At 53.4% G+C, this 137,560-nt stretch overlaps 8 protein-coding genes across 23 annotated transcripts; 3 read left to right on the plus strand and 5 right to left on the minus strand.

Annotated features, from left to right (window-relative positions):
- Window positions 1-2,679: 2,679 nt before the first annotated feature.
- Window positions 2,680-20,804, minus strand: C2CD2L (C2CD2 like). Of its 4 annotated transcripts, XM_086627029.1 has the most exons (15): window positions 20,559-20,804; window positions 13,146-13,241; window positions 12,532-12,651; window positions 10,575-10,685; window positions 9,560-9,673; window positions 8,879-8,996; window positions 8,590-8,713; window positions 7,978-8,042; window positions 7,247-7,374; window positions 6,777-6,948; window positions 5,989-6,090; window positions 5,287-5,420; window positions 4,526-4,808; window positions 3,232-3,441; window positions 2,680-2,988 (listed from the first exon to the last, which is right to left on the minus strand). In XM_086627029.1, the coding sequence occupies exons 1-15, from the start codon at window positions 20,802-20,804 to the stop codon at window positions 2,921-2,923; spliced, it is 2,091 nt and encodes a 696-aa protein (XP_086483155.1). In that variant the 3' UTR covers window positions 2,680-2,920. The 4 variants fall into 4 exon arrangements, with proteins under 4 accessions (XP_086483155.1, XP_086483154.1, XP_086483156.1 ...); XM_086627028.1 differs by lacking the exon at window positions 20,559-20,804 and adding an exon at window positions 16,673-17,911 and having other exon boundaries at window positions 8,590-8,996; XM_086627030.1 differs by having other exon boundaries at window positions 2,952-3,441.
- Window positions 20,805-22,777: 1,973 nt separating this feature from the next.
- DPAGT1 (dolichyl-phosphate N-acetylglucosaminephosphotransferase 1) lies at window positions 22,778-28,031 on the plus strand. The gene is made up of 9 exons (XM_009985464.2): window positions 22,778-22,932; window positions 23,016-23,136; window positions 23,222-23,435; window positions 23,936-24,082; window positions 24,218-24,302; window positions 24,765-24,953; window positions 25,601-25,688; window positions 26,053-26,208; window positions 27,384-28,031. Exons 1-9 carry the CDS (start codon window positions 22,778-22,780, stop codon window positions 27,447-27,449), a joined length of 1,221 nt encoding a protein of 406 aa, XP_009983766.2. The 3' UTR covers window positions 27,450-28,031.
- A 2,415-nt stretch (window positions 28,032-30,446) lies between these two features.
- H2AX (H2A.X variant histone) lies at window positions 30,447-30,881 on the plus strand. The gene has a single exon (XM_086627078.1). The coding sequence runs from the start codon at window positions 30,447-30,449 to the stop codon at window positions 30,879-30,881; it is 435 nt and encodes a 144-aa protein (XP_086483204.1).
- Window positions 30,882-31,898: 1,017 nt separating this feature from the next.
- Window positions 31,899-41,597, minus strand: HMBS (hydroxymethylbilane synthase). 3 transcript variants are annotated; one of them, XM_086627075.1, is made up of 14 exons: window positions 41,543-41,597; window positions 41,388-41,441; window positions 39,519-39,591; window positions 38,803-38,852; window positions 38,649-38,704; window positions 37,461-37,538; window positions 37,028-37,105; window positions 35,755-35,830; window positions 34,933-35,046; window positions 34,395-34,433; window positions 33,415-33,534; window positions 33,121-33,174; window positions 32,450-32,536; window positions 31,899-32,224 (listed from the first exon to the last, which is right to left on the minus strand). In XM_086627075.1, exons 1-14 carry the CDS (start codon window positions 41,564-41,566, stop codon window positions 32,051-32,053), a joined length of 1,077 nt encoding a protein of 358 aa, XP_086483201.1. In that variant the 5' UTR covers window positions 41,567-41,597; the 3' UTR covers window positions 31,899-32,050. The 3 variants fall into 3 exon arrangements, with proteins under 3 accessions (XP_086483201.1, XP_086483202.1, XP_086483203.1); XM_086627076.1 differs by lacking the exons at window positions 41,388-41,441; window positions 41,543-41,597 and adding an exon at window positions 40,691-41,041; XM_086627077.1 differs by lacking the exons at window positions 37,028-37,105; window positions 37,461-37,538.
- A 226-nt stretch (window positions 41,598-41,823) lies between these two features.
- On the minus strand, window positions 41,824-51,324 carry VPS11 (VPS11 core subunit of CORVET and HOPS complexes). Of its 3 annotated transcripts, none has more exons than XM_086626949.1 (16): window positions 51,165-51,324; window positions 50,676-50,824; window positions 50,332-50,467; window positions 49,123-49,286; window positions 48,774-49,021; window positions 48,169-48,370; window positions 47,736-47,872; window positions 46,632-46,836; window positions 46,097-46,240; window positions 45,414-45,602; window positions 44,934-45,095; window positions 44,311-44,450; window positions 43,803-44,005; window positions 43,062-43,233; window positions 42,725-42,947; window positions 41,824-42,037 (listed from the first exon to the last, which is right to left on the minus strand). In XM_086626949.1, exons 1-16 carry the CDS (start codon window positions 51,316-51,318, stop codon window positions 41,873-41,875), a joined length of 2,793 nt encoding a protein of 930 aa, XP_086483075.1. In that variant the 5' UTR covers window positions 51,319-51,324; the 3' UTR covers window positions 41,824-41,872. The 3 variants fall into 3 exon arrangements, with proteins under 3 accessions (XP_086483075.1, XP_086483072.1, XP_086483074.1); XM_086626946.1 differs by having other exon boundaries at window positions 46,650-46,836; window positions 47,736-47,887; XM_086626948.1 differs by having other exon boundaries at window positions 47,736-47,887.
- A 1,734-nt stretch (window positions 51,325-53,058) lies between these two features.
- DDX6 (DEAD-box helicase 6) lies at window positions 53,059-71,613 on the minus strand. 8 transcript variants are annotated; one of them, XR_015222886.1, is made up of 14 exons: window positions 71,491-71,613; window positions 68,831-69,295; window positions 67,274-67,337; window positions 66,705-66,809; window positions 65,294-65,423; window positions 64,667-64,813; window positions 64,321-64,419; window positions 63,428-63,546; window positions 62,804-62,932; window positions 62,365-62,481; window positions 60,691-60,754; window positions 59,667-59,768; window positions 55,175-58,896; window positions 53,059-53,929 (listed from the first exon to the last, which is right to left on the minus strand). XR_015222886.1 is itself a non-coding variant. In XM_086627072.1 (14 exons), exons 2-13 carry the CDS (start codon window positions 69,028-69,030, stop codon window positions 58,721-58,723), a joined length of 1,452 nt encoding a protein of 483 aa, XP_086483198.1. In that variant the 5' UTR covers window positions 69,031-69,295; window positions 71,491-71,613; the 3' UTR covers window positions 53,993-57,355; window positions 58,717-58,720. The 8 variants fall into 8 exon arrangements, 3 of the variants coding, with proteins under 3 accessions (XP_086483198.1, XP_086483200.1, XP_086483197.1); XR_015222884.1 differs by having other exon boundaries at window positions 54,289-58,896; XR_015222883.1 differs by lacking the exon at window positions 53,059-53,929 and having other exon boundaries at window positions 53,993-55,591; window positions 55,971-58,896.
- Window positions 71,614-75,787: 4,174 nt separating this feature from the next.
- Window positions 75,788-82,501, plus strand: CXCR5 (C-X-C motif chemokine receptor 5). The gene is made up of 2 exons (XM_009979418.2): window positions 75,788-75,841; window positions 81,425-82,501. Exons 1-2 carry the CDS (start codon window positions 75,803-75,805, stop codon window positions 82,499-82,501), a joined length of 1,116 nt encoding a protein of 371 aa, XP_009977720.1. The 5' UTR covers window positions 75,788-75,802.
- An 8,056-nt stretch (window positions 82,502-90,557) lies between these two features.
- Window positions 90,558-101,139, minus strand: BCL9L (BCL9 like). 2 transcript variants are annotated; one of them, XM_086626944.1, is made up of 7 exons: window positions 100,839-101,139; window positions 99,002-99,124; window positions 97,332-97,542; window positions 96,515-96,599; window positions 93,731-96,122; window positions 92,993-93,253; window positions 90,558-91,717 (listed from the first exon to the last, which is right to left on the minus strand). In XM_086626944.1, the coding sequence occupies exons 1-7, from the start codon at window positions 101,137-101,139 to the stop codon at window positions 90,558-90,560; spliced, it is 4,533 nt and encodes a 1,510-aa protein (XP_086483070.1). The 2 variants fall into 2 exon arrangements, with proteins under 2 accessions (XP_086483070.1, XP_086483069.1); XM_086626943.1 differs by having other exon boundaries at window positions 92,993-93,275; window positions 93,717-96,122.
- Window positions 101,140-137,560: the final 36,421 nt, after the last annotated feature.

Consider the following 137,560-nt stretch of genomic DNA (forward strand, 5'->3'; position numbering starts at 1 on the left):
GAAAGTACATCTCCATTAGGAAACACAAGCAGGTGCAGGAATTACCGTTGCGGAACACTCTCGGTCAGCATTTGACAATATCCCTTCCCTTCGCAAGCTATCCAACTGGATAGAAACTTTCAGAGCAATTTACCGCCCGCGATAAAAGGCACCAGCACAATTCAAGGGAAGATGCACGCCGTTTGTTCCATGGACCGCAGTGTGGGTGATTCCCAGATGAGTCTTCTGCCAGGTCAAAGCTCAAAATCAAAACCAGTACCTGCACTGCGATTCACCAGCAGGCATAGTCTAGAGCCAACGCACCAGGAATGTTTAAATCCAGAAAAGACCATGGACGTATGGCAGGAATTGCCCATTTAACCCAGCTAGAAAAGGATCCTCGGTCCCCAAGGCCAGTGAGGAGTTTAGGTTTTACTCCTAGCTCTCCTATCGCCTCCTTCCTCCAAGCCAGACCAAAAATATTTCGGTCGAAATCTAGGTACGTGTTTGTCAGACACGAAACTTCACCCTTCTCTTCCGCCTCTGGTCCATAGCAACGAGGACAAGGGTTGGTAGCCCTCAAGGTCCTCCTCGCGGACATGAGCCCCAGCTTCACGCTTCAGAAGCGCGGGTAGGAGCCTCTGGCATTTGCCTACAGCTGCTCTGCACCGAGACAGCTCGAGCTGCTCTTGCGGTATGAAGAAAAGGACACATGACTATTAAATGAGACTTGCGGAAGGTCCTGCGACTAAAGAGCTGCTGACTCTTCTCAAAGGTCTCTTCATTCAAACCAGCACTTCTAACGCAAGGTTTTGCAGCCGTGCTGCTAGAGAAGCAGTGCTGTCTGGGCTCAGCCAGCAATTTTCATTCAAAGCAACCTCGACACGGTGTTAAAAAAGAATTAACAAAACCCGAAAACGGAGCGTCGAGTACCGTTAGCAACAGACGCAGAATCGGAGCAGGGGTGGTGCAAGAGACTGCCGAACCAGAACCAAACGACGAGACTCTGGGAATAAGGGTGCGCCCACGAAGGAGAGCACCGCGTTAGACGCCGCACCGACCCAGCGGAGGAAGGCTACGTCAAACCGGCGGCCAGGTCGCTAGAGGTGATCTGCAGATCATCGACTTCCACCGCCGCTGTGGCAGGAACGGGTCACTCGCATTGAGAAAAACGATTTCGCTTGAGAAACAGTGAGCGCGCCGACATCCATAGCACATGGAGCTGCAAACAAAGTCACGGTACCATATGGACAAGGAAAGAAACAAAGGATCAAAGAGAAGAAAGAGCTTGGGGATGACAGAAAGACTCCCGGACCAAAACAAACAGATGGAGAAGAGGTTCCCAGTCAGCCAGCTGGACCGGTCCAATTTCTCACATGTGCCCAACCTCAAGGGGAACTGGCAGAAAAAACAGGAAAGAGAATCCCTCCTGCTGGCATGCACTGGCACTTTCAATCCGAGCCCTGGGCGACTCTGGCCTTCCCTACCTCCAGATGCTTTCAAGACACACCCCAAAATTCCCGCCTGTAAATCCTTTCGCAGCAGCATACCAAATGCGGTCCGGTCTCTGGAAACGGCACGCGACGGCCGTATCAGTAAGCTGGGATTTGTCCTTCTGAAGAACGCGATGTACTGTTTTATGCACACCATGGAGAGAACAACTGCTTTTTCAGTTGTTCACATCCTGCATAAGGCAGGCCGACGGCCCAGACCTCAGGAGGTACTGGAACTGGAGAGCACAGCTAGCAAATCCAGTCAGGCCTAGGCAATCACTTTTCAGGGAGGCTCTTCCTCCCCTTTGCCCCATCTCCTCAGCTCTACAACCCGCAGAAGAACAGGAGCTTCCGTTCAAACCAGGCGTGCTGACAGGACAGGACATGAACGTTTTCCAAAGAGCGCTGTGATGCTATCCGAACCGGGCCTCTAGGGATATTTGAAACATGTGCACGTCAAGAGGAAACCATTTGTCTAGAAGGGCAGTCTCCTCTCATGCGAGGAGTCGATTTTGCCCGACGCACCTCTCCCCCTGCAAATACCCACTGCGGAAACACCCGCTGTTTGAACGTGGTGGATCGGGTCTGCTAGAAGAAAGGAAATACCAGACGCAATCAAGAAAGGCTCCTACCGCTATGGGAAATCCTTCCATCAGCAAAACCATGCAAACTCTTGCCCCCTTCCGCCACGCAGAAGCTCCGCGTCAGACGGCCCTTTCACTAGCGTCATCACGTTCCTCACCGTCCATCCCTAGCACGGTCACGGTCCTCGGCGCTAGAACTGCAAGAGCGTGAGACACCAGGCACTCCGCAGGTCCGGAAGATGGCCTGGCACCCCGCTGGCATCGCCTCCAATCACCCCCGATGGAAAGGGTGGCCAGCGCATGCGTGCAGCACAGCCCCTTCCCCATTCAAGAACACAGATGTGGAAAGAGGGCTACGTCAAAGGATGGCAGCACCAACAGCACCTAGCAGACATTCTTCCAAGGGCCAGGGCTTCTACAAAAATTTGCTCACTGGTTAAAACTTCCTTCTTCTTAGAGACTCCTTCCTTCATCAGCATAGCACAGAAAACAGGCATCCCTCAGCACTGTCCAAACCAGAGATTCATCCAATGCCAGAGCTGGGCAGAGAACCGCAGCTTGTTCTCCTAGCAGCTCGTGGCCCAGGAATGCGTCACCCCACGCCGTGCCTCCGGAATGCGTCACCCCACGCCGTGCCTCCATCAGGTTACAGCCTTCTGCACCGAGCAGAAGCAACCGGAGCGTTTAGATGGCCAACAACCGCATCGTTCTCTGTGTTCTCCATCACTAGGAGAGCTGAGCAAGGCTACGTCTCACGCTTCTTGGCAACGTAGCTAATCCAGTAGTTTCTCGATTGTTAACTCCGAGGGCTGCCGCTCAAGAGGCTCCCCACCTTTCCAAGATGCTCCTGGCGATGCCAGACGGCTACGCAGGTAGAGTCGCTTCCGTAGCTCCTGGGATCCCTGCGGGGATTAGCACGCCACCTGGATTTTCTAGGAGACCACAGTGAGGTACAACAGTCAGAGAAGGCTAAGCCAAGGCGGACAAGCAGCCTAAGCCCCAGGTTTGCCACCTCCGCTCCCCAAATGGCGTAAAGCACCGAGGTGTCTTCCCTCAGCCGAGGTCGGAAGGAACTGGACTGCAGGTCACAGATACCACGGAGCAGGAAGACAAGAGACTAGAAAAGGATCTCTGCGCGATCTTTCCGGTGGGCTTCTCCCTCCTTCAGTTCTCACCTGCTGTGGTGCTGTTGTTAGCTTTGGGTTTGGATTTAGACTTGAAGGAGAAGCGCTTGATGAGGCGGCGGGAGAAGCTCCCAGCTTTCTTCCTGGCAGCAGAGTCAGCAGTGACATTGGATAAGTCATCATGCGACTGGCTCAGGCCCGCTTCCTTCTGCTTGCTCCTTCTCCGGAAGATGAGCTTGGTACCGCTCCGAAGAAAGCTAACTGCAGAGACAGAAAGGAAGGAGATGGAAACCACGATAGTATTCTGCCCGGGCAAGTCTTGGGGGCAATAACGCACCCAGCCACTCTCAGACAAGCGACAGAGACCTCCCGCACCCCAAGCAGCAGAAGCACAGGGCAGGTTGGTGAATTCCAGTTTCCGACCGCGAGGCAAAGTCTGTGTTCGAGACGGATCGCGATACGAACGAGCTGCTTTGCTAAGCACGCCGTCACGTGCTCCCTCTACATAAACTGCCTTTTACGCGACAACATCCTCCCTTCGGCAGAAACGTGCAGAATCATACGGAAAGCTAAGAACTCCCACAAATGGATAACAAGAGAGAATGTCTGAATGTGGAAACACCAGGAGGAACATGCAACAGGGAAAAGGCCTATCAGACTAGCACATCGTGAGAGCACCCGGATCAGCTAGTCATTGGGCCCCAGGAACAACTGCCCACAGTTTCACGAGACGCCCAAATCCATCAACAAACGACGGTGAGGGCTCCGGATGACTCGTGCCGTCAGGACGGAGACTCCGATCACCATCGGCCCCAAACGGGTGCAAAAAGGCACATCTAAAAACCTGCACACTGACAAAGTGACGACGTTACTTCCTACAGAGAGGGCTTACTTTCCATTTTCTTCCTCGTCTTTCCCGCCTGCCAGGTTTCTCTAGGATCTGGGCTGCACACCTTTCTACCCACCAACATGTGAGCAAGGGGCCTCCATTTCCGCATCAGAGGCAGCCAAATTCACAGGAGGAATCGTTATTTACGGACGTGCACCTGATTCATGGACCCAGAGGCCAGGGCGTGAAAAGGGGCACCCACAAGCTGCACAGGGTTCCCATCTAAGAGAGCACAGAGACCAAAAAGGCCACAGGAATGGAACACCTGCAAACAGAGGAGCACGGAACCACTCCAGCGAGAAGCGAAGGAGAGAAACAAGCTCTTCCAGGCTCCAAAAGAAAACGCTCTTTGCTACTGAAAGCCGGCCGTGGCCGCTGCACTCCGACACGGAACTCGAACTTTGTCTTCCACTATGACAGGCTAACGTTAGCTACCATCTGACAGTTCATCCTTACCTTTGTGATCTTTCAAGCTCCTGGTCTCGAGGGCTCCCGTGGAGCCTGTTTCAGACTCTACATCTTCCACTGACGGTCTCTCAGACACGTCTGATCGTGTCGTCTCATCCAGCTCCTGACTAGCCCTTCGTCCCGACAGCGACGCCTCCAGCAGCTGTGATGATTCGTTAGAATCGTGCATCCGGTCAGCCGCACTCTCTGCTGCTGAATCCCCGTACGCCGTGGCCTCCAGGGATGCAGCATAACCCAAAGACAGTGCCGTTTCATCTTGAGAGATAGGTACCTGAAGGGAGGTTAGGAGGTCAGACAGACAGGAAGACAGGGTCTAAAGGATCACGTTCATCACCCTTCCGCCATTCACACCTACATACAGACGCTGCGGTTTCGATCATCGGTGCTACACAGTTTCGCCGAGACCTACCAGAACATGGCCGATTCCAAAGCGCTCCACAGCACCTCCCTCTCTCCCATGGGCAAGTCCAAGGAGAACTCTTTAGGTTCTCCACGAGGTTCCCAACTGGCTACGGCAGCAGCCTCCCTTTCTGCGGCCACCCTTCACGAACTCTCATGGGCAGCCGCCTCACAGACCAGAGAAGGGAAACAGTGACAAGCTGTGAGGAAGCTGCGAAAGGGTTCTGCCAAGCCAGTCGCCTGTGCTGGAGCCTTCCCACCTCGGTCCTTACAGGACAGGGTGGTTTCAGGCACGCATGCCTAGAAACAACCTCCCGGATTGGAAATGGAGCCCTCTAGCTACCAGAGACCTTGGAAATTCCCGAGATGATCAGCGTGCTACGTTTCGTTGGGGTCTTCTTGGCAGGCTTGTTATTCGTCTCGGTTAGCTGCCTGATCGCCGTCTCAGCCACCGGATCCAAGCCGTTGGGCGTACGGCTATCCCCTGAGCACAAGAAAGATATCGGCGCTTGCAGTAGCGACCTTCAGCACGGGCAAGAGGTTGCTCTCCGACCACAACACTCTTAATAGGCAACTACGTGTGCACGAAGGTAGAGAACAGAATTTATTACTGACTTTCCAGATAGCACTTGGCTCTTTTAGGCACCTGAAATGTTTGATTTCCCGCAGGCACATGATTAAAATACCCCTCCCACTCAACAAAGGCTTCCGAAGACTCCCAGAGTTTGGGCAGGCTTGGCCACAAGCTGTCAGAACAGCCACAGCACTCCGTCCCAGAGACAATCAGAGCCGTGAGTACAGGACGAGCAAAGCTCTTTGGGTCTGGATAGCCTAGAACGTTCTGGTCAAGCGAGGAAACACCCAGAGTCACGGACCAGACAGCCAAAGTGGAATGTTTTTTACCTGCCCCCACCCACCACTCGGGCACGCGCGCGTTCTCTTCTGCAGCAGACGCAGATTAGTTCAGTAACCCACGTTCAGACAGCTGGTCTCCAAGAGAGGCTAAGGAACGCAATCTCTCTGGTAAGAGCCTCAGATTGCCAAGCACTTACGGCTACTGCTGGGCAAGGGGCCATGAGGGCAGCCACTCTCCAAAAGCACCGTTGTCTTCTTTTCAGTCACTTCCACCTTGGAAGGTGACCTCGACGGTGAATCTTCACGGTGAAAGAGAAACAGAGACACCAGTAAGAGGAGACGAAGCTTAGGCGACTTCGCTACCGTATTGCGAACCCCCAAAAAGCCTCGAGCGTGCGCGCAGAGGGCCTGCGGAGCTCGGCTCCGTGAGGCATCATGGCAGTGAAGTAGCAAGAAGTCCGTTGTGAAAAGACACGTGAAGCAGCCCTGTCACGAGACCCGGCTCGTGCGGTTTCCCAGCCCCACCTCACGGAATATCCAGCACCACATTCATCAGGACATCAGACCGCAAGCTGCAACGACCACTAGTAAGCAAGGCCAAAATGCTTTCGGCTCCCCGTTCAGTATCTACAGCGTAAGTCCTTTAGCAGTGTAGAAAATAGAGGAAGAGCAGCAAAACACTTAGCCCAACATCACGCTGCCGCGTTATGCGGCAGCATACGCTTTAGAGTCAGGACCTCCCATCATGGAAGGGTGTCAGAGAGGCTCGCCCCTCTGTGATCTCCCCACCAAACGCAGGGCTGCATCCATTCCCTCCCCCGAGGTTACACACGAGTCTCCAGCCAGCCACAAGACACTAAGGGAACATAACGATGGCTAAACAGTCTGGTCACTGCCCGCGCGAGCGGCCTCGGGAATATCGTGGCCGAGTCTGTGGCCCCGTAGCGGCCACCCGTACGAGATGCCTATCGCAGGGCAGCCTCACCCAGTTTGCAGTCCGCCTTGGGCCGGGACTGAATCGTGGTGACGGTAGTCACAATGGTGCCGTCGGGCATGATGGTCCGGTCCATCTCCACCTTCTTGGTGGGGGTGATGCTGGTTCGCAGAGATGAGGCATGCTGAGCGTCCAAAGATGCGGGAGACTCCTGGAATAGCAGCTGCAAAGAGTAAAAAGCACAGCTTAGAGAGGCTCTCCTCATCCCAGACAGACAGGCAGGCACACAGGTGACAAAAGCCACCGCTCTGGGCACCAAGGAGCCATCCTCGCTACGACATCGGCTGAGCAGAGGGAGGCTCAAGGACTGAGGGCCGGGCGACATCCCTCCTCAGCCTAAGGCTCTGCCAGTCCCCTGCGACGAGCCCAGGCCTAATCACACTCGTCTCCAGTCAGAGGCTCACATCGTGAACGCTTCCGGAGCGCACATTCATGCCGAGCCTACAGAGTTGTGAGCTCACCTCCAGCACAACGGTAGCTTCAGCCGCCAGCGACCGCCCAGCTCCCGGGGCCAATGAGCAGACCTGTCTCCCGGACGGTCGTTTGCCCAACGAATCGAGCAAAAGCGTGGCATGTGCCAGCAGCACATCTGTGAGAAGGAACAGGAAAACAAAACACACCACGTGACCTCAGCACCTCAGACGTCTCCCAGACAACCTCTGCTTTTGGGAAGCAGACCGCGGGCCAACGAAGCGGATCCCTGTGACTCCGGTAGCTCCCGGGTTCAACAGGGGGAGGGGGCAAGCAGCACTCCTCCATTCCTCTTTACCAATCCAGCGTTTGACGCTCTTAAAGAGGTGGCCATTGTGTGGCCTCCATCAAAAACAGGTGCTGCGGTTAGTCCCTGACCCAGTACAAACGAACAGAGTTAAGAGCCTTCTGCAACATTCTTCCAATACGTGGGGGCAATCCCCCGCATCCCTCTCTCCGCTTTGGAGTGGAGACGGGCAGGCCACAGGAACCTCCCAGGTACCAAAAAGGTGAGAGTAAGAGCATTTCAATAGGAAGAACGGACTCCAGAGTTACTTCACCCAGTCAGAGGCTCACATAAAGTGGGATATCAAAAAATCCTTTGCAGAGCTCATCACGCATCGTACCAACGCAGAACTACCACAGGCTCAGAGCACAGGAAGTCCCTTAGGCGTTTTTGTCTCCCCGTCTTACGATCCATCTTACGGCTACCCGTACTCACTTCCCCCTCTGTCACCGTTCCCCAGCACCTGTAGCTTCAGCTCTTTACTTCTAGGTCCCAACTCCCTGTTGAAACACAAAGAGATGGGTCGGTATTAGGCAATCTTCGCAGAATGGCCACAGAGCAAACAACCCCATTCCCGTTCTTCCCTCCCTCAAATCTCACATGCTGCGTCACCTTTTCGAAAGCTCTGGTACGCGTGGGCTACTTTGGAAGACAGGACGATGGGCAGCAAACTAAACAGGAGAGTTCAGAGTGGGAACTCCGGTTTGCATTCCCCGCAGGGCTGCTTAGGCTGCCAGGGGAAGTCGAGAGGGCAACCCATCTGGAAGGCTGGGATTTACACTCCAGGCCTTCTGCACCCGCCGCTCCCACACGCCGCCCACCAACGATGCTTCTGCCCATCCGGGTAAAACGCAGGGCATCCAGGGGAAACGGAAATACGTATGCGAGCCAGGGCCAGTCGCTCGAAGCAGCAGCCCGGCACACAGGCAGCACAAACACGCGGTGCAGATTTCACTTTTGCAGCATCCGCATCAGCTACTGCGGCGCGTTAACAACACCCAAAGACCGTGCTGGTCTGCCTCCACCGGAAGGAGGGTGGACACTTACAGAAGGAGCTCCTCATTCCACTCCATCTCTGCTGCAGCACCAGTGCTGCCAGCTGTCACCGGCCTCGTTCGCTTCTGCTGCAGGGGGCTGTCTAGCTCTGCCACGCAGCGTATCTCCCCAACTCCTGTGACAGAGGGACAGAGCAGACACGTGCATTTGTCAACACAAGGCAGCAGCTCAGCGGCCGCGTGCCTCTCTTTTCCATTCAAACCCGCCCAAAACATCCCCTCACCCCGAACACGCCACCCATGCCCTTGCCCCTGCAGATGGGCAGTGTTTTCACACTTACCTCCCTTTCCCTGGCAGCCCAAGTTGAGCACTCGAAGATTCCGGAGCAACAGCTTAGAACAAGGAGGGGCTGCTGCTACTCCGGATGAGGACTCTTGAGTCAACTTATTGCTGGATACCTGAGGAATGACGAGAGCAAGACCGTCACCTTTATCGTTCAGTCGCCAGTAGACAGCAGGGAGACATGGGACGTTGGTCCTTGCGCTTTTTAAGTAGCTCCTCGCACCAACATAGGGGAATAGCCACGGAGCCCCTGAGAAATGCTGAGGGTTCCCCAAGCTATCGACCTCCGGTGGGCCCCTGTGTTATTTCAGATGGGAAATTTAAACTGTGGACTGTTCTGTGCCCGGAAAGGCCACCCTGGGCAGAGCGTCGGCGTTCAGAGCAACGGACAGATCGCCAAAACAGAGACACATCTTGGGCAGTCCAGCTCCACCTCAACGCAACCAGCATTCGGCATTCAGGAAACAAGGTGAAAACAAAGCTGCCCTTCGGAGCAGTTTCTCATTATCCCTACACCCCGTGCAACGGTACCCCAACTCCTACAACAGCGCAGGCCAGAACGTGGCTGTTGCCCAGAAGGGAGTCTCAACCCTCGGATTCCCATCTGAGCCACGGCCCTCATAAGCGCCCCCGGGCAAAGCGTTCGAGGCACGAGAACGACACGAGGAGAGCGCCTTACCGCACCGGCTCCGGCGGCGCAGGCCTTCAGATTAACCATCATGGCTGGCCGCGTGCTGACAATGGTATCCTCGATCAGATCCTTTATGGTGGACAGATCCACTCTTCCTTCATTCTTCTCTCCGCAAATCAAGAGGAAATGCAAGAAAGTCACAACGAGGCAGACACCTTTTCTACTTGTACATCTCCAACTGCCTCTCGAGCCTCTGAGACGCTACGCAGTCTTTCTGCTGGCAATAATCTCCCAGGTCCTCCTTCCCCTATCCTGTACTCGCTCTCTCTGGCACTTAAAGCTTCTGTGTAACAGCCACAGGCAAATGTAAGTTATCTAAATAAAACTAACTAAGCCTCTACATCCGTAGTTTACCCATTGCAAATTCTGACAATATAGCTTTTACAGTTTGCCACACCCTCTCCACCTCACCAGACAGTACTATCGCACTTTTGGGAGAACGGCCAAAATCCAAACAACTACTCGCAATAAAGCAACGAGGGTGCCAATAAAAGAAACAGATCAACCAACCTATTCGGATCACAGAAGTGCAAGCGTTCAGCTCGCTAAACTTTTAACACCCGCTGTTTACGCACGCTAACCTCTCCAAAAAAATCCAAATAAACAAAACAAGCAATTAAATAAAAAACAAAAAAAACCACCCACACGAAGAAAAAGCCCCAACCAACCCAGCTCATTTTGCAGCTGTGCCTCTGACAACGGCAGGAGGACCTACGTAGTCAGAAAGCCTTTTTTGCTACACAGACTCCCATTCAGCTGTTACACCACACTTGGAAAACAGACATCGGTAACAGCTTTGGCCCTCTTGAGGATGTGCTGTTTCAGCCGAGCTGAGCTAGTATCGATTCCAGGGCGAAAAAATCCCCTCCCTCGCCCTAAAGGGCCACAACAGCAAGTCGACCACTTCTCCCCTCTGCAGCAGCCTTCCTCTTGGCTCGGTGCTGTTTCCGCCTCTCCCATCCTTCCTCCGCTCAAGTCCAGCCTCCCGCCGTTTGCTGCTCACCTCGCGAAGCTGAAGTCTCGGAAGAACCGAAAGGTTCAGGTCCGGTCTGTCCTTGAACGCCCATGACACCAGGAGACCTTCGTTCTGTATCTCCTCCAAGTGGATCTCCACCTGGCCCAGAACAAACACCCACAGTCAGGAACAGTTTCGGATTCTGTTAGGTGCTTTTTGCCTCACTTCAAATTCGGCAACCGAAAAGCCCTCGAACCAGTGCGACAATAAGAGACAGAACATAAGAACATGAGCGGTCCTGGGCCTTCTTCCCGGGAAGAAGCAGCTGCAAAAGCCTCATTGCTCCATAGTGAGGTCTGGCTTCCTTGCTGCCTTTGGACACCCAGGCGCCATCAGAGGGAAAAACAACAGGTTATTTCTTCAGCCGAACAAAAAGCCTGCACTACGATCTGAAAGAGCAGGTCAGGCACCGACACAAGATATTTACCGAGCTACGTTAATTAACCATAGCCAAACCTAAGCACAGCTGTTTGTAAGTTAACAACGCGCCTCTAGGAGATCATCCCAAGATGGAGAACTCATCCAGGTCACCGATAGTCTGCAAAGACACACCGGACTGTACGCCGTGCCGTAGTTCAGTCAAGAAGCCACACGCCTGAAAGGCATCCTTATGGCAACAGACAGAAACAAAACCACACAGCAACAACTCCTGACCTCCTGTCTCTAGTAAAAACAGAATGAAATTTAAAATAATTCTAAAGTGATTGACAGACTGAAGGTCATGAATCCAAAGATACAGATCTGGGACGTGGTAGCCAGGTAGGTAAACAACAAGGGGTGCCTAAAAGAGGCAAGGCACGTTTGGGAATACTGGACTCGAAGCATTCTGACCAACAGGCATACAGTAACCTTACCAGCGTTTCACAATGCTGCAGCAAGACCTCGATTAGAACACCACACACAATTCTCTACAAAAACCATCGACCCAAACCTGCAATGGGCGAACACAAGGAGACCTAGAAAGTGCCAGTGAGCAGAGAAGCGATTTGATGAGATATGACAAAGGCCACTCGGCTCCCAGAGACTACGCAGAGCTGCAAAGTGACCGCAGTCGCCGCCCACGACTACGCTGGCAGCGGGCATGCTAAATGCCGAGGGGAGAGAGAGGAGCTAATTAAATGACTGCAGAACAGGGGCACAAAACCAAATCGGGATGATCAGATCAATGTAGGTCAAAAACTTTAATAAAGGGGTTCTAGAACAACCTTCCAACTGCAACACCTGCAATAGCATAAGATTGGTTCCTGCTACCAATGTTACTTCTAATTTTGCCATGTCTCCCTATAGTGCAAGTGAGTGCCCCGTCTCCAAGCAAGATACTGTCTCCAGTATCGAGCCCTTCTTCACGATGTGCACAAAACCACATTTTGGAGACGCAAACCCAGCCAGAAAGCAACTATGGAGTTACCACCCGTCACGATGTGACAGAGCTTCTGTTCCGGAAGAAGCATCTCCAATAGTCAATAGAGAAAAAAAATCTGCATCACACTCTCATGAACATATTAAGGGGAGCACCAACGAGCAAACCACTCCTCACCATGGATTTCTTTCTCACGCTAACAACCAGGACAACACCGTAATCATACACACACACAGGACGCATCTTTCCCTATTTGTCGCGCCACGAGTGGAACTGAACTCCGTGGACCTTTCGCTTCTTAAACATCCACTGAAAAAACACAGTATGGAGCACTGCCGTGCCTCAAATCTCTCTGAATTTCATCAGGGCTACGTTACAAGCCAAGACCTGCAGGACGAGGCTCAGAAAACAGGACTTGGCACATCTATCGGGAACATCTCCCACCCTGCCAAATGTTAGCGACGGCACGCTGCTTCTTCCAGCATGACGAAGCCTTTATTTGCACTGAATCGGGTCCCACTCCCTCGATCGGCATAGGGCTGGGTGAAAGAACAAGTTCAATGGCTAACTTTTCACAACCGTTACCTGAGCCTGCAGCACAGCCAAAGCGATGTGATAGGTGTCCACAGAAACAGCAACTGGGGACTGCTGAGTAACAGAGACGGGGAATTTCACAGCCTCAGCTGACAGATGGCAGTATAGCACCTAGAGAGAGAAGGAAGGGGATGAGTTTACACGCTTGGCGAGAGGCAGCCGTGCGATGGCAAAACCTCTACAAGCGACAGGCAAATTCGACCCACGGTGGCAGGGAATAAACACAGGGCTTACTCCCAGACTCAGTTCCATGCTGCAAACCTGCCATTTCAGACTGCGTACATGAGGCGGTAAAGACGTAGCGGTGACTTGAGCCCTCTTCTCCTCTTCGCCATAGGACCCCGATATTCAGGCTCAGCATCCATACACCCCAACTCCGCCAACACATCTTCCCTCCCAGGCTCTCCCAGAGCTCACCGACACACAGCCCCAGAACCGCAAGCTCACAAGCCTGTCGACGAGCCACCGAACTCAACAACAGACCTCGCCTGAAACTTCCCTGGTTCCACCATCCCCATCGCATGGGCCTCAGCAATCTCTATAGAACACGCCGTCGGACAATGGAGAAACCCCACGCCGTACAATTCGGAACGGCCAAGTCTTACCATGCTGTGGTCCGATTGTCCCTTGCACGTCACGCGACTTATGTTTGTGGCTGGTAGCAACAGAGGGCCCTCTTCAAACGTGATCTGCACTGAACTCTACGAAAAGAGAACTCCGTTAGTCACCAGTGGTCAAAGTATCCCAGATACTTTCAAAGGGAACAAATGATTCTCATGTGGGGCCCGGACACGCTCCAGTCCCTTTCCACGAAGCCGGTCAGCAAGCAGAACCGCTGCACGCTGCAATTCTACCCACCTTGGCTTGTCCATATAGAGAAAGGAAACAAGGTCTCCAGTCAAGGCTTAGACTCACACTACACTAATTTCGGACAGACAAGCCCAAATGAGAATGGAACATTGCTCTAAATGGCAATCAACAATAAGTCAAGTGCGTTAATCCTTCATTACAGAAGCTTTGCTGTTTCTTCTCTCTCTCCCCACCCACCTCCGTGCTAGTCCTGTCCCAAGTTAAAAAAAAAATAAAATTAAACAATAACAAAACCCATCCTCGGCATACGGTACATCAGCTCCTGTGCTCGACTCGTGCCCTTTTCCCACCCTCTCCCCATTTATTAGATGACAGTCTCCACTGCAGACGCATCCCTCTTCTTCGTTTGAGGATTCCCCTTCATAACAGGACCGGTTCTCTACAAAGAACCCTTCTAAAGAAATATTGAACCAAGATAAGGAGTTGAGAACATCCCTGCACGAAACTTACCCCTCAAAGATGCCCTCTGCTCACAAGGGGAAAAAAAAGAGAGCGAGCAAGCGATCAGAGCACAAGGACGCGTGCGTTTGCTGAGCTGCTCGTGTTTTAGGGCCGGTGTGACCGAGAGGGAGGACAAAGGCATGGGAAACCGTGCTCTTTCTCAAATGAGAGAGACTGTGAGCCGCCACCTCTGTGCAACAGACAGAGCCAGGTGACGGGCGGAAGGGAGGTAGAAGGGACTCCCGGATGCTTATCTGAGCAGTATACGTGCTACGACCCAAAGAGCCGCTTGCCCACGAAAAAGTAGTCCGGATGCACACCCTCCTCTCAACGCAGACACGAGGTGGCTCTCCCAGTGACTGGACCTCAAAACTAAAAGACTCAATGGAGAAACTATGTTGGATTATTCCCTGCTGCTTTGCACTAGAAACACCTGCTACATCTTCTTCTCACAAGCCTCTTTGCACCAGAGCCACGCGTTCGCCCACCCAGGTCAGTCCAGAATATCAGATAGGCCCTTTCTCTCTGCGACCAGGACCTCTGCTCAATGACTCAAGTACGTAATCATCAGCAGCAAGTTTTAAGGCAAGTAACTGGAAAGCCAAACAAGAAATACGAAATACCAGCTGCTAACATTTAAAGATCTAGGGGAAAAAGTGTTACCTTGTGACTGAAGCCACTCTCTCGAGTACCAGGGACAAGAACGAGACACGGCCGGGAAGCAGATCGACCCTCACCTGCCCACTGCCGGCTCCCTCAGATCACACTCCTAGCAGAATGTGCCCAAATTCAGATGCCGGTGTGCTCCGACCATGAATGTGCTTCTACGAAGCTCCTACTACATGCGGTACCGTTCTCACGTTCACCTCGATTTGGAAACACGAGGAAACATGGGCAAATGTAGACCTGAACGAGATTAGGACGTATTTTTTTAAAATTCACCAAGCTGAAAGAAGCCGTGCAGAAACAACAAAACCACAAAAAGAAACAGACTATCCACAGGGAAGCGACCGAGCAACGTTCCTCCAGGACTTAGGACTCTGGAACTCTAGCCTCCCTCTATTACTCTTTTACAGCAAACCATGAGAATTCTATCCCAGTTTCAGTGTCTTCCTTTCCCTTTCTCAGGACTACGCACTGGGAAAAATGAGACGGCACACCCAGACAATGGCACAGACAGCTCTCAAGCAGGCAATCAAGACAGGAATCGATGGTTCTTCCCCAGCCATACCAACAAGCCTGCAGAAGCGGGCTTATAAATCCAAGTGCCGAGACTCTGCGCTGTTCTGCATCCGCGCCAAGAGCCTGACGTACTGGAGACTGTGGGCTCTTCCACAATAATTCCACTATTAAACCCAGCTTTGCAGAGCTGCGTTTCCTTACGGCTTTTTGTCATTCGATACAGCTAAAATAAAAAAACATGATAGTGAAAGGAGCTAAAAACACCCAGAAGAAAGTGAGATCGCTCACTTCTAAGCATAAATGTATCCCCGACTCCCCTTGGGACTTAAAAGGAGAGCAGGAGTGGAGTCAAACCAGGAGCGGAGACGTAACCACCGTTGATTCCGACAAGTGCTATCAGGCCTTACATCCCTTCCCTCAACCGGACGCAAGAATAATTTCGTAGGAGACAGGGACTAGGGGGAAAGGGGACCGCAAGAGAATGCTTCTCATGACAAGGCTACTGCGTTTTCAACGACAGAATTGCCATTGGTTCTAAACTGTGGTTTACCTGAAAACTACGACACACTGCAAACAAGAAGACACGGCTGCTTCTTCAAGAAATCAGCAGACTGTGCTTTGCGCAACTTCATTACAAAAAAACAAAAAAAACCCAAGCACCAAACATACACACACCCAGCCCATAAAAAGTCTCTGGTTCTGCGGTCTTTGGAAAGCGCGCGTGGACTACACAGAGAAGACTGCAGTCAACCCGAGGCTGACTTCTTCACCTAATCGCACTGAACTTTCAAAAGACTGGAGAGGTATTGTCTTCAAAAATTTTTGCGTTTACAGTTGGCGCTTTCATATTATTAAGTCCCTACTCTCTTCTCAGTTGGCAGCTCCCTAGATCACTTGAAAACTTAATTCCTCAAGGCACACAATGATAAGTTACTCAGCCTTGCAACACGTTAGCAAAGTCGCACGGACCAAAACTAAAATGGACTTACTTATTCTCCTGACACTACCTGTGGAAACGCGAATGATCTCGTATGAGTCAGCAAAGACTTCCTCAGCAGAACGCATCTTGCAACAACTCAGTACTGAAGCGCTAGCTGAAAGACGAAATGCTAATTTTCAATTGTTTTATTGCCTGACAAAGAAATACCTCAAAAACAAGGTTTAAAGGACATGCGTTTTAAAGGACAGTTGCAACTCTAGGCCAAACATTGCAACGCATTAACTTTCTATATGGATCGCAAAGTATCCCACCTCCGTCCCCGACTGAAGTCCGTGCCATTTCTTCTGCCAGTCCGAAAGAATTTCTGTGTCTCAATTCCAAGGCTCAAGGAGAAAACACTAGCAAAAAGATCATTGTTATGTCTCTCCCATTTAGAGTCTATCGGTCACTTTTACGAGGACTAAGGGGCTGAGCTGAGCGCTGGAATTCTGCGTCTCAAAAGCAGAGCGTTGGCAGGAACGGGATGCATGAGGGGCAGAAGAAGAAAAAGGTCCGAGATGAAGCATTTTCCCCAGCTACGCAGATGCAAGCATCTCCAGGTAACTTCCGATCTTATCCAGAATCCCACATCAGACACGGCCCCCCAGGATAACCACCGGGCCCTGCTTCAAAGAACGGCTTTTAGAGCCAGCAACTCACTGTGGCAAGGCCGCTTTCTGAGTAGACGTGTTCCAGATGAGGAGCGACTGCAGCAGAAACTGAAGCATGGCCCTCCAGAGGCCTCCGTGCCACTTCAGCCATCAGCTCATCTTCACCTCACAGGAGTTCTGAATTCTGGAACTTAGAAATTCAGGTCATTTTGTGAGAACCTGAGGAATTCTGCGTGTGAGCAGAGTATCAGATATGGGCAACTGCAGCGTTCTGACAAGAGGGGCACGGAAGAAGAGGGTGCGTTTCTACAGGGGGAGGCACTTCGCAAACGTTCTTGCCTCTGTTCAGCCCCTTGCAGAGTCCTCTCTCCAAAGAGAGAAGGCCACTGCCTGCGTGCGCTCCGTCTCAGAGAACAGCCCTCAACTTTCCCGTCAGGTCTCAAAAAGAGAAGAAGCGGTTGCCGTGGCTTGCCCTACGCGAGCTGCCATACCTAGCTAACTGCAGGGGGGCTGCTCAGCATCGCTCACGGCAGCACGTCCCCTCAACACGATACGTGTCGTATTGGAATGAACATGCTTTCAGCCACAAAAGAAAGAGCTGGCTACGAGGTTTCAACACCGGCAGGATTCGCAGGGCTTCGGCTTCTGTACAATAAATCAGCCAAGCATATCCCGACACTCAAGAGTTTTTCACAGGAAAAAAAAGGACCGCTTTTTCAGGATCTCAGGTTCAACGCTGCAACTGGCTATTCACATTGCTAGGGGAACGTGGCGAAGAGGAGGGAGGGAGAAAGGAATGGAAGCGGGCAGAAGGAAGCACTTTAGCAGCTGACATGTTAAACATCAGAGCGAGTTTCTCACGTTTTACCCAGTGTAACTGTCGAGGGCATAATCTTACAGTACACAGTCTAGTCTCATTTAGTTCCAGACAAAAGATTCCGTTCCAACAGCCCACAGCAGGGAGTCCCCCAGCCACCTTAGACAGCACCACCCTCTCATTCTTCTTGTACCTCATCCTGTAAGATCGAGAACGCAGCCCGGTTAGTACTCCTTAGGCTACTACTTGTAATCAGTCCTACCTTCTCTTAGAGGAGTCAGGCCCGCACTCTGGACTCCTCCTGCCCTTGGTATGCGTAAGGGACTGTTTTCTAACTCTTCTTAGAGTACGATGAAGGTTTCTGAACTCGTTCCGAGTAACTGGTACAAGAAATGAGACATGAACACAACGACAGGGCCAGTCGATTCCCCCCCATCCCCTCTATGAAAACTTCTCACCCTATTTTTGAACAGTCACACACAAGTAAGCACAAGCAACTGACGACATTAAAGGAAATTAAAGCACAAAGAATCACCAGAGAAGGAACGGCCAAATTCACAAAAGCTGTCCTTTGAGACCATCAGAGCCTGGACCGGGATACAAACGTCCATTCCCATTTTCTAATGCTAGCCAGCTAGATCTAAGGCAGGAAAGAGAGACCGGGTGCCTCTACGTTTCTGTTAAAAAGGACAATTTCACCTATTGCAAGTAGCGACAAAGGAGAAACTATGACGACCTTTCCAAGTCAATCTAACGTTCAGTGAGTCCATCTAACGAGGCAAAGGAGGTGAAAAGTCACACCACGCGTGGAGCAGAGAGAACAGCAAAAGACTGGACACAATGGACAAAGGAAAAAAAAGTTTCTTTCTTCAAAAGGAAAACAATAAAAACTAGCTGGAAAACTTCGGTGAGACAGGCCCAATGAACCCAATCTGTACAAACAGTGGCAATAAGCCACGAGCGGGGTCTCTGATGCACCTCAAAATAGGAATACGTGACGTACCTAAGACAAGCGTTAAGAAAAGTAACGTTCAGAACAAGTCAATTCCCCGATCTGTCTGTAACAGGTAGGAGATACAACTTAGCAGGTAAAAACATCAGCCGGTTAACAGGGGCACGCAATCCTACGCAGACGGCCCATCCGCGTTCGTACCCACGCAATACTCGCAGAGGCCTATTTTATATGTTTCTCACGAGAACTAAACTTGCCTCGAGACACGCCGCTCTTCCGAGGAGTAACGCTCAACCACCTCATCTCATCCAAGTGACAGACAACAAAGTCTCTCAGAAAACTCACCGTTCTCACACGGCCAACATACAGGGTACCGGGACCAGGTAGTACCGGCTATGGCTTTCTTTACAAAGCCTGTAACAGTTTGCGCTCTAAATCCACGTTACCCAGTCTCGGATGACATCGTACATCCTTTCAAAAGGAGCGTCAGACAATAATTTTCAATATTCTCTGCCCTACGATGCTTGACACCAGCAAAATAAAAACATTCCCAGCCCGAGGCTGGAAAAGGAACGCAAAAGCGGCTCTTTATGCGCAACTATCCCAATCCGGTCATTTTGTGCTTCCTAATGCCAGGAGGCAACCCCCATCTGAAAACAATCACAGCCCTCGGCTCTGCACTTTGAAGGAGATCATCGGATTAAATCCTTTCTAAAACGCTTCTGCTCCGCTACAATTAAGGACTACAGAACTTCAAGAACACCGCGCTCGACCGACGCAATTAAGATTTGTTCCATCTCGTGCAGTTACTTTCAAGTATAACTGCTTAACAAGCCTTATTAACCTTCTCAAGACACTATCTACTTTAAGAAGGAAAACAAAAGACTAAAACTGAACTGTCCCGTGCTTGTGGACAAAGTGAAGCCTTCCTTCGGTCAAATTGGAGAGGACGCTCGTTCAGGTTCTGCAGCCTTTACCTGAACAGCTATCGCACGGGTGCAACTTACGTGCCTCGTAACCGAAAAGGACTTCCCCGGAAAAAGAGAGTACCGTGCAGGCGACACAAAACAAAAACAAGCATTTCTTCCTGAGTCACCTTCCTCAAAGATCCAATTTCTTCATCTCGTCCCAGCAAGTTATTATCAGGGGATTACACTGAGGGAAATGAAAATACAGAGAAATGAAGAGCTACAGAAGGTATACGAGAAAATCCACTGCGCAAACATTCCCAAAGGAGCCAAAGTCCTGACGTTACCTATAGGGTTAGGCTTTACGAAGCTTATTACATCGATATAACTAACAATGGTTAGGGGCAGGGGAAGGAATAATTTCTCATTCCTCCCAACCTTCACCGATCTTCTGGTTTTTTCACATTATTGTGCTGCACCAACAAATCTGCTTTTCTGTCCTGCCTCTACTCTAGAATTTAACTCGCTTTGCCAAATTTTGTTGGGAAACTTGAACACGAGTTCGCATGGCGTTCTTCAAGCCTTTAATAGCTTTTTCTTCAAACGCGTTAGCTTCATGCTAACCTTTTTTTAGCTCTTGATTTTCTTGTGCAACTTAACAGAAAGGCTCCCCCTTCCCGTCCACACAACAGAAAAAAGGGAGACTACGACAGACTTTGCACCACAGCTTTTGTGGGCAAAAGCGCCTGCCCTGCACGCAACGCGAGCTACTGTGCGATTGTTTCCATATGGAATCGGCCAGGCATATTCTCCTTCGTGAATTTCAAAACGACAGATCAATACAATGTCAACGCTAGGAGATTAAAGGGAATAAACACCAGAAAATTCGGAAGAGGTTGCTGTGGAAACCTCAAAGCGGCTACGTCAGCCGGTTTCATCAGACCTGACTCAGGCCCTGGCCCCAAACCGCGTTAAACCAAGCGCGCTGCCCCACACCGACCTTTCCGCGCTCTTACGTCGCGGGATACTCACGTTCAGCCGCTCACCCGGCCGGCACGAAGCCGCTCGAAAAGCGACGCTGCCTCCTCGTGCGCCCGCCCGCTCCCTCCGGCCAGCACCTCGCAGCCCCCGACAGCGCCCGGCGGGGAAGGCTGCCCGAAGCCCGAGAACAAAGGGCGGCCGCCGCCGCCCCCCCTCTCCGCCCCCGACGACGGCCCCCCCCGGCCCCCGGCCCGCTCCCTCCCGGGCCCAGCCGTACCCCGTGCCGGCGCGCCTGGCTGTTGAGCGCTCGCACCCAGGCCCGCTGCCATTGCTCTCGCAGGGACCGGAGGGCGAGCAGCGCGGCGAGCAGCGCCCGGGCCCCGGCCTCCTCTGCGGCCGCCCCGCGCCGCCGCGGCGCACGCAGAGCCGCGGAGCGCCAGTACTGGAGCAGCCAGGCCGCCACGGTGAGCAGCGAGGCGGCGAAGAGCAGCACCAGCGCGGCCCAGCCCGGGTCCGGCCCCATGGCGCCGCGCGCAGCGACTCACGGCCGGCCGGCAGGCATGGCGGGCGGGCCGCCGCCCGGCTCCGGCGCTGCGGCGCCGGCCCGGCCGCTGCCACCTCCCACCGGGGGAGGGGAGAGGAGAGGAGAGAAGAGGAGGGGAGGCCGCGCCGCCGCCTTTCTCCCGGCTCCGCGGCGCACGTGGGCCCGGCCCACCCCCGCCGCGCGCCGCCGCAGCCGGGCCCCAGCGGCGCCCCGGGCCCGCGTGCGCGTAACCGCCGCCCGGGCCCGCGCGCGGCGCCGAGCGCCCCCCCAACACACACTCCCCGCGGCCTGGCGGGGCGGCCCGAAGCGGGCACAGGTCTACCCCGCGGCCCGACCCCCGGCGCGCAGCTTACCGCCGGGTTCTCCAGACCTTCCCCCCCCGCGGCATGCATGCGGGCAGGCTGTGCCCCCCCCCCAGTCTGCGGGTCCTGGACGCCCGTCTGTCTGTCCAGGCGACCTCATGGTTGCCACCGCAAGCGTCCTCTTCTGGCGGTCTGAACTAGAGCAGCCGCGGTCTGGAGGCCGAGCTCCCTGCCAGCCTTCCGAGCTCCGATGAAAAACGCTTTTCTCTTAACATCACGCTGTTTTTCACCCGCAGTAAACTGCCCTGTTCACAACAGGCTCGCGGGACGCACCACCCTTCCCTTCGCCTGCTGCCAACTTGAGCCACCCTTGCTGTGGAGGGCAGGTAACACACGAGTTTCGACCACCTCTTCTCACAACACTCAGGACCCGAGGTAGCAGCATCCCGCTGATGGCGATTCCTCACCGGCAGAGCTGCAGCATCTCTGGCCAACCGTCCCCCCGGCTCTGCGCTGCGGTTTCCTCCCTAGCGGTCACAGGCGCGGGCCTCGAAGTGTACGTAGGGCTCGGTTAGAGTTTATAAAGCGAGTCGTGCGTAAGTTCAACAGGACAGCAGAGCAGAGGCAGCCTCTGAACACAGCAGCAGCTTTCTAGGCAACACAGAAAGAGCCATCAGAAACCACCTCGGGTCACCACACTCCACTTAAAATAGGTGCAGGGCAGGGGAAAGCTCTTCTTGCTGCTACCGCACCTTCTGCTGCTTTCCTCCTCTGCTCACCGACTCGCACCCGAATGCAACGTTTGTGGACAGAAATTGTGCCTATGCCGCCTCCCCCTTGGCCCCAGCAGAAATAATCCCCGCAGGATCCAACAGCCGTTACAGATTTCCCGACAACTGAAGATCTCGAGTAAGTCGTTTTATTGTTGTGGGTTTTTTTCCCAACACCAGAAGAAACGCGTGGGGCGACGAGACCGACGGCCGCTCCGTTTTTCGCTCTCGAGCACCCCCGCCAGCGGTAGCCGCGGGAGCGTCCCCCGGTAACCCGGCTCCCCGCCCCGGCCGCTAGCAAGCCCGGCGGCTGGCGGTGACTGCGCTGCCCAAGGGCCGCCGACAGCCGCCCGCAAAGCGCCGCTTCCCAGACCTGAGCACAGGCGGTTCCAGCTGCCGGGAGGACGGCAGGACGGCGGAGCGCTGTCGCGCGCCGCTGCGCGGGGGCTGGCCCGCTCCACGCGGGCAGCGGAAGTGACGTACTTGGGGGCGGAATAGAGCCGGCGCGCCCTTCGAGGTGCGCCGGGGCGGCCATTGTGGTTGCGGGCACGGCGGGGCGGAGTCCGTCGCACGGCCGTCCCGAGGCCAGGGAGAGCCCTGCTTCCCGCGAGGAGAGCTTCGCTCCACGGGGCACGAGCGGACCCACAGCGCCGGGCACAGGCGCTTACGCACGCCCTCGGCGCAGGCGAAAGCCTACCGGCCCCGCGCCGCCGGGCAGCTCGTGCCAGGGCCAAAGATGGCGCCCCCCGCGCCGATAGGCTGGAGGGGGCCCGCGCATCCGGTGCATCCTCTCCGACGTCCGGCTGGAAACACGCGGCGGGAGGCGCTCCGCGCCCGGCCCCGCTCCGTGCCCTCGGCAGGGGCAGCGCCCGCTGCGGCCATGGCGGCTTGGCCCGCCGTGCCCCTCCTCATCAATGTCGGCGGGTCGCTGCTGGGCTTCGTGGCCACGCTCACGCTGATTCCGGCCTTCAAGGACCATTTCCTCGCCGCGCGGCTCTTCGGCGAAGACCTCAACAAGGCCTGTCGGCGGCCCGTGTGAGTAGCGCCGCGCCGCAGGGCCGGAGCGCCACCGGCCCCGGGACCGGCTGAGCTGACTCCCCGCCTTACCTCCCTTTCAGCCCCGAAGCACAGGGCGTGATCAGCGGGGCCGTGTTCCTGATCATCCTCTTCTGCTTCATCCCCGTGCCCTTCCTGAGGTGCTTCGTGGAGGAGCAGTGCGCGGCCTTTCCCCACGACGAGGTGAGGCTTGCTGGGCACTGGGAGCGGGGTGGGCATGGGCAGGGAGCGGCCACCAGTAATCGGGGTCCTGTTCTCCGTCCTGCAGTTCGTGGAGCTCATCGGTTCGCTCCTCGCCATCTGCTGCATGATTTTCCTGGGCTTTGCGGACGACGTTCTGAACCTGCGCTGGCGCCACAAGCTCCTTCTTCCTACCATGGCTTCCCTCCCACTGCTGATGGTTTACTTCACCAACTTTGGGAACACGACCATTGTGGTGCCTAAGCCCTTCCGGGTGCTGCTGGGCATGCACTTGGACCTGGGTAAGTTACGAATCACCAGAAGCCATCTGTGCTGCAAAGGGAATGCACAAACAATTCGCTTAAGAAACCAGTGAGAGCGCACAACTCCACGCGCTAAACGTTAGAGGCTGTAAAGAATGTCCAGAAACCCAGCACGCATTCAACCACACAAAGATAGGCACCGATCGTTTTTCCAGGATTCTGGTGATACAGTCGAGCATCGGGTGCGCACGACACTCGGCTGCCGACACCAGAATGACTGAAGGACGGAAACAGAGCTGTACGGTCTGCCGCCGTGTTGCAACGGCTCGCCACAGTCTCTGTGTTGTATGTATGTGTACGTGAGATGGGCGATTCACAGGAGCGAGAGTGATTTTTTAGTAAGCTACTGCCATCAAAACTCACTGAGATCACTAGGTAGCAGATCGTTGTACAAAGCAAGAAGCGAGAGCTTTGGGGAATTGGACCGGGGCCTGCTTCGCTCATGAATACTAAAGCGCTCGGCTCGCTCTGATCCGCAGGTATCCTCTACTACGTGTACATGGGCATGCTAGCGGTATTCTGCACTAACGCCATCAACATTCTCGCTGGAATTAATGGAATTGAAGCAGGGCAGTCGCTGGTGATAGCTGCTTCCATTATCATATTCAACATTGTCGAGTTAAACGGTAAGGAACATAACAGGTGTGTTTGTGGGTGCATAAAGCAAAAGAAGATAGAATCCGAGATTTCAATATCTGGTATTACTGGAAATCAACCAGTCCTGTCTTATAACAAATGCTTTTTTTTTTTTCTTCCTATAGGGGATTATCAAGACGATCACATTTTTTCTCTCTACTTCATGATTCCCTTTTTTTTTACCACGCTGGGACTGTTTTACCACAACTGGTAAGAGGACGGACATTCAGAGTTTCTTCAGAAACGTCCTTTTCCTTTACTTTTTCCCTTTCCAAACAAACAAAACCACTTACCGACCCGCAGGCGGGACCCCAGAGCGTAGACAGGCTGCTTGCTAGAACCAAGAGCGCAAGGCATCGACGCGCCAGTAGCTTTTCTTTTTATTAGAACAGTTCCGGTCACACCAGCTCACTGAAATGCACAGAATAAGCTCCCTCTTATGTTGCACTGGCTGTTTTTTCGTACCGTAGTTTCTACAAGTCAGGTTATGGGTCTCAATCCCACGGGTCTTAGTGTAAATACCTGGAACTGTTGGTTTTGCTGTGCAGGTCTGCTGCGGTTCTCTCTTGGCCCCTAACGTGCCACGTGGGAATACGTTTAGTGGTTATAAAGTGATTTTTGCGACAACAGCAGTCGTGACAGATCTTTGCTTCTCTGCCCTGTGGATTGCAGGTACCCGTCTCGAGTGTTTGTTGGGGACACCTTCTGCTACTTTGCCGGTATGACCTTCGCCGTGGTGGGGATCTTGGGGCACTTCAGCAAAACAATGCTGCTTTTTTTCATCCCGCAAGTGCTCAACTTCCTCTACTCGCTGCCTCAACTCTTCCACGTTATTCCTTGTCCCCGTCACCGGCTGCCGAGGTAACGTACCCAAGTGACCTGTAACGGTACCAAAGATTTTGACTTTTATCTCCAACACCAGCTGAGAAAGGTGGTGGTAGGTGCTCTTTTTAAAAGCCATTGAAGTGGTTTTTATAATTAAACATAGTGCCTTCTCTTTTTATAGCGTGCTCTGCCAGCTACAGTCGAGTCATACAGTAGAGGTTTCCCAACAAAGTTAACTTTTCTGACTGCCCCACCTCCTCACATACAGAAGAGTGATTTTAAACAGTGTTAGAATACAGTTATTCCCAGCTACGAGACTGAGACAAATTGATACAGGCCGCTTCTAACACACTTGCAGTAGGATCTGCAAGTAGCAAGCATTCTGTGGCACTCTGCCATATCAACAATAGTCTCTGCAGACATTAAATTCTTCTATTTTATTTTTAAAACTATACTGCTTTATGCATGTATTAGGAGTGCGGTGGGGCGGAATCTCCTCCCGACTCTGCCTAATCTGAGGGACTAGGTATCGGCAGCTGTTGTCAAGCGTATCGGATTATTCCTGCCTTTTCCACCACTGGGTTTCTTTTCTCAGCTACTTAGCTAGAGATCTGAGCCTGCTTGTGTAGGGATCCCTCTGTCTCCTTGCTCTGTTCAGACTAAAATTTGAATGTTTCTTTTAGGCTCAATCCTAGTACAGGGAAGTTGGAGATGAGCTACTCCAAGTTCAAAACTAAGAGCCTCTCTGCCCTGGGAACAAGCATTCTGAAGGTAACATCCAGAACACATTCAAAATCCAGATGCGTTTTGAGGCGGTGATCAAACAGGACAGGAACGGGATAGGAGAGAGTGCAGAACTTTCAGGTTTGCTAGTTATTTCTCAGCTCAAATCCCAGAGAAAATTTTCTGCTTAGTCTGTCACCGTCCCTCACGGTCACTCGATTGTGTTAATAATCAGTCTTTCAGAATAACCGCACATAGCGATGTCCTGGGACCGTTGTAAGCCTGTCCTGTCCTTTTAGTCAAAGCACAAGCCAGACTTCAGGGATGGTACAGCAAAAGGGATCTTGAGCAAAACCAGCCGGTGAGCACCAAACGTACCTGGCGAAATAACGTCCGCTATTTCTTTCCCCAGACAGTCAAGATCTTGCACATAGTAGACGTGAGGAGTGGAACAGATGAAGACGGCGAATACACGGAGTGCAATAACATGACGCTTATTAACTTTGTTATAAAGCTGATCGGACCCACCCACGAGCGAAACCTCACTCTCCTCTTGCTACTCATTCAGGTCAGACAAACGGTTCCTCCAGTAGAAAGACGTACTCTGCGATAGAAACAGATCCAAATCAGTCCCAAGAGTTTCAAGGGGAAAGGGGGAAGTAAAGCATCATGCTTTTCACACAAGGTGCAGTTGAGCTGTGGAACTTGAGGAGAATCAGAGGTGTACACAGCTCAGGGAGGAAACGGATTCCTTCCTCCTCCCTCACCCCATCCATTGAGAGCTAATAAATACAAAGTGCCTAGGTTAGCTGGAGAAGATTCCCAAGGCACGAATAGTTGCACGCTAGAAAAACATTAGGAAAGCAGAGTGCTGCACCACTCTGACCCGATACAGCCTTTTTTCCACGTTTCTGTTTTTCACTCGTACCTAATAACACAGTCCCAGAGTTTTTTCTGGCTGATGGACTCGCTCAAGTGTGGCATGCGGGTCAGCAGTATCTTGAATGCGAGCGAGGTGCGGGAGCGTTTCGGAGCACAAGGATAATGTGCCTCACAGATACCTCTATTCAGCACGTGAACTCTCGTGCATAATTTAGTAGAAAGGCCACCTTTGGAAAGGCCTGCGTTGCTTTGCTGCCCACAATAAAATTCTTTTTTCGTGCTCAGATCAGAGTTTCTTACTAGGAAAGAGAAGAGGCGCTTAGCCAAATTCCCATTTGGGAAGAAGGACTTCCAACAAATGTGGAGACCAAACAGGGCTTAGGCAGACTATATCAGAGGTGAGAGAGGACAGGAAGTACACACCGCTCGATCTCGAGCCCAGTCACAGCAGAGAAGTTGCAGCAGTGCCTTCTCGTAAAGATGCTCAAGCACAGCTTTGACACGCGGTATTTTCCGTTACAAACCATAGGGTTAATGTTATAGTACAGGCTCCTTAAGAAGGAAAGAGTTGTTCCCAACCGTTCAACTCGTCCGCTTGTTCTCGCAATGTGACTGTGCTCGGGCACACGCAGAAATCCCCTGCGGATAGCTAACGATTGTCAGAGAAAGAACCAAGGACTTTGGCTAGACTTCTGCCTTTCATCTTTCTACAGGTAAAAAATTTAGCTTAAATGTTGATATTTAGTGAAACAAGGCGTACTGGAAAGCGTAGCAAATCCATCTGGAAAGGAGGAATCTGGCAGCCTGTGAACTCTTATTTAACTCTATCCTGTTTCTGTTGCCTGTCTGATTTTTACCTAGGTCCTGGGCAGCACGATTGCATTTTCAGTCCGGTACCAACTAGTGCGCTTGTTTTACGACGTCTGACTGGGCTGTCGGGAGCAGGTGAAGAAGTTGTACCTGCCAGTCAATTTTCTCCAACTGCTGACCAAATGATTGAACTGATCTCACTCTGGCCCTCCGAAAACCTCTCAGGACACCTGTAAAACAGGTTCTAACCTGTAAAACAGCATCTAACAGTTGCTTCCATAAGCAACTACTCTGCATGGGCCAGTCTTGAACCGTAATCATCTTTTTTTGTGTGTGCACAGAAGGCTTTTGTCCAATTCTGCGGACAGAAAAGATTCACTGCTACTTGGACATTGTTGTTACTGGGAGTACCTTTCACAGGGGATGTAAATGACCCAAATGTTTACTCCGAGCACTTGGGGAAAGTGGGAAAGATGAAATCTCTATAACATCTAACAAGCATATTACTGTTCCCCGAGAGAAAAAACAAGAACTTCCATTTCAATGAGACTGTACAGTAGAACAAGTAAACCAGAATCTGCTCCTGGCTTCTCCGATCCCGTCTTTGGTCCCTGGACACAGAGTACCATGTTATAAACCATACTCAAAACTCAGAGCACTCTGAGAATAAAATAAACTCCTGGTACCCTTTCCCCTTCAGTGCTTTGCCTCGAGAATATTGATGCACAGCGAAACTAGGTTGCACAACACATCGCTCTAGCCTCCTACCCTGCTAGGGGGCCAATCATTTCTGCAGGCAACTCCCTCCTGTTTCACAGTTACCGGGAGCGTTCCCACCAAAGGGCTTTTATTTTTGAACATCTTTATCGTCTGCCTTCCTGCATGGAATAGGACACGTCTGGAACAAGCTAGCAGAGTAAGGATCACTGTGTCTTTGCGTGACAGAGGATATCAGTAAAAGCCTTAGAGTAACATGGAACTAAGACCCTGCAGGCTGTAATTACCTTTTCCTCAAATACAAATCATTATTTATACAGCAGTATCTGGCACAATAGTTCACCACAGAATTGCCACCTACCTGACAGGAAAACATGTAACAGCCAGTGGAGTACCAGGTTAAAGAGGCTGCGTGAGATTAACGGGAGCGAAAAGCGAAATAAAGCAACAGCAAAGACAGGGACACCGAGATGTGGGACGGTAGAAGTTGCTGAGTTCCATACCTTAATAGATGCAAGGCTGCTGCACCTCCACGCACCCAAGTCCAGCTGGTCGCGAGGCTGGGTATGTGTTTCTGGTAGGCAAAAGTTCACGTGTGCAGCGATACCGATCGGCACAGAAAACACACACCACTCAAACACGAGTGGATGAATCCTCTTCCTCCTCTCCAGCCGATCAGTTCGGAAGTCTGCTAGTAGACTATATTCATATAAACATATATGTGTATACACACACAAAGACGAATTCCTTTAGTAACTGACCTTAAACACTTGTCTGTCCAGTAACTAGCCACTGGATTTTCTGGCGTCAGGATATACGAACAGCCGAGGTCCGCAGTACTACTCTATTTGCTCTTACTTAAATCTTCTCACCTAGAGAGGGGGGAAGAGAGAGAGAGAGAGAAATTAATCTTTCTGCTAGCTGATCTAGACACATGGCCTTCTAGTAGTCAAGTGTCAGATGCCCACCCCGTTTTCTCCAGTCAGCTGGCTCAGATCTCCCTGCAGTAAGCAACCTGCCAACCTTGATCTCTCCTGCGTCTGGTCCTGGGTACCTGGCTCGGGCGCCAGCTATCATGCATACGGGCGTTCCACCCTAGCCCCAGTCCCCACCTCTGCACGTGCTCCAGGCTTCCTGTTTGCCAATACCGTATATACACTGGCCCCTTTGACCTGTGGCCTGACACCGGTTGCTGGCGCTTAGACCTCCAGACATACATACGCACATCCCCTCACACTGGAAAAAAACTAGAAATAGAGTTTAGCGAGACAGAACAGACTGCAGAGGCAAAGGCTACCAATCAGCTACACGTTCACACGCAACCAGCTTCACGTTCACACACAACCAGCTTCTTCACCCTGCTTCTCCTTCCATATTCCTATTGTTTTTTCTCCCAGTCCGTTTTGACTCCTTCCTCACCTCTGGTGCTCCCCTTAACAAGCCATAATATGTCTCACACGTTCCCACAATCCCCTGAAAAGGATCTCAAGGTAGGTTTTATACATCCCTCCGTGCTCTTTTCCCGTATGCCATTGTAAAACCAATATCCCTAGAGGTGGGGATACCCCTCACTCTGCAGGCATCCTGGGAGGCCCCCTGCCTCACTTCTAAGAGGAGCCAGTCCAAGACCAGGGCCCGGGCCCAGGGGCTGACCCCGCTCCTTGAAAAGCTCTGCGAGCCGCCCAGCTGGGGCACCGTGACACCGCTTCGGTCACCAGAGCGCCCAGTCTATGCTGCTCCTCTGCCCCTTTGGGTCGCCGTGACCGGCCCTTACTCACGTAAGGGCGGGACGACACAGTCAAAGCTCTTTACACAGAGCCGATCGTGACGCGTTACCACCTCCCGTCAGGAGCACCGGCGCTCGTGCCGTAGGTGCTGCGGCTGCCCGCGGGTGGGCGGGATGCACAAGGGGCGCTCCGCCAGACGATCGCCAGTCCCGAGCGCAGCTAACGGGACCGCCGCAGCGGCGCGCCCGGCCCCTCCGCCGCCCCCCCCCCCCCCCCGCCCCGGAGCAGCGGGCCCGGCCTCGCACAGGCCCCGCCGCGGGGGCGGCCCGAGCGGCGGCGCCCGCCCCCTCAGGAGCTCTGCCCGCCCCCCCCCCCCCCCCCCGCGCTGGCCGCGCGCACCAACTGCCTGAGCGCGTTATGAATTTGGCGCCTTACCTTCCTATTGGCCGGCCTGCGCCGCCAATAGAGTCCGGACAAGCGCGGTGGTAAGGCACAGGCGACCAGTCAGCAAAAAGCTTCTTCCGGCAGACGTACCCATCGCGAGGCTGCCCAATCAGCTGAGCCCTACTTTGCGGAAGGCTATAAAAAGGCCGGGTGCGGGGACTCCCGCCTCACTTCGCCGCAGAGCTCCGCAGGAGACGCTGTGCAGCCTACAGCGTAGCGAGGCGCCATGTCTGGCCGGGGCAAGAGCGGCGGTAAGGCCCGAGCTAAGGCCAAGTCTCGCTCGTCCCGGGCTGGGCTGCAGTTCCCCGTCGGGCGCGTTCACCGGCTGCTGCGGCGCGGGCACTACGCGGAGCGGGTGGGGGCCGGCGCGCCCGTCTACCTGGCCGCCGTGCTGGAGTACCTGACGGCCGAGATCCTGGAGCTGGCGGGCAACGCGGCGCGCGACAACAAGAAGACGCGCATCATCCCCCGTCACCTGCAGCTGGCGGTGCGCAACGACGAGGAGCTCAACAAGCTGCTGGGCGGCGTCACCATCGCGCAGGGCGGCGTCTTGCCCAACATCCAGGCCGTGCTGCTGCCCAAGAAGACGGGCGGCAGCGGCGGCGCGGGCCCGACGAAGGCCGGCAAGAAGGGCAGCGGGCAGCAGTCGCAGGAGTACTAGGCCGGCCGGCCGGCCGACCCCCCGGGCACCACACAAAGGCCCTTTTCAGGGCCACCCCCATTGCTCACCGGGAGAGCTGCGATCCGCGGGGGGGAGGGGGCGCGTCTCTGTCCCGCCGCCGTGCCTGGCCCCGCCCGCCGGGGCTGCGGGCGGGCTGCCTGCCTGGCCGCTGGGCGGAGCGCAGGAGCGCGGGCACCCGGAGCCGCCCGCTCAAGTGCAGTCGGAAAAACTGCGAACAAAAGAGCTGCTCCGTAAAGACTCGCACTTACACTGGGGTGCTTATAATTTAACTGTATTTATCGCCTGTTACATTCAGTGGACATTGCATGGAGAATAAACAATGCTTCATTTCCAAAACAGGACCCCAGTAAGGTGCTGTTTCAGTGTTTTGACAAGGCACTGTAACACGTGAGCCTCGCTGAGAGGATAGCGACCCAGCAGCGAGTGCAAGGAGCCACAGAAAAAGGAAAGGGCTAACAGTTACAGAGAAAGGCACACTAGCCCGAATTTGGGCTTCCTCTTCAACTCCCTGTTGACTAGTGTAGACGAATGACTGCCTCAGATTAAGCTTGTAGACAAGCGTACAAGAAACTAGATCAGCTGTCCACTTGCTAAATTATTACTGGCCTATTGACAAATTTGCATCTGGTAACTGCAAACTTAATTCACCCTAACTGAGACCTACGATGAGCATAGCATCTGTGCTACTTTACTATGAGAAACCTGGTACTGGGAACCTAATAGCAGTCTTCCTCTTCAGCGTTCTGGTAAGTGCACCGGCCCAAGTAATATATTAATGACTACTGAAAGTACTTTAGTACTGTCAGCACAGTACAGCACTTTAGTACTGTCACAGTTGACTCTCATAATGAGTGCCTTGCTCCTAAACGCAATAGGAGAATGCTGACTTTTTTTTTAACTTCATAGCTTCAAAAATTGTTGAAAGAACTTCATGGAGACGCTTTGCGATTCAGAGAAACGCACAGAGGGAAGAACACCCTGAACAGCATAAACTACTCAAGTTAGTTAACTTAGTATTTCAGGATTTTGTGCCCAAACATCAGATAAGACCGGTGTGCATGTTTAAATAAATTCCTCCAAAGGAGGACACTAGTGCAGCGCCAGAGACTCACTAAGGTCATAGCGATCGTGCTGACCGCACCACAGGTTTAGCGGGCATCGTTGAGCTGCCTCGCCACGCTAAGGATATGCTTAGCTCCCTTGCTCAGAAGTAAACTAGCTAGCTCAGCACCGAGGTTCTCCGCAGCTTCTTGGGCCTGACCAGAGATGTTCTTGGCTGTGATGCCAACGTGCTGCACGTCATCGTTCGGTCCATCTTCGTTCTGCAAATATAACCACTTCAAGGTAAGGCAGTAAGAAGGAATAGGCAATGCATAGTTTAAACCTCACGTGAAACGGGGTAAAACCTGTGGTCTGAGGAGCCTCGAGAACAGTGCACTGTTACAGTTTCCGAGGAACGAGACCAAAAGTCACAGACAGATTTCAAAAGGTCTGGTTTTGTCGTTCAGCTTCAGGTTTGGATTTTGAAGCTGCCACGGTTCACCTACCTGTTGGGGATAATTAACATTGGTCTGCATAGTCTCCTTCAAGCTATCAGATCCATCCAAACTGTAGACCGCTCCTGTCAAATACAACTTGGAAAGACACACAGAAGGGATTAATACCGCACTAACAAATAAACAGAAAGCAAACTACCTCCTTTTTTTAAAAAAAGTACACAACATACAAAGCTAAGTCTGGAAGGGAGGGCTTTTGTACCGCAGCAAAAACAGCGGCGGCACGATACAACTGTAAGAAAAGTAATCCCTGTTAGGGAACATGCAACTTCCCGAGGAAAAAGATGGCCTTTTTTTTCTAGCTTCCCACCTCCTTAATCACATTCCATTGTGCAAAAATGGATTTTCTGAGGTCTGAAGTGAGAATTTTAGATCTAGGGGCAACACTGACTTTAGAGAAGGAGGGGAAGCAGAATCTCTTACTGCTTATAATACTCGTACTTATAACAAAGGCATTTTCTAGAAGACAGCTTCAGTAGCCAGACTCATTCTCATACTCCTGCTTTGGACCAAACACAGAAGGCTCGAGTCAGGAGCCTATCTGCCCTCGTTGGCTACAAAGGTATCTGCCGGAGTTACCTTCAGGGAAGGATCAGGGAACACACAGGCACTGGAATAGGTTTTCAGAAATAATCCCAGATAAATACAAAGATGGCCCTCACCTGGCCATCTTTCAGCACGGTGTTGACGGCAACAGGGACGCTACATCCACCCTCCTAAAAAAAGAAAGCAGCCGACACTGAGCCTCCCGCCTGACACATTCAAAGCAGAGGCCTCTGAAACGTTCAGGCTGTGCCCAACCCCACCTATCGCTCTTCAGGCCCTTCTCGATTCAGAAGTAACCTCTACTTTGCAGTTTTAGGAAAGCATAACACATTTCCCATACTCTGGCGTCAGGTCAACTAGCGGAGCAGTAATTACTGCTGCAGGCAGAAGAGCAAGGATGCCACACCTACCAAACGTTTCATAAAGGCTCTCTCAGCGATGCAGCGTAACACGGTGTCCGCATCGTGCAGGACAGATACCATATTCAGTATCTCTTGGTCTTTGGCACGAACTTCCACTGCTAAGGCACCCTATAAGAAGAAGCAGCAGAAGAAACACACAACGCAATAATCAGCATAATCCTCAACTTTGTGCATCTCTGCATGCACTCAGTGTCGGTCGTGAAACAGAACTCAGAGGCTTGGATGCATTTCACTAAGGGAGCCGTGTTAAATGTTTATAGAAATGTATTGCAAAGCAATCCACCAGTTGCACAGACATCCTATAGCAGCTGCTGTAAAGGGAAGATCAGAATTTACTTCAGCCAAGCGTTCAAGATCAAGCCGTCACCTCAAACCGTTCTAGAACCTCAGTTATGACTGCACATATAGAAATACCCACTCCAATGTCCATTCGTGACAAGAAGATTGGATAAATCCAAGCTTCCCAACCTTTTCACAAGATAAAGATCAAGAGCCCAATGAGTAGCAGCAGCAAAACAATTCTTTCCTAAAAGAAAAATTCTTTCCGCTCCACTTCACGGCGGTTAGGACACCGTTCATAAAGGAGAAGGAGGGAGCGTCACAGGGCAAAGAGACTGCGGTGGCTCTGCACCATCATCCCAGTATGGCACAACACTGACCCTGCCAGAGCGTGCCCCGTATCTGCCGTGCTGCCCCCATGTAGTTGTGCCGCACGTTGCCTTGGTACCGTTTACTGTTTTTCCATTACTGATGGAAATCAGTCCTCACCACACCAGGTAACAGGGCTGACTACCGTTCTTGCTGCAAGCTGTGCTTTACAAAGCGTAACGGCCAACAAAAGAAATCGACGTAGTTCTTTGGCAACAAACACGCAAGAAGTGCTCGGCACAATCAACTACTCTTACACATTGTACCGCTGCCAGCTTTCGATACTCAGTACAGCTTCAGATACAAAAGTTGTAACGTACCTGTCCAACAGCATACAGGCAATCTTCGGGGCTTAGGAGCTGGAAGAAAGTAAAATTAGAGTTAACTCAAGTTGCACTGTTCAGAATATGGGAAGCAAGAACCAAATTCTATGCTTACCTCTAACATCAACTGATTTTGTGCTCGACCAAAGAAATATCACCTCCCCCTTCCCGTGCCTCAGTGTTTCCACCCCTATAGTGAGATAACGCAATTTCCTTCACCTGGACTATAAACAGCTAATCAGAAAAATCTCAGTCATGCACATTGCGACATTGCTAGATACAAGCATTGTGAAATGCCAGGAGACAATCAGATTATAAACTGTTACTGTCACGACAGAAAGCTGAACACAAAGAAGAAAAGAAAAACAACGAATCAAAAAAAAAAATCTCCCTGAAGCGCATCAAATCACAAGCTAACACGGCAACGGATTCAGCAGACCGCATGCTCTTCTTTGACAAGACATACGCAAGGTTTGAAAGGCGAGCGGTCGATGGTTCAGCAGAGAATGGTATTTCCTGCCTTGCTGCTCCTCACCTGGCCGATGCGATTCTCCCAGCCCATTCTCTTCAGCCCAGCAGCAGCCAGGATGATGGCACTGAAGTCCTCCTTCTCGTCTAGCTTCTTTAAGCGGGTATTTAAATTCCCTCTCTGTAGAAGTGATTAAGCAAGCATAGAAACAGCAGGCAAACAGTCCTATAACTGCTTAACGTTCGCTCGAATGTGTTTACGCAACGTACAGAATCCAACAGCCTTCAAAGGAGAACCAGAGTTTCTTTAAACAGAATTTTGCCGAGCATTATGAAATATTAATATATTAACATAAATAATAATATAAATTATATTAATATACTCTCAAAAGACACGTGTCATTTAAGTACATTATTAACACCCGACACCAACTCCTTTTGCATAGCAAAGAACTAGCTTACTAGGACTGAAGGAACGGTGCCTTTTACCACTAGCTCAGTGGCCCGCATCAGAACTAGTGGCCCTAATTGCATCCAGGGTAGGGGGAACCAATTGGCCTTTGGCCACACCACCGCAACAGACACCGTAGGTGCCCGTCAAGCAGTTTTTCAAACGTTCCTTAACATAAAAAACATCTGCATCCTGAACCTCAGCTAGATTAAGGCTGGCCCCTTCTTTACAGTCTCATGAGAACGCAGAGGACAGAAGGGGCTACGGTACACTGTAACACCCCTCTCAGAACAGGTTCGTGCAGGGCAGCCTTCGAGGAAGCAGTTTATTCCTGTAGGTCAGGTGGTATGAATCAGCCTCGATTCTAGATGTCGCATTAGATTATGTTTTTCTGTTTGCAGCTTTACCCAGCTCCCACGTTTAGCCATGAAAGGATACAATATCCCTGAATTCTAACTGAGGGAACTTCTTTTTGAGCTGGGCTGCTCTCCGAAGCGAACTGGTTCCAATCACACTGCAAGGAAAATAAAATCAATGAGATCCAGACACTCCTACGCTTACCTCCAGCCAGAGATACATCAGAACTTTCATGGAAACAAATGATTTTTTTATTTTTTTTTTATCAAAATGAAGATCCAAGAACCTGCCAATGCCTTCTATCTCCTTAGAAGAAAGAAAACCACTCTGTGAGGTTTAGCACAAAGCTTGGCCGAAGCTAGACGCAGGCAAGCCACTCCCAAGGATCCGATTGACAGGAGATGCTTCTGGAGGGCAGCCCCTAGCCACTGCCAAGGACTGATGAAACCTCATTTAAAGACCACAACACTCATCACAGAAAAAGAGACTCAGCTGCCCCAAGCTGAACCGGACATCTTAAGTTACTAAAATGGAGGGACTTCATCGATGACAGAAACACAGTGGGAAGAGAACCTTCAGAAACAGTAGGGCACATAACTGGAAACGACTGAAAACTGCCAGTCTGGACAACAGGCATTTCCTTTTAGAGATGTACGCTATTCACTCTTCTCAGTACCCTGGAACCTAAACCAGACATAGTTTTCCCGCTATCCAGATGCACAGAAGCACGAGTCTACCTTTGTGTCACAGCTAGTTTGTTTCTTTTACTTTAACACAGAAAAAGAAAAACTTTCTAATAGTTACCTTAATCTGAGTAACTTCATTCAGCTGTCTCAGATAAAAGACTCCAACAACCTCTATGAAAAGGCAAGTAATTCCTAATGCAGAAACTGCTCATGTTCCCAGCAGAACCATAAGAAAACGATGCCAAAAAAAACTAAGAAATCAGAACCAGCCAGGTGAGAACAAGAGCATAGTTTGGGCCCACATAAGCTAAAATACTGCACCGGACCCTGTTCGCATCATAAGCGTTCCCCTGCAGTAAGCACAATACAAAGGAGCAGGAATTCAATCTGGAGACTGTGATACGAAAAGGTCTAACTTGAGAAAACATTGCAACTCAAGGGTGGCTCGAGAGAACCGATCTCACTCAGCGTGCAGCACTCCCACGAGACAGCGTTGCTCTTTCCAGCAAGGGACTTCAGTGTAATGTCTACGGAAAGCTAACAGAAGACAGCTTAAAACCGCTACGGGATAAAGCGAGGAGCTCACTGACTTGCCGCAGGGAAGTATCAACCGACTTCTCCCTTCCCTTTTTACACCTGACCGTCTTCCTCTTCCTCTCACCACTCACCTCTTTTCAGGAAGGAGGCTCAGTGTTTTCCCACGGTTTTTGGGATGAAAGACAACAGCATCGAGTGGGTTTTCCCTTCTGCAAAATAAAGCAAGTGCAGAAGGCCTGACACATCGTTTAATGAAAGGCTGTTAAGCTTAACGGTTCTGCTATCAGCCCCCAGAGGAACTGCCTCTGACTCCAAAATACCCCCATCATCACTGTAAAAGCAAGAATTTCCAGCAAATCTGCTGGCTACAGAACACTAGGGCAGCTCAAGTGTTTCCACTGTTTCAGAGATTAATCAGAGGGTGGTTGAACTTTGAACACCTAACAAGACCTAAGCTGCCTTCGTTTTCTTACCTCTACCAACACTGTAAAATGCAAGTCCCTCAGAGAAAGAAAAAAAAAAAAAAAAGAAAAAAAAAAAATCGAGCCTCATGTCCACACTTACTTGCAGACAGCGCCGATAGTAAAGCCAGGAGGAAGAGAAGTTGGCAGATCCTTCAAGGAGTGAACCACAAGGTCGACTCTAAAAATTAGATGACAGTAATCACTGAACAGATGGTTGAGCTCACGCAGTACCTATCAGAGGCTCGCAGGTCTCCTACAGAAAAGCGCGAATCCACCCTGGGAATTAATTTGGAGAAGAGGGAGTAATTTCAGGATTCTATAGCCAGCATTACTATAGAATTCTAACATTACTCCAGAAAAGCCACTCCCACCTTTCTCTGTCTCTTTTCCCACTTGTAAAATTAAGACAGTGCCTTCCTGCCAGCAGCGATGCAAGACACGTTACGACAATCAGGCTGAATGAGAGGAAGACGCCGGAGACGATTCACGCAGAGATACTCATAGGACCGATATGCCACCAGTACGTTGTTGGGTATTACGCTTCAAACTGAAAATAAGGGCTAGCCAAAGTAAAAGCTATTTGCTTCGTTACAAAGCAAACAAACAACATTGTAAACGCTTGAGTTTCCGGTATTTTTTCACTGACTGTACTCGAAAACGCAATATCATGTTCCTTCACGACAGAGATGCAGAAGCGTATCTTTGTTTGCAAACCTACTTTAACTAAGACATAAAGCACCACTGAAACCCTTCTCAGGATATTGAAAGAAGAAAAAAAATGGAAAAAAAAGCAGTACTCTCTCTCTGCTCCAGTAGGAGTCTGAATCAAGGTTTTCTGCAGAAAGAAGTCACCCAGAAAGCAGCACAACTTGCCTCTCCTGCACATTCAGCATGCAAACATGTTAATAAACGTTAACATGGTAACACCAAATAAGTTGTGATACATTAACACCACCAAGCAAAATATTTTTAAAAGAATGTACTTGTAAGCAGGAATTAGATTAATTACATCCTGATGCACGTATAACACACAAATCACAGGAGAAAAAAAAAAACTAACTGGGGCAGACCAAGAGACACAACAACAGCTCCACTTCAACATACGCGGCCTAAGCCCAGGGTAGTGAGGGGAAAAAAAAAAAAGAAAACAACAGTAACTTATTAAACATTTTCTTTCTTAGCCAGAGAGGTACCAGAACAGAAGGAAACTAGATCACATATGCAGCAAGCCGAAGATGTCCAAAGAGCACCAGGACTGCCAGAAGAAGAGAAAACAATGAGCTCTTACTCCTTTCTTTCAAGTGCGTTTTCCAGCTCTTTGGTGAAGAGGCTCTTCTCCCCGATCTACAAATAAACAGAGGAACGTAAATCACAACAGGAACATCTGCAAATATATCATCAAACACAATTACTTCCGTGTAGACGATGAAGAGATCCTTTACCTTAGAGAGTGCTGTATCCAAGATCTTGTCTCCGGTCGTTGACATGGCAACTGCTCAGAGAGAGAACACAGGTAAAACACTTCCAGTCAGAGCACCGAGGCCTAGACTGGAAATATCTACGGAATACGTAACAAGCAGTACAGTGTCACAGGCTGCAGCTCATCACACGGACTCGAGACAAACGTAAGTGCAGCTCACTTCTGGAAATACACTGCACTCAAGACACGTGAAATCAAGGCTTCCTTCGCTGTCCTCAAAAAAAGAGCGAGGGGAAAGAGGGCAGATTTTGCGAAGAGTCGACCCGACGGAAACCACCACCATCTTTCTCCGGAGTACCAGTAAAGAGGTGGTCAGCGGTTCTCCTCAGTGCAAGGCTGGGCTCCCATTATTGCTGGTGAACGCCTCAAGGCCCGGACAGGAAATCGTGCCTAATGCACAGTGGGGTGCAAAATGGAGCAACACACCACACCACCATCTGCACGACATACTCAGAGCCTCAATCATCAGGAGCTTATTAACCCCATCTTTCTCCCCTAGAAGGAACCAGCAGCAGTAGCTCAGCCACACAACCTAACTGAATTCAGATGGCACTCTTAGATAAGTAGAGCTGAACCCTCCTCCCTCGTGACAGCACTCGACACACACCTCTTGCGTACAAAGATAAGTGGCTGGCTCCCGCTGCCATGTACTGCAGGGCAGTGTCTGAAAAAACTCACCAATCTCGAAGTGGAGGTCGGGGTGTAGCTCACGGAGCATCTCGACCACGCCATCAGTCTGAATCCGGGCCAGCTGCAACGAAGCAGAAAGCAAAGCCCTAAACAAAGAGCACATCATCCATGGAGTCGCTAGAGGGGACTTTGCCATTCTTCGACTGTCAGGCACGCAGGACCGCTACGTTCTCTAAATCAAAAGCATTAGAAATACACGGCCCCAAGTAAAATCGTTTGTACCTACGAACTCCTTGAACCACATACGAACTCATACCACGATCAGAGCATTTCACTGAAGAACCTATTTTATCAACTAAGCGGCAGAAAAACATCTCCCTGTGCCCAGCACCATTGCAATTCAAGCGCTGACAAGGCAAAGCAAGGAATCTATCGAGTTAGGAAGACCCACTAGAGCAGAAGCCTACAGGTCAGGATTCACAGGCTCTACTTCCAGCCGTGTTATTAAGGTCATTAGCTGTCCCCGAGTCAGAAATTCCACTTCTGTATACCACCTCGGCACCCTTATTTGCAAACAGCATTGACTTACCTAACTTCGAGCTGCTTGGTTTCACCTCTGTGGAACGCAACTGCTGAAAGACGCCCGCTCATCGGCAAGTGGGCAGAAAGGCAAGCAAAGCCATCTCCCATTGCTCAGTGACAAAACGAGTCTTATCATGTGTTGGGGACCCTCTGCTTTTTCTAAGAGCATGAATGTTACCAATACTGTGAGTATCTATATATATAATCCTACTGTGACAGTAGGATTTCGCTGTGCTGCTGGAAAAATCTATAGTTACTAGCAAATATGACTGACTTATCCTCTGTAAGATCAAAGCTCTATTCAGAGGTTCTACAGGGGGAAAAAAAAAAAGTAACAGCTTAGGTCTGCACACGCAGCAAGCAACAGATCTTATAGCAGTGAAGTGCAGTAAGAACATTCCCTTGCATAAGAACAGCAGAAGCAAGTAAAATAAAAAGAGAACTACACTAGCAGAGGATCATTGCACACATGCAGGCAAGCAGCACACTCAAACAACTGCAGGTGAGTTTCGGCTTTTCTCTCACTGACAGCCGTGTAGCCCGGGGCAATTAACTTTGTTCTCAGGACTGTATAAGTAGCTGCTCTCCTTTGTAAAGTGCCAAAAGAGCCTCAGGTTAGAAAAAGAGGTAGTACGCACGCATGGCTATGTCCCCTGCCTCGGTATCTACGCCAAACGCCTTCTTGAACGTACAGAATTCTTCCCAGAACGTGCTACCAGGATGAACGAGATTATCTCGGCACAAAGCTCTGAAGGACATTTATCTCCCTTGGCGGGTCCGCTTCTGCCGGCTGCAACCAGCTGCTGAGAGATACCCGCTGTATCTCTGGACACGTCCCATTAGCCGTTGGGGGCTTTTTGTTGGTTTGTTGCTTTTTTTCCCGACTCCCTACTAGACCTGTATAAGCCCTGCGAGTTACAAAGCGCGCAGCGAGATCCCCGTTATCCCCGACGGGCGCTCGCACCCTCGCCCTCCCTTAGCTCGACAAAAGCAGCGCTACTTGGAACTGCCCGTCACCCGAACTCCAAAGAAAGTGTTTTCCATAGGGGCTCCAGGAAAGCTCCAGGAAAGCGCCCGGAACGCGCGAACTCCCCCTCCCACGGGGGAGCGCGCCCCTTCGTCGCCGCCTGTACCAGGAGCGGCGGCGGCAGCCGCGGTGCCGGACTCCGTCCCCTTCGCTTCGAGTCGTTCCGCGAACTTGCTCCCCGGGCCGCGGAACCGCTGGGACCCGGCGGGCCGAACGCCTCCGCTCCCGCCCGGCGTCACCCCGGGCTTCCCGTACCTCTGCGGGCCGCGGCGGGAGCAGCCCCCCCCCCTCCGCCCCCCGCTGCCTACCTGGCTCCGGCGGGTGCCCACGCGGACCGCTCTGCCGCACACGCCGTTCTCGCCCTACGGCAACAACCGGGTCAGCGCCCGCCCCTGCCCCGCCGGCCCCGCGGCTGCCGGGGGCCTCGCCGCCCCCCCCCCCCCCCCGCCAGACCCCGACTCACGGCGGTCGCTCTCGGCTCGGCCATGACACCGTCTCGCCCTCAGCTCTCGCCGCACTGCTCCATACTGCGACCCCACCTCCAGACGTCACGTCCGGCTGCTCACGTGAGCGGCACCCTCGGCCCGTCGGTAACGACCGCGGCGCGGAGGACACCCGCCCCCGGCGCCGCCCGCCCGCCGAGGCCCCGCCCCCGCCCGCCCCCGGCACTCCAAGGCGCTGCCCAGCGACTCCGGTTTATTAGGGACGGGCCGGGGCGAGGCCGGCGCACAGGTTACCCGGGGACACGCGGCAGCAGCCCGTACAACCCGAGCGGCAGGCGGTGACACCGGGGTCAGGTGCTGCGCCTGGTGTGCATGAGCAGCTCCCGCTGCAGCCCGGCCTCGATGGTCGTTGCCGCCTTTCCCGGGGGCAAGTCTGTGATGAGGGTGAGCTTATTGAAGACGCCTCGACCGAAGTAGTCAGCGACAACGGAGAAGCCGTCGTTAGAACACTTGAGCTGCGGGCACAAAGCAGCAGCATCAGCAAAAGCCTCCAGAGCCTCTTGCCTCCAGCCCCTTTCCTTCCACCCCGTGCCCACAGCCTCGTTATTAACGACAGAGCAGCCCAAGTCACTCCTTGGCTATTCTGCTAGGTCAACACGGCTTCCTCTGCTAAGGTGTTCCACCACTGGCCGTTCCACCTCTTGTCTCAACCCTACACTTGAGCCATGCATTGAGAAGGTAACAAAACAATTACCTTCAGCAGGAAAGCCACTGCCTCAGCTACTCTAGTGACCACACGCATTAACACGTTCTAGCTAACACCCTGTTCTCGACTTCACCGCTTCGTCCTTGGGCAGCACAATGCAGACACAACACTTTTGGTTGTCCCCGTTCGTATTTGCACAACTTGTTTTCCTTTCTCCTTGATTTGTTCTATAGCACTTGTTTACTGGCTGTCACGCTGACCGTTTCAGAGTCAGGTGAGAAGTTTCTCTTTCATCTGTGGAAAACATCGAGGAGCCTTTATGCCCTATACATAACACAGTCACCCCAGGGGCCTGACGCCTCGTTACTCGCAGTCAACAAAACCTTGTTTACAAAATACTTTCAGCCTTATCCCTTCTTTACCAGCTCCTGGGGATCTGTAAACGAATCTAAACCCTATTTACTTAAACTTGGTAAGACAGGCAAGGCTACCCTACCTGGTGCTGAAACTGATCGTGCAGATCTCTCTTCTGCTCTTGGGCTCGGATCATGTCCATCACTTTGCGATTTTCTGGCATGCAAGTAGGACATTCTGAATCGCTCTCGGAGTAGCTTTCAAAGCAATGCTGGTGAAAGGAATGACCGCACAGGAAGTGGACCGAAGGCAGCTCCAGGGCGCTTGTGCAAATGCTACACTTGGTCTTCTGAAAGATCTTGGGACTGAGAGAGCGAAAGAAGGCACAAAGGTGAGAAAGACAAAGTATATTTTTCCTCAGTAACAGGAAAACAACAGTTCTATCCTACATAAGACAAGACAGCACACAGATCCCGCACCTTGCTTTTAGCTCTTCGATCTCCCGGCGGATCCTTGTAGTTTCTTCTCGGTATTTTTGAATCCTCTGCTCATCCTGCTCTATCTGGCGGCTCTGCTTCTGCAGCTTGTTGACAAGATAATCCTTGATCACAGACAGCGTAGCTGTGGAGTTATGAGCCAGCGTCTGCACAACTGAGAGCAAACCGAGATGCTGTTTAAACACAAGTACAAAAACTGCAGCTACACTACTCCTACCTGGACTGCCCTCTTTCCTGCAAAAGGCCACTTACGGGCAAAGGCAGTCAGCATTCTTACTGAATCGGAGAGCTCATTTAAAGACTCTATTGCACTTTGACCTCCTCCTGAAACAGGTGACTAGGAGCATGTTTGGATAGCTCAGAGCTAAAGGGGAAAAAAGCAAGGATGTAGTGGATTGGACTCCATATCACCTTCTCCACTGAGGCACAGAAGGAGTTTCAGCAAGCCCTTCACCTCCCCACACTGACAGAACAGGAAACATGTACAGACATTTCTATGACTGATACTGCAGATCTTCTTCCCTAATTAGGGCGCTGTGACCGCCATCGCTTTTCGCTCTAGAGCAGGTTATTACTTCAAACAGTGGGCTCAACTTTGTTGATACTTCTCTCAAATTTCTAATCTACAGAAAGTGCTATTAACTAGTTTGGTGGGTATTTTTGGGGTTTTTTTTGGTTGGTTTTTTTTTGTTTGTTTGTTTGAGTGCCACATGTCATCATTACCAAGCAGTGGAGGCATAAGATTCTTGTTCTCGATGTGTTTCAGCACCGCAGCAATATACTCTTTGCAGTCCTCTTCCTTCCGCGCAAAATAGCCGAGAGCCTGTTCCCAGAGACAAGCCTCTTGGTCTCCATACAACTCACACACCTCGATCACTTTCTTGTACTGCTCGTTCTGCATGTGGTAATGCATGATCTGTTGGAAACTACAGGAGAAAGAGACTCATCAGCCGCAACAATCCGTCTCTCCTTGTGAGCTGTCACAGGGACCTCAAGTTTTCACCCAGCCATGCGATCCTCAGACATTCACACAGAAGCCAAGACAGGTCTGTCATTCACTCTCTACGTAATCGCCCTGCTCTAGCAACAAGATATTTTCTGCTGAGCAAAGATCTATGTTTCCCATCTTGAGAAAAGAGGTTGTTACCATTGTAAGGCAGGAACATTTATGGCTCAGAAATCCCTGCAGCAGAGGGAGAGACAGGACTCTACAGACAAGAGCAACACTCACAGTTTGCCCTGCTCATAGAGGTAGAGGACACCATCCTTGAAATTGTGCATCTGACATAAGACCAAGGCCTTGTCAAAGACTGTTTTGAACCTTCCGCTCTTCAGGAGGGTGAGGGCTTCGTTGTGCAGCTTCTCCTTGATCTACGGAGAAGGGGGAGAGGTCGGGGAGGGCAACACACACGCACACAGAGAACGTTTTGCACTAAGACCTGATGACAACTCGCAGCTCTTTCAAAGACGGGGACAGTTTTGCCGTTTGCCCTCTATCCCTTTTATGCAAACAGGACGTGATTTATTTCACCCAAACAGCCAGCATCCTCAGAGACGCAGGCGAGCAAATAAGAGCTACTTTTGTCAGACAGGCATCTGCCTACAGAGGTTGCGTTGTCTGGAATCTGTTCTTAAATGAGATTCATAAAAAACAAGCTCAGCCTCGCTGAAAGGAGCATTCTCCCAGCTAGCAGGCTGCTTTCCTGTTTTTGTGCCATTTGTCCAGCACAGCGTTATGTATTGCCTTATGTTAGCACTGGCCATCTGGAAAGGTTACAGGTTGGCAGGAACGTGAATAGGATTCAAAGACACCAAATCTCCCCTCTCAAAACGCAAAGCTAGAGGAGCTCAAACCTGCTCATCTTGTTCATGTGCCCAGTTCTGGAGTCGAAGTTCCAGTAAAGTGTCATAGACACCCTGTGGAGAGTCAGCCTGCACCTCAGTCATGTGCTCCAGAAAAGCCTTCAGTTCTCGGGAGTTGTTTGCAAAGACTGGAATGAACTCCTCCGAATTAGCCTGTAATACAGCAAGAAAAAGTCAAGCACCCAGATCAGGCTCTGTCAGACAGGTGCTTCTTCCCTGCCCCGCGGAGCACTTGCTCCCAGAGTGTGCGACGCGGCGGATATAGCACGGTATGGGATGCCAAGTACAGCGAGAATCGGTTCCGAGCAATAGCTTTCAGCGGTCTCTTGTCTCTGGGTCTACCAGCACACCAAGACGGGGCTTCTCGTTGTATCTAAAACATCAGGCCTGTGCCACAAGGCACACAGGAGCACTCGCTCACTGCAAAGTTACTACTCAAGAGCAACAACTCTCGGTCAACACAAATCATACCTTTTTTCCTTCCAGCATCCCAGGGCCTTCATTGTCCCCCGATGGCTGGTAATCCGTGCAAAGGATCTTCAGCAATTCTGTGGTCTCGTTAGGGACATGGTGCATCAGGATTTTACCATACCGCTTCATGTTGCTCTCTGCCTGATCAAAAGGCAGTTTCCCAATGTAGCGCAAAGCCTCTTGGTAGTTCTGTGGAGGCAGCCAACAAAAGAATCGCGTGACATTGGCCTCTGCTTCCCACTTTGAGGATAGGACAAAAAGCATCGAGGGCACGCTGAGAGTATGCCACGAACACCGTTTGCTCTGAATTATCAGCTAGTTCACCATTTCTGCTTGTTTTCCTCCTCAGGGAGCAAGACTGGCTGTGGCCCAGGGGAAAGAGACCACGATTTAGATCAATCTCTCGCTTAACTACCTTCCCTCCTCTTAAAGGGCACCGTAAAAAGCCACATCTGAAACAGAACAAATAAGCCTCTCTGATTTCCACCCCTGGTCTACCGCACGAGCCAAAAGCGGAAAGCCAACACACAAGCGGCAGCAGGTGTTGTTACTGCTGCCTCAGCAGTCCCGCCAGCACACTAGCTGCAGGGCAGAGGTCACACAAACAGCATTCTCGCTCAAGAGAAGGCTAGAGAAGCGGTATTCTCCCCAGTAAGAACACGGGAGCGATAACATCTCCTTACCTTGATGTCCTCTAGCTGAATTTTGAGGTACCATTCGTGATGCGCATGCTTCTCTGCCAGGTACACAGCGTGGGAGTAGTAACCCGCTTGACGAAGAACCTTGATTGCTGTTTCCACATCAAAGCGGACCTCGCTCTCGCTGGTCTACAAAAACAAAAGCAGAAAAATGATCCCTCAGCAACATTCCCACAGCCACAAGCAGCAGTCATTTGCGTTAAGAGGAGGAAAGCCAGAGTAGAGACAACTTAGTACCTCTCGTGCAAAGGAAAGGTCGTGTGCAGAAAGGAAGTAGTCTAACCGCCTCTCGTTAGCTTGCCAGTCATGCTGGCAAACGCCAGCACGCTCTAGACTCAGACGGCAAGCCAGCCAAACTGAGAACGTAACCAAGAGCTTGGAAATAAAGGAGCAGAGATGGGGGCACTGAGGAACAAATCTATTCTTCTCTCTTTCAACAGCCTCACAGGAGCTCATTTACGACATCACCGGTACCCCTTTTTCATTATTATGACGAAGTAACAACTTCGCACGATTTCACCTTCCCCCCCCCCAATACCTTTATGAACTCCTCCAGTTTGGAGCTGTCTTTGAGTTTGGTGTAGCAATTCAGCAGAAGCGTAGTATGGTCTGCATTGGCCAGGGACTGCAGGTGGAGCGTCTGCAGATAAGCGGTGAGGTTGTGGATACGCTGAGCGTCCAGGAATTTCCGAATAACGTAAGATGGTTCCAGCTTCCCTATAGTTCTAGGAGGGGAAGAGTCACATTACAAGAGATTCCAGAAGTCAAAACAAACGGAGAAATTAACAACAGAGCAGGGAGTTAACTTCAGCAGGCATTAACCCACTTGGGACCACTCAGCTAAGCGTCAGAAGTAACAACTAGTCATGGTGTAAGACCACTTATCCACACGCTCAGCAAAAGAAACAACCCTCTACAAATGCCACGATCGGGACAACGGTGACGGCATCTGAGGAGTTAATCCTCCTCTAAAGGAGGCAGTCACGGCTAGCCAGGAAGCCCGAGAAAAGGGGAACAAAAGCTGTGTTTTGCTTCTTTTCAGTCACATAACTGAAAGTCAGCTTTAAACACTCCTGCCCACATGGAGCGGCTCAGCCACAGTTATCCTGACACTTCTGCAAGTTGACAGTAAAATACAGGCCGACTGTCGCTAGACACTGAGACCACAAAGCAGCATTTTAAAGCAAGTGAACAAGGAAGTTTTCAGTAAGCCCCAAAACAGGCTGCTCCGAGTCTCAGAAAACCTGAAACGTTTTAAAACTGACATTCAGCTGTTGGAGCATTTTCCAAGACGACTGTCATGCCTGGTCCAATCACATCATCCCTCTTAGAGCACTCCTTCGTTTATAACGATGCCATCGAGCCCTGCTCAATCCCAACGTGCCTTCGTTATTCATGTTAAAAGATGATCAAAGAGGAGAACTTTATCCTAAGGTGTACAGAGGGATTTGCAAGCAACTTTTTCTAAGACTTCTAACCTCACTGATGTGTTTCTCCCTACTGGTAGAGTTTTCACCTCAAGTCATACTTGGTTTGGTTTTATTCCCAGGCTGGAACAGAAATCAAGGCCTCCGTAGCTCTCACCTGTACTACGCCATCGTGGCTCCAGAGGACCCCGGCTTACCGGATATACTGCTGGATGGCTCCGTCGTGGTTCCCCTTGTTGTACAGATGATCGCCATACTGCCGGAAAATCTCTGACAAGCCGTCGCTGTCCAAGTGGTGGCTCTTGGCCAGGTTAATGGCCATTTCAAATAAGTTCTTTCTGAACAGCATCTGTTGAATACACGGTAAGAACAGTACGAGGGAAATACCACCCCGCAAAACAAATTCAAACGCACCTGGAAAACAAGTTATTTCTTCTTTTTGGTGCCGTACACATACACGTGCTTGGGCTCGTAAATATGAAGTGCCTTATAACACTGGTTATGCTGAAAAGCTATCGGGTCGCTCGTTATGTAACTAACTCACCCGAACGGTTTGACTTTTCTATCTGCAGAGCACCAGCAATCTTGCAGACGTAAGGCAGAGACTAACAACAAAACAGATTTACATGCCTCGAGTTTGGTTTGTGTATCCTTCTCCTGCAGTACGTGAATCTTCCCATCTCTGGTCAGTACATACAGAGAACCCCACTCTGCTAAGACATCCACTATATCGTCGAAGATGGAGCTGTATGCAATGAATTTGTTGCACAAGTCGTAGATATTCAGGACTTGTTTGTCCGAATTCTGTGCCTCGTTCCCAGCAAACTCTGACCTGGAAAGCATAAAAAAGTTTTAGAAAACAAGGAGAGCTTAACTCGAACTCTCGTTACCTATGCAAACTAGGGATGTCCAGAGAGCAAGAGAAACAGGATTCATTCACGCGATTAAACTAAGAGGACCCAGAGGCAAAACATCACGCTTTCATACGCAAACTCCATCTATGTGTCAGACTGAGAAACTCAGAGGACTGGAAAAAAATCCCACTTATTCAGCATGCTTAACTGTGTTATTCTCACAGCAGAGTTATTTGATACACGGGTCCAGATGAACCTTAACAACCTCTGTCAAAGTTGCAATCGGCCCCCGAGAGCGAAGCTTCGCAGGGAATAGGGAAAAAGAGGGAGAGCAGGAAGCTGCAAGAGCAAAAAGAACTCATCTGTTCCGAGGAGCCCTACTTCGGAGAAGTCTTTCGATCCTTGGAGACAATGATGAGGTATCCCCGGTACCAGTGAACAATCAGCTTTTGTCCCTCAAAAGCAAAGCAGGGGCCACGTTCGTCCGGTTGATAAAGGTACACACATTCGTTTCCTGCCACAATGAACTGGAGATCCTGGGAGGGGTCGCTGAGAGATGAACAGCGCAATCCACAACCATGAGTATCCAGCTCCAGGTGAGGATAGTCTTTCACTGAAAGCATATAAGACTAGAGAAGAAAGGCAAGGTTTTGAGGATCGCTCCGAACTCGACTCTGAAGCCAATGCGATTTGCGAGTCAGAGTCTTGTTTTTTCCAATTAGCTTCCCACCTGGATGTTCTCTGTGGTCACTACAAACAGATGCGTTGTTTTGCCAGACTGTCGGAAAGCAAGGCCAGTAACTGGATAACTGCCTTCGTGTAGGATCTGGGTCTTACTATGTCGGTCTCGAGTGATGTCTCCTTTTGTAAGTACAACGCTCCCATCTGCAAAACCTGGTCAAGGGGATGGAGTAAACTGTTAGCGATACAGCACACCTGAAATATCATCCAGCTGAAGTTAGGGCAGCGTCCAGCCAGCGACGCTCCAGTTAAGTAACAAGATCGCGGCAGGTTCTCCTGCCAAGGGAGCACGTGCCAAACCAGCCCCGATCGCTCCTGTTATGGCTCAGAGCTGTCACCCAACTGCACACAGGATGTCACCGTTCGGCAAAGTTCAACTTGCTTTCCACACACAAGCTTCGCTTATGCGTTACGGTTGTTTGAGTCTGTCTGTGTTTTGGTTTACGGACAGCTCTCTCATCCACCAGCTGTAGCTACCATTTTAATTCACTTGCTGATTTGAAGCATACTACACACCGCAAAAGGACTAGAGAGAGATTTCCTAAGAGCACGTAAAATGCGCTGTTTTCACAGCTTGCCAACCACCCCCGTGTCCTGCAAGTCGTTCCAGAGTGGAAGGCCACAACACGCATAGGGAAAGTTTTTAGATTTCACTGCAGGGACCAACTCGCTGAAAGAGCTCGTGACCTCACAAAGTTACTGCTCTTCCTCTGTCAGCAGTTAAGCAAGAAACGTTACAAAGGAACTGTTAAATCCAAGAAGGGAAGTTGGCTTTTTTCCCTTAACAAAGTTTCCATACAGCGCTTGGAAAAAAATCTCTCTGTAACATTAAGCATCACAAAAAAAACTATGTTTTTTGCCATACTACAACAAAAGCTTAGTACTAAGTTCAATAAATGTGTAACCTTACTGACTGGCAGGGAAAGATGACATCAACTAAAAATATGCACTTCCCTTTCAGGTATCAAAGTTATCGCTGTAAATTATACAGACTCAGACTATATTTATGTAATTATTTTCTCAAGCTCTCCAACAATACAACGTACGCTATCTCTCCGTGAGAATAACATAAAAACTGCATGAGAAGAAAAACTGTCAGGATGTTTTAGGCTAGTTTTTCTGCTATCTGTTCATTTTCCTCACATCCGATACAGACTGTAATACTTTTCTTAAACTCTTACAGTTCAGTTTTACTTACCGATAGCCATGAAATTAAGATTCTCGTGGACAGTTAGGCAGGATACAACTGTGGGCTTGTTACCTGGTATTGCTGGAAAAATTCGTGTGCAAAGAGGATTGCCGCCATCTCGTTTCTCCAGATTCCAGACTTTAACCTACAAACAACAACAATCCGGCATAAACAAGACGCGAGATATTGGGAGGCTGAGATCTGGCATGAAACGTAACAGTGCCCAGAATAAGCACGCTTCTTGAGGTAAGAAAGGTCAACTGAGGCAATCATAGTAGTTTTAAGTAATCATAGTAGTTTTAAGAAACACCCGTAACACGAGTGTGTTTTTCTCCCTTTGTCATTTGACTTACCAAGGGGTTAATACCCTCTTCATCCTCACCGACAGAAACCAAGATACTGTGCTGCTTCAGCTGGTACAGATGCGTTACCCTTAGCTTGTAAGCTTGGAAACTACTGAGCTGAAGGGAGCGAGGCAAAAACCAAATCTGACCTTCCATATGTAGATCGCAGTTAAGGCACACAAAGAGGAGGAAAAACCCAAAACCAACCCCGCCAAATCCAGCCACAACTCCAATCGTATCAGCATCAAAACCCTCAACGCTTGCCTTCTGCAGAGCAGCCCAAGAGCACCAAAACATCCAGCGCCGCTTTTTTTAACAGGCAAAGGACGGGCAAGTGCAGCAAGCTGCCGCATTCCCAAGCCCGGAGCATCCCCGAGCCCGCGCGGGAGCCGTGCCAGGCGCTCGCTGGCGGCGCAGCCCCGGCCCGCCGCCGCTCCCAGCCCCACCGAGCCCCGCACCGGCCGAGGCGCCCGGCGCCGCCGCCGCCGCGCAGGATATCCCCGAACACGAGGCTCCCCCGGCCCGAGTCGCAAACGGCGATGCTCGGGGGCAGCGCGAAGGGCTTCCCGCCGGCCCCGTCGGGCCCCGGCGGCTCCTTCACCGTCTCTCTGTCAAAGAAGACGAAGCGCCGCCACTGCAGGTAGGCGGCCATGTTGAGGCCGGGCAGAGCCCCCCTCGCTCCTCACGTGACCGGTTCCCCCGGCGCTGCGGGTCACGAGGCAGAGCGCGCAGCTGCGCGCTCGCCGCTCCGCCACGCGCATGCGCGTCGCGAGGGGCCGCGGCCCGGCGCCGCCGGGGCCCGGGACAGCGCCCGGGGCTGCCCGTCGCCAAAGCCCGTCTGCCGCTTCCGCGTCGCGCCGGCAGCCCTCGGAGGCACGCCTGCTGGTGCCGTCCTGCTTTCAGCACCGCGCCCGTTACACGCACACACGGGGCCGCTGCTACGTCTCAGCCCTCCGGTAGCACGGGCATTTTTCCTCCCCCCCACGCTAGAAACAGCGACGTGGGTTCCTAACATCGCGGAGCTGTCAGGTCACGCTTCTAAACCAGACTAAAAGTGCTGAACTTACGGTTCAGGCTTCCATTTGGGCAGATGTCAGGGGCTCACCTGTGCTTCGGTCTGTGGAATTCCTGGCTGAGAGCAGGTGACAGCATCGCCCCCCGAAACCAACAGCCCACACAACTGTTTAAAAGCCTGCAAAAGTCACTGCTTTCTTCCCAGTCTTGCTTCCCTTTTCTTCACTAACCAGTAGAGAAGAGAAAGTGTCTTGAGTTTTACACAACCCTGCACGCTGCTCGAGTGCAGCTACTGCCAACGAGGCCAGCTCCAGCTAAACAATGCAACAGAACTCCAGGACACACTGAATCACAAACTCGGCATAGACAATTACCTTGGCATTCGTGCCAGACACTCACCCCTGAGGTTTTCAGATAGCAGCCAGTGAGTTCGACTCAGGAAGGTCTCGCACTGCTTTCACAGCACTGCCACCTTAAGACTCAAGAAGTGCTTTGAGTAAAAAAAACCCTTTTCCCCCACCTGATGACTTAAAGAGCTCTCTGATGAAAAGCTGCAGTCCTGCTTTTGATACTTGCCGCGGAATTTTCACACCACATTTCAGGAGCACGCAGCAGGTATAAGGCCTGTTCCACAAGCACACCCAAAGTTTTCGCCTCTGTTACCTCCTTAACTGCTGATGGCACTCACCTACTCAGGCTGCAAGAAGGGAACTGGCCATGGGTTGGGAATATAGTATTAACATATATACTGAAGGGCGGCACCAGCTCTCCCTTAGTTGTAAGCGAGAAAGAGCAGTGCCCCTTTCACAGGTACTTCAGCCGAGACAAGAAATCACCCCAGTCAGAAGAGCCCATCACATCCCACGCCCTCCGTTTACCCGCGGAAAAGAAACTCACGCAGCTGTCCCACCTGTGATCCAACATGAGCAGAGCCACAGCAGGCATGAGAGGTTTCCTGGAGCACAAGCAGCCGGCAAGGCAGAGCAAAGGGAGGACTCTCGACAGAAGAGGTAAAGATATCGCCCCAGCAGGCTTCTGCAGCGCTGGTCCGGCCTCTTACAAGAACTCTCATTGTCGAAGCAGGGGTTAATTCGGCACTGCAATCAGACGCCAGGTAAACTACTAGTCGAAGTGAGACCATGGAGCGTCGGACCCCAGAATAGGACATCTCACATAAGCTGGAGGGTCCGTAGGGAAAGAGAACACCCTTTCTCTCACCTTTCTCTAGGTGTTCAAGGAGAGAGAGCCTTTCCATTTATCAAGATCGACTCCTCTTCTTGAGGCTTCTCTCCAAAGCTCGTTGCGAGCGTCCGGCGTGTGCCAGGGCTCTCCACATGCTTTTCACTCAGTGCAGTTAAAAGAAAAAACAAGACCAAACTAGAGTTCCAGGGAGCTTTTATTGAGTTTAATCAACAAAATCAGGATTTTACCATTCATCTTTTTTGCACTCAGAACTCATGAAGCTCTTCACAAGTCAGTGCTGCGACGCACATACAGCCAGAGAAAATACATTCTCAACAAAATCTGAGCTCCACTGGAGAGTTTGCCAATTACCGATTTAACAGAAAGCCAATTTTCCCCTCCCTCCCCTGAATGTTTTCAAGGACTAGTCCATGTTGTTTGCTGGTTAACAGTAAGAATATCAACCTCTCGACTAGGGACCAGTGGATTACGATATTCCACCTGAAATGCAAATAATTTCTTTTCTTGAAATAAAAGTTCCAGTTTCTTTCAATAAAGGGAACAGTGACTATTTTCTTCTCCTGACACCCCTTCCCTATAATTATTGGTTAAAATACAGCAAGGCTGTATCTTAATAAGCCCATCCCTCCCCCCACCCCTCCCTACCCTTCCCTAACTTGTCTACAGCAGGATTTAACAACGCTTCCACAAAGGAACGTTTTAGCAACGCAACAGTGAACCGAGCAAAACCTACAGAATAATCTGCCAAAGCCTCATTTTGAAGATCAGATGCTCTTTGGTCCAGAGACCTAGTTTACTATGAAGATAAACTGTGATTCACAAAAGATGGACCAGAAGTTCACAGCAATCGGAAAACTCCCTGCGTGGACTACTGTCGCCCAGTCTTGACCGTGGCGGCTGTACCGCTGGAGTTCCCGAGAACAAAATTCACTCCGTCCTCAGAAAGCAACAGCTGCTTGGCCCCAGCGGCATTACAAAGTCCAGCACCGGGACAAGAATCACCGCGACGGCAGCTCGGGAGACGTGGCACGGCATCTCGGTAACCTCTAGAACAGAAACCGAGGCAGGACAGCCGTCTGCTTGGGTTTCTGTCCTATCGGTAGTTTAAAAAAAAAAAAAAAAGGCATGTGAAGCATTTTTAAATCCTTGGAGCAGACACCCTCCCTCATCCCAAGTAAAAATAACGAACAAAAGATCAGAATGAGATGATTTGATACCAACACGTACACAACATGAACTCATGTTGAGCTTTCCCGTTCTTACCCACAAAGAAAAGTCACAGAGGGCAAAGGAAAGATGCTCCCATCTCATTCTGGAAACTGAAACACGTATTTGAGACCAACCCACCCCCCTCCCTTTGGGAAAAGCCCTCCAGCAACTGTAGCTCACTCCTGACGGCACACACCCAGAGACCAGCCTACAGTTTCTCTCCAGTAAGCCGGCTGAAGATACGCGTCACCCTCTTCACAGCCGCTTCACCCATCTGTGAAGCTCCATTTCATCAGATTCACAGAGTGACACTTTTAGACTTCCAAGGGTGGAAAGTGCACGTCACGTCATCTTTGTCAGAAGTAGTATTTGACCTAGGGCTCATCACTGAAGGCTGCAACTAATGCATAAATATAAAGGCTGGTACGTAACCAGCAAAAACAGGAGCTTGCAAGGAATCTCAGGAAGCCAAGATTCATACACACTCCTTCCTCCTAGGTAGGTAAAAAAAAAAAAAAAAAATCAACAAAAACCCCAAAACAAAACAAAATAAAAAACCCAAAATAAACCCAAAAAACAAAAACACTAGGATCACCCTAGTCCTTTGGAGCATCTTTCCATTTGCAAGATCGCATCTGTTAGAGATAGCCTACTAGCACAACAAATAGGCCGCTTCCTTCTTGACAAGAAGCCACCTAAAAACGGTGCCCCCGATAGTTTCGGTAAGTGCCAATCCTCAATTAGAGGCCGAGTTTAAAGTAATACTTTCAAAAGTTCTGTGCTTCAAGAGGGACCACCAACGCATGGCACCAGGCTAGCCTACCACAAATCCAAGCAGAGCGCACACATCTGATTCGACATCGCTATCCTGTTCTCGTTACACGTGCGCGCCCCGTTAAGATACAAAACTTATTTACATTTTTCATGTCTTTGTCGCGCTAAAATGATCCCTCTTCTGTCTCTGGAAAATTATAAGCTGGCTGCAGTACAAGAGCAAGATTTTACTTTTGGTCAAAGTTACCACCCACAAACTCCCACCCCCCACCCCCAAAAAGCACCCCAAAATTGTTTATATTTAGTACCTGCCAGTCAGATGTAAGCTGTGTGGCTCACAGAGCATCTGTGACCAAGCTCTTGAGTTTGTACTTTAGTGCAGCATTTGCTACAATTATGGAGTCACTGCTGACAAAAGAAAAAAAAAAATTCCAAACACAAAAACCTTTCCGTCTTGTAAAGTTGTTGTCAGGAGGCACCCGGCTTCTATTTATGATCCTCAAGGAAACGGACCGTAAGTCCGCCTTGTCGTTCCAAATGATTTTACTCGATTTTTTTTTTTTATAAAAAAGGGTCAGAACAGGGAGAAATTAAGACAATTAATTCCCACCTCAAAGGTAAGCAAGTGTGGTGTGAGCGCAGCATCCGAATGCACAATAAACGACTGAACAAAAGGGATCGGATTGCATTCGTCCAGGTGCCTCCTGACAGTGTCGGTGAACAGGCTAAAAGGGAATTTAAAAAGAGTACGGTTTTTGATTTGTCTCACTCCTTTTGCCTGTAGATCAGGCCAAACATCAAGCATGTTGGGAGGGGCACAATTTAAAGCAACACTCCTTGACCAGAAAGCACTTTTCAGCAATGTACAATGCAAAATGACAGACAGCAGTTCATGCCAAAACAGAGGAGATGGCAAGCAGCTTTCTGCAGCTTCTGACATGAACAGGGGTTTGCCCTCACCTGCTCACAAGTCTGTACAGAGGCCGCTCTGGGCAGAAAACGCACAATGCTGCAGGAACTGAATCAATCCCACATAGCTCCAGAACTGTCAGTTTATGCACGTAAATCGGTTTTCTATGGTTTCTCTTAAACCCAAATCCGCACCTTATGCACATACTGCTCAGCAACACTGACACCCGCTGGATTTCCCTCATGCCATGGTGGAACAGAGGTCACGGCCCCCTTCAGAGCTTGTCGAGTTCCTGAAGTTTCCAAGGGGGAAATCGAAGAGCACCTCCCAACAGGCTGAGCTACAGAGTCTGAGGCCTTACAGCCCCGCGAGTGATCTCTTCCATACGAGCGGTACAGGACAGCGTTGCTAGCACCAGAGCAAACCCACCCCGACAAGGGACGCTTGTACAGGTCTGCTCTCCACGGAGGTCAGAGCACTTCTCATTGTTTAGTGTTGCAGAAAACTGAGCCCCTCTCATCTTTAGCTGCTCCCATAATCAGTCTAATCCCTTTAACCCCAGCAACCTTCATCACAAAAGAAAAAGTTATATATGAACCCAAACAGAAAAAAAAAAATCATATTTACAAAGTTTGTACAATATACACATCTGATTTTCTATGGGACACACTGCACCAGAGGAAAGAGGGCCATGGCTCTGAAACAAGTCTACCTATCAAGTGCTGTAACTACTAATGGAGACTCTTATGGAAACCAGTCTTTAGTGTTCTGCTAGAGCATAGGGCTTTTCTTATGGCTCCTGCAAAGGATGACAGGCTACTCTTTCCTTCTGGAGCTATGATGCTGCACCTAATCAGCCCAGATTTTAAGTTGGTTTCATTTTAAATACAGGTATTTACAGTGTGGGTGAACTGCAGATGCATATCAACTCCTCCAATTAAAAAAAAAAAAAAGTTGAAGAAAAAAAAGTAGTATTACCAATACGTTTCACCTCCCAGCCCTGGACTTGAGTACTTGGGGAGAAGGAGAAGGGGAAGAGAGGGGAACTTTGACCTGAAACCAAAAACAGCTGTCGATTCCTTGGGCTGTGTCGGAAAGGTGATATTCTGAATGGTCTCATAGCATAAGGCACTTTGCACGAATAAGTAACAAGCTCTTTAGCTTAAAAACAGATGAGTAACCAGGGAGAAGTTGAAATGCACTCAGTCGACGGTTGAAGAATTTGAAATAGCAGACAAGCTCGTGTTCATCAAGATTCTTCTCTTTTCAGGGTTTCTCTTCTTCCCTTGCTGCCCCTCCCACCCAAAGAAAAAAAAATTTAAAACCAGCAGTTAGTGCAACTAATGTTCAATCAGCACACAGTGCAAACAAGTGGAAAAACAAAAAGACATTCCTCCTTTTATCTTCTTTCTTCCTTGCTGCCAAATTTAAAAAGAAAAAAAGGCCGAGCTCTTTAGTCTTCATAGTTCCGAAATGAAAAGACGAAGAAAAACCCACAAAGAGAAGGGTATCCCCAAAGAAACGATGTGTCACAGATCCGGATCAAAGGGCTTCACCTTCTGGCATGTGTAATCAAAGCCTACAAAAAAACAAACCAAAAAGACAACCACAACACCCACAGTTAAATCAGTTCTATGCCAGAGCAGAACACAAGCAATGAATCACACCGACTACTCAGCAGCTCTGGAAAAGCAAAGAGCGTTTGGAACAGCTCAGCATCAACGACAGCTTCGCAGAAAGAGGTGCTGCTGACACCCTGCTCTACCTATGGAGTACAACTGCCTACTGGTTTCTTGTCCTTTAGGAAGTGGCAAACAGTTCTTGGGCAAGGTCACAGCATGCCCCTTAAGGAAGCCACCCTAGAGCCTCTTCCAAGCTCATCACCTGGAGGGTTTTTTTAAAAATTGTTTTATAAAACATGGAGAAGGCTCAGCCAGCAAAGCAGAGGCTGCAAGCCAGCTTCACGCGACCAGCTACAGCTAACCTGGAACAATCCCAAAGAAGGGACACAGGTTCACTTGAACACCATCTAACAGTCTGCTTCTATGGCCACTTGGGTTTTTGTTACCCGAGGAGAATTTCAGCAGCTTCCCTGGGATTCTCCTTCCAACTCACAATCTCTGAGAAGACTACACAAAACAATGACTTCCAACCCAAACTGTACAGTGCCTGATCTCCCAGGTTACATCATCTCAACTAAAACCAGATCAAACATCATCCTGTAGTTCTTCTGCTTGACTGCAATCCAGGGCAAGTTTTCTTCTTGCAAAAGGACTCGACTCAGCAGTTTTCCCTCAGATAACGATCAGAAAGGGCACACTTGTGAGCCTCCAACGGTGAAACCTCATTTTCTTTCAAAGCTCCGTAGACGACCTCGAGCGGCAGCAAGGAGGAATTACAGTTTTTGCTACCTACTTTTATTTACTTGCAAGAGTTCTGGGAAACGAAGGATGCAAAAGATCCAGCAACTTTAGCTTGAATCTGTTCCTTCTAACTGGTGAGGTGCTTAGGCTCTTCCGTTCATGCTCTATTCTCAAAGCCATCCATTTTCTCTCCTCACCTTTTTGAGGACCACCTTCCTCTCTGCCCCTCACCAATTAATTTCTTATTTTAGATAAGCAATACAGAATTAATTCCTTAGGCTACTAGTAGCCATCCCAGCCTCTCCAAACACCATTCCCCACTCCCCCTTTTCTCCAATTTTTTATATCCTTGGCATATAGTCAGCATTTCAATCAAAACAACTCGAATTTACTCATCCTCCCCTCCCAGCTTCAGCACATGCAGAGAATTCTTTGCACTGACACTCAAACCCTTGTTTTCGCTTTCAGAGCCTCTCGGGCACATCGGTTTCCCTCTTCCCCTACGGTAACGTTCACACATCAGCTCTTCTTTCATCCAGCACAACTCCTCTATGCAGGAAGGCAATTACATACGCACATGTTTACTGTTTCTCGTCTTCTACAGGTTCACTGTGGTATTCTGCCACATACAGGCTCTTGTCAATGTTGCTTGGTATGGGTTTAATTTCAGTTCCCAACTGCTCCTCAATACTTTTCAGGTTGAATCGATCATCATAGGTGATCAAATTGATGGCCAGGCCAAGATGACCAAAGCGACCTTGACCGAAAAAAAAAAGGGACAATAAAAAGACCAAATTGAGTAACAGAAGGCTGCCTGAAAAAGCCTGCAGGCTCTGGAGTTATTAGTATCACGCTCTGATGACAAAAGCAAATCCAGATCCCGCCACAGGTCTCTACAACTTTCACATCAGTTAGCTTTTGGTAAGGAGTTTCGCACCGCTATAGTTATAAGAAAATCCAGGAGGTTCAAAACGCTCTGACCAAACCTCCTCATTAAATACCAAAAGTCTTCCACTACTGCACTATGCATGTCCAGCCCTTCTTCAGTAAGAGAGTTCTTGAACAAGCCTGAACTACAAAGTTCAAGTACACCGAGTTCCTTTGTTTTCTGTCTTTCTCAAGGGTGTGTTTTGCCAATACCCAGACATTAGAAACACACCTTGGAGCACACGCAGAAGAAAACTATGCTTAAGACACCACAGAAGCTAAGCTTCCAGTATAGAGTTCTCCCAAACTGCAAACGAGAGTATCAGTAAGTCTCCTGAGAATAAAGCAAAAGATGTCTTTTCAGTCTTTTTTTTTTTTTTTTCATTGGGCTGTTGAGGCCAGTTTCAAGAGAACAGCCCTTTATTCAGATACAGGTCAAGATAACCATCTGAGATGAGACCCAAAAATAAATTTGTCAGAAAAAACAAAGATACCTAAAATAATTCTCAGATACGGTAACAAAAACCAGAAGCCAATTCAAGCCTAAGAAACATTCCAGCCATCAGCAGAGTCATACTTAAAAGATGTTTTTCCTCTCACCTGATCTGCCAATACGATGGAGGTAAGTCTCCGCCAGCTTTGGGAAATCAAAGTTTATCACCACATTCACAGCTTGGATATCAATACCTCGGGTAAACAGATCTGAAAGACAATCCAGGTCATGAAGAAAGTTAACTTCAGTGAGATCAAACGCTGACAGTATTTAGGGTGGAAAGATTAACGACGATTAACATTGGCTTGCACTAGTTTCCAGACATAAGCTTCCAGTGTATCAAAGACAGTTTACATACATTTCTTTTACAGCTTCTTCTGGTTCTTTATCCATTATAAAGACAAATAATAAAAGAAGAATGACCGAAACAGCAGACCTGCACATCTATGCCGAAAATGTAATTAGCACAAAGCTATTTTTTTCCACATCAGAACATTTCTGAGCACATCTTCTTACACAAGCATCTCCTCACACACAATTGTGCATTGCCAATGTCACAGTAGTCTTGAGATCTGAACTACATCCCACCAGCTCAACTATTTTTATTCCACTTCTAGTGATTTTTGTTAAGATGAACCAGACACACGCAGTGATCGGCAGACGCTGCCGTGGTACTGCCCAAACAGGCTGTACAGTGGAGAACTCGGATCACACACAGGCCAATCAAAACTACAAAAATATTTAGAAAAGATGAGCTATAAACATTTAAAGAATCTGCAAAACTTACTCGGGTGATCCTAGCCACAGTTCTACTGATATTTCGTAAAGTTTACAGCCCAACAACTCAGAGAGCGCTCAACATGTGAAAATATACAGAAAATGTAACTAGCACAGAAAACACTACCACAGTAAAACAAGTCGCTAGCAACTCGCACCTTCACGGTCCGTCACAGAAGACAAAAATCTACATGCCTAAAAGTGTGCCGCGTCCGGCTACGCGCAGGCTTGACAAAGACATCTTACAAAAATGCATTGGTTTATTACAAATCAAGTGATCTATTATTACACCTGGGCTAACAGTTAATCCACTATCTAACCTTTGAAAACAGGAAAATGTTTAGGAACTCTTACCAGTGCAAACAAGATTGCGGCATAAGCCATTTCGGAAATCGTGGAACACACGATTGCGGTGCTCCTGGAAACATACATACATATATTTATATATAAACAAATCAAAGCAAGCAAACGAAGAAGAAAACAAACAAACAGCTGTGACTTTCAGGTATGTTCAAATTACAAACACTCAATTTCAATCACCTGAATTCCTCCCCCTTGTGGTTACAGAACAGCTGAGTCAAACAAAGCTGCTAGTATGTATTTTTTAGCACTTCTAACCCATGTATTCTAAAGAACTTACCAGAGGGGCCCTCGGTACCACTTTTAGACAAAGACACTTAACTATGTTTTAAAGCCTCCTATAGGTGCATCAAAGCCACCTCAGAACAGGAGTACCTTAAGTTACAACTACATGAAACATGCATCAAGGCAGGTAACGGATACTTTGACTATCGTCTTCCCCCAGCCCCCTGTCAAATTCAATGCACGTTTTATTCCTTTCCTTAAAACCTGAAGCCAGCAGTTAACTTCATTTTCCAGTATGGAGTATTTTTCACTACCGATTCAGAAACCAGGGTGGGACGAGTCTATTGTCTGTGGAGACTCTCCTCTCACAAGCAAGTCACTTTGGGCCACACAAAGATTAAGCAATGCCACTGTCGAGGAGTGAAATTAACAGCAGGAATGAACAAGCTGAAGCTTTCCGCACAAACATACCTGCATTTTGCCACAAAGATCATCTACTGACTGAACAAAAGCATCCAAAGATCAGACTTCAAGGAATCCTTTTGCTTATCTCTCCGTTCTCAGTACTGACACCACTTCTATTTCTGCTTCGTTAATTACTGGTCTGCTATGCGGCCCAGCAAACACTGGCACCACCTGTCAGCTCCATGAACAGCAAGCTACATTTCCTCTAAAGCTTTCATTTGAATTTATTCTAGCTTACATATAAAATGAAAAAAACGTTTCCAAATACTACTGTTTTACATGCGCCACTTCAACCTTCTGACATCTTTTAGTACGCTTGGCGAAGACGAGGAGATTATGCGTACGAAGCTCGAGGATGCGTGAGCTAACGTACAATTAACGGAAACCTCCGCACCAGCAAGGCCACACTGGCGTTTTTCATCGCCTACACCGAGGCCACAGGCCAGTGGTATATGGCCATATATACATATGCCAGTCACAGCTTTTGCCAAGAGGCTTGATGCAAGCCACCTCCCCGACTTCTCAGATTCCCCCGCAGTCACGGTGCAAGATTTACTGTTTGCAAAGCCACGCAGGGCACTTGGTCGGATGAATATCGTTTTTTTGTCGTTTGTTTCAAATCAGGCTCGTTTTCATCTGTTCCAGTTACAGGGGGTGGGCTACCACAGCTCCCCACGCTGGCAAAAGCAAGGCAGCGGCAATAAGAACCATGCCTTCTGGCTGCAGTCTGCGCTTACACTGGACTAATTAACCTGACCTGAAGTACTCTTAAATACCAACTGACCAGCTACACTGAAGAGTCTGGAAAGAGGCCTAGGGGGTTGGTGAGTGGGGATGGCTAAAACCAAACTGGCAACAAAGCAATGTATCTTTCAGTTTCCGAAGAACACGCAAATTAAAACAAGCACAAGACTTAATTTGGCCAGGCAGTAAAGCTCAGGGTGGCGTGGAATAAACCGTCACAGACTTCATACTCACCTGCCTCATTTTAGCATGGATATAGAAGCAGGAATAGCCCAGCTGGGAGATCTTTTTGGCTAGCAATTCGACCCGTTGAGAGGAGTTGCAGAAAATGATCGACTGGTTAATCTGGAGCTGAACATATAAGCAGCATGCTCAGTAAACGCAGCGTTTTACTAACAAATGATTCAAGACGTAAGTCTAAAACCCTTCCAGAAAGAAAGTAAAGCAAGTATGCTGCCAGTAATTTACACAGTATGTATTTTGTACAAGAGGGAGGGAAAAATTTAACAGAGTTCTGTAACGTGCAGGTGCAGAACAAGACGCACGCATTTTTCACTTCAGCTAAACAGCAACTTTCAACAAGGAAAAAGCCATCTTTGCCACCCTCGGTCTTATTGCTGGTTCCGAAAGGAAAAAACCTTCTGTATGTTCTCGACCCAGCCCTACCGCTTACCCTGGAAAACAGTGTATTGAGGCAGTGTACTTTCTGACGCTCGGTTACGTAGGCATAGTACTGGGTAACTCCCTTCAAGGTCAGCTCCTCCATCAGATTAATCTCGTAGGGTTTCTGCAAATGGGAATTCTGAAAAACAAAGGTAAGGATAAAGTAGGCATATCTACACGCAAAACAGCCTAAGTACTTCCCACCCTCCAGCACGTTTAACTTCCTCTGTGGCAAGGATGCTCTACCTAGCCACTCACTCTTCACACTATACACAAAACAGACAAGGCGGGGAAAATTTCACAGAGCATTATGTATAAATCCAAGGTGACCGAGCAGGCCGAGCAGGAGCAACTTCGGGAAGCACATCAGTGCAGACGGCACATAACCAATCAAAGTGGAAAACAGTACCTTATAGGCAAAAGCTAAGCGTACCTAGCTACCCCACCAATGCTATTACAGTTCCGAAATTCAAAAATTATTTGCAAACTTCTGTCCTAGATGTAGGCTTAGATTAAACTAGTGAAGTTTGGATGCATTAAAAAAAACAAGCACTAGCAGCTCTGCACCACTCCTTCACACACTTCCTGTGCAAAGTCGCCACCATCGTACGTGTACGAATACATCTGCGCTCACCATGAACTTCTGTACGCTCAAAGGGAAAGTGGCTGAGTAGAGCAAAATCTGTCTGTTTTTAGGTAGCGTGAGAATAATGTCTTCCATTATTTGAACAAAATCTTGAGACAGCAACTTATCTGCCTGTAACAAAAAAGAGTAAATTAAATAAATGGGGCAAGATTTCAGTCTTCTGGTAGTACCGCATTGGGGGGAAAAAGAAAATGAAACACAAAAAAACCCCAAAACAACCCCAAAACAACCCCAAAACAAAACACAAGGAGCATCCTCCCTGCCTTTATGATGGGACCCTCCCCCTTTGGAGCACAGACCACGCTCCAAAAGATGTGTCATTTAGCTGCCGGAGACAAAATTCATCAGTAAAAGGAAGTCTTCCCTCTCCTGGTTTTCAGCACTTTGATTTCAAGGGAACCAAATTCAAGAAAAATAAATGGCATCTAAATTGAAAACAGTTATCGGGGTTCCTACTGAAGTCATCCAAGAGCTTTCACAACTACTTTCTCAACCTCTCACGCAGAAGCCTGTATGCTATTGGATGCTCATAAATCAGTTTTATACACAATTATGTGGTAAGCACAGCTCACTCGTTCTAAACTGAAATCAAAGGAAATGCATTCCTTCGTTTCAGAATAGACTGATAAACTGTTCTTCAGGAATAGCAAAGTAGACAGAAAAGGCAGATCTTCCTAGGTTTTTTTCTTAAAAGATTCACGTGCAGAAAAATTATTCTGACTGAATACCTTCTCAAAAATACTGAGAAATGGCTGAGCTATAACCCTACAGTGCCTCTAAGCAAAGTTTGATTCGTTGCTGTGCATAACGGGGAGGCTTGCTGAGATACATCATTACTTGAACTTGGTGTTAAAAATCCCAAAGCATTTAACATGAGCGACTTGCCTCATCCAATACTATCATCTGGACATGCTCAACTTTTGCTACTCCTTTCTTGATGAGATCGAGAATTCTCCCAGGGGTAGCTATCACCACATGCACTGTAAGATTAGAAGGAAAAAAAAAAAAAAAAAACAAAACAGAAACAAACTACGGTTAAGGTGACTAAAACGTTTCCGACATTCACGGCAAACAGTTTGAGAGAATAACAACAGCGTACAACAGCGAACAAGCCATATCTTAGGCTGTTCTGTAACAGGCAAACGATAACGACCAGCAGAAATTCCACTGCCACACCATAAAAGCCACGAACAAACAGCAACTGTAGCGTAGCAAAAGTGCTCTGACCTGTATCATCAAGCCTCATTATGTCATCCCGCAAATTGGTTCCTCCCGTTGTTGCCATCACTTTGGCACCTCCCATGTGTTTGCTGACTTGGATACATATTTGACTGACCTGCAGGGCTAGTTCACGAGTGGGAACGATCACCATTGCTGAAAGTTAAAAGCGTCAGTGTGAGTCAATAGTAACACACTATCTCAAATACTAATCCTCAGAGGAGACAGACTTTACAAAAGGTACACTTCTACGGTTTTGGAGATCCACTCTGGATATCCTGAACAAGACCTAGAAACTGCTTACGACAGGGCAAATTCCGTGCAAGCGTTCTCCATCCCTTGATACTCCCTCCATGCGAGTCCTCCAGCCACCATGCTCACTTTTTACTCCAAATCCACTTTCCAGGGTAAGACAGTCAAGTCCAGAAAACATCTTCTGTTTCAAGCTTTTGAAAGCAACCGTGGGACTTTCAAAATTCCACCTCCCCTTCACCACTCTCCCTTAACTTTCCAAGAAAGTACAATCAGATAACCCACGTTGCTCAATTTCATTGACCAGTTTTAGATTCAAGTCGGCTACATCGCAACCGATACCCGTTACCCAGCTGCAGCTAAGTGAGATCCATCTCAACTGACCTTGTATATTGTCCTTCTTTAAGTCTAGTCGTTCAAGTAAAGGAATGAGGTAGGCTCCGCTCTTGCCTGTTCCATTTTTCGCTCTAGCCAAGATATCCCTACCAGACAAAGCAATGGGGATGCTCTCCTCCTGAAAAGCAATGACAGACAGTGCATGAGCGAACATAAGCCACGCTCACCAAAGAAGCCGGCCGAATTTAATTCTCCTAGCAAACAGTATCATGCGAAACCCAAACGTTTCACTAGCAGAATATCCTGCAACTTCAAGCATCGCAGACCCAGCAGGAAGAAGTTGAAGCTATCAGTAAAGAGTTTCCCCACAAAGCCATAGCTCTGCTCCCCACGTCCCATTTAAAAGTTCTTATCTCGCCTGGTTATAAGAGAACCAGAGATCAGGCACCACAGGAACAGTAAACCCATACTAATACGTTAGGCAAAAAGTGAAAAAATAGGGGGAAAAAAATGTGAAGAGACTACGACAGTCACTAGCAAACTCTTCCTATGGAAAAAGATACCCACCTATGTCTTAACATCAGAACCGCCTCAGCCCGTCTAATTCAAACCTGCACACTCCTGTGATATACTTCTCATAAAACCAGCAGGCTGTCCTTTTGAAATTTCAGCCATTCAAACACAGGCCCCAAGCATTTTTCACTTTACTGTCTTTTACAGCAACGTCTGAAGAACTCTCAGCCTTTTGGAAAGGCGGCGGGGTTAGAGTCTGCTCTAAAGCAGACAAATTACCTAAAAGCCATAGCTTTCTCATGCCTTAAGGAGATAAAGTGGCAGAGCTGTGTCAATGATAACCCTCCAAAGAGCAATTAAAAGAAAGTTCAACCTCCACGCCTACGTGAAATTACACATCAACGGCTCTTAATAGAACGAGCCTTAAAAGTAAAAGCAATATGGAGGGACAGAGAAGTAAACATGTTAACATATTAATCTCTCTCCCATAATCTCCATTACGCTCCTTCCAGACGCTTACAGTAACAAAGCCAAGACTGTGTGATAAAGCCATCGTTATCTTTGTAAGAGCTAAAGGTATGCAGCCTATGGTAACTCAGCTTCCGGAAAACTTACAGAACAGCCCCGTTCTCACTGGGAGTACTTATGTGAGGGATGAAGCCGAACGGAGGACTAACACACTAATGCCTCCAGAGCAGAACGGAAAATGCAAGTTAACTTCCGCAAAGCATCCGTCAGTCCCATCTCTACGTCACCCACCGCATGACTGAATGACTTAGCTGGGTGTTAGAAATCCTCGCCTTCCCCAAGGGCCGCCGAGTTCTACCGTTCACAACCACAGTTTTCACGAATTGCGACACGAGTATCCGACATTTAAGCATGAGTAAGAATTTCAGTAATATAGAAAAATTAAACGCTGCTTGCAAGTAGTCTGTTTGTAAACAACCTGAATAGGAGATGGTTTTTCCCAGCCCATTTCAAAAATTCCCATCAGCAACTCCCGTTTCAAACAGTAATCTTCAAACTCGTTTCCTTTTGTGGAGGTCACGTCCTGGATAATAAAAAAAGCACAGCCGTAAGATTAGGCCATACAACATAGATCAGTCTGACTCGACGAGCGATTGCCTACGCAGGAAGGCCACGAGGCACGTTCCATTACTATTCAGGAGCTCCCACTGATCTGCGCAACACCATACAGGAGAAGGAAGCATTAGCTTTCCCATAGCCAAATACAACACTGAACACACGCTGACATCTTTCCATCTGCCTTACGAGAGACACAGATAATCGGTCCCAGGCTGTAACACTAAAAGTAAGAAATCCACCGTAAACTCCGTTTTTGAGCTTTCCAAGAGAAGTCTCTCTCCCAAGAAGTTGTAGAACAAATTAAGTCTTCGTTTAAAGCAGCAAGAGTTGAACGGCTTTGGAATCTTTGCTTAGGACAAATATTTTGCCACTGCAGCTTCCCCCACATCTTTTATTTAAGATCTATTTCTACGATTCAACCATCCTTACCGAAGTTTTGATTCTCAAATCCTTTGGAGGGAGTTTTAAAGTCTTCTTCCAGTCATCACCAGGTCTATAGCAAAAATAAAATAAAAAGACGTTAATAAAAATCCGGTTTGGTAACTTTATTTTGAATTTTTATTTTCTTAGATACGATGATGACCACGTAATATTTTCACCTCCTGAAAGCTAAAAGCGCCTACACATATGAGCTCAAGTCTTCTCTGAGCTAAGCAGGATGCAACAGGCAGGAAACTGTAAACAGAGAAAATCAGCAGTCTGCCAGGCGCACAGAGAATTTGTGAAATCTTTATCCAGTCATGATTCAAGTCCCATTTTTAGGGCACTGAATCGATCCAGCAGAACACAGATTTAAAACTGACTTAGTCATATGACAGAAACTGGCTGTAATAAATCCACACGAGAATATTTCATCGCTTAAAGAAAAAAATCAAACCAACCAAAAATCAAACTTCTCTTGCCCAGGAAACATCCATTCTTAATCCATGAGTAACTTGAGAAGGCAAAAAACACTTTTGGGGAGAAAAACTGAGTAAGCATACACTCCACTTGTTGATCAAACGTTGACTTTTGCTCTCAGTGAGATTCAGACATGCATCCTCTCTCGAAAGCCACTGTAGAGAGGAGAGCAAGTCCTTCTCTTCTCCAGTCCGAGGATGTCAGGAGTGAATTTTGATGAGTTTAACTCATCTGTTTTATTAGAGTAACTCACGTTTAAAGAAGAAAAAAAAAAGGGAGGAGAAACTTTAAGAACCTGAGTATTCCGTTATGCACTCTCTGACGACAGGTGACGTTTTCTCCACAAATAATCGGGTAACAAAATAAAAGTGAACACTGTTCAGAGGAAGGAGGAATCACGGGGGGGAAAAAGAAAAGGAACACATTGCCGTACAATCCAAGTCTTCTACATCTTTCAGAACTTCCAACCAGCATGCTCACATTTTAGTAGCACGCTTCCAAAAACAGTTCGATGGTAGGAGGGCATCACAGTGGTACCATGCTATCTCAGCTCAGGCTTTGATGAATTAAAAGCCAGAGCGTCACACTGAGGAGAGCACGGGCTACTATTTAAGATCAATGACAAAAGATAACCAACTTACAAGAACATCTCACCATAAGAAAGAACAGTAACAAAAACTGTAACGCATAAGCAATTGGACTGAGACTAGGTGGCGTTTCCTCCGTCTTTAATTTCAGTTCAGTTCCTCTCCGCTCCCCAACTTCCCTCTCACACCACTCACACTGAGCAAAGAAACAAGATGCTTCTGCTGCTGCTGCTCAGTGGGCTCTGACAAGCAGCCACACGTTCTGAAAAGCAAAGCGTCGAATTCAATTTTCACAATGAGCACACCGCAAAGATCGCCGTCAGAGAGAAGCTCGCGTACAGAACTACAGTCTTCTTTTCACGACACACATCACAGGACACTTCTAACCACCAATGTCATAAAACACCACAAGAAAACTTTTAAAAATGGAGACCCGAGAACACTTTCCCATATGCGACTTTTAAACGTTACTCTTGTGGCAGCCGACACAAACACTTACTTAATAGCGGTGGTCATGCTCTGTGCTTGCTGTTGAGTGCCGTTATTGATTGTGTTGGCATTTTTCAGCTGGTTCATCTGTTGCTGAGTTTGTGTGCCTCCACCTCCTGGGCCCCCGCTGGGTTTTACAGGGCCTCTCAACTGCCCATTCTGACTGGATAGACCCATTATAACAGGGTTCTCTGTTCTGGCCGTGCTCATGCTTTTATTTTCAAAGATGTCTCTTTAGACTTCAAAACTTTGAAAGTCAGTACAGAAACTGTAATAACAGTTTATTAGACTCTCCAAAACGAAGAGATAAATAAGTCTTGCTCAATATATGAGTCCTTTATTGCAATGCAGGCAAGCACCTGTAAGTCACTCAAAAGTAAAGTAGTAACTTGCTCTGATGCACTTGTGGATCAACTTTTTTTTAAAAAAAGCCCTCTAACAAAGTTGAGTTATATCAGAATTCACTCGCTTCAATCTGAAAGAAAAGCAGACGGTAACAATTAGCATGTGGATTTCTGTCCACGTAAGTCACATCAGTTTACCTTTGTATTTTAAGAATCACTTCTTCCCAGCCGGCATGCAACAACAGTACTTGCTCTTCTGTTGTATCGGTGATAATTGCCAAGACACACATCAAACTTTTTTCCCCCTTTCTATAAAGCTGCTCCCACCACCTTCAGTCACCGAAGATAATTTTCTACACAGCTGTACTTTCAGCAGCCTTCCAGTAAGTGACCACCTGAAAAAAAAACACTACCTGCCCACCCCTGTAAAGCAAGCAGGAATTGTATTGATTCTTTTGACGGTTCTTGAAATTCCCCCGCTTCTGGGACACAGCAAAGCAGCCCTAAAATGCTAAGCAGCAGCATCACACACAAGTTTGTGACAGAAAGTGAGACCACGATATCAAGTGGACACTCCATTTAGAACTGATGAAACCCTTAAGTTACTCTGATCGCCCTTTTCACTTTGAAAGGGAGACAGAAATTATGTTATTTTTTATTAAAAAAGTAACCAAAAAAACCCACACACGCAAAAAACACAAAAACATAACCTTACTCTCCTCCAATCCAGAAAAGTTAGTTCAACCAGCTTACTCAAACCTTTAAATTTGCTATTGATTTAACGCCATTCAGAATACCGAAACTAACGATACCATCAAGCTGAACTGACAGTAGCTTCCTGTTTTGTTAAGGCCAAGTGCCTGCGCCTGAACCGAAGCAGTGAGTAATACGCATTTACACTAGATACCTAGCTTCCTGCTGATGTGTTCTGCATGACGCTACCTTCCAGCTGTCAGCGACAACTCCTACCGCACTCAAACGATAACGTTTGGTACACATGACTTAAAATCAACACGGTACTAACAGAAAGGAGGGCAAAACTGTACAGAGAGAACACAAAGCCTGCACGTAACATAAAGCGAGCATGGAGCGGAGCTGAGAAACTCCTTACGATGATAGGAGGGAGTCAGGATGTTCCTAGTTCAAAACGTTTTGAAAGCAACAGAAAGCAGGCTTGCCTATACGACTTCTCCTCACAAGCCTGTATCTTGGGAAAACACAAAGGAAAAACCAGCAGACTACTGCTTCCTAACTTCAGCGTCCACACAAAAACCACACCTTTCCTCAGTGAATAAAGAGCAAGTTCAAGAGCGTTTCAAGAGGATCGAAACGGAATTCAGACTCTTCCTAGCTGTTTCCAAGTGTGGCAATTCCAGCTTCACAGCAAAACTTTCAAGTTCACAGAACTAATTTTTTTCTGCTACTTCCTGACTGGAAGTAGCGTTTCAAGGCACCTCCGAAGAGAGGTTTCTCCTGCCCGTTAACTTTGTAAAAACGGCAAGTCACAAAAGTAACCAGGGCCGCCTGCAAGGCTCAGCTACCAACACCGAGGAGTTCTCCGGTACTGAAGGAGACGGAATTCCTCGGACCCGTAACCTCCCTCGCTCCCAAGCGCCCTGTAAAAGAACAGAGCTAAAGGAGAACACACGGCCTCACTGAGCCCAACGAATCTCCCCGTTCCCAGACGAGAAGCGCCACCATTTCGCAAACCGACGGTCCGACCCAAAACAGGCCCCCCACAGCACGACTCTCCTTTCCGGTGCAGCCCACGCCGGCGGGCGGTAGCCGTCAGGGCAGCCGCCGGACCGTTCCCTTCCTCCGCCGGCAGCCGACCCCGCGCCTCAGCGGGGCCGGGCCGGGCCGCCCCGGCACAACGCGGCCACACAGCCCGCCCGGCCGCAGGAGCCCCCGCGGTGCCCATTGTTTCCGGCGAACCCGGGCCGCACTGCGGCGCCGCCCCCGCCGCGACAGAAAGCGGCGCGGCCCCCGGGCCCTGCGGCGGGGCCGCCGCCGCCCGCGAAACGCAGCTGCGCCACACCGGCGCCTCCCGTCCGCGAACAATGGCGCGGCCCCCACCCGCCGCCCCGGCCGGCAGCGAGCGCCGCCGCGGCCCCGCCTCGCGGCCCAGCCACTCCCGGCCCAGCCCGGCCGGCTGTCCCCGACCCGCTCGCGGCCTCGCGGCGCCGCCAGGCCTCGCTCAGGCCCCGCCGCTCCCGCGGCGCTCCGCAGGCCGCGAGCCTCGGCCGGGCGGCAGCGGAGCGGCGCCCCCCGCCCCGCTCCGCTCCCGCGGACCCGCGCCCGCCCCGGCGCCCTGGTCCCTCCTCACCGCCACCAGCCGCGCTCTCCCCTCGCCCAGGTATAAAATCCTCTCGCTCCCCCTTGGTGCCTTGTTATGGCGACTCGACGCTCCAAGATGGCGGCTTCCTCCTTCCTCCCGTGCGCCCTCCCCCTCCCGGCAGGGCCGCGAGCGCCCCGCCCCGCACGCACGCACGCACGTACGTACGTACGTACGCACGCCCGGCGCGCGCCACGCCCGGCGCGGCGTGGGAGCCCCCGCCCCGCGCTCCCGCGGCCACGTGACCGCGCAGCCGCGCCGCCGAGCGGGGCCGGAGCGGAGCGGGCGGCCGGGACGCGGTCCCGGTCCCCGGTCACCCCGCGGGCGGTCCGGCGGCGGCGGTGCCGAAAGGGCTGAGGGCAGCGGGGATGGAGGAGGGAGAAAGAATCCTCGCGCTTGCTGCGGGGAGAGCGGGCGCGGGGCGTTTCTGCCGTCGCTGGCGGCAGACGGAAAGCCCCCGGCCCGGGCACGGGGTGGGCGCGCTCGCAGGGGTCGAGGGCTGCGCTGTCCGGGTTGGCGCCAAAGAAAGTACTTCCGAGGGGACGCAGCCAAATCCTCTGTTAGCGATGGGGCGGCACTGGCCCTGCAGCTGCAGAAGCATTTTTGCCTATTTACCTCTCTCTCGTTCAGAGGGGGACACGGCGATGAAGGTGGAAACCACCGGCGCTGATGACTTCTCTTCCAGAAGCAGCCAGCACGCGTCTCAGACCTCATCACAAAGCTAACGAAACGTTCACGTTTCCCGAGAAAAAGCCTGGAAAGTTAGCGCGACTGCGTATCGTCATTCAAACACAGCTAACACAAACCTAAGAATAAAAGACTGACTCCCTCAGCATGCAGGAGCCATAACCACCGCGCGTGACAGGTCGGAAATCGTTCTGTCCTTTTTAGATGGCTCTTAGTTACACAAGGATTCTGACAAACTAAGGCAGAACAGGAATGCAGTCCTAAAACACTAGCCCGAAAACACTGGTAACTCCAAAACTGTTTTGCAGACAAACTTTTGTGCACCTTTTTTTTCCAAAATAAGCACAAAAAGATGGGGAAACCCATTTGTTTTCCCTCACATTGCCCTTTTTTCCTAGTTCCTCACATCTACAGCTGTCTTTTGATCATTGTTTATGCCTACCCTCAACAGCAAAACACAGGCTCAGGGCCAGTGCCACAGCGCGTGGGGCGCACGTGCCTGCCCTTAGCTCCACGAGAGGTCTGAGGGTCACAGCGGCAGGAAAACGCCACGCTGTTCCCTCCTCCGACAGCCGCAGCACAATCGTCTCCCTCAGGCCTGGGGACCCTTCTAGTGTAGTAATTTCACATGTTCCTGCCCAGTTCTCATGGGAAATAAGATGAGCACAGCCTCGTCCTTAATTTCTTTCTTTTGTTCGCTCCCAGACTACCTGCTGTGAGGCTGCGGCAGTGTCCTAAACTGCTGTCCCTGAGACAGCGAGGTCGGCCCTGGTGCAGACTTCCCTTGTAAGCCTCTCTCACACCCGATGCGTCCCTTTTTCTTTTTAACGCTTCTGCTCCAAGCACGGCAGAAAGAAAAAGGAACCTGAACAGACAGGTGTTGCGCCTTCACATGCCAGAGGAGCGGAGAAGCTGCATCTCACCTGCTTCTTGCTGTGCCAGCTTGTTGTGCCGCTTGTTGGCCAAAGCGTGCAGCAGTTAGAGCCGGAGATGCCTCGGCTCCCCCCACTCCCACGGCCAGAGGCACACGCTGGGCACAGCCTTCCTTCTCTGGGACCTGCTGTGCGAGGACCGGCGTTTCATCTCAGCTCTTCGCAGGGCTAAGCATCACACTTTGCAACGACACGTACAGGAAATAGCACGCTCTAACCTTAAAAGAACAAATGACAACAGAAATTAAGAGATTAGTAAACGTGGCTAACATCTATAGGCAGCACGTACTTCTCAAAGCTTTAGTTATGGTAACAGCAAATAAGACAAACAGATTAGAGGCGAGAAGATTCAGGAGCTGGAAGCAATCTGGCTTTTCTCAAGCAGAGCTCAGAAAGTCAGCGTAGCGTCAAACTGGTCCCTAGATGTGTTTGTTCGTCACACAGTTACACAGAATAGAGCAAGTTCGTATGCAATTAGTGCGTTTTATCGTCCTTACGTAAAGCTGAATAATTTCCTATTACACAAGTTTACAAAATGTTATGTTCCTGACAATACAGGAACAGTTCTCCCGTGAGAGTATGTACCGTTGGCAGAAAATCAGAGTTCAGCCAAGAATTCCCGTGTATAGACATCAAAACATTCCTCAAATATTTACTGTTGCATTTTGTGATATTTTCTTCCATAGTCAGTTCCTTACCTGCCGGCGAGGTGACATTATTTTCATTCTAAATTCTTCTCTCCCCATTTATTTTTCTCCCATGCTCTTCTCTCTCTCACTATCATCCTTCCCACGCTTCACGTTACAGCAACACGTGGATCCCGTAGGTCGTGTCTGTATGGCAGCAGTCATTTCCTCGGTGTAGTACGTGTTTGCAAGTGAAAACATTTGCGTCTATTGCTTTGGAGTGGGCTCCCTGAACCCCTGTCAGTCCCATGCCGCCTCTGAGGGCCAAGGTCACAGCCTGGGAGGTGTTTCCAGCCTACAGTTCCCCGTAGCCACATCCTGCAGACTGTCCCTCTGACCCGAGAGGCTCTGCAGCATGGCTGTCACCTACGGACTCGCAGTACCTTACTTTGCACAGTACTACTGCTTTGCTCATGGAGTCGTTGGGACTGGGGGGACTGGGGAGGGGGGGCGCAGCATTTGCTAAAGGTCACAAGGGGTCTTGCAGACCGAGACGGTCCTGAACATGCCCTGCCGCAGGGAGCAGCACCCTCCTTGCTCGCCCTTAAAGGAAGTCCCTGATGCCGAGTGCTCCACCCTCCAGTTCTAGCTGGGTGAAAACATCCTTCCTAACCTCTCTGTTTCCCAGTACCCCACTTCTTGCCTCACCCCACAGCCCTGGCAGCGCAAGGCCTTGGCACAGCCAAGCCATGCCGGACAGGGCTCGCTCAGTCATTGCTCCCTCCACAAGGTGAGGGACGTGAGGCACGGTGCAAGCTCCCGTGTCCTCCCTCCAACTTTGTTACTCTCCGTCTTCTCACTTTTGGGAGAAGGGGAGCCCTGAGGCTGGTGCATCGGGTGCACGTGTGCAGGTGCACACGAATGTCCTCAGGGTGGGGGACGACAGTGACATCCTTGGGGCAAGCAGGTTCCCCCCGTCAAGTCAGGATCACCAGGCTCCTGCTAATAAGCATAAGGAGCGGATGAAATCAAACGGTGCTCGCCAGAATAACACCGCCTCCTTCTTCGCTGGTCCGAGTCCCACCAGACTTCGTGCTGGTACGGGGGCTTTGGTGCAGCTGTGCCCAGACAAGAGGAGGACGGGCACCACGCTTGTCGAACCGCCTCAGCTCCTCACAGAGGAAAGGCTTTCTGCCAAAACGCCAGCTGCGATGCTGCCCTGTCCTGCTGACCCAGACTTGGGCTTTCACACTGTGACTCTCCTGCTGTGGCATTACGGGGACAAGACACCCATTTCCCTGAGCAGAGGAAATCTCGATTTCCCGTCTTTATGGTGGGCAAGACGAGCACTGCAGGAAGGTGTCTCATCAAGGGGATTCACTGCGTGTCGTACAGCAGAGCAACCTCTTAGCGAGCGCCCTTCCCTAGACCTGCCGAGCGGCTGCCAAGGCCATGCTATCCTGTGCAAGCCGCTGCGTGTTCCCCTGAGCCAAGGCGAGGAGCGAAGCAGCGGGATGAGGAGCAGAAGACACCTGCAGGTCACTGAGGTTAAAGCAGACAGGAGGACCCCGAGGTGAAGAGCAATGGCCACATGGACCAGACCCGTGCATTTCAACTCAGCTGTCTTCAAAGTCCTGCATAGCTCTGCACAGGTGCCCAGATCCAGTGAGATTTCTAGTAAGGCTGTCCATCGGCACAGAGCTTTCCAAAGCCTTTCGGACTACCTGGGTCAAGGACGGCAGTGGGCAAGGGCCCTGGAGGTTTCCAGGAAAGACCTACAGGTGTTCTGGATCTTCTCTGATACAGACCAAAGGAATGTGGATTTTTCAAACCGTACTTCAAAAATCAACTTACAGCACTAAAAAATAAGCTTATAAAGCTAGATGCTAATCTTCACATCGGTTAGGTCATTCTATGCTTGGGGCTCATTTGCCTTGCAAATACTCTATTGTTACATACTGGGTCCCTCCCTACTCACTTAAATGACTAACTCCACCCCAAAAAAGAAGAACTTTTGCTCTAACTGCTGGAGAAGAGGCAGATCCTGCCCCTGAAACCATGGGGCCTGCCAGCTACTCATCAGAGACGTATGACTTGGTGAGTCAGGCCTGGCTTTGCTTGTTTGAGAGGATAATGGGAAGAGCGGGGAGAGCAGGTAGAACTGGGGTGGGCTGAAAGACTTGGTTTCTCTCTGTCCTTCTTCTCACCCTGCTGTTGGCAGGGGGAGAGCTTGAGCGATTTCTTACACTGGCGCAATCAGCCCTTGTATCCCTAAAGTCCGGACTTGACCGATGAGGGGACTGCAAGCGACAGCGCTGCGCTTGCGGAGAGCCAGCGTAACGCGGCTGCAACTGTGGCGATCCAAGGGTGCCAGGTATTCCCTTGGGGCCAGCAGCCCAGCTCCCGGGACCTCGCGTGCAGATGCTGCAGCGAGCGCCGAGCCCGTGTGCCGTCCTTGCGCGGGGACCAAGACCGCGGTTGCTGCGCAAGGGCCAGGCAGCGCGCGGGGAGAGCCGGGCTCCCGCAGCCCTGTCTGGGTCGCTGTTCCCTGCTGCCCTGTTCTGCGCAGCCATTGACACAACGTGGGCGTAAAAACGCTCGTTCAGAGTCGGGCACCTTTCGCGCCAGCCCTCAGTGGTATAAATGACTGTGCACACAGCGTGCAAAGCCCTGGAAATCTCATCTAGCGTCGTCACATTACAGGAATACCCAAGCAAACGCAACGCCGTCTCCTCGGCCTGTGAAAACCCTTGGTATGACTGCACATGCTCCTGCCCCTGCTTGCCTTCTCCACCAACGGGCTGCCATAGACTGCTGAAAGGGCAATACGCAGTGTATTTACAAGAGGGGAATTTTAAAGAGGGGAAGATAAATTGCAAGTACTTCTTCTAACAGAGAGCGATGACACTGTGTATTCTGCCCCATAGTTCTCTCCCCTGCGTGCGTTCGCAAGCGAGAGACGGCAGCTGCACCTTTTAGAGTATGTTGTGCTATCCAAGGGGAAGTCCACGGCAGCGCTATCATTAGCTATCATTATTCAAATGTTGCAGCTCAGATTTTATTTTTTAATACAGCGGCTCTCTGCAGCAGACCTCAGGGTTTTTTTTAGTTTCTCTTAAGACAGAAACGCTGGATTTAATTTTTATCCATTTTTCCGCCCCTCTTTTGTCCTATGCACCAGGGAAAAGAGAGGAGACGTGGGGCGCAAGCTGTACACTCCTTCTTTTTTCTGATTCATCCAGTCCAAAAATCCTTTGTGAGTGGTGGTTGTTTCTTTTAGAAGCTTTTTGCAGAAGACACTTCTCTCCCTGATCTCTGCGGAAGTTTAGTGGCAGCGCTAATGCTTGCTGAGAGGTTAAAATCAAACTCAGACCTTTTCCACGTCTGTGCCGGTTTGTTCCTCCGGCTGAACTCTCCATTGGAATTCTGTCCCACCACCAGAAAAAGAGCAAAGTTGAAGCGTGCTGTCCGCCTGCCTGCAGCGTGTCACGCACTATAAGCAAGCGGCTGCACGTGGCGAAACTGCATCGTTTTTAACGCAGGAGGATTAAGCCGCACTGGGATTTGTTCCTGGTACGCAGTTCGTTCCAGAACCTTAGCTTGGCAATTTTACCCCTTCTGTGAATTATTTTAAGTTACAGAGGAGATCCCGTGTAAGGGGGCAGGAAACTCAGCTAGCTTCGGGACCGAGCTCTGGCAGCCAGGTACCACAGCAAGAACAGAAAGTTGTACTTTTTCCCATACTTCCCGTGGTCGGGAGTTTGTGTCACACGCTTCCCACCTCTGCCTCCTAGGAGCTTCCCAGGTTTGACTCCCGGGCCGCAGCTCTCACTCGAGCAATGCCGCGTTTGCTTTGGTGGTGCCATATGTTGCTTTATTTATTCTTGGTGCTTGTAGCAGAAACCTAACTGCAGAGATTTGCAAAAAAAAGGCCTCAAGGATGTCCTGTCAAAGGCAGGACACAAAGCTCACCCTGTGCGCTCACCAGAGAGGATCACTTGACTGGCTGAGCAAGCGTGAGAAAATTTGCACCAAAAGGGGATTTATCCCAGTATCGCCCAGTGAGCGCAGTGAGGGCCTCACCTAAACTTCCATACCATACGGGACCACTCATCTCTGCAACCTTGTGGAAAAGTAACACGCCCAAAATGATAATCCCATTTATCCATAGTTAGAAAGCTTTGCCCGGTTAACCTTCCTCAGCTGCAGACTACGGAAACAAAAACACAGTTGCAGAAAGACCTCTGGGATCTCCACCAGGTCCCCTGAGGTGCTGCGGGGCAGTTTTCATTGTAATGGGACCAACGTGACTCAAGAGCCGTAAAGGCACCTGAGCTACCGTAACGTGGCATTTCCACAGGCTTAGCTCTTATTTGCGGGTATCCCTAGTTCGGCGCCCGGAGAGGAGATAAGCAGAAGCTCTGTCAGTAACTTGCACTGATAGGGGCAATTTCAGCTTTAAGGCTTTGGGAATGAAACGTGCTTCTCCCGGCCCTGGCGTGGGCTAGAAGGGAACGACTCATGTGGAAAATCCCTAATAGTGCACAAGCTGCTTCTCTTCTGCAGCCAAGAGTTTGATTGCTGGCAGTTGTGGGGAACTGAGAAAAGCAGCTGACATGCCGAGACCGGAATAACTCTGAGATGTGGGTTAGAGGGGAAAAGGGATCTCTGAACAAAGAGCACACAGGAACGGGTTTCCCAGGCACGCACTTGACAGCTCAGGTACAGAAAAAGGCACCTCTGTCGCCCACCCCTAAATCTGGCTGTGATTGTATCGCAGGAGACCTGTACGAAGGTCTCCCTGCGTGCACGCTGTTGCCTTCTCCCAGCCCAGATCAGGCAGCCACTCGCTTCCAGTTCTAGAAACGGGAATCGCAGCAGAATCCCCAAAAGCCTTGGCTTGTCGCATTCAGTGCATCTTCTGCAGCTCTGGACTCTGCCCTTCCTGTCTCAGCCTGGACTCTGACTCTTCATCCTCTTTTATTTGTCTCATCTCTGCCCGCTCCCACCCACACTCGCTGCTCTGCTCGGAGATGCACATGAGAGGACGCCTGAGACGCAGCTCAGGGCACGCTTCCCCCGCCGCGGCGGGTGGCTTACAGTAAGAGCCCTACCTGCCGCCTTATCAGCAATCAGATGGTGTCTGATAGTGGCGCTCGGCCTCCGCACCTCCGGCTCCGAATGCAAGGTGATGCTCGAAGCCGCTCAGCAGCCGAAGCCGTTGAACACCGCGCAGGCTGCCCATCCGCCGTTGTCAGAGGCGGTGGTGTGGCTCCAGGCAGCGCTCCGACACTCCAGCCAGCAAACACAGCCATTTCCCATAATTTCCTTTTCCCCTTTAAAGCTGGAACCCTCCAGCCTCTCCCCAGTGAAGTTACCTGTTCCAATACATGTTCTCCTCGGGGTTTTCAGCACAGTCACCTGCGCGTCCCGAGCAGTCTGATTTGGTTACTGTACCAAATTGGTTTTGGTTTTGGTTTTTTTTTTTGAGAGGATTCAAGGATCTGGCCCTGGCCAACACATCACAGGTTTCTGTGCACATTGGTAACTCCTGACGCAGGGTCTGGGTACAGACTAGGCAGGAAATATTTTCAAGCCAGAGAGAAAACAAACTGGGAGGGATTTCTAAAGGATCTTGTCTTTAGCAGCAATCTCCAGTCTCCACAGTCATACCCTAAACCAGAAAAATAATTGTTCTCTGGGAATAAGAATGCTTCTCACCAAAGGCTTGCAGCCCCACCGTTACATTAGGGGAAAAGATATGCATTCAAGGTTTTGGGCAGGGAGGAAGACTCTCGGCCCCCCCAAGAGGACCAGCTCTCACCCGTTCAGGAGGAAGCATGGCAGCATTGCAGCACAGCGCCAGCACCGCTGAGTGCAGAGCCGGTGGGGAACAGGCTCATGGCAAGACCAAGAGTAACCTGGGTCAGACCAAAGTCTGTCTGCCTCAACGCTTGTTCTGGCAGTAGCCAAAGGTACAAGGCAAGAGCTGGCCAAGCTGCTTCTACGCTTTCCCCAAGGGCTCGCTCGCCCTCCTACCGTCCACTGCTCAGGACCACCTGAGCCAGCTGCCTGCTCCGTGCGTTCGGTAACACTCTGGAGACTTCTTCTCGATCAACATGCCCGGGCTCCCCTTGGAGCCACGCTGATGGTTTCAGCAGCACAGCGGTTTGAGATGAGTGCTGCCACTGTGGTGTCACCTCTTTACCCCAGACAGTCGCGTGTGGAGGCGCCCAGTGCGTCCCCCAGCGAAAGCTGCCTGAGAGAGAAGAAACGTAAATCACCCTTCTCTAGCCAGGCACAACGTGGGACTCGAGGCTGGTCACGGTCATTTGGCTTAGCAGCACATGCGGGGAGCGAAAACCCCAAAAATCGGCTCTGAAACTGTTTAAGGCAGGGCTGGTATTTTTAGATGGGAACTTTGGCTGAGGAGGGAAGGAGCAGCAGGTGCAAACAGCTACAGCTGGCAGTGAAAGGTATGAAAGCAGCGAGCAGAGACTTCCGCTGTGGTTGACACTGAAGTCTCAGCGCTGGTCTCCAGAGAGGGTGTGGGTGGGGGCACTCAGGCTAACTGCTGCCGAGCTCTTCCCAGTTGTTATTAATTTCTCGGCTTGCCGCAAGCCTCCTATACCCCTCTCTTTCTCCGCCTGCATCCAAGCCCTTTGCTTTTGTGAGCACCCGTCTCCTGCGAGGTGCCTGAGGCCAGCTGGAGCGTGCCCACCGTCTGGCGGCGGGGGGCTCGCCCTGAGCGCGACTGCAGCTTTCCAGCGCTCGTGACCTGCACATGGTCTCAGCCCGAACATGGGCCGCTCATCGGCAAGGAGCTACAGCAGGCCAAGCGTGACTCCCACCTGCGGCGGCTCTGTCGCACTTTCCTTACCGGGTATCAGCCCGGGGTCTGAGCGGTGTTTTCAGATTCCCTTTCCTGCTCTGACTGCAATTAATGCAGAACCGCAGGGTTTACCAACAGAACAGGTTTCTCTCTCCGGCATCCATCCCCATAGCTGTGGCACCGCAGCGCCTCAGAGGTGTTCCTCCAGCCGTGTTTGAACGGCTGCCTCGCACCTTTCTCTGGGCGCATGGAAAGCGATCCCAAGCTCAGCTGCTGCTGTCCCCAGCTCGCCTTGCTCTGCCCCAGGCAGCTCTGAGGTCTCCGAGGAGGAGAGGCAGAGGGGGACAGGATCAGCACACATAACTTGAGCTACAGACATGCTCTGTGGTGAACCCCACCACCTTTGTACCTGACAGCAGAGAGGACAGGGACACTCGGTGTCAGAAACAGGTGGAAAGATCACGGAAGTTGGTAGAGGAGGGTTCCGTGCCAAGTGAGAAAGCAAAAGCCAGCAGCAGGTAAGTCAGCAAGAGGCAGAAGATGAAAACAGTCATCTGTCTGGACACTGGAACGTCCCCAAATATGCTAGCAAAAGATTACAGACTGAGCAGCCCTCAGTAGCTATCGGAGATTGGGAGAACCATCTCCACATGCTGCTGCACCTCCCGGGACCTGGCACCAGAGAGACCTCCCAGGTCACCGCGCTGCAGACAGGCGGCACCTCTTCCTAATGCGGGTGGGCTGTGGGACGTGGGGATGCTCTGCTCCAGGTCTGCCAGGTGCAGCTGAGGGACTGGGTTCCCGTGTTCAGAAACTCCCTTCCGGTAACCAGACTCTCTGTTCCCCAGAGCCAGGTGGAGCTGAGCGGTTACTACGAAGCTGAGAACACCACCCCATCTTTGGAGGGCTACTTTTGCTTCAACCCAGCCTCATCCATGGTAGGCGACCAGAGGGACCCCTTCAGAAAGGTCTTCATGCCCCTCATCTATCTGCTGATGTTCGCGTTGGGGACTGTGGGCAATGCCCTGGTCCTGGTCATTTTAGAGAGGTTCAAGCGGTCTCGCACTACCACGGAAAATTTCCTCTTCCACCTCACCCTGGCCAACCTGGCACTGTTGCTCACCTTCCCCTTCAGCGTGGTGGAGAGCTTGGCTGGGTGGGTATTTGGGAAGTTCCTTTGCAAGATCCTCAGTGCTGTCCACAAGATCAATTTCTACTGCAGTAGCATGCTGCTGGGGTGCATTGCAGTGGACCGCTACCTGGCCATCGTCTATGCAATCCACACGTACCGCAAACGCAGAGCTCGCTCCATCCACCTCACCTGCACGGCTGTCTGGCTCTGCTCGCTGATTTTGACCTTACCCGATCTCATCTTCATGGAAGTCTGGACAGACGACAGCAACCGCAGCATTTGCTATTTTCCAGAGGTTGGGATCGATGGCAACAATGTCTGGCTGGCGACCCGCTTCCTTTACCACACCGTGGGCTTCTTTGTACCCCTGCTGGTCATGTGTTACTGCTACACGGCCATCGTCCGGGCTCTGTGCCAGTCCCAGCGCCTGCAGAGGCAAAAAGCTGTCCGTGTGGCCATCCTGGTCACAGGTGTCTTCTTGCTCTGCTGGAGCCCGTACCACATCGTCATCTTCCTGAACACGCTTACCAAGCTAGAAGCCTTCACCAAGAACTGCCTCCTGGAGGACCAGCTGGACACGGCCATCATGGTGACAGAGGCCATTGGCTTCACGCACTGCTGCCTCAATCCCATCCTCTACGCCTTCATCGGAGTCAAGTTCCGTAACGACTTCTTCCGAATCCTGCAGGAGCTTGGCTGCATAAGCCAAGAGACCCTGCAGGAAATCCTGGAGGTAACGAGGAAGGGCAGCGGCATCGAGTCTGACAACACCACCTCCATCTCCACTTTCTAGCTGGGAAAGGCTGCCTGCAGGGCAGAACTGGCCTGGGGCTTGCCTTCCCAGCGGCACACGTGCTGTGGCCTCAGTCCCAAGTTTCACAAGCGTCCCCACCACTTTCTTCGCTCCTCAGGAAACTGAGGTCCGATAGCCACCAAACACCCAAATCCCAACACACACCTTCCCTGGCTCCTTCTGGTTCTCCTACCTGTAGACATCCATCTGGCTGCTGTTGGCGAATGCCAGCCAACACTGTTGGCCATCCGATGGTCGCTCTGGCAGGGCCGGATGAACCTGAGTGGGTTGAACCTGATGTTTCCACCTCTCCCTTGAAAAACTGACCGCAGGCGTCCCGTGCATGGGGCCAGGCATGAGACTGGGGCGCTATGAGCAAGGAAAAAAGCACGGTCAAGTAAACGCAGAGTCGAGTCAGCGAGCAAGGAGCGAGGATAAAAGCTAAGGAGGTCTCCATTTCACCAGCTCAGGTTGGTACAGACATGCCCAAAGGAAGCCACAGGACTCAATGGCCATGGCACCTGGAACGAGAGACGCAGGTAGCACCGGCAGGGAATGCAGACCTCACTCCGACAGCACAGGCACACGGTGCTGGGAGGTCTCTGGCTGCAATATCGCTCCTCCTGCTGCGTGACATCCCCTCGGCCAGCCGCGGCACGTTGATTTTCCCGGCTTCGCTCACGCCAGGAGGTCCTGCCACGGACTCGAAGGTTTGACTGTCGCAGATTCCTTCCCTGACATCAACTGCATCCTTTTCCGCTCACTTGATCTGCATTACTGCTGTTAAGAGCTCCAGTGAGTGACTGCTGAACAGAACGCCTGACTATGGAAAAGCTTTCCTTTAAGGAAGAAAGCTGTCTGGAGAGACAGCTTCTATCTTGTGACTGAGCACAGGGGAGACGAACTACACGACTTTGCGAGGCTGAAGGTGTTACTTTTTTTTTTTTTAGCTACTTGTACGGCACTTTGTGGGTTCTGAGAGCAAGGAGATCCGTCACCACAGAGTAAGGAAAAGAGCTCGTTTACATAATTTCTGTTTGTTTTCAGCGGGCTGAGAGGGAACGCAGCGTTTTGATTTGCACTGTGCTTTCTGCTGTTTTTGCTCCACCTGCATCTACGGGGCTTTCAGAGGTTTAGCGCCTCCAGGTTTACACAGAGCAAACCTGGGCACCAATCTTGCCCTGAACCACGAGTATCCAGCAACTCCTCAGATCAGGGCTGCTTGATAACAATTTGGTCCAAAATAAGAGCAGCAGCTTTCACCATCATTAATAATTGCACTGCGAGCTGGTCTGGGGGGCTGCCCTGACGAACTCGTGCAGCCTGCTGCTTCCTAGCGGGTCTCGTCACAGCATGACATCGCAGCACGTATGCAGCGGTGCCGTGTTACGTTTTTCTTGCTGGCTGAGCGGTGCTGTGGTCTGACCTGTGCGAGAACCATACGCACCGTCACACAAACGCGACCCTAATCACAAGCACACTTTAAAATCCGCTCTACCATCCACCTCGCTTTTTAAGCAAAGTTGGAACAACATCGGTTCTCCTGCTGCAGCAGGAATTTTGTGCTAAACTCGCCGCTGGAGTTCAGCCCACTAACAAAGGGCTCAGTTGCAGCTGAACTTCACTGTACCCAAGGGCCCCCCTAAAACGACCAGTCGTTATGGAAGGGGTCACATTACATCAGTCCAGCTGAGGCAGCGATCTGAATAGCTTGTTCCCAAATTGTGACTCGAGGAGAACACTCCCCAAGCATAAGGCTTTTACACCAAGAGCCGTCCACCATTTCCTGCAGCGCCGCGTCTTCAAAGCTGAAACCTGCAGGTAATGGCGACCGTGGTTGTCCGAGCACGTACGCGCAGCAAAGGAAGAGCAGCTCTCTGCAGCCTGCCCTCGCTATCTTCACAGTTCTACTGGTGAGCAAACCCATTGCAGACGCATCGTAAACACCTCCCCAGCCCCGGTTCTGATGGGAACTGTGTTGCTACACAAAAACTTTACTGAAGAAACGAACAGTCAGAGTGTAAGATTCTTACTGTGTTCACAAGATAAAAAGAGAATCTGTGCGCAAAATAACGGTGAACAGATTATGCATCTATTGTTACTATAGGTTTTAGTACTGGTATGTTGGTAAACTTTGAGCTGTAATAAACAGTTAAATAAAATACCACCTTCTCATGTATAACGTTTTCGCAAGGGAAACGCATCAGAGAGCGCCAAGAGGGTCGATAGCACCTTTCTGACAAGTGTTGCTGCTTGCATGTCGAAACCATAGGGCTCATGGGAGCACCTTGCTCAGATTTCCCTGCACCAGTGCCGCAGAAGTCTCTGCTGCGTTTGGAGTCAGTCCAGACTGACGTTAGCCCCCCGCTTTACAGAGCCTCTTCCATCAGCTGCAGCACCTCCTACCCCACTCTTGTAGCAGCTGCTAACGTGAGCAGAAAGCCATCCTTGCACCCGTGTCCAGCTCCGCCAGCCCGGGGAAGGCTTGGCTGAGAGCTGGCTGACCCTTCTCCAAAGAGCAGACATTACTCCTCCTGCAGCTGACTGCAACCACCCTACTGAATGGTGATGAGAAGAAAGCAGGAGGAACTCTCCTTCACTGCAGAGGAAGCTGGGCTTTCCACTCAGCAAAATCCTCCTCATCTCCCCGAGGTTTGCATGGCCGTCACATGCCTTGGCCTAGAACGGGCTTCCCTGCTGAGTGCTCGAACTGCCCGAGCTTCAGGTAGATCTTCGGGCTCCCCCCGAGCTCTGCTCGGACCCCAGCCGCCACTGCCGAGTGAGCTGGATGGGCTCTGCTCCCCCAGGGCCACCGACAAGAGGGGCTGAGGGCCTGGGGGAGCTCCGAGGCAGCTGCTGCGGGGAACGGGGAGGGGGTGTGCAGGCACGGCCGCATCGCCACCGCCCGCAGCGCGCGTTTGTGCAGCCCCGGGCTGTGCTTGGCCAACAAGGCTGCAGCAGACAACCCAGGGAAAGCCCTGGTCCCCGCAGAAGGCAGCCCCAGAGCAGGGGACCCAGAGACCCCCACCCACAGCAGCACGATGCTCTGCGCGTGGTATTGGGTGACGGAATCTCCCAGGAGACAGTGCTGGGGCGTTTCAGCAGAGGACCCTGCTACACACGCACAGCGATCACGGGGCCGTGGCAGGCAGTAGAGCGTGCACTGAGGAGCACGAGCCAGGGAACGCATGAACGGACTCGTGCCTGGGAGTGCTGCAGAGAAGGGGCTCTCCCCCACGCCCTCGCACCCTCCTCGCAGCTCTAACACCCCCTGCCCTGCTGTGACTCACACACGGTTTCATTTTCTTTATCAAGATGATGACAACCTGCTTCCTCGCCCTGGTCTCCCAGAACCACATGGATGCTCAAGCACGTCAGTGTCTGCACTGCTGCCTGCCATGTCTTCCTCATTGCGAGTGACAGTGGCTCTGGGTGTACGACACCATGGCCCGTGAGCTCAGGTCCTAGGCAGCACGCCACATGCGCCGCCCGGCTCTGCGCACAGATAGGAGCACAAGCCCTTTTGTCTCCGAGGCTCCAGAACCAGCCTCTCACCCCACCGCCATCGCGGCGTGCTCTGCGTTTGCTCTGGCTCCCCGCAAGCACACAGCAGCTACGGCACACGCACGCTTTGCCAGGCCACGAGACGCCCAGAAGACACGGGAACCGTGGGGCTCCAGACACCGGCCGACAGCTGGGGCAGTGAGTCCCCGCTCTGGGCCACCTCTCTGCTCTGTGGTCCAGCCAAGGACACGAGGTGCCCAGGGTGCCCTGTTGGCCCGCCGCCCCAGCCCCGCGCATGCCCCTCCGCCTACCTGGGAGGACCGTCCTGTCCCGCGTCCTGCGGAGGCAGCTCCCTGGTCCTGGCCCAGCTCCCGCTGCCCGTAAGCGGCAGGGCACAGCCTCGCAGCAGCGCCATGCGCAGGGCTGTGCCAAGCACAGGTGTCCCAGCTCCCCCAAAGAGCTCTCTGCCATCTCGTCACAGGCAGGAGCGTCTCCTCAGACGGAGGCACGCAGCAGCTGCTGTGAAGCCGCAGGAGATGGGATCTGCAGCACTGGAAGCTGCACTCACAGCTGTTGGTGGACCCCTTGCCTGCACCTACCCCTGCCCCAGGGGCCTGCAGCTGTCTGGCCGGGCAGCAGCAGCGAGGAGCAGGAAAAGATGATCCATTTCGAGCCACAGGAGCTAGAGGACGGGCTGGCACGGCAGAGGATGGGAAAGAACAGCCAGCACAGCCTGAACTTACGCAGCAAAATCCACGATACAGCATCGAACCACTCCAAGCTGCGCGGTCGGGTCTCGTTCGGCTCTGGGGAGGCAGCATGCGAGCGGCCGAGGGGGGCGAATTGCCCACCCCGTGCAGACCGGGGCAGGCGCCGAACAGCTGACCTCGCTACTGGGGGGCTGCTGGGCACTGGGCTGAGCACACCTGCTCGCAGCCTTGCAGAAAATCACGCAGCTCACTGAAGACAGGCACGGGGTCAGGTTTTGAAATTTGTCTTTTTAATAAAAAGGCACCTATAAAACAGGTCAATACATTACAGGCAGCACAGATACCCAAAAACAAGCCTAAAAATTGTTTCAAATAAAAACCAATAAGATGTCTTCACATATTGTATTTATATATTTATATTTATATATATATTTATATAATGGTACAAAATGACTGGGGAAGTTTCTCCATGGGATGACAGAGAACAGGTCAGTCACCATTACCTCAACGTGAAAGCTAATTCTGAGTGCGTGATTATCTGACGTACTGAAAGATGCGTTTTTCCAGTGTTCGATTTTTTGGAGCTGGAAAAACAAGGCGAAGTCATGGCTAAAACACGGGCAAACCTTTTACTGTGATTAGGTGGAGTCAGTACACAGAACTCAAGCTGAGAAGCCGAGCAATAAACTACGAGACACGAGACTAGACACAGCTCACGGCAGTGGGCGACCGGCTGATGGCAAACCCTGCCCAGGTCTAACAAGGACTGGCTGTTCCTGAGCTTCCAGAGAAGCTCCTGCCATATTGCTTTTCACGGGCACGGTTGGGAGCGGCGCCCGGGGCAGGGGGGTGTTAGGCAGCACTTCTCCTCCCCGTTGTTCAGCCATCGCAGCCGTAGGGGTAGGGCTGGCTCCAGGGCGGTGGGATTTTGTGGAAGAGCGTCGACTGCTGCTCCGAAGTCCCCAGCTCCGGCCCAGCGTCAGGATTTCCATTTTGTATCCAGGGCTGCTGAATCAAAAGGCTTTGCTTCTTACTCATTTGTCACCAAAGGACAGGTCTTCCTCCTGCCGCCAGGCAGAAACGGCATGGCGCTGCCCCATCCCTACGAGTGGGCAGCACCGACCTCCCTGGCGCTGTACGGCGGTGGGCCACAGCCCGCGGGCACCGGCTCACGCAGGGCGACGCGCTGCCGACAGAGAGAGGACCACAAGTCCCAGGCAACTTTTCAGTCAAGCTGGGCAAAAGGGATGACAGGGAAGGTAGGTACACGTGGATATCTCAACTGGGCTAAAACAACAGCTGTCTACAGACAAACAAAAAAACTTCTGTATAGAAAATATTATGGCTTCAAATTAACCGAGACTAGCTGGTGGGTGATGAGCAAGGTTTGGGGCTGGCATTGGTATTTAGATGTTTGTGAGGAACTACCAGCAGCCAACACCCCAAAGTGCGGCCAAGAGAAGCCGCAGCCTTTCAGGCAAGTCAAGCTTAGAAAGAGCTACATCTGTTCGAGCCACATCCTCTCACGTGAAATACACGCTGTGAAAGGACGGAGAATGTAACCAGCTAACGTGTCAGCTCCAAAGCACACGTCGTTAGCCTGGGCTGAAGATTATTCCTCTGCTCCAACTGCCAAGGCAGGGACGAGCACTTCCCAGGATCGTTCCTGTTTTGCCATCTCTGAAAATGCTGCTCGCTCACATTGTACACAACGAAACCACATAAAGGAGGAGACCAGAGCGAAATCCTTCCTCGAATCCAGACCTATGTTTCCCACCCAGTACTGCTCACTACAAAACGCCCCAAGGCTTCCAGGCGTTCCTGACCAGACCTTGAAGCTCCATCTTCATCCCAACTGGATCAAGATGACCACCGGGCTGATGTTTCTGCACCCACCGGCCTTTCTGAACAGCTTGCAATGCGATAAAAAGCGCTGCCGTTCACCCGCTGCTTGACAATCTCCCTTTCCGAAAGCCCTCTCCTCCCTGCCGTAGCAAGTAGGGAAAGGTGAGCTCTGTTGCAAGAGAGGTAGTATGCTAAGTCTGGCTCTGCAGAGATAATCCTCCAACCAGCATTCCTCCGGCAAGCGCGTGCCCTGAGTTCACCGTTGGATACCCATAGGGTACACCATGCTGGAACGCGGCCCCCACGGAGGTCCAGAGATGCTGCGGTGTGAGCAGGAGTGCGTGCGAGTCACCCCAAAGTTCCCTCCGTGAACAAATACAGGACAGACCATCAGCACCACGTGCAGGAAGACCTTATGGAGTAGGGGACAGGAAGGGCAGAGCACATCCAGAAAAGCCAGAGTTGTTCAAACAGCTCGCTTCCACCAGCCTAGGAACGAGGGGCTGCAATGCAACCTCGGCCGCTTCTGTCCGAAGCATGGGATGGCCACGCCGCTGACACCGTACAAGACAACTCTTCTACTGAGATGGCACACACGGTCAGGTCGTCTTCAATGGCGAGACCTCTACTGTGCAGTAGGGCAGGGCCGCTGCAGGTAGCTCAGGGCGAGATGGAGCCAAGACTGCCTGCGAAACTCCAGAGGAGGAGGACCAACAAGCACGAGGAAGACCTGGGAGAGCATTCGACGGCAGAGGTAGAGGGGGGCACGGTGCGGTCACGGAGGGAAACAGATGGGTAAAGGACTGGTGTAAGAAGGCTGCAGAAGAGCAGAGTGCCCAGCTAGCCTCTCCGGGAAGCACAGGATCGCATCGCGTCACACATCTCGGAGCCCGTCTACCCCTACGCGCTGCACCGCCCTGCCGGGAGGGGACACAGCGTGAAGGGAAAAGAAGGGACTAGAGGTGATGTGGCGGGTCGAGACCTTCGGGTGCAGCACATCTGCGAAGCCCGGATCCTCGTCACTTCTCCAGCCAAAGGGCCGGCATCCTCCCTGCCCCAGCCGCGGCAGCTCCGCCGCAGAGCAGCCACAGCCGTATCCCGCAAAGCCACGACCTCCGCCCTGCCGGACAAGCACCACGCCGGCAACGTTTCACCAGGGCCAAAGTTCTGACCTCCCCGACGGTCCTCGGTCACTGGTTGCGTTCGTGTACTCGGCGCGGGCTCCACAAGGGCCTAAGATCTGCGTGAAACTGTACACCCTGCACGTGCAAACCCTTCGGACGCGTGAACAACACAGGTTTGACACAGAGTCACTCTGCGACGGGAGCTCTCAATGCCCTGTGCACCCTGGGGGATCCTCCTGCCTCCCCCCAAGGAGAGTTTTCAATCCTTGTACACTGTTGCCTTTAGCATGTTTTTTTGTTTCTGTTTTTTTTTTTTTTTAAAACATGTTTTGAGGCTTCTATTAAAACACAGAAATACAGAACAATTAAAAACCAGCACAAGTTTTGCCTTTCCCAGCGACCTATTTACAGCTAATTCCAAAAACCCTCTTCCACATTTTGGTTGCTTAAAAAGAAAAAAAAAAAGAAAAAAAAAAAGGAAAAAAAAAGAGAGAAAAAAGAAAAAGGACAAAAAAGAAAAAAGAGAGAGGGAACGAAGGGAAAGGAAAACACTTGACAGAGGAGAACCATAAATGAAAACTTTACAAACTGCCACAGGGTCTGGATGTCCCCGGTCACCACGCAGGGTTCAAAGCAACGGCCCCGCTCCCAGCCCCTCCACCCTCCCCTTCCCCAAAAACAAAAGGAAAAAGAAACCCAATTCACATCAAGTTTACTGCACATCTGGTTTTCTGTGTAGAGGTGAATCCGATATGAAAAGCATCCCACATGGCGTCCTCCACTGGCGCTGGCCCCCAACCCTCCCCCAAAGAAAGGTTTAAAAACGTTTGTCCAGGCAGTCCCGTGCCCTCCCCAGCCCCGTGCCAGCCAGGCTTAGAACGGCAGGTTGGCCATGTTCCCGGGCCCTGGGATGTAACTCATCTGGCTGTCCAGGGAGACACTCCTCTGCCTCATCTGGTGCGTGACCATGAGGTTCTGCTGAGGCGGGGGCCCCATGAGAGAGCCCTGAGGTGACATCATGTGTCCCGTCTGAGCATACATCTCCCCCGATACGGACATGCTCCTCTGCTTGGCCTGCATCAGCATGAAATTCTGCTGGGCCATCAGGCTCTGCTGCGGAGACATCATGCCCTGGTGCATGCTGTTGCCCATCATGCCTTGCTGGGGCGGTATGCCTGTCCTGCCCAGCATGGGCACTTGTCCAGGATGGCACATGGGCATGCCGAGTCCCCTCTGCACGCCCTGCTGCCCGGGGAGGCTTGGGGCGTTCATACCTGGCCGCACTGGGGGCTGCTCAGCCATCATGTTCTGCAGGTTCATGAGGTGGAGGTTGGAAGGCTGCGATTTGGGCGCTTGGCTGTCGCTCTTGGGGAAATACTGCAAGGTGCTGCTTGGCTTCTCCGACGGGATGATCCTGGACAGGTCGAACTCAGGGATGCCTGTGGGCGTGGGGCGGATGACCTCGCTGAGCTCGGGGTCATTCAGCACCGACGCCACCCCGGGAAGCACGGGCGGGTAGGGCTCGCCGATCCGAGGAGGGATGCTCTTGCCCATCATGTGCTGCTGAGGGGGCAACTGGCTGGGCTGCTGGGAGGGCAGGTCCTCAGGTGGCAAGGGCATCCCCGGTGGGTAGTGCTGCTGCATGCCAGGGCCACCTCCCCCACCAGGGGCCATGGGCATGCCTCCGGCGGGAGACGGCATGGCGTTGTGGGGCTGCTGCATGCGGGGGAACACGAGCTGGTTGGAAGGAATCATTTGCGAGCTGTTGGGCACGGGGCCGCACTGCTGGTTCAAAGAGTCCTGGGGCCCCGGGGGCAGCATCATCGGGTTCGGGGGGGGCACGCCTGCCCCTGGCGCACTTGGGTGCATAGGAATGTTGGAGCCCAGAGGATTCGGGGAGGACATCATGGAGGTGGGGGGTGGTTCGTGGGAGAGGGGTTGCTGACCAGGCAGGTTCATTCCCATGGGGCTCTGAGAGGACCCAGGCCCCACGGAGTTCAAGTGCAGTTGATTCGGCTGGCTCCCCGTCACACCTAAGGAGAGGAAAATGAGAGAAGAGTCAACTCTGGCCACAGACCTCTCAGGGCTGCAAAATCCACGTCCCAGAAGCCTGCCGAGGAAAGCCCCGAGCGCAGAGCGTGATGCTCAGTAAGCAGCCGCAAGATGTGCTTGCAAAGCACCAACATCAGAAAAAAGCGCCCAGACTCCAGTTCCCCGAGCCCGCAAGCAGCAGAGTGCTACTCCAGCTTCATCCAGTCCCAGGCTGGATTCGTAGCTCCCTACAGTCACTGACTCTCGGCTGGCTCTGGGTGTTGGGACAGCCCTACACCACGATCTCAGCAGCGCGCTCAGCTGCCTGGAAGGCACCGAGGAGTGACCCTTCACCACTGCCTGCCTGCAGTGTTAGCCACCCGGCAAGCTCCTGTGACTACACGACCTCGGGTGGCGAGGAGCAAAAAAAGGAGAAGAGTCAGCAGCCTGGCACAGGTGCTGTCCAGGAGGGAGGACTGTGCTCACCAGTACCGCAGAGTGATCGGCGCCTGCGGAGGGGTTCGGGTTAAGAGGGAGCCAATGCATTTGCATGCCTGCGGTCAAGCTAAGTGACTACTCAGCAGTGACAGAGTCAAAAAGTTGATTTTTCATTTTGAAAACTGCCAAAAATATTTGTCAGACAGCTTTAAACCCCTAAATCAAGTGGTACGACGTGCTGGAATTCCCCTTTGGGCTGGTCACCGAGTGACGAAAAACACTCATTTGCCTAGCTGTCCTCACCAGTGCCACCAGCCAGTGGAGCGTATCTGGCTGGCGTCTACTGAAACCAGAACTATGCTGTGACACAGCCCTGCCTGTGCAGGCAACCGGGCTCTGCTCAAAACACCAAGCTCCCAAACCCTATTCCGAGCATGCCCATCCCGCTGCACAAGAGCGCGAGGGCTCCAAGCAGCGGACCTCTGCCTCCAAGTCTTGGGCCCAAGACAACTCTGGGAGCCGTGAAAATCCAGGGCTAATGCGTCCATGCAGGGCAAAGATAGTTCTGAAAAACATCCAGGGCTTGTGGAAGAAAGGTGCCTCCAATGCCAGACTGGCTCATGTCCTTCCAGACCCCGCACCCAAGCCAAAAGCTGATGGACAGCCTGGACACAGGGTGGAGAAGCGAGCAGACTGTTACAAACGAGGGCAAGTTTAAGCTCTTTGACACAGCAGTCGGTGGGAGAACACAGTTTCCAATGCCTCCTCCAGCTGGTGCCTCAGGCCTGCAAGGCAGCCCCAAGATCGTCTGACCCCTCGCAAGCCCCAGGAGTACGTACCTGACATGCTTCCAGGTGGGAGCATAGGCCTGTCCGGCAGCAGCTCGTCATCAGAGGTGGCAATGGTTTTGATGGCATTGTGGTAAAGCGGTGTGGAGCTGGGCATGGCATACTTGGACATCTGGGACATCATCAGCGAGAGGGGGTTCTGGGAGGGGGATGGATCTGGAGAGGAAGTAAAAGGCATGTTGGGATTCATGGTGCTAGAGGTGTTACTGGCTGGTGCGGAAGAGCTGCTCCGAGGCCCAGAAGGGAGAGAACCTGCAAGCAAGAGAGAGACCGGCTCAGTACTGCCCGCGCACCGTGGCTTCCTCTCGTCAGACGGCAACCCCGTCCCCTCCTTCTGACGGCAGTGACCAGAGGAGGCTGCGAAACGCAGACCTGGCGTAGCTCAGCACCCTCCGGACTCGGAGGAGCCTCACGCAGAGACCCTGCTCCAGAATGGTGACGTGCTTCTGCTCCAAACTGCCCCTGACTGCCCGCCACAGACGCGCCTTTTGCTGCCTGTATCACCAGAGCACGAGCCAGGGTTGAAGTAGAAGCTGCTCGGTCTGCCCTGCCATCTGCCTGAAAGCGCCCTGTTCGGATTCTGGGAAAACAGGCTTGCTCCGTGAGACGTACGGGCACGCACAGGCACGAGCGTCTCCCCGCTCCCACGAGAGCGCGTGGGCTGGAGAGAAACACTGTCCACGCACTCCGCAAAACCGAGCACCCACGCACGGACGATACCCGGCATACCCTGATCCAGTCCTCCCATGGAAGTAGACGAGTTCATGCTGAGAGTCTGCTTGCTCTGGTTGACTCCTGGGCTGGGCATGGTGGCTTTGGGAGACGGCACCCAACCAGGGGAAGGAACAGCCATAGAAGGGGACTTCAGGCGGCTCGGTGAGCCAGTCGGAGACCGGACGTTAAGCGAGGAGCTCATCACCTGGGGGGACTTGAGGGGTCCAGACTGATTTGAAGGCGGCATGCTGACCATCTGCGAGGGCGTCTGCGGGGACTTGAGGTTGGCAGAGGGGGAGGTGACCAGCGGCGAGTGCACCTGGCTGAGGGTGGGAGACTTGAGGTGGCCCATGCTGGGGGAGTTCATCTGGCTGATGTTGATGGTGAGATCTGAGGGCCGGCGGCCCAGCCCCCGGGAAGGTGCTGGGTGCATGTTGGCCAGGTTGCCCCCTTGTGCAGGAGCAGGATTGGAGGCCGGAGGCAGAGGGATGTGGCTGAGCCTGGTGGTGCCGCCGATGCTCCCGACGGGCATGGCGCTTTGCTCAGGGCTGAACATGTCCGAGCCACTGCCCATCTCCTGGGGCATGTTGGGGTAAGGCCCTTGCCCGCTCGAGAAGCCTTGCTGTCCTTGGTTGGGGAACTGGGAGGGAATCATCATTTTCTGGGGGCCTCCCAGCATTGCACTGCCATTGCCGTTCTGAGCCCTCACCCTGGCCAGCTCCTCAGGACTCATGCCCTGGTGGGCGATCATATCTGGGCCCCTCATCTTCTGCGACATCATCATCTGCTGCTGTGGGGTCATCTGGACATTGAGGTTCATGTTCATGTTCATGTTGACGTTCATGTTCATGTTGAGGTTGCCTGGGCCCATGGGCGCGTCCATGTCCCGAAGGCCTGACTGACTCATAGGGGGGCTCAGCATCCCCCGAGTGCCTGCAAAATCCATTCCCATCGGGGCACTGCTCAGGCTGTCTCCTGTTATCTGCCCAGCAAACATGGACGGATCCATCTGTCTGTGTGCCTGTATCATCCTCTCCATTTCCATGCCCTGGCTCATGGAGTTGCTGGACATCCCCATGGGCCTCTGCATTGCCACTGGGCGTTTCTCCATCAGCTGATGTCGCAGAATCTCCTCCCTGGCACGGGGATTCATGAACCTTTCAGGGTCCCCTTGCCCCGACGGGTAGGGCAGGGTGCCCTGCGGAAAGTTCCCGGGGCCTCCCATAGGAGGCATATCGTCGCTCCATCCCATGCCGGGCCTGACCGGCCTCTGCATGGCGTTCATGGGCCCAAGGGCATCCAAGGGCATGTTCTGCATCCCTGCGAAGCCAGAGACTCTCTGCATTTGATTCCCAGGGAACCGTGGCCCTGGGAAAGGCGGCCCGCCTCGTAGCTGCATAGGGTCCTGCACATCCATGGGTCCCCGCAGCTGGCTGCCCATCCCCGGTGGCCACTGCTCCCCAGGCTTGCTGTGGTAGGGTGGCGGGGGCCCACGCATCATCATGCTGCCCATCGACTGTGGGATCATGAGCTCCTGCATGGGCCGGCCGTGGATGCTGATCTGCTCCTCTTTCCGTCGCTTTTCCTCGTAGTACTCTTCCTGCAACTTCCTCCAGGCCACTTGCTCCGGTGTCAGGCTGTCCTGGTTCAGCCGCTGCATCATCATGTTCATCTGCTGTCCCATGTCAGCGCCTGGGTGGTGGGGCACCTCGTGGTCCAGACCGGGCCCACCGAGGCTTTGGGTCTGGGAGATCATGGACTGCAGAGGCTCTTCGTACTTCTTCATGCTGGCAGGGGGTGCAGGCGGCTGGGCAGGGGCAGCCTGCGGCTGAGGGGCAGTGCCACCCTCACCCATGGTTTGGCTGGGCTTCATGAAGGGCTCGGCCTCCCCGCTGCGCAGCAGCAGACGCTCAATGTCCCGCAGGGTCTGCAGAGAGCGCTCTCGGTGCTCCAGCTGCTCCTTCGAGAGCCCCTCTGAGCTCATGGGGTTCCTGGGGCCCATGCCTGCCTGCCCGTTTCCTGGCATCCCGGGACCCGGGCCCTCCCCGAGGAGGCTGGAGCTGGACGTGGTGGAGGAGTCCACTTGCCCAGGCTGCATGCTGTTGGCAGAGGCGGTGGGCGTGTTTGGGTGGTTACTTCCAGGCTGGTTGCTGCCGCTGTTGTTCCCCAAAGAGTTGGGAGTCAGATCTCTCCGGACATCTTCACTTGTCCCTTCCTGGGGCAGGCTGCTGGGTGCAGGCAAAGGTGTTTGACTGATGGTCTGAGGTGGAGGTGGAGGCTGCGGCGGGGGAGGCTGTGGCTGTGGCTGACTCGCTTGAGGTGCCGGTGGCTGGGACTGTGGAGTGTTGGCAGCAGGAGGGTTAATCGGAAGCGGCTCAGCAACTCCCAGCACTTTAGGACCTGGCGCCTGGCAGCGAAAAAGGAAATAAACGTAAGCAGGAAAAACCCTGGTTAGGTATTCTTCCCTGCACCCTGCAAGAGGCCTCTCTTGTCCCAAAAACACGCCCCACGGCAGTTCACCTTCATTGCTCGTGGGGAAGAAGCAGGCCCTATTGCACGTCCTGGAAATGCACCATCAGGTATTCTGCCCACGTGGCTGCGGGGCCACGTATCGTGCCAGGACTCGCTCCGAAGAGGTTCCACAGCAAAGCAGCTTCCCGCCCCACTGAAAGGGCATTCTGACAACCCCTTCCCTCCACAGCTGAGCCAAGAGCTGGGGGAGAAGGGCCACGTCAGAAGGGAAGGGTCATCAGTCAGCAGCATGTGCCGACAGGAGTGTTTGGTTCACAGCGGGTATACCTGATCTAGCTTCGCCCGTGGGACGTTCTGCTGATGGTAGGCCAGAATGGAGTCAGCTCGGCCCTGCAGGACAGCTTCTGCAGCTCTAGGGAGAGAGCACAAACCGCTCGAGAACAGGCATTGTGCCCCATTCCACCCATCCAGGCCCCAGGTACCACCTCCACTGTTCAGTCCAACGGGAAGAGGGAAATCTCTGGAGGTCACCAAGAAGGGGAGATATTCTCAGAGCCCTCCCACCTGTTCTGCACAGTCCCCAGTGAGGCCCTTTGACTGATGATCGCTTGCCCTGGCATTTCCTTCTTCCTGCGTCCTATGCTGGGCACCCACCTCTGCCTTGTGCCGGCTGCTGCCGGCTGCCCTAAGGTGGCTGTTGCCGAGGTGCTCTGGGATCTACCACACTGCACCAGTGGTTTAGCAGAGGTCTAAAACTAAACAGCCTTTCTAAGACTCCACGGCTGAAACAACGCAGGACAGAAGGGAGGAATCGAGTGGAAAACACCAGGCGTTACGCAGCACTCCCCACGACACCCAGCCCCTTGGATACTTCCGAATCAGACCAGCAGTCCATACTGCTTTGGCCGGATCTTTTCATCGGATGCTGCGCCTGTCACAGAGCACGGTGCTGGGCACCGCTGGGAGAAAGCACGCATTTAAGACAAAGTTTGCCCACCAGCAAACTTCCTGAACTTCACGGGGGACCCGCTCCGTGCGACCGAGGCGACACGGGTCCGTCCAGCTGTCTCGTGCTCGAGCGCAGCACGCGGGCGTGACGGGCCGGCCCTGTGCCAGCAGAGGACGGACGGGGTTTACCGCTTACGTGTTTGCGAGGTGCGTTGTAAAGACGTAAACGAACTGGGAAGGCTGCTTTCCTGCTCCGCCGCCTCCGCCTCCTGCAGCGTCCGTCCGCAAGCCGGGGGCAGCACCATGAGGCACGCTGGAAGGAGCGCTCTCGCTCAGGCTGGGCAGCGGGTTGGACCCTGGGCCGAGCTGCGGGGCTGCGGACATCGCAGGATCTGCTACATTACAATCTGCGGGAGCACAGCAGACGGGCTGCTGGAGACGGCGCAGCGGGACAGCCCGGGCGGCCCCCGCTGCCCGCCCCGCGGCGGGGAACGGGCGGCAGGCGGGCGGCCCGGGGCAGACGGCTGCCCGGCGGCGGGGCGGAGGAGCAGCCGGTGCCCGGCAGGGGGCAGCAGGCGCCCGGCCGTCCCCGCCGCCCGGGCGGCCGCTGCCGCGGGCCGGGGCCGCCTCCTGCCGCTCCCCCGGCACCGGCGGCTCCGCTCGTCTCCCGGACGCCTCGGGAGCGGCGGCCGAGGGGATGCTGTCGACTGAAGCGGTGACTATTAACCGTCAGCTGTTATTAGATAACGTTCCTAATCAATATTAATAAGCATCGCAATTACCAGGAGCGTGCCGTGCCTGCCCCCTCGCCTGGCTCCACATACACGCACACAAACACACGCTGCACCCCCTAAGGCCGGCTCGCCCGCTCTCCTTCCACCAGCCTCTCGCCACGGGTCTCCCTGTAGACCTACTGGGCACCACTGCCAGCAGCCCGGCCCCGGCATGGCAGCGTTTAGAGAGAAGAGACATCAGTGGCAAGAGGACAGACACGCTGCCTCCTGCCAGCCCTCGCCCCTGGGCAGCCCCAGCTCCACTTCGGCAGATCTTGGAGCAGGCTGCGACAGGGAGGCGGCACTGTCCCTTCCCACGAGGGCTGTGGACTGTGCAGAGAAGCAGGAGGGAGCATCCTCGAGAGGATGGCTTATGGGGCGCTGGCAGGCACAAAGGCCATCCTCTACTTGGTTTTATACACTTCCATGTTCTCCATCAGCTACAGCCCCTGGGCCCCACTGGACCTTGCCTCGTTCTCTCAAATATCCTCCCTGTTGCAATTTCAAAGTAAATTCTAGACACAAAAAATCAAAGAGTTTTGCTGCTTTTGGAAAACAGGAGAGACCTACAGCTTGTTACCCCAAACGGTGCTCAGCTCTGCCTGAACCACTGTCAAGACCCCGAGAGCCTTTAGCCTCAATGGCCTTCAGAGAGCAGCCACAGAGAGCTGGGTGGATGGCCTGGCACAGACCTTGCTGCTGCAACACAAGCAACACGTGTCGCGTGGTTTGGCTGCCCCTATGACCAAGGCAGGCACCCTGAACCACATTTAAGCCAGGCACGCTTTCAAGGTGGCAATTCTGCTGCTGGTGTGGCCAGATCAAGTAGAGCAGGGACATGGAACCTCAACATCTTCCCCTCCAGTATCTCAGCAGCATCTCCACAAAAGAGGTCCCACACCTCACTGCATGGCCAAAAACACTCTCACAGCACAACGACCACCAACTGCAACAGCCCACCACGCCACACACCGGGCTGAGTCAGCACACAGAGGCAAAGTTGAAGGTGCCAGTGCCATCTGCCCTGCTAAGCTGCAGGAGGGACCTGCAGCTTTATTCAAGCTTCTGAGCTGGTAAGGAGGTAGACACTCACTGTGTGCACTGCTGATGGGCTTGTCGTCTTCCTCGCTGTCCGGCCCAGAGCACCATTCGTCCCCACTGTATGGCTGCTTCCTTTCCAGCACGCACCGCCGCTTGCTACGGGGAGCCACTTCACCTGCAAAGGGACAGAAGGAGACATCAGAAGAGCTGAGGAGGCCTGGCAGGGGCTGGGAAGGCTGGGGCTGTGCCCAGCTGCGTGCTACATGCTGTAACTGCCGACCCAGCGAGGATGCACTGGGAGAGAAGCCTTACACCGACATCTGCCCAGCCCCGATAAAGATCCTGAAGGATCTGCTCAGTCTGGGCTCCTTGACTTTGCAGCCAGACCTGGTGAGACTCTCCCGTGAGAGCTAGCAGTTCAGATTGAGATGTGTTCCTTACTGTCAGAAAGGTGTCTGCAAACTCAGGACATGTCCAACTGCTGTTCCAAACCGGAGAGCTTTGGGCATTAACCCTAAGTTTAGGGGTTTGTGATGTAGCAATTAAAACCTGAAAACGGGAGGGCACGTACACATGCTTTGTAGGAACAAGAGACAGACTGTGCCCTTCACAGACACCAGTCAGGCAGAGGCCTTTATGCCCGCTGTAAACTTGGCTGCTCCATCCAGTTCTCAGCTGGGGCTGATGCAGCTCAGAGAGGAAGTGGCTTGCCTAAAGGCACCAAGGGACTCGGGGAAAGGAATCAGACACAGGATGGATAACTTCCAGTCCTGTGCTTTAACAGAACACTGTCTGGCCTCCCTTTTCTGCATCATCTAGTGGCTTCCAGGCCGTATTCTCATGATCTATCAGTGCACTGCAGCAGGAACATAGGAGATATGGGCATTCCCGATCAAGCCATTTCAATAATTTTCCTGCAGAAGTCTGGGCTACAAGACAGTACTTGGGATAAAGCTACAAATGCCTATGATCGGTGGCATACAGTAGCCCTCTAACACAGCAGGGGAGAAAGCTTTCCTTGGGGCAGGAGGTCTGTTCAGGTACCTTCTACCCGTTCTTCCAAGGCACGGCTCTTGCCTAAGCCAGTTGGGTGACACAGTTTCGGCTGTGAAACCAAACGCTCAGGGGCACGAGGCAGAGCAGCGGCTCTGCGCTTGGGGACTGCGTGCAAATCTCAGTCGGAACCAAGAACACCACTGGGACTTCTCCTCTGACAAACCTCTGCAAGATACTCAAGTGTCGCATGCAGCCATTGAGCGCAGAGCTTGGTGGAACTCAAGAGGCTACAGGGAAGGCTGGTGAGGACAAGGAAGCCAGAGGGTTTGGAAGCACTGACTCAGCCCTTTTCCAGAAGCCACATGCTGCAACACAAGAGTCATCCATGGCTGACGAGACCACAGAACTGTTCAGACAGCGACCCTCACAGCACCTCCTTGCTAACCACGACTGAGTTCTCGGGCAGCTAGCTGCAAGAACACCACCAAGGCAGCTCTTTGCCAGCAGCGAGGAGACAGAAAACAACTCAACTTGCTCCCAAGTTGGAAGTCTGCACGTCGCAAAGCAGGGGTGTTCGGTACCATTTCAGCGAACCGTGCTCTTGCTTAACCAGCCTCAGCAGCCCGTGAAAACAGCCCGTGAGTCCCAGATTCCCAGCATAACAAACGGTTTACGGAATGAAACGAAAGGACATCGCTCAGCCACGCTGGTCCCAAAACCACGGATGTGACAAGCAGTGATGCAAAGGCAAGCAGGCAGCCAGGACAAGCCCAGGCAGAAGCCGGAGCACAGAAACCCAAGCTGCTCGCAGCTGCTCCCATCCCAGGTCCTGCCAGGATGCTTGGAGCAACTGCAAGGAGGACGTGCTGAGGCAAGGTTTAGGAGAGTATTACCTTTTGATTCTGCGTCCTGTGAAGGGGTGCTGGCTTCTCGCTGTTCTCCGGAGTCCACTGAGATGCTTCGTTCCCGTTTCACCTTGCCCTTCAGGGAGCTGAAGTTTGGGACAGCGTTCTGGCTGTTTTTCAGTCCAGAGTTGCCAGGGGAGATCTGAGTGGCCTTGCCGCCATGGCTGCCCGCCCCTACACCCTTCGAGCCCAGGTTGCAGGTGGGTGCTTGGCTCACGTTGTGGTGCTGGGCCGGGGCACCGCTGCTGCCTGCCTTGCCATGGCTGGGCAGTTTGTTGTCAGGGTGCATTGGCTTGGCTAAAGCTTCCCACAGCGCTAGTGGAGGGAGCTCCCAGGCCCTTCGGTCAGAAACCTGCACGGGAAGAGGGCAGTGAGTCAGCGCAGTTCTCCTCGAGCGCGCGCGGGGCCGACGGCGGGCACCGGCCGGGGCACTGACATTGCTGCATGGTGGCAGGGCCAGACAAAGCCTGCGGCAAGGCACAATGCAGAGCCCCTGGTGCTGGGAATTAACCCCGACCCCTTGGAGCACAGGATCCTGCTCTGTGGGTAGCTGCGCGCGGACAAGTGGCAAACCCCCTCCCTGGCACAGCTGGCTTGCCAGCGCTCCGAGGCACAGGCATGGACACGAGAGCCCTCGTTTCTGAGACCATGACGAGAACGGGGTGCTCCACGCCAGCCTGGCCCTTTGGTGAGAGGAAGGATCCTTAGAGCTATTTTGCAGGTGTTCCCGGAGCTCAGCCAAGTTTGTGACCCTGAATAGAAGTCTGGTGCCCTGCTGGTTTCAGGGACCCCCTTCTGCTGCTAAATCAGTCTCCTCTGCTCTGCAAAACACACAGGAGACAACTGAGCAGACAGAAAACGGTCTTGATGCAAGTCTCTAAGAGAAAGCTGGGACGGGGCAGGAAAGGGCTAAGAGGAGAAGGAAGCGGTGGGCTGCAAGGCAAGGGCAGAGCCGGGAACGTGGGCGCTCACCACCTAAGTGGTATCCCTGTCGCTCCTGGGGGCCTGAGGGACCGTTCCAGCTCCTGCTCCAAGGCCCTGGGTGGGGGAGCGTCCACTTCAATGGCAGCTTCCAGCCCAGCAAGACGACGCAGCGTGCCACGGGCCTGCTGGGACAGCAGGGTGAGGCTCTCCTGTGCCAGACCCAGCTTTCTGACTAGCCCCGCAGGCTGAGGCAGAGCGTTTCAGGGAAGAGGTTAGGGCAGAGCGCGCAGGCTCCTGGGCTGGAGGACGTGCATGCAGCCCTCCTTGCAGATCTGTTTGCCTTGGCAGAGTCTCTTAGGCTCGTGCCGGGATTCTTCCCCTAGGAGCTCTGCAAAGGCGTAACAGATGACTGGGATGTGGCTCCACAGTACCTGAGCACACCGCGTGTTCTGGAGGGCTGCTACTAGCCCTCAGCTCAACAGACAACCCTGGTAACTGCAGGGTGCATCCCTCCTGGCCTAGGAGTATCTCCTACTTGCAGCGAGCAGCCTTCTTCAACATGGCACAGGCAGTGTGGGACATCAGCCGGCCTCACCTCAGGAGCTACCAGAGCAGGCGGAGGATGTCCCTCACCTTCAGACACGGCTCTCGCATACCAACTCTTCCCAGCCTAAACCGCGTTCACTGCTAAGCCCTCGGAGGCAGTCCCAGTGCAGAAAGATGCAGATTCCCGTGAGAACTGCTCCTTGCTTTCTTCATCTAGAGGACGTAACTCCTCCTGCATGGGGGCTCCAAGGTCCTCTGCTACAGCATCCTCACTGCCCCAGCCAGTGACCCCAAAGCTGCTGAGACCCCTGCTGCCTGGCAGTCTTCTCTACCTCTCGGGGAGCAGGAGAGAAGGAGATTAAACCGTGTGTTCGTGTAAGTTGAGGTATTGCTCTCTGTTTGCTTACGTCTGCTGCGTGCTTTGCGTGACACCTTCACGATGCACTCAAGAACCTTTCCCAAGCAGAGGCAGAGATGTTTCCCAGCACATGGAGGTTACTGGGCCTGTGGTCTGCTCCTCCCATCTGGACTGAGCAGGCCAGATGCTGCGCACAGATTTCTTCTGCCACCCAGGGACAGGAAGCACCGGCTCCAGACCAAACCCTGCATCTCTAAACAGCGCCGCAAGAGCTCAGCAGCACTACACGAGCTGCTCCTGGCTTGCCGAAGGCGGGCCTGAAGACATACCATCGGCAAAAGCCCAGCGCTCCCTCTGCTAGGGCGAAACACCGTACCCGGCATGGCACGCCAGCGAAGAGCAAAGCACGCTCGGCAGACCCGTAACCCCCGAAAGACGCGATCGCCGCGAGGCGCAGGCTGCAGCGTGCCACCCGCAGCAGCGAGTTCCCCACCTGCAAAAGGGGAACCTTCTCGGCACCCGCTTCCCTGCGAGGCAAGGCTGAGCCGGTGGCCGGCTGGCACGCCGCGGCACCCGGCCGCGAGCAGCCGGCACGAACAGCGCTATCGCGCAGCCCGCCCAGGCATTCCTAGTTAGTTAGTGGGACCGTTCGTGCACAGCCTGGCCTATCACCGCTTCCTAACTAGCGAGTCGTTAGTCGCTCCCTCCGCCTCCTCCCCACGCACCTAGCCTGGAGGAAGACGGTGAGCCACAGCGCTGATTAATTTTCACAGCACATAAGGGAGTTGCTAGCCCTTTAAGTGTCAGCCAGTCTTGCTCGCTCGCTCTTGTTCTCCGGGGACCTATTAATAGCAGCTGGAAAGATCACATCACTCTCTGGATATTTATACCCCTCATTCCACACCAGGAGAGATTTATGTCAGAGCTGCCGTCCCAGTGCCAGCCCAATTGCTCTGTCAAACCGCTCGCAGGGGGAGGGGAGCAGAGTGGGGAAGGAGACACGGAGAGGGCAAGTGAGGAGGAGGAGAAGGTCCATATGGCATAAGCTGCAGCACTAAGCACGCATGCTGCCTGCAGCCGCTGGCTGGCCAGCCGCAGGGAGCCTTCGGCCCCGCTGGAAGAGGCTGCTGCCAGACAGCATTCCAGAAAGCAAGCCCTGCAGCAGCTCCCGCTGCTGGTGGCCCCGAGCCCCCGCCTGCTGCGCCGCGCTTGGCAATCTTTGCAACGCGTTGCACCGCAGTCCTGAGGGTCACACGCCGACCGATGCTGGGGTGCGGCTAGACCGGCCGAGGAGCTGCCACCACCGCCATCCACATCACGACAGGCTGGGAGATGTAGGTCTGCCTGTGGCACATCTGCACAGACATGACATTACATTCAAAATAGATCCCAAAGCGCTTCACCAGAAACACAAATGCTCGGCAGTGTTGCAGCACGACCCTAGCACAGCGTAGCACGGGCATGTGAGTACCCTGGGGAGGAAGGAAGAAAAACGGGGTCCCGCTAAGACCGTGCCTGCACAGTCCAGAGACTAATGCTCGAGATGCACCCCGTCCCTCTAGTTCTCAGGTCGGACCGCAGGGAACACACGCATCGATTCCCAAAAGACCTGGCAGCTGCCACAACAAAACCTCCAGACGCCACCTGCAGCGTGGGTGAGCCTCACTGACAGCGAGGTCCCTCCAAAGCATCACATTTTGGGGGCATCTACCTTCTTCCTTCATTTCGGGAGCAGGCTGGTGCTCCAGGGAGGACACCCTGGAAAGCCACCCTGGGCTGACAGGGGGCCCTGCCTCAACCTTGGGAAGCGCTCCAAAGGCTTCCAGCCTTGACTGAGACTGGCCCCACTCCCCTTGCAAATCCTAACGGGAGCAAGGCCAGAAGCAGCTGCCTACGGATTCTGCTCCGCTTTCGGGAGTAGCAACAGTTGGATCCTGTTGCAGATGCATAGCGGGGATCCACCCCGGCCTCCCATCTGTCTGGCTGCAGTACACCGATAGGCATCTCCACTGCTGTAAGCTCCTTGCACGCGCCCCTAGATTCGAACTGGATTCCATCAGGCGTGCCACACATCTGGGCCGCAGAAGAGAACTAATCAGAAAGTAGATGCACTGACACAGGGAGACAAACGATGCAAAACATCTTGAAAAGAACATGACAAAAAGGAGATTGCATAGAAATCTGGCTGCCTCTGCAATTCAGCAACACACCCACTCCAGCCCAGCCGTTTTTATTAAAGACAATAGCAAACTTAAATCCCAGCGGCTATAGCAAGGAGCCGAGGCTCCTGGCTTCCACTCCCGGCTGCCACCGATTCCATGAGTGACCCTGAGCAAGACGTACTCTTCCTTGGTGCCTCGATTCCTCCATCATTAAACAGGGGGGACGACCCAGCCTACCTCACGTGGGGAAGGAGGCTTACAAGGCACAGTAAGTATCTCTGTTGAACGAAGTACTACATTTTGAGTCACCATCCCCGGAGGTATTCAAAAGACGTGTAGGTGCTGTGCTTAGGGACATCGGTTGCTGGTAGACTTGTCAGTGCTAGGTTAATGGTTGGCTTCGATGATCTTAAAGGTCTTTTCCAACCTAAACGATTCCATGATCTAAATGCAGAGGGAGAGTATTTGCACCCAGTACATCTGAAAAGCCACAGCTTCAAATCAAAGACTGGGACCTTAGCAGACAAGAAACCTCAAAACAAAACAACAAAACCTGCTTTCAGTAAGTTTCCTCCAGTACAATCTGAACGGCAGCAGAGGGGGAGGAGGAAGCTCTGGGCAAGGAGAGGACTGGGTTGACATATTCCCAATCCCGGAATTGCTAGCTGATAGTTCAAGAAACCTGAAACCCCACTGCGTTCCCAGAGGACTTTCTGGTGAATCATGCTCCCGCTTGCTCTGAAGGACGATAACACAGATTCCCAATGCTGCCGCAAGAATGCGGAGCCCGCGCCCGCCTCCCAGTGGGGCAGGAAAGCCTCCCGGCCGCCAGCCTGCCTGCCCCGCAGCTTGCACATCTCGATGCTGGCTGACATCGCTGCCGTGCTATCCCTATCGGGAGAATGGGCGAAAGAGGAAGTCAGAAAACCAGAGTCACGACCACTCAAAAAGGAAGGAGCTTCACCACACCTCCCCACCTATCCCTATGCTGGGGAGAGCTCTTGCGAATCCCAGACGACTACCAACTTGCGCATACACAGCGAAGACCAGAACCCAGGCTTTGGAACACCCTGGCTTTGGAAACGAGAGGTCCTAAGCAAGCTCAAGGGCTTCTTGAAGAAAGGCATTAGACAGAGAACAGCAAAAGAAGAGACTCACCACCCCCTCCTGAAGTACCTCTCATCCCAAGCCTGGATGAGATCACGGGCACGCTGCCTAACACCACTCCTAGATTACCAGTCCTCCCAGGGTTAATAGCAGAAGGGGTTGGAACACCTCCAAAGAAATACCATACTATTTCATTACAGTCAGCGTATTTCATGGAGGCAAAGACTACGGCAAACTTTCCAGAAGCAAGATTTCTGAAGTCTGAGACTCTGGGATCACTTCTGATTTGAGAAAAAGACCAGAATCAGAAACTTGACCTTTTCCATGCAAAAATGGTTGTTCCAAAACAATCCTTTTCACAAGACCATTCAATTCCAGTTCCAGTAAGAAACAAAACCCTCATAAACAGTAGCGAAACAGCATTGCTGCCACCCAGCCAGCTCCAGCCAAGAGTCAGCGATGGGCTCTAACAGCCAGACAAGCCCTGGAATCCACCCGAGCCCGGAAAGCACAGCTCCGAGCCAGCACGCCTTTTAGCCATCAACAATTGCAGGAGCGTCCCCCAACCCCTCTACGGCAGCACTCGCCTGAGCGCGTTTATCACCAGCGAGAACAGCCTTAACCCAGGCTGCTCCTGCTGACGGCGTTTTCGGTCGAGCCTTGCTTCGGCCGGCCGGACTCAGAGACAGCAGGAGGCAGGCGGTTCTGCAGGGCAACGCTCCTGCTGACAACAGTCATCTGTTGTAAATGCGTCACGAAATTATCTTTCTCTTAGACTGCCAGACAGATAGCCTGTTCTCTCTTCTACTCATTTCTTGGATTCTTCTCGTGCCCTTTTAAATGGCAGAAAAGGTGGTACCCTTATCAGTTGTCTGGGAGGGTTCTAAAAGACCTACAGAGAGAACTAACGCTCTCTTGAATCCTACCAGTTCTCAGAGTCCTTTTGGCAGAACCCACTGTTTCCTGTCATTTGGAGCTGCCTTGGGAGCGATGCACTTCAGCAGGGCTGCCTGGCCACGAGTCTCAAAGGTCTGTAGCAGGACAAAACCTCAGGTTCACATTCCCTTCCACCTAGGAACAGACGTCTCCACAAAAAACGGGTGCGAACCGAGGCTCGGAGAGAGCGAGGTGAAGCAGGAATGCTGTTTGCTCTCTGCCCTGCACCCTTCTACCTCGCTCCCGCCGCAGCTTCAACCCGTCGGAGTTAGAAGAGCTTTTTTTAGCACTTTCTTGCCCTCAGCTCAACAGTTTCTCCCACTCTGCTCCTGCTTACTGCACCCCTAGGCAGAGCCTGGCTTCCTCTCCTGTGCACAGGGAGTCTCCAGGTCTATCACCGAATTTGCAGATCCTTCCAGCTTCCGAGTCCAACTGGCACATTCCCTACAGAAACCCTGCATGTGCCAGACATTACTCGACAGCCACACGCGGCTCTATAGGGACAATAATGAGGAATTGTTTTGTACGCCGGCTCATGTGACCTGCTGGGGACAGGACAGTGAGAGACCTGCAGGAAGCTCCAAGCGCCCCATGTGCCGGGTAGCACGGCCACCCACATGTTGCAGCTCGGCAGGCTGCGGTGGTGTAACACCATCTAGTAGGTCAGGGAGCAAAGCCAGAAATCTCTTTCAAAGGTACTGCTGCTGCTGCTGCTCAGGGAGCTTCGATTTCCTTAGAGGCAGGATCTCTTCCCACAGCATGTGAAACATGGCCAGTGTCATGGGCTGCCGTGGCAGCTGGACACCCCCACGCATCCTTCGTAAACGCCTCGAGGATCTTAGGTCGTAGATGCCAGCGACGTGCTCAGGCAGGTAGCAACACTGGGATACAAAAAACAATTTTGCAGCAGGCACCTCGCATCCGACCCCCTCAACCGCTCACCGACGGCTGTCTCATCATATGCAGCTCAGGGCAAGAGACTGTCTTGGGCCACAACAGTGCGGGTGTGCTGGGGTGTGCAAAGACAAGCTCACCTACACATGAAGGAGGCGGCTTCCCCATGAAAATCATTATAGCGGAAAACGCTGCAGGCTGCGATGCACAGCCACAGCACGGGCCTCCCCATGCAGTTGCTACATGGGATTCAAAAACCTGCTCGGGCAATTCCCGCCATGTTTGTGCACTAGGGTTACGGGTATTGGGTGAGTAACGCTCAAAAGTCTGCCTGGTGAGCTGCCCTCTGCTACACCAGCCATCCCGAGTAGCAGGGCTCATAGATGAGACCTTGAAAACCCAACATTCCCACAAATATCGCAAGGGAGCCAAGTCTTGCCTAGAGTCAGGCATGCTGGGAGAACACCTGATGCAGCTAAGCCTACGAGGAAGGTCTTTTGCTGTGTCTAGAGTTCAGTAACTGCTTTAGGATCCCTTGGCAATAGCTAAAGAAGCCTGTGAGATGCCAGCAGTGTGCAGGACTGGAACCCAGCAAGGCCGGAGCTTCACGAGGAGCTCCTGATCTTTAATGCAATAGTTTCCGCTCTTCTTTTTTGCAGAAAGTCTCTCTGCAGGGCTCCGTGATGGACCAGCCATCGTCAACAAGGACATCACGCTGGGTCCCTCCCCTGTGCACTGTCTCGGAGCCGGAGATATAAGGGTTCCCGAGAGCTAAAGGCTCTGTTGCCCACGGCTGGTCCAGCTGCGTTTCAGGTGTCCAGAAGCACCCGGAGATTTTCTGGGGTGTTGCACCCAGCGCCCCATCTCTGGGCCTGAGGTGGAGACTGTGGGACAAAGCCACTAGGTGTCAGTGCCACCCAGGGCATCCCCAGCCTCGCCGGGCTGAGCACAGGCCAACTCGCTGCACTTCCTGCCAGCGCCGAGGCACCCGGGCTGCCGCAGGGACTTTGCGCCCGGACCACGGGCTTCATCTGCACCCCAGTCCTCACACCGGGCACTCTGCAGGGTGCGGAGGGGTGTGCTGGAGGGCAGAGCCGTGCACCACATCCCTGCAGCAGACGCTTACCCCACTTCCTCAGATCAAGGCAGCACCGAGATGCCTGTTGAGCACTGCACGCAAGGGCTAGACATCCTACACCACCCTTGCAGAAAACCTCCCCCAAAACAGCAGCTCTCCCTTTTGAGCCCGACAACACAAGCTCGGGCCACCTTCCAGCCTGTGGAAGGGCACAATCTTTGCGGAGTAAGTTCCAGCAGGAAACCCTTGTGGCAGAGACACCCGTGCCACCTCCAGACGCCGTGTACCCCAGCTGCACCACATGGCATGACCAGCGGTGCAATAAGCATGTTTGCCTTTGAGGAGGTTCACGGCAGAGGAAATTAAATGTTTCAAGCCACACGCAGGAAGGCTTGGTCTGACAGCTCTACTTTGACCTGACTATATGCATTTCTACTTCTCAGATCACTCAGCGTCCCAGGGTCCTCAGCCTGCCCTCGGAACGGACACGATCCAGGGAAGAGCTGGGCTCCCTTCCTGCGCCCATCCCTGGCACTAAATGGAATGCGCTAAGGACACACCTGCACAAAAAGCAGAGGCTGGAGCACCTGTGGGCCAGCAAACCGCTCAGACTGGAGCGCTGCGTGTGCCGCAGCTCACCTGGGGAGGGGAAGCTGGCAGAGAAATGCAGGGGAGAGGGGGCAACGCAAGGCCGGCCCCGGCATCTTGCCCGTACACTGCCCTCCACCAGCCCGGACCGCAGAAGAGATGCAGAGAGTCGCCAAGCGCTTCTCCAGAATTATAAATACCAGTCCCAGCGCGCACGGAGCCTGGGCTCTATATTTAAACCCCAGCTGAGGTCACTTCCTTTTCCCAGCAGCTCACTCCAGCCCCCACCCCGCCGCCTCGCATTTGCATGCCATCATGACTAAGGCACATCGGGGTGTAAGGTCAGAGGGGAAGTGGCCACGCATCTGCCTGGCAGGAAATTCCAGCCTGGGAAACCCTTCGCCTTACCCAGCATGGATGGGATCGGCACGGGCAGCGGCGATCCTGCCGCTGAGCAGTGGCAGCTGCCTGTGGGCAGTACCAGGACCCAAGTGCTGGGCTGGAAAGGGAGGGAGAGACCTCGAAGAGAGGGGAGCCCATGCTCCCCACCTGGCTTTGCCATCAGAGCCTGGGCATGTACCACGGGTTTCCCCACCGCACACCCTGAAAGGGCAGCTGTTCCACCTCCTCGCCACGCTTCACCTCCCAGAAGACTCCTCCACACCTCAAGTCAAAATCTCCCCGCTTCTCCCACTTGGGGAGTGCACCAGGACGGAGAGGTCTCATTAACTTCCGATGCGCAGAGGGGGGCAAGGGCTTCTGATGCTCCTGCAGCCCTTGAGCCTGAGGATCGCGGGAGGCTTCGGGGTTTGCAGCAGCCTCCGCGGCCAGAGCCCAGGTGCCCAGACTCGGCCAGAGGAAGCTCTGCAGCAGTTTCATTCGCAGTTGGTACAGTAACTTGGGTCATCAAGCGCTTCCAGCTCAGGCCTTGACCTTCCATGCTCGACTCTAGTTACGCTGATTTAAAAACCAGAACGTATCGAAAGGAAAAGTTACCGTGTCAACAAAGACCAGGGTACAAAGCAGGGGGGAAGAGCACAAAGGCTACCTAGTGGGAGAGGCAAAGACAGCAGATCTTTCAGAAGCACGGTAACCGTTCAGGTTATGATCTAAGCAAATTAGCTGCAGAGTTAGCAGTGGAACTAGTTGGTGACGCTTGCACGGTATCTATTAGGTTTCAGTGTTCTCAGCCGTCTGGATTATTGAGCCGATTCGCAAGTCTCTGAGCTAGCACGAGAGACACCAGGACTGACATCTCTGAAGACTGACAGCCAGAAAGTTTCCCGCACGCAGTCTTGGCATGCCAGCCAGACACCTCTTCCTCTCCCTCATCCCACAGATCCTGGAGAGGAACTCTGCGACAGAGCAGGGGTGCTGAGGCAGCCCTGTAATCCCTGGAGGCAGTCAACGGGGAAGCAAGCGTGGCAGAGGGCTGCGGGGAAGCAAGCGTGGCAGAGGGCTGCAGGGAAGCATCACTACTACCAAGACAGGCAGTGCAGAGCTGGCCAGCAGAGAAGGACACAGGTGTCCAGCTCCTCTGGCCGGCGACAGGGTACTTCTTGTCCTCTTAGGCACACGGATGTCGCGTTGTGCTCTGGCTCTGCGCCTGCACCCCGACAGCGTGAGCGCGGCGGTGAGGCATGCCTGTGCCCTCCCAGGCTGCGCCTCGAAAACAACAGGAACCAGAAGCCACAGCAGACCACGAGCAGCTCGTCTGCCCGCGATCACGTTACAGGACAGGAAGGAAGAAGGCACTTTGATCAGGCTGGAATCGCTTTAAACGGCTTCCACACCAATACCTCAGCCACTGGAATTAGCACCCCGATATCCCAAACGTCCCGTTCCTAAAGACACGTCCTGCTCTGGCACACACGTCAGGGTCAGCGCAACACGGCCGCCGGCTGCCACGCCAGTGCTGGATGAGGGCTGCTCCCAAAGCAAGGTCATGGCAGCGGGCAGCCTGGCAGGAGGCAGAGAGCCTCCCTTCGCCTTGTCAAAGGAAATTAAGGCCCAGCGGGGCCCTGCCTCTCCGTGTACGTCTTCACCACAGGCGTGTGCTCGCTGTCCTCAAAAACAGCGGCAACCAGCGGGTTCGGAGACGGCTGGCGGAGAGAGGCTGGCGCTCCCCTGCTGCTCCCCTCCACATCCTCGAGGGTGGCACGAGTTCCTCCACCCACCCACAGTAGCTCCTGCTCCACGCCTGCCCTGCAGCCCGCTGCTGGCAGGCAGAGGGTTAACGATGCCCGGGGAGCTGCAAGCAGCCTCCTCCTTGCCCTCTCAGAACAATGGGGCCATTGTGGGAGGCCGGGCAAGTGTGGGCAGATCCCTGGGACTGGCAGTTACCCACTGGGTGGGTCGCTACTGCCACGGACTCTCCTCCTCGACTCAGGTAGGAGCGCGGTGGCTGCCAGTCCTTCCCATGGGCCTTGGAAGAAGATGGTCGAGCCGCAGGAACACCATGCCAGTGTGCCCGGTGGCCCAGCCGCCGAGCGACCTCGCTCCTACCGATTTGCCTGGGTACAAAACGCAGTTAGACAGCCACGCACACAAAGCTGCCAGCCGACACCAGCGTGCAGCAGACCAGACTGCGAGCCGGCTGCCGAGCACTGCCAGCACCGCACCTGGGTCTCCAGCAGGATCAGGTGCACTGTCAGGATGTGCTACTCGGAAATCGGAGCAGGAGGGACCAGGTTTTTCTCACTCCAAAGTCACATTGCAATGGTGGGTGCAAGGACGAGGACCAAGAGCTTCTGGGACACCTGAGAACTCCTCAACCTGACACACACGTGAGAAGTGAGAACACGACCACCTATGGCGGGGACACCAGTAACTGCTTTCCAAGCCTCCACAGCCTGAAACCGGGACAAATAAGCAAGGGAGTAAGCAGCTGCAACATACTCCCACTCTCCTACAGATTTGCATCTCCCAACCCCAGCACGTTGTGCAAAGAGAACTCAGGATGCTCTGAATTCACACCCTAAAGACACAGAGCCGATCCCCGGCACAGTGGCAGCACCGCTGGGAAGTCCTACGCCAAGGCAAGGCCGGCATTCTGTCACGCTCCCAGACTTTCCGGCAGAGTCTCATGCCCTCTTGGGCATGGGACCAGGGTACGCAACAACAAACTCGGCTCACTGCAGCATACACTGAGCATCTGCGTGAAACCCTTGGCTGGGAACCTGGCTCTGGACTCAGGGCCTGACTCACAGCCGCTGCATGATGCCTCCAACATCAGAAGCAGCTCTGGCTGGTCCACAGGAGCCTAGCAGTGCAGAGAGACACGGAAAACAGCCACGTACCACTCGGCACAGCCTCCCTGGGACCTCCCGTGCCAAGCACAAGCCTGCAGGCGATGCTGCAGAGAGCAGCCCCAAAAATCCGGATTAGTCCAAGTCCCAACAGGGGGAAGGTGCAGCTCAGGTGCATGCCGTGCGTGCTGCTGTGCGGAACCACCGCAGCTCAAACCCTACGGGACTGACTGCCTATCCGTGCGGGAGACGTGTCCTTTTCTGCTCAGCACCGCAGCTTCTTCCCCCCATCTCACAACTAGACTCCATCTCCCCGTTTCCAGGAGTGCAAACAGCCCAGTGCGATTCTCTGACCTGGCAGCACCAACTCTGTTAGCAGTCCTCATCTCCACTTCTTTTTCGTCCTGTCTCCCGGTGTCCCGCACTATCTCAGGAGCGTCACCGCTCCCCAATCTTCCCAGAGCTGGGCTGACAAGCAGCCTCAGCAGACTCACGCAACTCCCCAGGTCTGCACCCCAGTTCGTGCTTTCAGAGCCGGAGCCTTCTCTCCTGCAACTCCCAGATAACTATTCTGTCACTTCTGTACATTTCCCACCTGGGGGCATTGCTTTCTTCCTTGCCCCTAGATCGCTCTCTCCTGCTGCTGTTATCCAGCTCCGCCAAGCTCGCTTTAGACATGGTATACCAGTCAAGTACAGCACTACTTCAGGTCCCAAACAGGAGGCTGGCTGCTCTCAAAGAAAGGGCTACAAATAGATCCGTCAACGTAAACATGCTGTGCTCCCCGCTTTGCAGCCAGCTCCGTTCAACAAAGCAGCACAGCCTGCAGATGGGTTTTGCTCTTCCCTGAATACTCGAGCAAGAGGGCCCAAGATCAGGGCAGGTAAAAACATCTGACAGATCTGACAGGGCAGGGTTTAATCTGTGTATCTGTACGAGACAGCACGCCTGAAAGAAAACACAATCTCCCCTTCCAACAAGGAACAGGAAGAATCTGGGCAACCTCTGGCAAAAAGATTTAGAAAAAAAAAATGAGGGCAAGAGGGACAAAACAATCTTTGTCCTCATTTTGCTGGTCACGCAAGCACAAGGCAGCCTCGGTACCCGCTGCCCCAGCTCGGACAGCAAGTAATAAGCACGACCGGCCCAGTTTCACCAAGGCTTAGAGAAACCAGGCTCCACGGTCTAGGAGAAGCTGCGTCCCTGTGCTCGAGAAAGAGGCAGAGCATAGGTGGCATTTCCAGACTACACTGATAATCAGCTCACAGAAACCAGATAGGACAGCACACCCTCCGAGGTCACCGCTCGGCTCCACAACGTTCACTTCAGACACTGTTCCTTTAAACGTGGCTCCAGAGACCACACAAGGGTTAAATCTGCCTATAAATATCTGTTCTCAGCAGGGCTGCCGCTCTGAACCCTCCAGCCATCTGTTCTAGCTTTCCCCCATCTAAGACTCTAACATCTGAAACACGTTCACAATTCTTAGGAGCGCTCCCAAAAATAGACCAGCGCTGCGGCTTAGCTCCGTCGCCTGCGTCTGCGAGCGCAGGAGCATGTATGCGCGCGCCTGTGCCGGCACAAGCCCGGAGCCGTGTGAAGGCGAACACGCCTGCCTCTGCGACGGCGAGGAGGCCCGCACCGGCACGGGTCTATTTGCATCCGCGCTGGCATGGGTGTGCCTGCTGAACCGCAGATCCATGCGAATCCGCACGAGCATGTTCGCGCCGGTACAAACCTGCATCTGTACGCGCGTGCACGTTTGCACCAGCGCGTGGGCGTGAGAGAACGTGGAAGCCTCTCTACCAGTGGATGCGACAGCAGCCCTGCCGTGCCCTCTTCCCTGGCAGGACGGCAGTGCTGTGGGACATGGCCAGGCATCTCTCCCGCGGCAGCCCAGCCCTGCTCAGCCGCGGTGTGAACTAGGTTGTCCTGCGAGGTCCCGCCGTCCCCAGGCCCTGGCACCGCCACCCTACCCTACAGCACAGCAGGGAAGGGAGGATGCCAGTTCTCTCGTTCAGTTCTCTCGGCTCAGCAAATTCAGCAACCCCACCTCCGGGCACCAGAACCTCGCTGCGAAAGCGAGTAAAGCCTGATCTGCGTGAGGCCAGCGGAGACACACCACCCTGCTCACATCCAGCTGGGGCTTGCAGGATTTCCTCAAGCTCTGCACAGAGAGAGCCGGGGCAAGGCTCCTACTGCAGACACGACAGCTTTCTCTTGGAGCAGAGCGGGCTCTGAGTCTCTCATAGGTCTTTGCAAACACCTAAATCTCCTTTGCAAATCCAGGAGACAACAATCATCTCCACGCTCACAAGGCAAAACAGGAAACAAGCTGTCAGCTCCCAAATCTGGACATACTGTCCAGGAGCAGACCACTCTCCTGAGCATCCTCAGGGCACAGTGCTGTCCACCTGCTCCATGCCAAGCACAGCTCATACTCAAACACTCGTTATTCAGTGGGGACCATCGCAAAGAAGCTCAGCCCTGGCTGCTGGCTCTGCTGACACCACACCACAGGGCGCTGTGCACGCACAGCCACAGGGAGGGGACAACCGGTGTCCATCCTCTGCATAGTGACGACAGCCGGAGGCTCAGAGAGCAGCCAGGTTTTCATCTCTAACTAGTTCCACAAGAGTGATTTTCCCTTCCAGACTGAGTACAACTGCAGACAAAGCCTCGAACACAAAAGTGCCTGGCTGTGGGAAGGGACGGGACGGGGCTGTCTCGGGGCACTCCGTTTCTGCCAGTTGCTAACCCCGATGGCGACGTGGTGAGGAACGGCTGCCGCAACGCAGCACGTGCAGAGCTGAGCCTCCTCGTCCAACACACACGGAGCACGTCGGTGAGAAACACTGCGAGGGCCTCTCTCAAGACTGTACCTGCACACGTGGGCTGGTGGAAGGGACCAAGCCTGCCGCAGCAGAGTGCTGCACCACTGAACTGCCATTCGGCTTTCCCTGGAGCGCATTCAGAAGGGAACCTGACAGGCAGGAAGGTGAGAGGGCAGAAAGTACATACCATCACAGTTTTGCTCAAGGTTTGCCAAGCTGCCCAGTCTCCTTGCCTCCTCTGATAGTACTCAAGGTAGCCAGCTAGCTGCAAGGACTCTAAGCAAGACTTTCCAAGAAGCCTACAATGCAGGTACACCTTAAACTCCGGTGACAATGTAAATGGAAAGAGCTTGAAATTCCAGCTCTTCCTTTCAGCCTTTGACGGGGAGATGTGCTGGGAAACAGCCTCAGCAGACTGAGTCAACACAGCTATACTCTATTTCTGACAGAGGGAAAAAAAAACCCATTGATCCAGGTATTGATTTGATGCAGGAGTTTGTGTTTGTTTAAAAGTTTGCCCGTGGCTCAGACCTTGTTACAAGCGTCTTTCCTGGTGATGAGGTTAGAAACAGACTGTGCCAAACTCCAGTCACCTGCCTGGGGAGCAGAACATAAGCAGGTGTGGAAGTTAAATGGTCCCTCGAGGATGCTTCCCTCCTCCACTCCCCCAACATTAAAACCCATGTTGCTGGGTGGAAGAACACAACAAACAGCTGTAAGGCAGCACCGGCATTTCAAGGAGTGTACCAGCTAGGGGGTAAATGGGGGGCTGAAGGCCAGGCTGAAGGAAAGGATTTGAACAGCAGATCCATCTCAGGATTATTTTTCGCCCACCTTTCTCTCAGGAAGAGCAATGGGATTCCAAGATCCCCACAGGTTTGCAATCCAACTAGGTAAAGGAAGGGAATCAGAAAACAACACTGACCAGGACAACGTGGAACTGACACGTCTAGTTTCCTTCTCTCCAGCAAAAGCAAACAGGTAAGTATCAGGGTCAAGTAGGTACCCACTAACACGGGCAACTTCCAAAAGCACTGCACACAAATAGCTCCCGTACCAGCTGAGGCCCCTGGCCACGTCTGGTGGAAAACAAGGGTCTCTTTGGCAGCCGGCCACAGGTGCCAGCAATTTGCAGGTCACTCTGAGTTACTATATGCCCTTCCAAACTGTTCCTGGTCTTCTTCTGTCCCAGTCATTTGCTGAGTGAATGGCTGCAAGTAAGTTGAAGGAAAAAGTGTGGCTACGCCAGGTGCAGTTACTCCGTCAGAGACACACTCAGGAATTGCTACAGAATTCTCCTCTTCCCACACCTCCTCAACCCTACAGGCACAAGCTCTTACGAGATGGGGAAGAGAAGTGAGAGCCGGCGGAGGACTAGGCACAAACGAACGCAGGAGATGCATCCCTGCCAGCTACCTCCTGACCTCGAAGCTCCCTCCCTTAGCGCCCAGCAAACGCGCAGCACCCGTCACCCTCTGCTCATTCCCAGCCCCAGCAATCTCTGCCGACGAACACCGGATCCCAGCTGCACTTCTCACTTTTCCTCACCGCTTCTGTCCTGCTATCGCAGATCCTGCACGAGCCACAGATGCATGCCCACTGCAGCGTTTCCACAGCCGTCCCCAGCTGTATCGCATAGGCAGGGCCTCAGACCATCAGAGAAGAGGTGGGGGCACAACTGCACGTGCAGAGGGACATCTTTTAGGGACTAAGATAGCTACCGTTCCCTTCACGTCTGCATTCCCCGTGTGACGTGTGGCAAGGAGACTCAGCCTTACCAGGAGCTCGCAGGCACCTTTCCCCACTGCGTTCTCGAGGCTCCTTGCGCGCCTTTGAGTTCATTTCAACGGAGCAAAATATTTTCGAGGATTTATTTTGCCTTTTACATTTCTTAGCCCATCATATCCTTTCCTGCCAAAATAAAACCCAGTAAATCAATTTCTCCCCTTCCCTGCCTTTGGAAGTATGTCTCGCGGTGATACACCACGGAGGACGCAGCAGACTAGTTCAGACCAGCGCGGGTATCCTCAGATAGCCACATGGCTCACAGCAGCCCACCGTCTGCTGGCTCTCATGCAGCCCTCTCACTGAAGTAAACAGAAGCCAGAGTCAGGCTGGAGCATTTGCTGCAATTTATGCATTTGAAATAGCAAAAATCAACATACAAATTAAGAAAATCTGTCTCTGAAACCAACCAGCGAATTTGCATCTGAAAACTCCCCTCGCCTGGAGGAGCCTCCTTTGTTTGCTGGGTAAATTTTACTGCTGCGAGGTGCCGCACACTGGGGCCCAGCGACCCCCGGGAGCCAGACCCTGCGACCCGTCACGCTGCTCAGGCTGGCCGTGGGCTTGCCACGAGCAACGTGCCAAGCCAGCGGTTCTCGGATCACACCCTGCACCATCTCTCCACCCTGGGAACGCAGGGCTGCGTGCGGACGGGCTACAGAAGTTGGATGCATACGGTGTAGAGGTGTTGATGGCCAAAACCACGGGCTGCGGGGCAGAAAGCCACCCCTGGTGCACGCACCCTGCTTCTGCCTGAGCCCAGCCACGCATGGCTGCAGGGATACGTGCGGCGGGAGCACGAGGTGGGACAGTGACTGGTGGCTTCCCTGAAAGCCTGGGGGATGCTGCTTCCTGGGAATCAACAGACCAAAGCGGAGGCCCAGGAACGCTGCCAACGGCAAGCGTGGGTTCTCAAACCTCTTGTGTCCACATTTGAGTCCCAGCACTCCGGTGCACCCACTTCACCCCTGCGCTTGGTGCAGCGGGCAGGGGTAGGGCTGTGTGATCCCCAAGCTGTGGGGAGCGGCGTTTGTGCATATCAGCGATGGCTTCCGGCGTAGCAGAAGCAGACAACTCCATGTCACCCCGACACAACAGCGCCCACAGAAGATGCCCACACCCCTGCTCCCGGGATACACGCGTCGTGCCCTTACGAAAGCGAACGCTGCCATCGGCCTGGGAACCCGGGCGCAGCTGGCAGCTCCCCCTCCGCCCAGGCAGCATCGCTGCAGGCAGAAGGATGAAGGCAAAACCAAGCTGCCATCCTGCACCTTCTCTCCCTAGACCGATTCTGAAAATAAAAACCAGCTTCCACTTGTCCCAGCCCCGAGAGGTTTGTTGTCAATACATGAAACTGTCGCTAAGCGAAGGAGAAAAAAAATCCGGGGGGAGCGGTGAGGGGGGGGAATGAGGGAGGGGACAAAACCGCATTTTTACTTCTGGTGGCCAGCCAGCTGACTGACTCAGCCACTTTGGTCGCCTGCCATATAGATTTAAAAACAAAACCAAGCTCTCGGAGAGGGGAGAGAAGGGGATTCAGATGAATGTGCTTTTTTGTTGCGTGTCGAGCAGATCCTGGACCGGCCCGAAATGTGTTTAGGAAAATGGCTTCCCTGCCACATTGTGCCCAGGGGCTCGGTGCGGCGCAGGTCTGCTGCTGCCACGCTGCCAGTGCCACGTGCAGCGCGAGACTCCCGCCACAGCACAGCTCCCGGTGAACCGCTGGGTTTGACACGAAGCACAGTGAAAGCCGAAGGGTCCAGGGCTGCCCCCAGAGTTGGTTCCCTCCAGCCACCACGAAGGCTGCAGACAGCGGCGTGGGTCCCCTGGCAGGTACCATCTACTTGCCGAGCAGCACGGCCGAGGCCGGGGCGATCTGCTGCATCCACAGTGTCCTGCGTGTGCTGGGAAGAGCGCGGTGCAGTAGGCTGCCGGCCGCTGCAGCCGCTCTCGGGCCGCGGGCTAGGGCTGTGCGCTGCGGGCAGCTCCCCACCTTCGCCTGCTCCCCGCTGGAGGAATGTGCACAGGAGGTGGGAGGAGCAGGGAAGAGGTTGTTTTGAAATACCAGCTCCCGTTTTATTTATCTAGATCCCACAGCGCCCATGGCACGGTAGCCTCTCGTAACGAGCGCCGTCTGTGCCCAAAGCGCTGTACAAACACGAACACGCGCTCCCCACGCCCTTCGCGGCATCGCAACACGCCGGCACCAGACACGCGAGAGCTCGCCGCCCCGCGCCGGCTCAGCGCTTCCGCACAACGGGAGGGTCACGAAATCGCAGGTGGATAAGCAGTGCCTGGCACTTTGCGGCTGCGGCAGGTATTACGGGCGCTAGCCGAAGCCTTGCGAGCCTCCCGCGCAGCCACCTCCCGCAGAAACTGGCCGGCCTCCCTGGAGATCAATCCCTTGCTCCCTGCGGGAGAATAAGTTACCTAAGGAGCTGACGACAGGTGAGTGCGATCCCTGTGGCTCCTACTCCCCTTTCGAGAGAGCAGAACGGAGGCACGGAAAAACCAAGGCCGTGCCCGAAGCTGCCCCAGCCATGAGCAAAGCCGAGAAGGAAACCTTTGCCCTTTGGCTCCCAGTCCCCGGCACGGACACTAAGGCAATACGAAACGTGGGCTGCCAGCCGCCCCGGACAAGGTACGGTCTCCGGCAGCGCCTCGTCAGCCTCGCGAGGGCTCAGGAGAGAGGTGCAGACGTGCGCCCTCGTGGGCGAGGGGCACAGGTGCGGGACCCCCCCCCCCCGAGACTGCTGTGGAGAGGGACCCGGGGAGCCTGCTGCTGCCAGCACCGGCGGGCAGGAAGCAGGCGGACGGGCGCGAGGACAGCCGCCGAGCCGAAGGGGACCCGCCGCTGCAGGGCGAGGGGCACCGCTGGCACAGCTGGGGGGAACCGGCTGGCCTCACCTTCGGAGATGTGTCTGATTTGAACAGAAAGAGCGAGACTGGGGGCAGGGGAGGGGAACGACGGGCAGAGGTTTGCAGCGGAGCTAAAAGAGGAGATTTAGTAACTGTCGGAAAAAATGGCTGCTTTATTGCAGGCAGCTTGTAAACCCTGGAGCCTGAAGGTCTGGGAGTAATTTCTCCCTCCCACGTGCTGGGCTCAGTTTGTACTGGGGGTCAGAGGTCAGTGCTTTTCCAAAGCATTCTGGGAAAGACGCCAACTGGAGCAAGCTGCTAAACACCGCTCCTGCAGCACAGCCCCGGCTGCCGAGCACAGCGGGCTGGGGCGCACCATTAACCCTTCGCAGGGCGATCCCTCCCCTCCATCTCTCCTGGCTCCATCCCTACAGCGCGGGAAGAGGAGGGTGGGGAGGACGGCTGCTGCGGACCCGCTGGGGACAGCCTCCCTGGGAGGCCACCCTGTGCTGGGCTGGTCTAGGGAAGTAGCTTGCCAGCGGATGCCTTGGCATCGCCTGGGCCCTGGACTCAGGCGCCCTCGCGCACGCTCAGCCTGCTTCCTGGCTTGCCGGCAACGAAGTCCTGCCGGCAGGCTGGGTCCAGGGGTTGGACTCCTAGCAGGGGAAAACAGGAGTCCAGCGAAGCAAGAGCCGAATGCCGGGGGTAAAGCCCTGCGCTAGCTGCAGCACGGAGGGAAAGGCGGCCCACAGGAACGCAACCGGCACCGCTGCGGAAGGGAGAAGAATGGGTACCAGTCTCCTCGAGCCCAACGCCAGTCCCTGCAGCCCCTACACCTGTCTCCACCACGCCGCTGCCCTTCGAGAAGCCTGTGGGCACAAAGTCATAACCAAGAGCACTAACCAGGGTGCCCGTGGGAGATAATGCTCCCGTGGGCAGGGTCCTGCCGGACTCCTGGCACGCCTTCTCCACTCGACAGAAGGGCATCCTCCTCAGTGACCTCCTGGGTCCCGGCGCTCCCTCTGCCTCCGCTCATCAGTGCTCTCCTCCCAGGGCAACACCATGCACTGCTGCCCTCACCCTCTGCCCTGCTGATCTCCTGGGGGAGGCAGCAACCAGCCTCCCTGTGGCACCTTCCACTTCTCCTCAGCACCAGGTAAACAGCAGGACCTACCGGTCTTGCCTTCAGCTGCTGGTGATGCTCCCGTTCCCCACGGGGGCTCTGAAGGCTGCCGGCCAGGGCTCCCTTATCTCCTTCGCCACCTCCTCCCGGGCTCTAGGACAGGGTCCGGCTGGCTGCGTGAGGCACGGCTTTGCTGTCTCAGACCTGCAACGCAGCGGCTCTGGATCACCTGGGCAGGCGAGAGCATGGCTTCCTGCGGCGTTTCAGCTTCCTCTCCCAGGGATGTGTGCGAAGGCTTCTGGCCAGCCAGCCAGCCCCGCTGCCCCCACGCCACCGCATGTCTGCCGGCACACAAAGAGGAAGGGGGTTCAGGGCTGTTTCTCAGCAGCATCTCTCACCTTGCCTCTCAGACGCATGCCTCATCTTTCCCTCACTTCGTCTCCTTCGTGCTCAGCGTCGTGCCGACGAGGAGGTTACTGCCCCGGCAAACAGGAGACCCGAGTGGAGTTCTGGCTGCCGAATCTACTCTGGTCTCTTCTCTTTCACGCAGTGGCACCGGCCCCAGTTGCCACAGACTGGTGCCTGAAAGCGTGCCGACGGGTGCGCCGGGGCCCTTCACTGGTGACACCACGGAGCCCTGGCCTGGCTTGCCACAGAGCCCCATGGCCTCGCCGCTCGCTGTCAGCCAGACTCTTGCTTCCACCTGGCCCTGCTGCTCCCATCTCTACACCCACCACAGGCACTCGGATAATTTCAACAGCTCTCCTGCTACCACTTTTTGGACGCCTGGCACGGACCGCAGCTATACTAAACAAATAGGTGGGCCAGAACCTGCTGTCGACAAACCACGTGCCAAGCAACGCTCCTCGGTAACACTGCGCTTCCTCCAAGCTGGCAGGGGGAATCTGGCTGTGCCTCTGCACCCCTCCACTGCAAATACGGTCACAGCAAAGAGGATGATCCCTCTCCCTCTAAACACAGACTTGTGCCTTCTTGTCTAAATCCCTTTGAATCATGCTTGCACCTTTCTGATCCAAGTACAACACAGCAAATTTCCCCACCGGCTTCATTCATTCCATCTTTCCAAGCTCTGGTTTTCATGTCCCACCTGCAATCCCTTCAGCTCCTTCTTCCAAACCTGCCTTTACAGTCAGAGCTGCTGAATCCTCTTTCATCCTCTACCATCTCTTCTGACTCATCCACACACCTCAGCCCTCCTTCTGGGCTTTCCCCGAGATCACAGCTCGGCGTTTTCTTCATGCTCCCAGCTCCTGCTTCACCAGTTTCAGGAGAAAGGAGTTTGCTACACCCCCTGTGCCCTCTTCATTAAATCCTTCCGCTCCATCCCTCCCAGCTCCTCCGCTCTTGCCTCTCAGGAAACCCCCAGGCTGGAAGCACACGCCGCCGTGCAGCCAGAGCATCTCAGCGACTGTCCCGTTCAGGGGACTGGCTGGGCTTGGGGTAAAGATCTCTCAGGCTACTGCCACACTTTCTGGTGCCACCCGTGTACCCGCGGACAGGAACCCAGTGCAGCAGCGCAGAGGCCAAAGCCACAGAAACGCCACTCTGCAGGCTGCTTCCTGCTGCCGGGACAGCAGGCGTATCAAGCCTGGGGGTGACTCTCAGGAGGCAGAAATCCACAGCCCTGCTGCCCTCTGCACCCAAGGGGGACATCTTCCCACCGCTCGGCCACAGCAGAAAGAAACAAACCTTCCTTCTCCCCGAAAGGGCCAGATGGATACCTGGAACAGCGAACTTTGTCCCCCGCAGCTGCGCAGGACAGACCTGAGCCAGACGTGGGACCAGAGCATCCAGCTCTGGCACCAGGGCTGCAGCTCACAGCTGACCTTGCTGCATCTGCTCCAGTCAAACGGCTCCCAGCTTTCTGCCCCAGACTCCGCGCCTGCCTCAGGGCCCCGGCGCTGGCTGGAGACCTGCCAAGGAGAGGGCTGCCTGTTTGAATCACAAGCCAGAACCGGGTAAGCATCACCTTTAATAAGCCTTTCCCCTCCATCAGGCACCCTGATTTTTTTTCAGCTACGGTCTTGTGAGACGGAAGGCTGCTTGGAGCCGAGCCAGCACCGGGGAAACCACCATTTCAAGGTCCTGCGAAGGAGCCTGTAGGAGCAGAAGGGAGCTTTGGTCGGCGTGCGGGGGGCGATGCAAAGAGCAGGCTGTTCGCTGGGAAGCTGCTGCTGCTTGCCAGGAGGCGGTGGGGGAGGAGGCAGCAGATGTCCGCAGACAGCGTTTGCCGAGAGCCTGCAGCGCTCCAGCCCAGCGAGGAGAGGAAGGCGGCGGCTGGTGCCACTGCTGCTGCATTGTAATCGAGCAGGACAAACACGACAGAGTCTGCCGAGAAAGCTTACGTTGCCTTTCCCTCCGACAACCGCTACTTCGGCGATGGGAAGCGGGAGTCCCGGAACCTCGGCTAGGGGTCAGAGAAAGATCTTGGGATGACTGTCGAGATGCCTCAAACACAGGAGGAAAAAGCCCTGCCACGAAACCTGCAAGACCCTTCTGCCCCGGGAAGCAGCGGCAGCTGCAAACCCCAGCGTGGCTGTCGCGCCGGGGCCGAGTCTGGCTACGGGGGCCTGGGCGAAGGCAGCGTGCCACAGTCCCTGAGCTGCCTTTATCCCTGGCATACGTGACAGCCGGGCACTGACAGCCAGAGCATGGGCAAGTGCCTGAGCATGGATGCGCAGCAGATTCCCAGCAGAAAGAGGAAGAGAGCCCAGGAGCTCTGGCTGCAGCCTCCCGCTTTGGGCACCAGAGCACCGGTACAGAGGAGTAAAAAGAGGATGCACAACCCCACCAAGGGGCAATCTACGTTTTCTCCCTCGCTTTGCAAACAGAGGACGCAGAACAGGGCCACCAGCGCCGAGGCGGGCAGCCAGTGCACCCAAGCCCAGCCATGCTGCCTTTGGTGCGAAGCAGCCCACGTGGTTCTTGTTTCCTGCCTCTGGGCAGGGGAGGTTGGCTTCCTCCCCACCCCACAGCAGCGAGGCTGACCAAGGGAGCTCCATATCCAGCAGCTACCCTGCAACCACCCTTCTCCCATAGATTTTGTCCCGCATCTGGGATGCGGTGAGCCAGGCAGCATCGCTCTGACGAGACGCGTGGTGGCGGGGAGCAGCACCTTAGAGAATTGGTCCCGTAGCACTGGGACACCTGAGGGCAGTGGCAGGTCCCAGGCAAGTCAACCTCCTGTCAGACAGCATCCTGACCATTGCCAGAGCCTAAGGACTCTCTCTCACTGCCCAGACTGCTCAAAAGGGCCTGAAACGCGCACCCCACCCCCCCGAAAAATCAGCACTTGCCCGTTTCGGATGGTAAGGAACTGACTTCAGCCAGAGGGGTCTTTGGCTCATTAAGCGACCCCACCCTCAGGCTTGTTGTTCAGATCAAATCAAGCAGTTCCTGGGATCCTCCTACAGCATACTGAGACGCAGTCTGGCACTTGGGTCCACTCGAGTCCTCTTAAAATAAAAATTAATTGATATGCAAATCAGACGAGGCACTAGACTAGTCTACTGGCCAAGGGCGAGGCACAGATTCCCCGCTGTTCCACGCTACAATCCCAACGCCCCCACACCTCTCCTCCTTCCCCAGCCCAGCGTCAGTCATTAGCCACAGCTCTCCAGAGCAGGGAGGGCCCCATGGACGCACGCTTCACCTGCAGAAAGGAGCCTGGCATGGCACACGTTCTTCTTGAGTCGGGTCCCAGCTCTGCCTCGTCCCCTCCCTCACCATCAGCACGTCACGTCTGGCAGGAGCACTGCTGGGCTCTCACCTCGAGCTGAGCCACTTGCACACGATCTGAGTTTGAGTCTGCTAAGAAGGACAACAGAGCGGCTCCGGGTGCGTCAACACCTGTGCCCGGTGGGGAGGCATGGAGGTAGCAAGAGAAGTAAGAGCCTGGCCTCCTGCCGTGTTTGTTATTAGGATTCTTCTGCCACCTTCCAAGAGAGATCAATTCTTTGCATGCTCCCGATAGCTTCTCCAAATATACTGCAAACAACAACCACAGCCCCAGCCATCGCACCACCCGCAGCCAGGAACAGACACAGATCAAACACTGCAACAGCAGCCGTCCAACACGCTCAGGATCAGGTCTCGGAGGAAGGGCAACCCCAAAACATGCCATTACTCTTGAACATGCTGACCTCTCCTCTCTCCCCTTCCAACTAACCAACCATCAACTACAGCTACCCTCTTCTGCAACCTCGTTCCAACCTGAGGTTGGGCAAAGCAATTAACCTCTCCATCTGGTTGCAGCGAGACAAATACAAAGCTCGGCATCACCCAGACAGTCAGCAGCAGCCCTGAGGGATGCCAACATTGTCCCTTTCCACTGAAAGTGCTCGGAGCATGGCACTGCCAGCATCAGCCTGAGAACAAGGAAAGCCCAGGGCCACCGGTTTCCTTCACTGGTGTTAAACCTACCTGCTGTGACCCTTCAAGGGCCTGCAGGCTACTGCTGGGAGTGCCGGGGAAAGTCCTTAAGAAAGGCAGCCCAGTATGGCAATAGCCTTGGATTTGTTGCCTAGGGGTCCATACCAGCACCAGAAAAATAACTGGCACCCTTAAGAAAAGTCCAAAACCTCCTAATATAAGTAATACATTTTTAATTAGACTAGGACTTTGTGAAATTACTTTTGATTAAAAAGCACAGTAAACTAACAGAGAAACATTTGCCACCAGTAGCCGAGTCTCTCCGAATATTTGGAAAGCAGTGTGCGGAGTGGGGAGCAGTCACTTACACATAAGGTCCTGATCGCACAAACGCTCAGGTGGGTGAATCACTCTTCTCAGTAAAATCACATACACGCCTGCAAAATCAGGGCTAAAATCACATTTATAGCAAAATATTTGCAAGTGGCAGGACACTTCTTTGCTGAAGTTCTGCTTAAGGCAAAGTAACTCCCTTTCTACAAAACGTTTACAACTTCAACTCATGAAACTGACTTTCACCGAGCAAAACCAGGTTTGAGTTTTGTTTTTGAAACAGGCTCCCAAGCAGATTCAAACACTGAATACTCAGTGGTTTTTTAAGAGAGTTTTAAAAGAGAGTGGGGAGCGAAATTCACACCAAAATCTCCAACAGCAAATCACTGCTGAGCCACTGACCTGTAGAAACGTTTTGGGAGGAAAGGTGCTACTGACTGAATTACAGCCCTGCTGCTGCGCTTGTCTGTTCTTCCTTCGGGTTTGCACTGCTCTCACAGCAAAGATGACAAACAGGGCTTTGGACTTTTCTCTTGCAGTGTCAAATTCACCCGAAACAGGATTCTCCACTGATAATTACGAAACTAATTAAAGAGTACAAAAAACATCCACTTCAGCCGTCCTAAAACAAATACACGCGGATGGCAACACCGAAATAACTAACAAAAAGGCAGTTAACTATTTTTGAATACTTTTCCCAGCAGCTCCCCACGTTTCAAGCTCCGAAGCCCGTGCCTGAGAGAAGCCGACAGGAGAGCTGGGCTCGTACTTCCCAGCAGCAGGGCAAGGGCGCTTGGCCTCCGCTGTCAAACGCAATCCGAGCTTCTGCCTGGGAGCCTCGAGAAAGGACAGGGGACATATCACTCCTTTTCCAGGTGGAGGAGGGGACGCTGCCCCAGGAAGGTGCTTTCTCCTGCTCGGCGCAGCAGAAAGCTGGGGATGGGTGGAGCGACAGAGAAAAGGGAGAGGAGGGCACGGTTCTGGTGCCCGCATCCCACTCTTGGGGCTGCCGGGCGCGCACAGGCTGCCAGATCAAATCGCTGTCCAGAGCTGCGCTCCTGACAGGCGTAACGGGCAAAGCCCTCAAAGCAGGACCGGCGCGAGGCTCCTTGCACCCAGGGCCATCGCTGCCCACATCTGATGCTCATCCACCACGACTGGCAGCAGCTGATGCCTACAGATCGCACAGAAACCTCCATCTCCCCCACTGGAGATGCTCCACAGCTCCCCATGCCGCAGCAGTTTTACAGGCTCCAACCAACACCCCCCCATCCCAGTCCCCGTAGATGTCTTTTTACCACCAGAAAGGGATCTGGGACACTGTAAGGACGCGTGAGGAGGGTGGTGAGGACCAGCCCGTACGCTGGGTGTCTCTCCGGACAGAAGTGCTTGTTGGGAGATGAATGCTGCGATCGGTGGGCTCTACTGATGGAAACCAGACAAACACAAGGGCAGATCTTCAGCACCTCCCCGAGAGGGTGTTCATCCAAAACTGAGGGCTCCCGGCTCCCTTCTCAGCACCATCTCACCACGGGAAGGCAGGCAAGTCACACCTTATTTTGCACCCTGGTTCCTCCTACTGTAACAGTTGCTCAGCCGAGGCGGCAAATTACACAAGTCTGTCCCTTTTGGGTCAAACGTTGCACTGGCGGCACCTGCGCTGCTACATCCCCGTGCCCACCAACACCCTGCCTGGGCACTCCGCTGTCCGCCCTGATGGGGAGACCACCAGCCCTTCATCTGGCAGCGGTCCTTCCCACAAGCCTTGTGGACCAACATGCAGCACATCCACGTGCAGAGACCTCCGCCTGCAACCACGGTAGAAACAAAACCACTGCTGTTCACAAAAAGCATAATTAGCAAAGATAAAACAGCCAGCAGCTACGCTGGCAGCTGGGAGGGAAGACGCAGACCACCATCTCCCCGTAGAAGAGGAGTCACTGCTTCCCTGCACCCGTCGTGCGCCCTCCGAGAGCCCGGCGGGTCTTGCCCCGCGCTGTGCCCAGCGCCGGCAGGAGGCACCGAGCCCACTCGCCCCAATCACTAGAAAGCGTCTATACCGCAGCGCACAAAATCCTTCCTGTCTTCTTTTCCAAACCCATCTCGCCCCCTCTCAACTGGGACCCCCTCATAAAAATAAGAAGAGACAGGCCTTTCCTGGCATTTCCTTTTTCTGAAAAGGCTGTAAAATTTTCCAAGCGTAGCCAGAGCCAGAGCAAAGTTTGTCAGGAGCTCAGCTCATTAGGCGGCTGCTCAAGGAGCCCCGCGGGAGGCACAGGCTGCATAATTCAAAACAGCTTGGACCCTGGAAAAGAAAATAGAAACCAGGCTGCCAGAGCGAGGGGGGCAGCTCCAGCTCCGGTGTAACCCCTGCTCCGGGAGCACCGCGTCCGCGGGGCTCGAGAGGAGCCCCGGCCCCAGCAGAGGTGCTGCGGGCAGCCCGAGAGGAGCTGGCACCGGGCAGAGGAAATTCCAAGTCTGTTGCTTCTGGCAGCCGCGCCGGGCCCTGGCTAGGACCTCGGCAACCTGGAAACTGGCTACTCAGCAATTTTCTTGCCATCCAGAGGGCTTGTTCTGAACCACAGTTTCACTTCCCCCTCCCCGCGTCGCAGCCCGAGAGGCAGGGAACACCAGAGGCAAAAAAAGGTTTGCTCAAAAGCTGTCGTGACCAAGGCCCCCCTCAAACGTCTCCGCTCCGGGACGGCAGTCTGGAGCTGCCGCTGTTCCCCCCGTTGCATCTGGGGGCGGGGAGAGCAGAGGAAACTTGCCTAGACCAGCCCTAGGTCTCCCCAGTTCCTTTTGCTCCTTGCCAGAGAAAAGTTCAAACAAGGCTGTGCAGAGGCAGGACACAGGCTGCTTTCAGCCCAGCCTCACTGCTGCGCTTGAGGCTCGCCTGTGGCCGGACCCGCTCCGTTCAGGCCCCGTCTGGCCCGATCCTCCGCTGCAGACCAGTGCTGGAACGAATCCTGCCGAGGAAGTGGTGAAGGCTCCACTGCTGCAGAGGTTTCCAGAGCCTCGGCCAGCGTGCTGTCGGGAAGAGTCGCCCAGAGGTGCAGCCCCTGCTCTCAGTTACTGCCCTTCGGAGCTCCCCATCCAGCTCCTCGCCGTCCTGAGCCTGCAGATCGCCAGGGTCGCAGAAAACCTACAGCGTGGCTACTCAGGACCCTCACAACCACCTCATTATAAGCCAGCATCCTCTACCGATGGCAGCCTCGCACTGTGCCTCTCCCAAAAAGCCAGGAGCCCAGCACTGCGTAACAACAGAAGGAAGCATTGGTCACGTAACAACAGAAGGAAGCAATGGTCATTGCACCCTCTGCTGAAACCTCTTCTCACCTCAAAGGGAAGACAACTGCCCACTGATACGCAGCGATTTAGCAGGATCTTTCTCACAAAGAGGATATTAAGAATGTACTTTCTATTAGGAAGACTGCGACACTCCACAGAGTCCCTTGCCTACAGAAACGGGCAGCCGATGCACACTTGATCATACAGTTACCAAGCCCGGGATCGCAAGTCAAGGAAGATCGTCCATGAAGCCAACTTCAGGAACAGACACATTGCAAGCAGAGAGAAACAGCTTCCCTTTGCTTAAACCCTTAAGAGAACCCTGGGTATGGCCCTAAGAACAAGGGTACAGCCTTCTGGGAGAAGAGCGTTTCTCTGCAGAGAGCACATCGGACGAGGACCGACCACGGCGCTCCTCGGAGAACAAGACGTTCAACTCACTAGCCAAGGACACAGTTTGTGACTTCTGCTGTAACCACACCAGTCGTAGCTTTCTAACTCACGGTTTTCTCAGCTGGGCAAGTCCTGGAGATGAGACACTCAGAGACCGGGAATCTCACAGACGCACCGAGCACTGAGAATGCTTCACAAGAGAAGGTCCTGACCTCCGGCTTCTCAGAGAGCTGCAAATGCCCTCTTAAGCCGACTCGAATCAGAGGCGGAGACCCAAAGAGGCAGCTGAGGAGGAGCAGAGCCATAAGCAGGAATTGGGAATCCTGGCTTCTGTCCCTAGCTCTGCCCCATATTCCCTTCCTGTCTTCAGTTAAGTCATTTCCTTTCACTTTTCCTCCCAGCCTCTATTTCAGAGGTGAAAAAACCCAAGCCCTTGCTTCTGCAGAGCGCTCAAAACTTCTTCTGGCCCATGACAGTGCAGAACGTCGCTACCACCAGAGGCTGCAAGACACCCAGCGTGCAGGAGCCACGCTGCTCGCGCAGACCCCAGCAGAGCCTGGCACTTCCTGTGCTTATACTTTGAGAAGTGCAGCGTCTGTAAACAGTCAGTGCCGCGGAGCATCTTCTACACGAACCGTATCCTGGCCTGCTTCTCTCCTCGGCCACCGCGTTAAGCAGCTGAGCAAGGAAAAGGAAAGCTGCTCAGCTGAACGGCGCAACTGCACACAGCATTGCTCTGGACAGCCCGCCTGCAAGGAGGTGGGCCTTGAACCAGTAGCAACAAGGATGAGGATGGGGAAGATACAGCAATGGCAGAGGCAGGGTTAAAAGCGGGGATAAAAAACCCACACAAACCAAAACCGCAAAAAAACAACCCAACCAGCAGCCCAAAGAGGCAGGATGGAGCAGAGGTGCCTGAGGAGCACAGCCCTCCTGCTCCCTAGCAGATCCGTCCTGTGGCCTCCCACATACTTCAGGGAGAGGGAAGACCAGTAGGCACAGGCAGGAACAAGGAGCACTCTGTGGTTTTGCTCGGTATTTCAGGCCATCTCTCACACAGGAGGAGCTCTGCTTTGCTTTCCAAGTCTCGCCCTCTCTGGCACGGATCACAAACCTGGCTACTGGCCCGGGACTTGGCTCCAGCAGAGCTCCTCACCAAACAGGGTGACGCCCCACCTCTGGGCACAGTGCACAGCCCAGTCTTAAAGCCATCTTGAGGCTATTACCCCAGCATCAGAAGAGGCTCCTCATCATCCCCTAGCCGGGATTCAAGGCATCTTGAGTCACTCCTGGAAAAAAAAACAAACCCCAAACCTAGCTCCTACTCTTGGTGGAAGCAAAACCCAGCAACAAAGCATCGTTTTCTCTACCGGCTTGGGCCAAAGCTGGCAGACGATCTGCCTGCACCAGGGAAGGGCAGTCTCCCAAAGATGCCCAGGCACAGATAGTTCCTCTGCCTACAGCTCCCTGGACAGATGCAGCGGGACAAGATGCCAGGTGAAGGCCCTGCCCTCCCACCACTGGCAGTGCAGAGGGGCTGGAAATCACTGCCCGATGCACCCATCAGGCAATCCAGCACGGACACTTGTACCCAGACACCGGTAGCTCCTGAAGAACCAGCCCCTCTCTCCAGAAAGAGCTGAGCAAGTGTGAAGCAAGTCTCATCTCACTGGCTGCACTCAGCGAGAGCAGAACAGGTTCTCACTTGGTTCTTCAGGGTGCCACAGCCCATCATTGTCATGCAGCCTTCTCCAGCAGAGGGTCACGGCGGGCATCAAGGCAACCCTGCCTGTTGAGGAGCTGTGTGTCTCCAATGGCCCATCTCATCCCCTGGGGCAGCAGGAGCGCAAGCTGGGAAGGGAGGCAAGCTGGAGTTGGAGCTACGCAAGGACGCCCAACAGCAGCACGCATGTTTCTAACGCTCAGTGCAGGCTTTGGATCGCCATGCCGAGGTGTCCCGTGCTCCCTCTCCTGTTGCACAGGGGACCGGACTGCCCAGGGCAGCGACAAGCCCAGCTCTGCTCGCCAAGGATGCACGGAGCCCGCAGGGCTTCTGGCAAGCTGCCTTTCCGTAGTGTTGCTCTCCCTTAAATCAAATGCAGGTGCCAGTGACACTAACTGCTTCCTCTACGCTAGCTCATGCAGAGTACAGCCCTGTGGCAACTGCAAACGCCACCATGAACCGGTCCCAATTAGAACAAAATCCATCACCTTCTCCACCTTTGAGTTTCAAAGAAAATCAGATAGGGAGAAAACAAAACCAGCTCCCCATTCCCAGGAAGGGCCTGGTGCCAAGTAGATGACCTGGAACAGGCACCACGGAAGGAGGAAGGGTGCCTCTCATCCACACCACGTGGTTTGGCTGGTACTGCCTCCTGGGGAGAGGCCGAGGAAGGGCAAAATGCAGCAACAGAAATCGTTCTCACCAACCTCTGGTAACAGCTCCTGGGTACCCTCCACTTGGGGCTGCCGGGGTGGTGCTCGCAGAAGGGAAGCCAAACCAGAGGCGCAAACACCAACCTGCTGGAAGGCAGCTGGCAGCTTCAAAACAGAAGTTGGGAAGAACTGAGGAATCTCATTTCGGCCATCCTCACCCCCCGCGTCACACAGAGCTGCTGGAAACACACAACTGAGAAGCAAAGCAGCTGCGATGCTTCCTAGGGCCCTTGCTCCAAGACAGGTGTATTCTTCCACAGCTTCAGCGCTACAAGAAACCTCGTAGGGTAGTTTTAATCTCATGGAGACCAACTACCTAAAGGCAGTATCCAAAGCTTCTGCATCCCTTGGAAACACGGAACCACGTGCGAGATCACCAGAAGATGCATTTGCCAGTCCCCGTCTTCCTGGGAGGAAAGGATTGCTGAGTGACACCAAGTCCTGACCTGCATTAGATTTTGATTTGCCAGAAGAGTCATGCTGGCAATCCTCCTAGCACTTCGCTGATGCAGCTTAAATAACACTGACAAAATATTGCCGCATCTGTACATCACATCGCTGTGATATCTCGATCCTCCATTATGTCGTATATCCATGCACCCACGTACCACATTTCCTGTTCAAAATGCCCAAACTAGTCACAAACCTAGCACAACTCTCCTGTGCTCCCCCTCGTCCAGGGCACTGGCGTGACACCAGGTCTTTGCCAAAAGAGCAACAGCACAAGGAGAATTATATTTGCAGGGAGAGCGCTGGGCTTCTGCTCAGCTAAGGCTATGGGGGACGGCCAGCGTCCCTGGGAGGAGGCAGCAGCAGAAGCTCAGGAGCAGGCTCACAGGTGGCGCAGACCCTTGACGCACTCTTGGCCAGGCAAACTTGTGCTTTTCCACAGAGGACTTACTCCCCCAGAAGAAGCCTGCTTGGGAGATCCGTCAGTCAGGATATCTAAAACCAGATGGAGCTAGACCTGAGCAGCTGAAAACCCACCGCAGTAGCTGGAATACACAACTAGTGCCAGGAAGAGCACATCTGGACCTCAGGGGGACACAGACGCATCCTCGAGCGCTCCAACAGCTTCACAGTTTCGCTCTTAGCAGCGGCTGAGCCTGATGCAGTCACCTGAGATAGCACAAAGCAGCAAAGGCTGTCCTGATGTCAATGCTGAACCGGACGTTGTACCGAGAAGAGGTGGGGCATGGAAAACAATCCCAGGACCCATCTTTAACTCGGGACTCTGCAACCAGCAGAACTTGACCGGGGTAAGCTACGAAGAGCAGCACCTCTATGGCAGCAAGAAACAGCAACTGGATGGGACGCGGCAGATGCCCCCCGCAGAGGGAAGCAGGAGCCTCTTCTCTAACTACCGCTCCCTTCCGCACCCCTCCGCACAGCACGCGCTGCTAGGAGGGAGAGGCCTCCCATCGTTTCAGCAGGAAAGAACAGCAGCGGGGAGAAGGAAAAGCAGTTTTTTCCCAAAAAACATCAAGTAGAGAGGACATGATGCCAGCTGGGTCAACGACACAGTGGAAAAGTCAAAGGCTGAAAACTGAGCTTGGACCTTAGGGACTCCAAGCCAGCAGAAGCAAGTTCCACAGCTCTATGGGCTTGAGTTAGCCTGGAGCTGAAGTGCAACTCCAGCGTATCCTCAGAAGCTGCCCTGCAGCAGCGCAGCCCAGCGAGCTCAGTACTTCCAGCTTTGTGATGGCCCAGCCGCTTCACACAGCCGTCTGTCCCCTCTGTCACATTTGAAAACAATGGCCAGAGAGCCACCTTCCAACAGCAACACAGCGAGATGCGAAAAGCAGAGAGCTTTAAAGTACAAAACCTAACTATTTTACTTCCTTCAACCGAACAACTATGGCTTTGAGTTTCTGAGAAAACTTTCCTTTAGCTGCTTTTTTTTTTTTTTTTTCCAGTGGGGGGGGTCTGGAAAGAGGAAAGGGACTTTCAGGGGCGAGGAGACACAGTAACACCTACAATGTTACACCACAGAAAATACCAACCACTGTGAAACGGGTTTTCTAAGTAATGAATATACAGGTCAGCGTGGTGGGGAAGCACCGATCACACCGTCTGCCCAGCTAAAATGGCAAAGCACACATTAAAAAACAGACAGTTAAGGTTCCAGAGCATTTAGAGTGTGAAGGCTCTGGAAGAAGTCCTCGACGGAGCAGGCAATCGCTGCAGAGACAGCACACTGACACACTCATCTTTCTACCACGGATAAAGAGAGAATCAGGCAACAATGTCGACCTGGTGATTTCTGCACTAGTACCAGCCTTGGGTGTGTATTACATACCCATGTGCGGCAGCAGCCAGCGTTATCGCAGGCACCGGAGTCAAAGGAGGTCTCGCTTCAGCACTGACACAGACTCGCCATGCGACCTTGGGCAAATCACTTCCTCCGTGACTCACTTTTCTTATCCCTCCTGCCGCCCAAGTAGCAAAACAAGGCGTGCACGCATCCCTTTGCGGGCACCTGGCGACTGACGGATGGAAGGAGCCGTGTCGTTACTGCGTGCCTGGCATGAAACAGCGTTTGGGCAGGATAACGAGCAGCAGCCACGTTCGCAGCACAGATCGCGCAGGTCGAGATCACGCAGCCGAGCATCCCGTAGCACCGCTCTGCAGGGATGCGCCGCAGCCGAAGGCGCGCGGTTGCCCCCCGTGCCGCGCTGTCGGCGGCCCTTTGCCTCGCGCAGCCAGGACACAACCGTATGACACCGCAGCCCGACACCCTGTCAAACAGCGCTGCCCCCCAGGCGCACAGACGCCGCGCACCACAACACAACAGCCTGCCCTGTCATGTAGCATTACTTATGTGTTCAGATATGCATCCTTCTCACGTTTCTACTCCAGCAAGTGGTTGCTAGCAGAGTGGGGCTAGGACAAGTTCACCACCTGCTAAAGACACGTCCCTGATACAACGCAGGGAAGGTTTCGTTACATCGATTCCTTTCCGTGCACAAGGAAAGCATGTACCTATGGTGTTTCCCCCCTTCTTCCTCCAAGCCAACCGCATGCCTGGTTTACCTCAAGAGGGAACAGCAGCCCATCACCTAGGACACCGCAAGGAGAGGGAAGAGCTGTCCCCCGACATCTAGGATGAGTTCCGACAGGAACGCTTATTCAAACCCGACGTGAAACGCGGTGAGCTGGGACACAGGAATCCCAGCTCCAATCCTCCCCTGGGCTTTAACAGCACCAGTAGTGTCTTGCAAAATCCAGAGCAGCCTGGGTAAAACCTGGTGCAGCGCAAGTAAGTTCTTTGCATGTAGAGCGGAACCCCACTCGAGGCACGTTGGTCCTCGAGGAATTACCAGCGGCTGCGGCGATGGGTTACAAGGAGCCGGCGAGAGCGGTGCCCGAAACGTAAGAGCAAAGCGGGAAGGGCCACGCGGGCCGGGGCCGATGGCCAGGACGTGCCCGAGGAAAGCGGGAGCGTTGACAGCGCATCCCCGGCCGGCGCACGCAGCCGGCCCGGACTGTCCGCACCGACGGCGGGCTGGAGCCGCGGGCGCAGCAGGCACGGACCCGCGTGGGAAGCTCCGGGAGGCCGAGCCGGGGCCAGCACCGTCTCGTCGCCAAGTTCTCGCCGCCCCCCACCCGCAGACCACGCCGCCCCCTGGGAGTTGTAGTAACGGCGGCTCCCCGCTCCCCGCGGCGGGCTCGAACCGCGGCTCCCGGCGGCCTCCCGCGCACCGGGATGCGCCCGGATGACAGCCCCGAGGCGCGCTCGGCCGCCGCCGGCTGCCCGGGGCGGGGGGAAGGGGGGGGGGGCGGCGCGGAGCCCCGGCCCCCCGGGGCTGAACAATGGGGCGGCGGCCGCCCGGGCCCGGCGGGGCACTCACCTCGGCGGCGGCGGCGGCGCGGCTCAGGGCAGGCCGGGCGAGCCCGCCGGGGCGGCGTGGCGCGGCTCCGCGGGCAGCTGAGGGCCGGCCGGCGGCGCGGGGCCGGCGGCGCGGGCGGCGCTCATGGCTCGGCCGCCCGCCGCGGGGCGCGGGGCCGGCGCTGCCGGCGGAGCCCCCCGCCCCGCCGCGCCGCTCCTTCCGCTGGCGCCGCCGGCAGCGGCTCCAGCCCGCGCCCGCCGGCGGGGGTGGGCGTCCGGCCGCGGCGGGCCCCGGCGGCCCGCCCGGCCCCGGGCCGCGGGCGGCTTCCCCGCGCTGCGGCGGGCGGCCGGGCGCGGGCGGCGGGCTGCGGTGCCGGCGGGCGCGGCGGCCCGGGCGCGGGCGGGGACGCCGTGGCGAGGGGCGAGGCGCTGCGTGCCGAGTGCTCCTTTCTCCGCCGGAGCCTGAATAATCATTTGGAGAAACAGGATCATTCACTTTCCTCCGAGCGCGGAGCCAGGCGCTGCCCTGTCAAAATAAAAGCCCCGCGCGCTGATTAACCGCTTCCTCGTCGCGGGCGCTCCGCCGGCCGCCCAGCGGCCTGCCGGGGACCAGCACCGCGCCGGGCGGGGGCCGGGGGGCGCCCCCCGCCACCACCCTCCCGGAAACGGCGCCCGGCGCTCGGCCTGGGGTCGCCTGCGGCCTCCTCGTCTCCCCCGCGGGCGGCCATCCCGGCACACGAGACGGCGCGCACTCGGCTGCCTCACGGCGGGTCCCGGCGTCGCCGGTACGCCGCAGCACTGCATCCCAGACCTGCCCACGACAGCGTCGGGACTTCTCCGACCGAGCATCCCTCTGCCCGGCTTCTCCACCCAAAACCATCAGCCCGCTTGGGACGTGCGAGCCTCCGATTCCAGTTGTCCCGACGGGTGAGCCCCGCTGCACTGTGGACATCCCACACCTGAGCCCCTCTGCCGTGCGTCCCGGAACCTACGCGTGAGACCTGCAAGGGCTGTCCCCAGCACCTGGGAAGGGCCGCACGTTACTGCTGTCTTTACCAACAAGTTTTCCATGCGTTAACCACCCTCCTTCCCTGAGCAACAGCCTCCATGCACAGCTACACCGGGGTGGGGGTGACAGGAGCGGGGAGAGGCAGGTGAGACCCAAGGAGCAGAGGGAGGAAGGAGATGGGATGGCTGGGGATAGCCCGGCGGAGGCTCAGGTGGAAACAGCGTCCGTCTCAAAGACTTCAGCTGGGCGGCAGGAGCGCAGCCCTCCACCGCCCTGGCGAGCTGCGGCCCGACCGGGGGCTGTCGATGCTGCTACAGGCGCGCAGGATGCAGCTGGGAGAGGACACAGCTGGCTCGCTGGCTGCCTGTGCTCCGTGCCTGCTCCCTCCCCCTCGCAGGCAGAAGGGAGCCGCACAAGTGCACACACACACACACACACATCAGGCTATTAAGCCAGTCCACCCGCTTCTGGATGATGCCAGCAGCATCCTAACCAGGATGTGTCACCTTCCTGCCTGCAGTGCACTAACTGCTCAGGGGTGGGCTGGAGGCAGGGACCACTTGGCAGCATCTCCGAGCATTGCAGAGC

The sequence above is a fragment of the Tauraco erythrolophus genome, chromosome 26 (genome assembly GCF_009769465.1).
Source record: "Tauraco erythrolophus isolate bTauEry1 chromosome 26, bTauEry1.pri, whole genome shotgun sequence".
NCBI classification, from domain to species: domain Eukaryota; kingdom Metazoa; phylum Chordata; class Aves; order Musophagiformes; family Musophagidae; genus Tauraco; species Tauraco erythrolophus.

What these genes read in the sequence shown, in the direction of transcription:
- HMBS (XM_086627075.1), bottom strand. Translation starts at nt 41,566, where the DNA reads ATGGCCGAGCCGAGAGCGACCGCC. An exon ending in AGTTAGAATTCAGGGATATT is followed by an intron (nt 35,047 to 35,754) that starts GTATCCTTTCAT and finishes TCACTTCTACAG; the next exon opens with AGAGGGAATTTAAATACCCG. An exon ending in GAGCCTTTATGAAACGTTTG is followed by an intron (nt 33,175 to 33,414) that starts GTAGGTGTGGCA and finishes TTCTTTTTTTAG; the next exon opens with GAGGGTGGATGTAGCGTCCC.
- DDX6 (XM_086627074.1), bottom strand. Translation starts at nt 69,030, where the DNA reads ATGAGCACGGCCAGAACAGAGAACCCTGTTATAATGGGTCTATCCAGT. An exon ending in AATGAGGCTTGATGATACAG is followed by an intron (nt 64,420 to 64,666) that starts GTCAGAGCACTT and finishes CTAATCTTACAG; the next exon opens with TGCATGTGGTGATAGCTACC. An exon ending in CCATCGTATTGGCAGATCAG is followed by an intron (nt 58,897 to 59,666) that starts GTGAGAGGAAAA and finishes TTTTCGGTCAAG; the next exon opens with GTCGCTTTGGTCATCTTGGC.
- VPS11 (XM_086626948.1), bottom strand. Translation starts at nt 51,318, where the DNA reads ATGGCCGCCTACCTGCAGTGGCGGCGCTTCGTCTTCTTTGACAGAGAG. An exon ending in GCCATCCAGCAGTATATCCG is followed by an intron (nt 46,837 to 47,735) that starts GTAAGCCGGGGT and finishes TTCCCCTCCTAG; the next exon opens with AACTATAGGGAAGCTGGAAC. An exon ending in ACGATCAGTTTCAGCACCAG is followed by an intron (nt 42,038 to 42,724) that starts GTAGGGTAGCCT and finishes TTGTGCCCGCAG; the next exon opens with CTCAAGTGTTCTAACGACGG.
- H2AX (XM_086627078.1), top strand. Translation starts at nt 30,447, where the DNA reads ATGTCTGGCCGGGGCAAGAGCGGCGGTAAGGCCCGAGCTAAGGCCAAG.
- BCL9L (XM_086626943.1), bottom strand. Translation starts at nt 101,139, where the DNA reads ATGCACCCTGACAACAAACTGCCCAGCCATGGCAAGGCAGGCAGCAGC. An exon ending in CACGGGCGAAGCTAGATCAG is followed by an intron (nt 96,123 to 96,514) that starts GTATACCCGCTG and finishes TTTCGCTGCCAG; the next exon opens with GCGCCAGGTCCTAAAGTGCT. An exon ending in ATCAGGGTATGCCGGGTATC is followed by an intron (nt 93,276 to 93,716) that starts GTCCGTGCGTGG and finishes GGCAGTACTGAG; the next exon opens with CCGGTCTCTCTCTTGCTTGC.
- DPAGT1 (XM_009985464.2), top strand. Translation starts at nt 22,778, where the DNA reads ATGGCGGCTTGGCCCGCCGTGCCCCTCCTCATCAATGTCGGCGGGTCG. An exon ending in GGGCATGCACTTGGACCTGG is followed by an intron (nt 23,436 to 23,935) that starts GTAAGTTACGAA and finishes TCTGATCCGCAG; the next exon opens with GTATCCTCTACTACGTGTAC. An exon ending in TCCTCTTGCTACTCATTCAG is followed by an intron (nt 26,209 to 27,383) that starts GTCAGACAAACG and finishes ATTTTTACCTAG; the next exon opens with GTCCTGGGCAGCACGATTGC.
- C2CD2L (XM_086627028.1), bottom strand. Translation starts at nt 16,774, where the DNA reads ATGGCTGAAGTGGCACGGAGGCCTCTGGAGGGCCATGCTTCAGTTTCT. An exon ending in GAACGGTGACAGAGGGGGAA is followed by an intron (nt 7,375 to 7,977) that starts GTGAGTACGGGT and finishes TCCTTCTCACAG; the next exon opens with ATGTGCTGCTGGCACATGCC. An exon ending in GAGCTTGAAAGATCACAAAG is followed by an intron (nt 3,442 to 4,525) that starts GTAAGGATGAAC and finishes CTGTCTCTGCAG; the next exon opens with TTAGCTTTCTTCGGAGCGGT.
- CXCR5 (XM_009979418.2), top strand. Translation starts at nt 75,803, where the DNA reads ATGGGGCCTGCCAGCTACTCATCAGAGACGTATGACTTG. An exon ending in CATCAGAGACGTATGACTTG is followed by an intron (nt 75,842 to 81,424) that starts GTGAGTCAGGCC and finishes TCTGTTCCCCAG; the next exon opens with AGCCAGGTGGAGCTGAGCGG.